This window comes from Polypterus senegalus, chromosome 13 (assembly GCF_016835505.1).
Source record: "Polypterus senegalus isolate Bchr_013 chromosome 13, ASM1683550v1, whole genome shotgun sequence".
NCBI classification, from domain to species: Eukaryota; Metazoa; Chordata; class Cladistia; order Polypteriformes; family Polypteridae; genus Polypterus; species Polypterus senegalus.
In genome coordinates, this window is record NC_053166.1 from 152,764,785 (window position 1) to 152,908,963 (window position 144,179).

At 37.4% G+C, this 144,179-nt stretch overlaps 6 protein-coding genes across 11 annotated transcripts in view; 2 read left to right on the forward strand and 4 right to left on the reverse strand.

The window, feature by feature from the left end:
- Positions 1-3,301, reverse strand: part of LOC120543352 — an 84,214-nt gene extending 80,913 nt beyond the window's left edge. Inside the window, exon 1 of the mRNA XM_039776386.1 lies at positions 2,862-3,301. Coding sequence (XP_039632320.1) covers positions 2,862-3,301 — 440 coding nt within the window. The remainder of the gene's footprint in view (positions 1-2,861) is intronic.
- An 11,857-nt stretch (positions 3,302-15,158) lies between these two features.
- LOC120543353 (histone H1.0-like) lies at positions 15,159-15,746 on the reverse strand. Its single transcript, XM_039776388.1, has one exon. It carries the CDS (start codon positions 15,744-15,746, stop codon positions 15,159-15,161), a length of 588 nt encoding a protein of 195 aa, XP_039632322.1.
- An 11,228-nt stretch (positions 15,747-26,974) lies between these two features.
- On the reverse strand, positions 26,975-27,526 carry LOC120543354 (histone H1.0-like). Its single transcript, XM_039776389.1, has one exon. The coding sequence runs from the start codon at positions 27,524-27,526 to the stop codon at positions 26,975-26,977; it is 552 nt and encodes a 183-aa protein (XP_039632323.1).
- A 5,777-nt stretch (positions 27,527-33,303) lies between these two features.
- Positions 33,304-110,188, forward strand: rhbdl1 (rhomboid, veinlet-like 1 (Drosophila)). Of its 3 annotated transcripts, XR_005636293.1 has the most exons (9): positions 33,304-33,484; positions 48,009-48,167; positions 58,089-58,313; positions 58,909-59,057; positions 60,132-60,244; positions 96,176-96,276; positions 103,056-103,116; positions 106,005-108,635; positions 108,965-110,188. XR_005636293.1 is itself a non-coding variant. In XM_039776013.1 (8 exons), the coding sequence occupies exons 1-8, from the start codon at positions 33,446-33,448 to the stop codon at positions 106,274-106,276; spliced, it is 1,119 nt and encodes a 372-aa protein (XP_039631947.1). In that variant the 5' UTR covers positions 33,304-33,445; the 3' UTR covers positions 106,277-110,188. The 3 variants fall into 3 exon arrangements, 2 of the variants coding, with proteins under 2 accessions (XP_039631947.1, XP_039631948.1); XM_039776013.1 differs by having other exon boundaries at positions 106,005-110,188; XM_039776014.1 differs by lacking the exon at positions 33,304-33,484 and adding an exon at positions 33,598-33,635 and having other exon boundaries at positions 106,005-110,188.
- A 13,161-nt stretch (positions 110,189-123,349) lies between these two features.
- zgc:112496 (uncharacterized protein LOC541336 homolog) lies at positions 123,350-134,853 on the reverse strand. Of its 4 annotated transcripts, XM_039775133.1 has the most exons (7): positions 134,766-134,853; positions 133,073-133,235; positions 132,488-132,642; positions 128,608-128,701; positions 128,093-128,252; positions 127,771-127,923; positions 123,350-123,943 (listed from the first exon to the last, which is right to left on the reverse strand). In XM_039775133.1, exons 3-7 carry the CDS (start codon positions 132,625-132,627, stop codon positions 123,783-123,785), a joined length of 708 nt encoding a protein of 235 aa, XP_039631067.1. In that variant the 5' UTR covers positions 132,628-132,642; positions 133,073-133,235; positions 134,766-134,853; the 3' UTR covers positions 123,350-123,782. The 4 variants fall into 4 exon arrangements, with proteins under 4 accessions (XP_039631067.1, XP_039631066.1, XP_039631064.1 ...); XM_039775132.1 differs by lacking the exon at positions 133,073-133,235 and having other exon boundaries at positions 127,771-127,920; positions 134,766-134,847; XM_039775130.1 differs by lacking the exon at positions 133,073-133,235 and having other exon boundaries at positions 134,766-134,847.
- A 45-nt stretch (positions 134,854-134,898) lies between these two features.
- Positions 134,899-144,179, forward strand: part of wdr24 (WD repeat domain 24) — a 52,767-nt gene continuing 43,486 nt past the window's right edge. The window contains exons 1-3 of the mRNA XM_039776390.1: positions 134,899-135,124; positions 137,310-137,793; positions 142,670-142,847. Coding sequence (XP_039632324.1) covers positions 137,313-137,793; positions 142,670-142,847 — 659 coding nt within the window. The 5' untranslated portion in view covers positions 134,899-135,124; positions 137,310-137,312. The remainder of the gene's footprint in view (positions 135,125-137,309; positions 137,794-142,669; positions 142,848-144,179) is intronic.

The following is a 144,179-nucleotide window of genomic DNA, read 5'->3' on the forward strand; positions in this document are numbered from 1 at the left end:
CTTACATGTGCTCACCAAAAATCGTGTTAACCATCTAATCTTTTTTAAATTCTGCATTGATATCCTTTCAGACTTTACGTTGATTCAGCAAAAAAGGGACCGGTGATTAATGCAAACTTTGATCTCCACTTGACACGGGACACCCAGTCTTCGAAGTTTTTTACACCTTCATAAATGTCAACCTCAATATGTAGTTTTCTGAGATAATACTGTTTACTATAAATCTGTTAATATCTCAGGAAGTATTGTTTTCATGTATCTGTCCTTTACTGAAGTCACATAATCCAATTCAGGTCATAGCCTACCCTAGTTGTTTTGGATATAAGAAAGAGAGCCAGTTCATTGCAAGGCACACCCAATCACAAGCCCACACATACTCACGTTTAGAGATCTTATGGTGTGGAAAGGATACCAGAGTACCCTCTCAAACTAAATTCCATACAAACTGATTAGAACAGAGGATGCTGGAACTAGAGGCAGCAGCACTAACCATCATGCCATCATGAAGTACCTTATTAAATCTACAACCCCAAATCCTTAATGCTCTCCATCCCTGCAAATAGGCCCTCCAACCTGCAGGGAAAACTTTGGGGTTGGTAGTAGGATTGGTACTCCAGCCTCCATAAAAAACCTCACGCTGCTCCTATTCATTTGAACTAGTTTGGTGCTGAGGTGTCACCCATTGTATGGCTGCACTCGGGTCCTAATCTGGGATCCTAAAGTGGTTTGTCATGTGGTGGGTGTGGCAGCGTGTTGTAATATGCTCAGAACACCATTAAAAAAGCTTGTCAGTTTTAACTGCTAGTTAATAGATAATCTGTTTCGCTACTAAAAATGTTGGTTTAACAATGACAGTTTACACAGTTTATAAAGAAATTAATTTGTACCAAAATTAAATTTAAGCTTTAAACATGATCTGAAACTCTTTGATTAAATTAAAATAAAAGAACAGTCTTACAAATCCCATTTAATCTAAAAATATTACATTTCTTTCATTTCACTTTTATTGCAAAAAAAAAAAAAGTGAATTTTCAAAGCTTTCAGTAGCGTATAAATTACAAAGAGTACTTCATGGTTTGCAATATTGGAAATCCTTTCATACTATGCTGCACAAAAGAGTTTAATCAAGAACAATAATTTTTACTAATACGGTTTGAGGTAGAATGCCTTTCCCATCATGTTTGATGTCTCCACTGAAAAAGTAAAAGGAAAGACTATTTACAATGTAAATAAAACCTCAAGGGACAAAACCCAAGACTTAAAAATATTCAATCATAATTCATTATATCCATTATAACAAAATTGGTAGATGAATGTAGCCCTGCTTTCTCGCTAGCAGCAGTATATAATTTTAACACTTCTCAGTGTAAAATGCTTTTATCTACTCCAATTTAAAATAAAATTGAAAGAGTACTCCTTTTACTACAGATTTTTATTGTACATTTTACATTTAAAATTTCTGCTAAATCTTTTTTTATTTCTTTTTTTTTCCATTTTATTTTCTTTTAACAGGGTTGAATTATGTATATTGTATAACATTACAAATCTCATATCTATAAAGATGAAGCTTCATGATGCTATACACAGATGGCTGTGTGATTTCAGTGTATAGTTCCCAAATTCAGGCACTTTGAGAGAATCAAAATCCCCAGTGGAATGTCTTCAAACAATGTCTACACCAAGATTTCCAGATGTTTCTATAAAATTGGATGAAGTATAACTAAATTTTGGGATTTTTAGAACAAAAACAATATGGGCAAGAAAAGGAAAAGCTGGGAAGAAATGCTAAATGGTGAATTGCACACTGTTTTATAGCTCACCGAGTATATCATTTGAAAAGGGGAATGATGTAGTCTTAAAGCAAACAAACCACAACCACAGTTGCCTTTAAGGCATCTACTTTCAATTTACATAAAGTCATTTAAATCTACTTGCAATCACAGAGAATGTAAGCCATATTTGAATTCTGTTAATGTCCTCCATTTATTATAAAAAGTCATGGGCCTGTAGGAATTCCTCAGCATGCAAAAGTTAGTTTTCATTTTTTATGTCATAAATGCTCTTGCTCCCTTTTTATCCGGTATCCCAATACTCAGATACACATTTGTTAATACGCCTTGACTTTCTTATGAAATATACTACAACTCTAAGTTTTTCCTTTTACAATGAGCTATTTTTGCATGTATACTGTGATTTTAGTTTTGTTTTTGTTGGCATATAACTTTGCATTCTTTAATTTCCAAATTAATCTTGTGTTATCATTGTCATTTCTCTGTTGTAGAGTCCTAATTTTGTCATTTAAAATATTTTAGCATCGTAGATTATGTTTCCAGCACGTAACAGGCATTTACTATTTGAATTTTATTATAGTATTCATTCTGTTTTCCACTTTGCCTTTAAAATTGGATTGCTTTATTGGAAAGCCTTAATCACCAAAACATTTCTGGCAGATATGGTCCAACTTCATTTTTATGTTCATATTATGAAGATCACTGGCTTATATTTACATGATATTATCATATTGTCACCTTGAAATACCGTAGGATTTCTTTGTGGCAAAGGAATTTCAACGATTGATTCCTCTGAATGTCACAATTTTAAGATACCATAAAAAACTGAAACAAACAAAATATCTTGCGGCTAGTGAAAATCTGTGCAGTAATAACTGCAGAGAGTATAGACGAAATTTAAAAAGTTCTTGTTCCAGTGGAATATGAATATTCTCTCCAAAAATCTATAAAGAAAATAGAACACTAAAGTCCACAAAGCAAACGCAACCATATTTAGTTCTATGACCGCAAATCTGTAAGCATTTGCCTTAACTATTCTTTTTTCCCCTCTTTCTGGACTTGGCTTTTCGCCTTCCCCTCCTTGCCCTCTTTTGCTTGCGGGCGCTGGACTTTGATGTTTTCCCTCTTCTACTTCTCCTTCTCCTCTTGGACCCAACGTCCACATCATCAGTCTGTGCAGCTGCCTTACGCCGTCTTCTCCTGCCTTTACCTCGAGATCTGGACTTCCTTCTACGTTTGGTCCTCTTCTTCCTTCCTTTCCTGCTTCCCTTCTTGCTTCCTTTTCTACGTTCGCTTTTTCTGCCAGACTTGCTGCCACTGTTTACTTTGTACAAGCCTGATAAAATACTGCCCCGTCTTACGGCTCCAGAGGACACTAACTTCTTCAGCGCAACTCTGATTTTAGAGTCTGAGTTTCCCTTCATCTTGTAGTTGTTCCTTATGTAACTTTGGATGGATTGTAGGGATGATCCCGTAGGGTTTCTGTCAGCACTGATGGCTGCTCTGATCATGCCGGCAAGTTTAGAACCCGAGTTATTTTTTCTTGCCATTGTTCCTGACATTGTCAGTTTTGTTTGGTTTAATCCTATATACACTTATTTAAAACAATAAATGTTGTTTTCCTGTTTTTTTTTCAACAATCTGTGTCAATCACGCTGGTCGTGTCTAGGCGAAAGTAGATTGTTATATTTAGTGGTTTTGCGCCTCTCTATGAGAGCCCCACGGCGCTATGGGGACAGATGCCTCACGCCCAGAATACACCTTTGTTTACAGAACCAGCTGCTGTCGGACCTATTTCAAGAATTTGCTCGGACGTCATTGAAAGCAGTGCTTGTCCGCAGCTGATCCTGCAACCTTTACTGTTATACTTGTGTTGTCTAATCGTAAGATTTTTCAAAAGTTTATAAGCATTTGACTCCCAGTAAACGTTTCCACAGCATCCTGTAATATGAGAGAATAGTACGTACGTGCTGCCGTTGAAATAAAACCGATTAGAATTAAACATTACGCCCAAATTTGATCTGCGACATTCTGTTGTGCTCGGTAGCACAACGAATAAGGTTTATGGTTTGTAACAGTTTTTTCACAGCTGTATATATGTAATAACACCAGTGTGGTCGAGGATTTCCTTTTATCCCTATAGGTCTGATGCAGAGTCTATCTTCTAAAAGCTGGAACCTATACATTAATGATGGGCACAAATCAACAAATGGCAGTGGACCAAATGTCACACTTGCTGGATGTCAGTGCCTCCAGTGCAAGCCCAGTACCTATAACAGCAAGGTGTAGGAGCATCAACCAGTTCCAGTTATCATGCATTTAAAAAGTCGGAATTCTGAGAACGCATATAATCACAAACACAACACATCTACAACTACAACATACTGTATCTATCTATCTATTCTGTCAAATCTTGTCCAATATACAGTTCAGATTTGTAGGGGGTCCACAGCCCAACTGGCAGAACTGGGTTAAAGATAAGAACTTTCATTGCTCACAGCTCCAGTCCAGGGCAGGGCTCACTTAGTCACAACATGACAGAGCACATGACCAGTTAAACATACTCATTCAGCCTGACTAGCAGGTTTTTGGAGCATATGGGATTTGACTAAATTGTAATTGAAAAAGAGAAAAAGAGAGGGAGAGAAATGTGAAAGAAACATTCTTAGTTGGTGTGAGATATATTGCTGATCATGTATTGCACTGAACCTTCTTCTACCTGTAACAATTCCAGTGTCAGCAACCAGTAGAGAGTACTTACATGTAATAATAGATCAGTACTTACCATAGATCAGTAATGACAAGAAAGGTGTTATCATGGCCATCCTGAATTGTTAATTAAAAATATTTTTCTTAGGGATTTTATGTGCTTGAAATAATTCTTCAATATGATAGAGGAGAAACATCTTGTAAAAATGTTGGCTACTATATTCTAGTTGTAACTTTTTCTGTAATTTTTACCGGGCAAGGCATTAAGGTTCAGTAATTGTAATGAATTACCCAAAATGATAAAATACACTTATTTAAATTATGTTTTTGCTTTGTTTAATGCTATTTTATATTTTAATTGATTTCATATTGCAATTATTATAACATAAAATTTTCTGTGAAATTTAGGGTCCAGGGGCCTCATGTATAAACGGTGCGTACGCACAAAAATGTTGCGTACGAACATTTCCACATTCAAATCGCGATGTATAAAACCTAAACTTGGCTTAAAGCTACGCACATTTCCACGGTAGCTCATACCCTGGCGTACACAAGTTCTACACTTGGTTTTGCAGACAGGCGGCACCCAGCGTCAAAGCAGTGCTACTGTTCCAGTGTGGTTTCCCTTTCTTTTTTAGATCCACATCCCTGACGCAGCTTTATAAATACACTAAAATTAACCGCATATTGTTTATTAACCTGTAACAATATAATGGTCCACAGAATGGTCACACTATTCTAAATACAATAGCTGCTTTAGCGTTGTTACTCTCACTGCACCTTCTTCTTTCAGCTGCTCCCGTGTTAGGGGTTGCCACAGCAGATCATCTTTTTCCATATTACTCTCACTGCATCACTCTGAGTATTTATATTACTGTATCTGAGTGGGGAATCACAGATCTACAGCAGCTGATCGGAAAGAGAATTATTGGTATACAGCCTCAGCCATCCTGTCTATTGAACTGCTCGCATACGGCAAACGCTTCAGAGCCTTTCCTGTACAGACCTCGTGGTTCAGAAACAGTTTCATCCCAAGAACTATAAATGCACTCAATCAGTCCATCAAGTGCTCCTTGTAGAACTGTTTGTACTTATAAGTACAATCACCCCACTGTAAACTTGCAATATAGTTATAATATTTCACAACCTGAGCCACTTTATAAAGCGTGTATTTACATATGATGACAATATAATTTTTAGGTGAAATGCAGCAAAATATGTTTATTATATTATACAGATAAAACTTTAACTTAATTTAAATAATCTATATTGTTAAAAAATAAACATGTGAGGACACGGTGTTGCAGCGCTAGCAAGGAGCTGGCACTCCATTCACGGATTGTTCCTGCCTTGCGCTGTATTCTTGCTGGAACTGGTGCGACACTGGAAGGACAGATAGATAGAATAATTAAACATGTATTACGAAGATATTTCAATGTTCCTTAAAAGTTTTGAAGAATCAGCGTTCTAAGCTTACAGATGGCTTAATGTCTATTACAGAGCTGATTGTGTGGTAATTGGGTATTTGGAGAAGAAAAGTAAGGACAGGAATTGGGGGTTAGTATTTTTGAAAAAGACAGTGGGTCACACACAGCACAGCAGGCATCTTGCGTGAGGCATGAACAATCACTGCGCCACCGTGTTCCCATGTTTAATAACATGCTTTAACTCCTATCATCAAGTATACATCTCAGTATTTTAATTATTCAGAGAGCTCTAATATCACGAATGTAATGGATTCTGTGTCCTGTCAGTGGAAGAGAAAGCCATTCTAAGAAGTACGTTGTGATTCACACACATAGAGCACTTAGAAGATCAAATACAAAACAAAGCATTTAACGTGCTACTTTAGTTACGATGGGATTTGAGAAACTAGTAAATTAGACGATTTTAAGATGAAGTTTATGATGTTTTACTTTAATGACAAAATAAACTACATGATTAAAGTGGAAATTTAGAGATTAAAGTTGATATTTCGTGCTTTTTTCCCACTGTGTGCCCATTTTTTTTTCTCTGTACCCTAATAAGCTTTCATATGACACTCAGACGGTGGGCTACGACTCACCTTTTCACAGCGACTTTGATATCTGACAACTTCTTTTTTATTTCAGGCACCGTGCAACTTTGTGAACTTGAGCTTTCAAATTTCTCCGACACTCTATGTCACTCAATCAATTTCCTATTGTTGTTTATATCACTGTTTAAACCAACAAATATTATGTTTTTCCTTGCCTCCACTTGGTATTCGCTGAAATTCTTCTATTTACCCCATGCTACTGCAATTGCCTTTTCACAGAACGCTGAGCTTAAGGGTTATTTATATTGATTTGCATATTCAAATAGGTGTAATTCTGGGAGAAGACGTAGCGGGACAGCTGGCGTGTGCATGTGCGTTACTTTTCACGGTGACCGGGATTTATGTAGCAGAAGAACGTGGAAGTTGGCGTTCGCACAGATTTATGCATCTGGATTTTTTTGTGTGTAAGCACATTTCTGCTTTTGTGCTTACGCCATGTTATAGTGTGAATTCTATGCACATCGTTATGCATGAGGCCCCAGGGAACCATAACAAACAAGTACAAAGAAGGAATCAACACTGGTGGATATTGTGGAAGTAACCACTATACTGCAATACCATCCTATAATAAATTAATTTTATTTCAGTTGCATAAACAAAGTTTGCAAAATGTAATTTTTAAAACAAATCAATCTAAATATTTTAATTTGTCTGAATCTACATAATTTATCTTTTGACATGCTCATTCAATTTGCATTAACATTAACATCAAAGTAAACATTGTCATTAACAACCTAAATTAAAATAATGTATAATTCATGTTAATTAACTTTAAGAGGAGAATAAAATTTCTATGACTTTTTTTAAAGAGCTGTGTTAAATCAAAATATTGTTTTATTGAATAACTAAGATTGAAATTCAGTATAGAGAAAGAGTAGTGCAATATGATAAATTGGCACAGTCCACCATCCAGTTTTTCACATACAATCACAGAAAGACAGTTTGGAGTTGCTAATCAACATAACAAAATTTTTTTCTAATTTACAGGAAGTTCACTTAATTCAAAATTCAAAATATACCACAGACAGGAGCTGATCCAGTGTTGAATGCTTCTGTATGAACCAATCTGTCTTTCAATATATTCATGTACACTATACCTTATATTATATTTTAATCTAATAGTTTATCTCATGATTTTCGGCATGGTTACATTTTAATTTATTGTACTCAGTCAAGCTTTCACAATTGAGAAGAAACTAGCATATGTTAAACTGTATATCTTCTTGAAGCAGGGATGAGCATCTAGGGTTGTTCCTCTCAATGAATTCACCAGTTTTCCAATCACTAACAGATTCTTGTCTTGTGGAAACTGATACAGTCGAGGCTGCAAGCATTTTTATTGAATATGGCTTGAAGTTTTTATTAAACATAATATGTGAACAAATTATGTTTCATTACATTTTATTGGATTAATAAACTGCTGTTATCTATCCACCCATCCATCCATTTTCTGAGCCTACCTTTTCCTACATGGGAACCTGACCTGGAAAAACTACATCTAATAATACTGTCTAGAGTTTGTTCCTACTTTGCGTCATATACTGGCTAGGACAGGCTCCAGCAACCCCTGCAACCCTTATCAGGATAGTTTAGGAAATGACTGACTCTATTCAAGGAAATTTACCACTTATATTGACTGATTTTATGTTGTAATTGTTAACACATATATACGTGGTGAGAATAGAGGGATGTTTATTCCATCTTGCAATTAAAATGAAAAGCTTGCTTACAAGATCTGTAGAAATTAACCTTTTTAACTCCAGTGACTACAAAATGTGTTTTGCAAATAAAAAATAACCATTTAATTTGCCAAGTAATTTTGTCCCAGTATATCATGTAGACACTTTTTAAATGTTGTCAGTGTCTCTGCTTCAAATTCATAGCTCAGTTATTAAATTCTAACCTTTGTCTTATAACAATGAAATAGTCAAATTTTGTTTTTAACAATGTTTAAAGTATGAACCAATATTTTATTTTTGTTATTCAAGGGAAATCTCTTGCATTGAAGTTAGTTGTTTAATAACTAGAGACAAAAGCTCAATTCCTGACTCATTCATTTGTATGAAGTTTCCAAATTTATTTGGCAAGCCCAATTCCTCTTAAAATTGCAATGATAAACCTCCTAGGTTGTTTGTTAAAATAGTCTCAGTGTAACAAGGTTCTTGTCAGCCATGCCCTAGAACAGTGAGACTCAGTTTTACATAATTGAGTTTAGAGATGGGCAGAGAATGCTTTATCTTTGTTAACATTCTTTGTCCAATATGGAGGTTGAGAAATTTGTGCCAACATAAGAATTATAATTGACGATCATCTTATGTTTATTCTAAATGTTACTTTTATGTGCATTTTGGGGTCTATGCTCATTACACTTACGGTTTGCTTGAATTTCAAGACTTCAAGTTTTCTGAATTTGCATTCTCTTCATTGCAAAATTTGTAACACAAATCACTATGAGACTTTCACTAGCTCATTACTGCATTTTATCCATCTCAGGTTCCTCACTGAATTGTTATTACAATACTTGTGTTTTTGGGACTAATACAGTTTAGAAGGCTTCTTATATGTCTATCACTGTTAAAAATTCAGAAAGTGAAGGCACAATCTTACCCTTGTTTAACATTCCTAATCTGTAGTAATTTGACTGGTCACCACTGAACTGCAAATTGTTTCTCCTACAAAACATTACCAAATTCAACCATCTAGCTTCTTTTACAACTTTTTTTTTCCACTTGCATTATGAGTTCCATTTTTGTACTTGTTTTTTAGTTATTGTTCAGTGGAAATTCTGGCTTTACCTGTAAAAAGTGTTTCAGATTTCTTCTACTTCTAATAATTTGCGTACGTCTTTGAAACCAAATATTACTCATTTGTGCTGGCAGTCTTTTGCCAAAGGGTCAAATAGCTACATTTAATCAGTAGCTCAACCAATGCTACACTGAGGTCCCAAATAGAGGATATTTCTTCAAGTTACCTTTGTAATGCTAGTTTGTTAATATGCCATAATTATTAAATAATGCAAACTTTTATGGAACTGCTTAATCTAATTCATGTTCAAAAGAATTAGTTGAATTTTAACAGAGCTGATAGATTCTATTTTTCTTATTTGTTGCTTTGAATCCTGTCTTTAATCATTTGCCTTGTAGTTTATATCATAACTTGATTAAACATGACTTATTTTCATACATAATCTTTTACAAACACTTGCATCTGTTTACAGAATTGTTGCTGTGTGCCTATTCATTGATCAAGTATTATTGAAGCTATATAGCTTGGGTGTTCCCCAGCTTTACTCTATAAACTTTTGTTTATTGTAAATTTAAGAAGGTTGTCTTTTCTAACCAACACTATTACAACACATCAACACTGTCGTGGGAAAGCAGAGCAAAACTGATTTTTTTTGTTTATGACACTGGATGACCTCAGGCTACTGGCGAGACACAACTAGGCCATGTAATAAGTGTATACATAAATGTCATTATGTTTAAAATTGTCAGACATTTCCAGAAGTATGCCCCTTACATTTTAGAGCAAATGAACACTGTCAACATACTAATTTTTGCTCAATGGTATTCAAACTCCTACTTCATATATAAAGCCCGGCACAGCTATGTTACCAATACATCCATCAGCCCTCTTTTAAGCAACCCTTTAACAGGAACAAAAGCCTTCAGAATTCCACACAGAATAAATGAAGTGCCTCATGGAAGTTATACATTTCATGCAGTCAAAAAGCCTATGAAAGTTACTGTATTTTCAAGCACTAGATTATTATATGCATTCAGGAAGTAAATTAAGGCACGATAAATATGCTATTTTATGAATTTCCATCATTCTCTGTACTTCTATGTTATAGAGTTGAAATAACATGGCATAGACATTTTTTTTAGAATTTTTTTAATTGCAAACATAAAATCTAAATGAAAATGGAATTAATTTGATTGTAAACAATATTGAAATTTTCATAGTTAAATTTTTTGATCTCTTTAAAGTGTATTGCTGTAGTTTTTTGTTTTTACATTACCTCTGGTTAACCACAGCTCATGTTTAACAAATTGTTCATTACATTCATTTTTCACCAAGGTTCTTTATCATAATTTCTGCATATAACACATTTTATAACAGATTTCCCATCCAAAGTAAGGCACACTTATGTTCAGAAGGTATTTGTGAAGTAAGTTTATCTAATATCAACAATAATTTCAGTTATTGTACATTTCTTTGCATTTAGACATTGACAGTTGAGCATATTTCATTCTGTTGACATTAATGAAGTGTTTGATGCAGATTATTCTTGAATTTTGTATCCAGTTGTCCATTTCAGTGTCAAAAGAAGTCTTCTGTCTCAACAGATGCATGCACAGTGCATGCTACAGCTAATTAAATTCACCAGTTGCCCTGATTTCATATAATCAGTTTTATTCTGGCACTGTGTGCAGGTTGCAGTGTTTCAATGTGTATATTACACAGATTGTGTATAATATATTCAATTTAGGACATTTAAAATTTCATCCATTCTGCTAATGTTCAGGTATCTATTGAAACATGTTTTCAAGATTTTAGGACTGCTTAGACTTTCTACTGCTCTGTTCTTCTGACTACTATTTTAACTAAACCATCAAACATTAACTTATATTGCTTGCTTTTCATCTACATTGGAGACATGAAATTGGTTAAATAGCTTATATTTAAAATGTATTTATCTTTTAAAATGTTTAAATTTATTATCAGTCAAATTGTTTCTGTATTGGGTAAAGACGTTTTTATCAATTTCCTTTTACCAAACTTATCCAGCTTCCAGTAAAGCATCTTGGATGTCTGCAGACAATCCCAGCAGTACAAAGGTGCAGGACAAGACACACATTTGGATAAGTCCATCGCAGGGTGGACACACTGATACTCCAATTGGAATAATCTGACTATTTTGATTAAAGAATAAACATAAATGAGCAGATCTCTTAATTTTTTTAAACTGATTGTTTAACTTTGAACCATTAAGTTCTATATTTTTCTGACAAAGTTTACTTATGCACAGTTAATGGCTGTTCAAGTTGTCATATTGTCAGTAATATCAGATGGGTCTTGCTATGAATTAGCATGACCTTCAGGACCGTTTCCTGCCATTTGCCTCTTGTGAAATATTTGGAAAGATTACAAGACTGAATAGTAATTCAAAGAAATGTTAATATGGCAAATAAATAAAAAGAAAATTCTTGCAGTGTGCTATGTGTGAAGCCTTAAGACAATGCATATTCTGTAACTGAGAATTCTAAAGTGAAGGTAGCCAAAAATAGTGACCCAATGTCTAAAGAGATCAATAAATGAGGTCCAACCTTATCAAAACATCAATCCTATTTTACCTAATTCAAATGCATATTTTTACAGCAACTAAATTACCATATCTGTTTCTTGCAAAACCTTTCAAAATGATTATTAAATAATGTACATTCATTTTACATGTTCATTCTAAGGCCCCAGGATTCCAGCAAACTATAGGGGAGAGCCACAGCCTTCAAAATGAAACCATTTGAAACATTAGTGAATGCTCCCAGGAGTGGACTACCTGTCAAAATTACTCCAAGGATAAACAGTACTATCAAAGACATGAGAATAACAAAAAAAAAAAATCATCCAAGAAACTAAATGTTTTCTTGTCTCAGCAAGATCAGTGATCATGATTCCATAAGCAGAAAGAAAATGGGCAAAATTGGCTTTTGGAGAGCAGCAAGGTGAAAATCACTGCTGACCAACATAGACGCTGCTGGTCTCATTTGCCTGAAGCACCAGCATGAACACAAAAGGCTCAGAGCAGCATCACATTTTAATTTTAATGTTACTCTATATGGCAGATATTACTCTAAGATCAATACCCTCATGATTTAATATGAAATCTAGATTTACTACAAAAATTATTGAAATTACATGCCAGTTTTTCTAACTCCACAACATGTCATGTGTTTGGTTATTTCCATAGAATACATTATTTATTTATGCCACTGGTTATCTTAAAACTGTGCAACAGAATTAATATCAGTATGTACAGTAAAATAGTTATCGGCCTACAGGTACTTTGATAAGATAAGACTAACCATTATGTGCCAGCTTTATCATCTCCCAAGTTACCAGTTACTGAGCACATTGAATAAGAATAAGTTACCAAGACAGTTGCATCTTTTCCTTTATCTCTATCTACTTCTCAAGTTAAGTTTTCCGAAATCCACATTAGAATTTCTTCAAAACAAATGTTTCTTTTGTGAATTCTGAAATGTATCTTCATGTGTGAAAAACATTCATCAAGTCAGAATAATCTTTAATCTAGAGACTATTTTATGTAATAAAAGGTTCAAGGTTGGAAACAATACAGGTTCCTAGAGCCATGATACTATGATACTGTGCTATTTTAATCTTAATATATACAGTTAGGTCCATAAATATTTGGACAGAGACAACTTTTTTCTAATTTTGGTTCTGTACATTACAATGAATTTTAAATGAAACAACTCGGAAGCAGTTGAAGTGCAGACTTTCAGCTTTAATTCAGTGGGGTGAACAAAACGATTGTATAAAAATATGAGGCAACTAAAGCATTTTTTAACACAATCCCTCTTTCAGGGGCTCAAAAGTAATTGGCCAATTGACTCAAAGGCTATTTCATGGGTAGGTTTGGGCAAGTCCGTCGTTATGTCATTCATTATCAATTAAGCAGATAAAAGGCCTGGAGTTGATTTGAGGTGTGGTGCTTGCATGTGGAAGATTTTGCTGTGAACAGACAACATGCAGTCAAAGGAGCTCTTCATGCAGGGAGTAGGCATATCGATATCCAAGTCTACCATAAAGAGAAGACTGCATGAAAGTAAATACAGAGGGTGCACTGCAAGGTGCAAGCCACTCATAGCCAAATTGAATTTTGCTAAAGAACATCTAAAAAAGTCAGCACAGTTCTGGAAAAACATTCTTTGGACAGATGAAACCAAGATCAACCTCTACCAGAATGATGGCAAGAAAAAAGTATGGAGAAGGCGTAGAACAGCTCATTATCCAAAGCATAGCACATCATCTGTAAAACATGGTGGAGTCGGGCAGTGTGATGGCTTGGACATGCATGGCAGCCAGTGGCACTGGGACACTCGTGTTTATTGATGATGTGACACAGGACAGAAGCAGCCGAATGAATTCTGAGGTGTTCAGAGACATACTGTCTGCTCAAATCCAGCTAAATGCAGTCAAGTTGATTGGGCAGTGTTTCATGATACAGATGGACAATGACCCAAAACATACAGCCAAAGCAACCCAGGAGTTTATTAAAGCAAAGAAGTGGAAAATTCTTGAATGGCCAAGTCAGTCACCTGATCTTAACCCAATTGAGCAGGCATTTCACTTGTTGAAGACTAAACTTCGGACAGAAAGGCCCACAAAAAAACAGCAACTGAAAGCTGCTGCAGTAATGGCCTGGCAGAGCCTTAAAAAGGAGGAAACCCAGCATCTGGTAATGTCCAGGAGTTCAAGACTTCAGGCTGGCATTGCCAGCAAAGGATTTTCAACCAAGTATTAGAAATGAACATTTTAGTTCCAGTTATTTAATTTGTCCCTAAAGGGACTGTGTTAAAAAAATACTTTAGTTCCCTTACATTTTTATGCAATCTTTTTGTACAACCCACTGAATTAAAGCTGAAAGTCTGCACTTCAACTGCATCTGAGTTGTTTCATTTAAAATTCATTGTGGTAATGTACAGAACCAAAATTAGAAAAAAGTTGTATTTGTGCAAATATTTATGGACCTAACTGTAAATGATCTGCTACTTCAGATGAAACAATTCTGGAATAGTCCTTTCATTTTTGTTAAATTGTTAAAAGGTGAGCAAGAATTGAAGCCTATCATGGCAGCAGTGGACATAAAGCTGGAATATGTCACCACACTGATACACATGCATTTATCTGATCAGCTAGCATGAATGTAATATAAAAAGATTTCTAGGAGAACATTCAGGCAAAGACAAGTGCATTATGTCAATTATAGAACAGAACAGCCTGAAATCTAAACAGGACCTAAGCTCTGTGGCGATACAGTGCCATCACCAGATTAACTGAAATTAAAAAAAGCTTAAAAGTACACAACACTCCCACCTATACCACATTTTGACCATACTTTACTGTGTGCATAAAAGTAATAAAACACATTTTACAACTACAAAACACTTTTTCACAAATACCTTTCCACAATTTCTGAGTATTAGTGTTTTTGGTACATAATTTCACATTATAGAAAATAGGCTTGTGTTCAAAATCAGTATTATAATATATCTTTTTTATATCTTATTTTCTTTTTCTGAAAAATGACAACAGTTTAGTGTTACAAGGACAGTAGTAATCACTCAAGCCAGTACAAGAATCTACTGAAATATTTCCAGCATCCATCTGTATCAGGACATACTGCAAGGAAAAAACATTTTTTGATACATGAACACTATTAAAAACTGAATGGCTAAGCAGAAATGTTTTGGTGATTTTTTACAAAATGATTTGTAACAACAGTTACTCTACGAACTTAAAATAATCATCCAATGGAAGCCAGTGGGGATTTTTTTTTACTTCTTTCTTGATCTTTTCTTTGACCTGGCCTTTCTTCTTCCTTTCATCCTACTCTTTTGCTTGCGAGCCCTTGGTTTTTTGGTCTTCATTTTGCTTCTCCCTTTTCTCCTTTTTGCCCTGGTGCCCCTCTTGCCTGCTCCTTTGCGTTTCTGGCCTTTGCCCCGGGATGTAGCAATTTTCCTACGTCTACCACCTTTTCTGCTGCCATTCCGGCCCCTGGCACTACTCCTGCCCTTGCTCCTGCTTCTTTTCTGTGACCCTTTTTTTCCTCCAATAGACGTCGTGGATCCGCGGCTACCAGTCAGTTTGAATGGACCAGACAGTCCCCCGCGACTTGCATGTTGCAGAGTTCCAGTGGACACTAATTTTCTTAGAGTCACTTTGATTTTTGAATCAGGATTCCCCTTCAGGTTATAGTGGCTCATAATGTACTTCCGAATTGACTGCAGCGAGGAACCGCTGGGGTTTTTATCAGCACTAATAGCAGATTTGATCATTCCTGCAAATTTAGAATGGTTGTTAGAGCTACTTCGTTTGGCTCTTTTTGTTTTTTGTACCTGCAGCGCTGTTATTGCACCTGACATTGTGCCTTTTATTTGTATTGACGATTTGGGAGTGCAACTGGAGATTTTTTCCCCGCGGGGATGTACCCCTAGTTCCTTTAACGGGCTAATAATCTGTAGTATTGCGCTAGATCCCTATTGCAATACTAGTCTTTTTTTCTCCTTTTCTGGCGTTTCCTATGGGCTGGGCTGGGGCCGACCCTACGATTAATTGCTGCCCCCCACCGGAATGGTTTTGTCTAAACGCGTGTACTCGATTTCGTTAGTGTAGGTTCCTCTGCATCCGCTGCATATTTATAAAGAATAAATGCGGACGCAAAGGAAACCACCAGCTGCCTACAGCTGATCCCGCAACTTTTTGATATTTTAGGTACAGTATGAATGTACACAGAATTGCAAATTCGTAACCATAAAAAGCTGCAAGATACATTACACCTTGAGGACTCACGTTTTTGCATTATTTTAAGAACGTGCTTGCGAATATTTTGATTTGCAAGTCTTGGTCTGCTTTTGTTAAGTGCCTTTTTCTTTCCATTATGAAAGCAATATACTACTTACTGTAACATTGTAATGCTTCAGTGAGGGCAGCAACACAGTTGTTCCAACACTGCTTTTATACATTGCGTTTGTATGTAAGTTAGGACCTCTGTCGGAATTGTTTGCATCAGCTTTCAAAAGTGATTAACTTCGATTGCTGCAGAAAGCTGTCAACTTCATTAATAGTTCTTTGAAAACATCCTTTCTGTCTATATGAATATTATTATTTTTCAGTTTTTGATAACTTAAATTTTTTAACCTCTGGCAGTTTACCGCATACTTTCGCAGCATACTGGGCATGATCTTTTTACATTTCAATAAAAACTGGAAAAACGGGGATGCATCGGAATCGGTCAAAAGCTAGGTATCGTGTGCCTGCAGTTAATCGTATGCATACAGTCTGCAACCGTGCATGTAAGCGATTTTTTTCTACAAACCGAAAATAATAAGTCAGATGATATCGAAAGTGAAGACAACGATGATCGTGTCTTTTGACATTAACGGACTTGTTAATAAAGAGTTTTCCGAAAAGACTGATAAGCCAATATTACTCTGAACTGCTGAGGCGCCCGCGGCAAAGCATCTGAAAGGAAAAAAAAACGTCCGGAGTAGAGATCCACACAAAGGTGCATTTTACGCCATGATATGGCACCTGCACACACTGCGTTGTCAGTCGAAGTGTTCTTGGCCAAAAACAATGTGGTTGTTGCTTCCCACTTACAGTATTCGCCAGATCTCGCTCTCGGTGACTTATCTTCGTCCCCCAAATTACAATAGAATAAAAGACAATTTTCTACCGCAGCGGGCTGTAAATGTTCAAAGGAATGGAAGAAGCGCTTGGAACAGTTTATTACGTCAAGAAGAGTATTTCAAAAGTGACTAAAAGGGAAATTTAGGTAAGATGTATGATAGTTTTTTTTTTTTTTGGTTTTGTTTTTTTAACAATTCAGGGAATTTTGGACCCCAGCCTTGTTTACAGCCTTGTCTTAAAGTTGAGGTAGAACATATAATTGATAGACTCAGGAGACTGCAGTCCCAGAAGGGACATTCTTACCAGTTTGGGGGCCCTACGCAGTTCAGAAATGTGCAGCCCCGGATGTGCAGGCCCCGGATGGGGTGGGGGGTACCAGCCATTATACTGGAGGTACACTGTTCTGGGACCAGGGACGTTCTTAGGCATATGTGAAGTACGCATCTGCGTAGGGCCCCGACCGTGAGGGGGGCCCCCGGCCCAACCCCGACTGTGTCACGATACCCTCCTCATCCTAAATTTTAGTGTTCTGAGTCGAATTCGGAAGGGAAAGGTAGGAGCAGGGGGCAGCAGGCAGGGAATCGAGGACGTGGCCGTGGGACTGGGAATGTATAAATAGCAATCGCTCAGTCTGGATAAACCATTGCACAATGTGGATTGGTGGCAGATGGTGCGTTTTGAGACTATCATATATTATTATTTGGATTATTAGTTAAATGTAAAGCTAATATATCACATAGGCCCTACATCCTAATCCTCGTTCCTCCAGGGCCCGATATTTTGCTAATCCCTGCCAAACTTGGTTTGGTCTTTGGTCATCGGTCCTGTAAGCTTACATACTTGGTACTGGTATTTTGATTTTCTGTTTACAGGAACAGTTTACCACTTACCATACGCGTCTATTCTTGTCGACGTAGTCCACGCGGATGAACTGAGATATAGTGTACATTTACTTACCACTCTGTATACACACAACCGTACATGTAGGCCTTCTGGTCATCTAAGGCCTTTTCCAGACGTTTTATTAGAACACCTCCAGTACTCCCAAATCTGGGGCCTGCACATTTCTGAACTGCTTAGGGCCCCCAAACTGCTAAGAACGGCCCTGGTGTACAGTTCTGAAGGGCAGCCCTATAAGGTCGCCGGCGTAGCCAGGGTGTGTCACTACATTTTTTATGGCAGTTCTGCCTGACTCGGAAGTGCTTCCTGGGTGTAATGTTCAGGAACTGATTGTCCAGCGTATAAGGAGTTCCTTGGATTTATGGTTTTTGTCCTGACATACTGTGTGAATGTTAGGACCTTATACAGTATACACAGATACACATATGTCTTTCTAAATGATCTCCAGTCTCTTCAGTTTGCCACAGGTGGACTCCAGTCAAGTTCTAGAATCTGAAAGATAATAAAGCAAATAGGATGCGCTTTACCACAACTTGGAGTGCCACAGCAAACGGTCTGAATACTTACAGTATATGAATCATAGTTTTCATGTTTTTATTTTTTATATAAATTTAAAAACCTTTCTGAAAATATACTTGTTATCATGGGTTATTGTGTGCAGATTGATGATCAGAAATTGATCATTTATCCATTTAAAATTAAATCTACAACACAAAAAAGTGTGCAGAGAGTGGTCTGAATACTTGCTGTATCCACTGTATGTTATTATTTACCATATCACTTTCGGTGGAAATCATACCCTACTTCAGTGAGTTAGTAGTGGGAAGATTATCAAAATTTTGCAGGGCAGATCAGTTCATTCTTCATATTTTTGATGAGAGAATTTCAGAACAATTTCCAGGTTGCTTAATGGTAATGTTGTCACCATGATAAAAGCAATGGAAAGATAAGATTACTTGTATCTGGTCTCGTTAAAACTATTGCTGCTCGAGAAGAGAGAATGTGCATTAAAAGTATTTGCTTCTTTGCTTTATTTTCCATTAAAAAACACAGTAAAGCATGCTTCAGTGAAAGATACAATCATAGTCAATACAATAATACAGGTATTGTGTTCACAAAACATTCCATCAGACTGAACACTCCACCCCTTTCCCTACACATTTCAGCGAGCTATATGACAAAAGAGTCTAATCAGAAGTGGTTTCACATGTATAAAAAAAAAATTAGGAAACATTAGACAGATACATTATTTTACAGTGGCATTATTACAGTTTTGTAAAAAAAAAAAAAAAAGCAGAAAAACAAATTCCAGTTTAAGACAATTTTCTCCTATTGATTTACTCAAGATGAGTTTGGATTTTTCCAGTTAAGCAAAATTACTTTTTGGCAAAGCAATATAGTTTTATCTGAAAATATAGAAAGGTGAAGTCTTCTCAGGTCCACAGAGCATTTTGACGGTGCTCTTAGAGAAAGTAAAATAAACAGTTTTGTAAATGTCTGCTGTGGCAGAATGAGAACACCAACAAGACGTGGAATTAAAGAAGGAGCTTAATTAACAACAAAACTGACTTCTAATTAAGAAACGGTTTGGAGTGGAATTGGTTAGAGTTTGAGGCTCTGACTTTGCTGGTCAACTGGAAGCTTACTTCACATTTATTTTTTGTTTGTGGGCCATTTAAAGAAAAAAAAGCAATTCATAAAACTGAGTCTTAAAATACAAGCAAATTAAAAAGAAGAGAAAAGACATCACTTAACAATAGAGATTGATCACTGATGAAGAAAGAGGCAGGAAGGAAAACCTGCAGCCACTTTGGCCCTCCTGGACTGTAGCTGGGTACCCCCGATTTAGACAGTTTTAAATGAGATGTGTGAGAGTGATGTACAATTATTAGCTGAATTACAGCATGCTTTACACAAACTAAAAAAAAAAATATTACGAATGGCTAAATTCCATTCCTCATCTAAACTTCTAATTGAAAGATCCCTCTACTTAAATCAACTATAGATGGCAGCAGCTGAGTAAAGTTAGGTTTGCTATTCTGAAAAAAATCTTATTTTATATTTAAAATATAGTGCATAGATGGAAGATTATATTCATGTTGTGATTCAAATGACACATATACATGACTACGAAAGTTTCTGTGTTGGAAGGTTGGAATATATTATTGTTATATTTGTATTGTCCTGCAGAGATACCATATTTTGCCCTATGTTCCATCATTCGTTTAGCTGGTATATTGATAGTAATTGGTTTTTAGTGGTGTACAGTGCAAATAATTCTAAATAGGATTTTGATCAAGATTTCCTTTCCTTGGTCAACCACTTGGATTAGGTGAAAATGTTCATTTTAGTGTGTGGATTTCTCAATTAACCAGGCCTCCTTCTACATCCCAAAGACATGTTAGGTAAATTGATGAAGTAAAATTGGCTCAGTTTGTATATGTGTGACTATGCTCTGCAATAGAATGACATCCCATTCAAGCCAGATTGCTGCAGTACAGCTGCCAAGATTGGATCGGTCTCTGGTGTGCAGATGGTTGAAGTGATAAGAAAGACAGCACTAAGCTGGCCCAGTTTTGGCCCAGCACTGGTTTATTTTGGCGTATACTGCACATCAGTTATAATCTGCATCTCAGCCTAAAGTTTCAGTTTTCACTCATCAGGCTCCAGCTGTCTCATGCTTGTCCAAGTTTAAGTTTCAAAGTTTATTAATAATGGTTTTGTATCAGAAACAGACAAGATTCATTTCTCTTCTATAATCTTTATTTGGTAACAATATTCAAAACATAGATCATCATCTATATTAATATATATTAATTTCCAAGGAAATATTAACACGATACAGACAATCCCAGAATGAATACATAATTAATACATCATTAAATTATGTGTTTAAAAGCTCCCATCATTTTCTTCACATATGCTTATTCTCTGGTGCATTTTCTTTCTACACAGTAAAACAACCCTTTCCAATAAGAGAAAACCTGTGACAAAAGCATACTGCATGTATCAGGACTCACTTGAATTTCATCATGTTGTAGTAGGGGAACCACCATCCCAGCCAGAGAAGAGCATGGGTTATTACCTGCATGGGAGGAACAATGAAGGGATTTGCCAACTTGATGAAAAAATTACTTTTGTGGCCCGCTGGTATAAAATGATGGACCGACCGACAGAAGCTGGAACTTGGGAATTGTTACATCCCCATGCGCTAGGTGGTAGTGGTCCTCATATGCCAGACCCAGGCATGCTTCGGGTGCCATTCTGTCTCCTCTAGGAAGCATGACTGGGCCATAGACAAAGTAAGATGGTCCTTCCCCAACAGTGCCCTATAGGGGTCTCCTGGGATATTTAATTCAAACATGGTATTCACTGTTAATGGTTTAATATTCCATATTACTATCAGCTTCTTTTTAAGGGCTAATCAATTAATAAGTAGGTAATCATGAAAAATTAAACTACATTGATTTATCAGTCATGTATACAAAAGAGAAAATAAGGATTGGAACTCTTCTATTCACGTCATGGAATTCTCATAAACTGTTATTAATTTCTAATCAAATGAGAGGCACTTTCTTTATGAGTGCCTTGGTAAATATAATCTATATATTAACATGACACTAAAACACAAGTTCACTCTGCTTTGTTTTCTATTTTTCTTTTAATTTGTGCACAGTCAGGGTATGGACTAATAATTGGTAACAGTTTGATTGAGTTGCAGTCAATAGTAGGAATTTGATCTTGCAACCTTTTCATACAGTGCCTTTTATAAACTGCATAATGACAGTTATTAATTTTGCTGTTTTTTTATGAAAACGTTGCAGTGTTCAATTTTCTCTATGTTTATGGCAAATGAACGCATGCAGATTGAATGGCATCTTTAGAGTAAGATTGTAATGGAGACTGATCAAGGGGCTGGAAAACTTTTTTATGTTTCCACAATATGAAGCGACTTAATTATGTTCACCTAGGGAGTGGGTCAAGAGCTCTGAACTGGCAGTCTTGTTTTATACAAGACATTAAAATAAAAAAAAAGTATTCTTTCCATATATCTTCACCATGAGCACTGGCAAGTGAATCTAATCAGGGTGTTACTGGGAGTTAGTGGTTATCAGTAACATGTTCAATAATCCAAATCCTCCATCCTATTTAATTTTCTTTTTGACAAAAATAACAAGTCACATATGCATTAGTACTTGGGGGAGGTGGTTATTACCAGAAAATGGTCCATTTAAAACATTTTTCTTAGCCAATTTTTCCCAGTCAATGTGATTGAGACCCAGTGACTAACAATGTAAACGGTAAAAATCAGTCCAATATGTATAAATGTAATTTCTTATTTTGTCGTTTGTGCAATTTTAAATGAAGAGAATAAATCCGTGCATGTGAACCCTACTGCATTACTTTGGGCGAGCAGAAGGAGCATGCAGACTCCACATTGAAATATATACATGTTACTTAATGTGTGTTTCATAAAAGCAGGCACATAATGTATAGGGCACATGTGGCATATTCAGCAAACTGCCTGAAAGCTGTCGACAAGTGAAATGTTCCCACAGCCCACTATCTGCAAAGGGAGTATTTCACAGAAATTCAAGATTATGAAGTGTGCATATTCTTTAGTTGCTTTATAGATTTGATTGTGTGCTTAATCAAACATCTCCTCTGTGATTAAGCAGGACAGAATCTGCACAGACCAGTTTTAACAAGTTATATGGTACCTTTAAAGTGGAGGCATCTCTAAAACAAATCAGGCCAAGATTTCCCCACCAATCCCATCACTGCCATTGAGTAACTGAAGTCCTTTAGAACAGGTTGGACAGCTCCAGTGTTGCTCCATCCACCCTAATGTCTGTTTGGCATCTTAGGAGACCCCCAGGATTTCTTTAATTGCTTAAAATGTATTTTAATATCATGATACTTTATGCCTTTTTTAATTTTATGAGAATTTTTTTTATAAACATGACTTTAAAACATGAGACAAGACTTAATTGTCCTCGCCTGTGATTAATGCCAACAGTACAGTTGGCTCAATGCTAACCCTAATGTGCACAGATCAGTATACTTGTACACACAATTTATAAAAACCCCAACCTTTCCCACTCACTTGCTCTTTCTCACACACATAAAATAGTTACTTGTTGAGATCAATTTTGTGTTCAGGTGAATCAAGGGTTCAACGGAAACTGTCAGTCTTATTCATGATTTTTCTCTCACACCCAACGTGCCAACCCCTAGGAAACCTAGATATCGTTTGGAGAACATATTGCTGGAGTAAACATATAAAAAATGGAGGAAAGCTCTCAGAATCATTTACGTTTTCCTATGTTCATTGTTTGCTTCACTTTTCAAAATAAGATTTGATTAACTATAACCAAGGTTCTCAATTAGAGAGGATATGTGTGAGAATGATGACATTGTGGAGGACCATGATTACAAAGAATTCTCTTGATGATTGTGATTCCCTAGAGGTTAACCGTCCTGAAATCTTCTAATTACAAGGAGAAAACAGACTTGGAGAAGCAGATGTCTGTTGAAAATTGAAAAAAATGGATATCCTCCTGCAACCAACATAAAGTTACTCATTCTGGGAGGGCTGGAATACTGATATTGGTAGGTCAATATTCCTAATCACAATGTCTCCTAGGACATTCCATGTCCCCTTTGTGTCATACCCTTTGATAACAGAAGGTAGATATGGATGCCAGTCATAAGTGATGATTAGCATAGGAGACTTAATTAATGACCCTGGTCAACAAGTTATGTCCATGTGTGACTGCTGACAAATGTTATACCTTTCAACAATACATGCTCAGCAAGTCTTCAACATATGCCATACAGATATGGGCACCCACCCTGTGTTGCAAAATCCAGCTATACTTGGAAAATACAAAATATAGAAAAACGTCAGGCACAAATTAAAAGAACCAGGGTATAAGGGTTGTCTTGAATGTGACTGAAAAGCTCTAAATGTTGGGAGCAATCAAATACAGAGCTTCCAATACAGCTTGTTAAAAAAAGGTGACATCATCCATGTTTGCTTTCACTTTTTCCAATTACTACATTTGTATTTCAAGAAAAGCAAAAATGTCCTGATGAGTACATTGCATAAATATGCAGTTGTGTGCAACAGTTGTGATAGAAAACCTAAGATGGTTCAAGACTGCGATGAAACCAAAGGTGGGGTAGACAACTTTGATAAAGTCATTGCTACATATACTGTCCATGCCAAAGAAAGGCTGCCTGCTAGTCCTTTGTTAATTTTTTAACGTATGTTAATTAGCACTTACTAAACTCATTTTGGTGTGGAATCAACAGTGACTAGTACACTGGTAAACTAAAAAGACTTTTCTTGGGCAGCCACATCATGACCTTGAAGGCTTATAAATAGGATGTTGCACCCTGACAGATCACTGCCAGCTGTATCCATGTGCAGATTGGCCTAAATCTGCCAATACTCCAGCAATAACTCGGAAAAGTGGCAGGTGTAAGGGCTGCACAAAAAAATGGCTTCCAAGATGTGCATAACATGTATGAGAAGTCACATTTAGATTTAATGGGCACACATACATACCGTCTTCATTTCCTGCATTAAGTAGGATTTTTTTTTATTTTTGCCTCCTCCTCTGCAGTCCTTCTGTCTTGCTGGACTAGAGGTTTTTTAGGGACATCAAGTGACTGAGTTTGAAGGAATAGGGATCTGTATCTGGCAATCCTGTTAACTTAAGTATGTGTTGTGAATTTGTATATAGCAGGCCTTTTCTTGTGGGGCAAAGGATTTTTGGTAATTTTTTCAAGTTCTACAGAAAAAATTATCCATGCCTAGCAGTCTTGTTGACCAATGGGTGGTAGGGAGTCATCATATTTTACATATTTTTACACAGTTACTCTGCTCAGACCAGTTGTCAATTTAGATTTGTTTTATTTTCCTTTTTGACAGCGTGTTTTCTCTTGGGTTGAATTGGACCCAAATATAAATAGCATTGCTACCATGGATAACATACATTTCTTTTACTGTGATTTTTTTGTTGTTGCAAACACAAATCTATATTTGTTACTCTATTGTCCATATAACAAGCTATCAAATATTTCAATATTTCGTAATTTTTGGGTTTTGTTACCTTTCTGTATGGTTACTTTTTGGCAATGGGAAGCTTCAGTCACTTTGTCTACTGTGCTTAATTCTAAGAAAAGAAATAAATATTTGAAAGGATAAAAGAAGGTTCATTTAAAAGTTATTTTTATGCATACCATCAGAAATCCAAACCATAAGGAAGTAAAAGCAATCAAAAAATATGAGAATTCCTAGGCTACCTTGTATTCAAAAAACAAGGGGTTTTCTATATTGTATAAAAACACTGATTGTAGATGCTTCGGTAAAAAAGAAAATTCAGCTACTGCCCCATACTCTATGGTTGACCAACATTTACCATTATAGTCCAAGTAAATCTCTCCTTGGAACCTTGTCACCTTTAAAACTTCAAAGTCGTTATCAATTCTAACTTAGAGAATTTCATCCTAAACTATTATATCGCAGATAATTTAATTGTATTAAACATCATAATTACCTTCCATCTATTCATTTTCTGAACAACTTTGCCCACTATCGTGTTGCAGGAAGCTGGAGCTAAAGCCAACTAGAAAAGAATGAAGGCAGGAACCAACTTGGACAGAGTGCTAGCAGGCTACAGTGCGCACTATCCACAACTTAGCATCCCATATATATCTTGACAAATTTTGTTTGGACTTGAAGAAAACGAGTTTGTGTAGGAATCCTATGTGAAGTTACTTTAGCCTGGGTTCAAGCATTAACAGGAACCAATAAAATGTGTTACACCGCTGTGACTGTTGCATGTTTTGGAAATATAAATATGTATAGCCTGACATGAGAGAATGTAACAATTTGGAGGATGTACCTAAAAAATATCCAAATGTTCATTCATGCTAAATCATTTTAAATGGATAAACTAGTATAACCATAACTGTCAGAATCAACTGCTACAATGTCATATTTTTCAATATGTGATAAGATCAAAGGGGAGGAAAAAGGTAAGAGTCCTTTGAGTTGCATGGAAATTCAGTTCCATCTGTTATGTTTGCTACTTAAATTGTATTTTCACTCCTGTGTTCCTGTCCAGATCTGAATACTTTTCCCAGCTTTCCACCATGGTGCCTTATACTTTGTCAAGGTCAACATTTTAGTTGGAAACAGTTTATCAGATCAAATATGCAGTGTGCAGCTAACTATCACCTTCTCCTGCTATTCCTGATCTAGTAACATGATTGGAGAATTCCTGGGGTACCCACAAGATGTCAAGTTTGGGCTAATTGGCAATACCATGTTGAAAAATGTACAAAACATTACCAGGCCATTCAGGTCACTCGCCTGCATTTCTGTTAATTTTTTTTTCCGTAGAGCAATGAAAGCACTATGCTGGACACTACTAATGTTTGTTGCTCTTGTTCACAAAGCAGGCAGTCTCCCAACTCGTTTACTTTCACGGCCTAGATCATACAAAAATATCCTCATTTGTATTATAGGCAATTCTGGAGCACAAAGCAGCAAAGTCAAATGCTTAACATATCAATGTGCACATTTGGTTTCAACTCATACTTAAAGACTTCAGTGATTAAAACGTCAAGACAGTATGGCATGTTTGTGCTTCGTTATGAGCAATGGTAATTTATCTTAACATTTCTTACAAAAGTCTGGAATGCTTGCAAATTTCTGTTAACATGTAGCTCCTGTTACCAAACAGAATGGCTCTGAGCGATCTGTGGTCTTGACAGCCCTCCACAGAAACAGCTCACAGGAAAAATATTGTCAGTTTTCCTATCAATACTATTTTGTTCTGTGTCCACTATTGTCGAGTTAGTCAATTATCCATCCAAATCTCCTTCTTCCTTGAAGTGGATAAATAAAAAAAGTAGATTGAAGACAGCAGATTTGAGCCATTAAAGCTTTAGGTGCCTCATATATTGCCAGTATGTTTTCTGATGCCTTATGGGCCTTCACTGAAACATTGTTAGTTGCAGTTACTTGAAAACCTTCCAGATTTCACTATTTCCTTTTGCCGATCTTTGCTGCCTTATGTTTGGGGGCCCTGGCTGGTTTAGCCCTTTTTCCTTTGCCTTTCATCCTCCTTTTGGATGAACCTCCCTTGTTCTTATCCACCTCCATGATCTCAACTGAGAGATTTTTCCTGACTTTACTTCTGGACCTGACAACATTCTTGCCTCTGCCCGCCTTTTTTTTCCTGGCACCCCGGGGGGATTTCTCTTCTGTGGACACATTTTTGGACATGTCTTTGGCTGTTTGAACATCTTTGAGTTTGTAGAGTCCTGCTGCACTTGTTCCTCCTCCCTGGAGAACAGTGCCTGCAGAGATCAGTTTCTTCAGGGCCAGTATAATCTTTGAATCAGCATTGTTGCCCACTTTGTAATTGTTCCTGATGTATTTTTGAATTGACTGCAAGGTGCAACCATTTTGATTCTTATCATTATTAATGGCTGATTTGATCATTTCCTCAAAGTTGGAAATGGATGAGGCTGTTTTGCCACCCCTGGCTTTTTTTGCCTTAGGCTGGTTGATTGTCGCCACTGCTGTCGACATTGTGCCTTTACAGGTTCTTTTTTTATGATTTGAAGATTTTAGAGGAATGCGTTTATGTCGGGAGTCCTGTCACTCATTCAGAACGGTGCCGTTGCTCTCACGTTGGACCGCACTACTTGACAGAATCAAAGTTCCCGAGGGTCTTGTCTTTGTCGTCGTCGCGACGTTGCGCCTCCTCTTTGTATCTCCGGCGCACTCCGGGAACGGATGCTCGCTCCACAGTGCTGCTTTCAACTTTTAAAATTTCCTTTAGCCTGCCCCAGGCTTATTTTAAGACTTTGCGCGGACGTAATAGGGAACACCATCTGCAGGCAGCGGATCCCGCACTCTTGGTGATTATGGTACCATGAACATTGTGTTTTCTATCAAGGCCTATAAGCTTACCAACTCGAAGTGATCACGTGGACTAATAGGTGACGCATACGTTAACACGATCAAACCTGCGTTCTGGGGCGAGGCAGCATGGATTTTAAAGGGTTTGTACATAGGCCTAAAACAGAGTACAATAAAATAGTTGGTTATCGCTTGATTTTACCATTATAAGTATACATTTGCAATAGACGTGATGCTTATTTTCGAAATGCGTTTTGGTTAAACGTTTAGTATTCCCAGTGGTTTACCTGAATAGATTCTATGCATCCGTCAATTTTATGGAACCGTCGCGGAGATGCGGTGCTAATTCAGTAGCACTTGTTCAGTGCAAAGAAACCCTGTGGAAACCTTTTTGCAGAATGGATTCCCAGTCTGGTCACAGTCTGAGGGAAGTTCCAGTCTCATCTTTGTCTCTGAGTGTGTTTTTGTCCAAATATTTGCCAATCCCCCCGAACCTGAAGATATGCATATACTGTAAAGTCAATTGGGAGTTCAGGATTGTCTTGATGTGAATGATTGTGGTTGTGTGCAAGTGTGTCATGTTATGGACTGAGACCTTATATAGGGCTGGTTCCTTGACTCCTCAATCTTATACATTAGTCTTTTACGGTACTGTATAATTAAAAAATTATTTGTGTGTATATGTATATGAGTTTTACAGGGATTTGCAACTTTCTGTTAGTGTTGTGCATTTGTAAATCTGCATAATCTCTGCATGACAGAATGAGTAAACTAATAATTCATAAGGTTCTTGAAGTAAAACTGTTTCTGATATTGATCAGAATAAATCAGTTAAGTTGTTTGAGCCTGCTATAACTACAGGTGTGAAGTACAACAAGCATAGCCTACTGAGAGTAAATGATAGGTGTAGACCTAGAACATTCAAATAGGGATTACATTTTTCAGTTGGCCTGGGAGCACCTTGGAATTACATCAGAGATCATGGCAATTATTGCTTGAAGTAGTGGTTTGGTCTGTCAACTTCAGCAGATAAAGAAACATTAAATATGATGCGTGATGAGAATTAGAAATAAGGTTTGAGTGTTCAACAGCCATTCACAAACCACAGTGATCTCTTTTCCTTACATCTACTAAATTTTTAATGGTGTGTGAGGTTTAATACATTTCTTAGCCTTTTGAACAGCCTTCTTTTTTCCTTTGTTTATTTTTCACATTTTTAACACTTAAAAAGTTTATTTTGTTGTCCTATCTATTAGGCAACAAACATTAACTATTAGCATCAGGTTGACTGGCAAGAGTTTCACTCAAAAAATTACTGAAACCATATTGATGACTGAAAGCACTGCAAAATGGAAAAGAACTGGTTGGTGGTTTTCTTTGTACATTTGAAAACTCGTCTCTATATACTGATACAGTTTTATATATAGTTCTGATTATTAAATTAGCTTAAAATGTTAATAATAGTTTTGTTACACAAAAATGAAAATAATCAAGACTGTGTACCTTTATGAGGTTTCCTTTACAACAGTATACAATATTACCAACAGAGGGCATTGTATACTTACTCCAAATAATCTGAATAGTTTTCTGCCTGGCTTATCAAGTACAGCTGAAAAATTCTAGAAGTAAATTTAATTTTACCAATTCAACCAAAGTCTGAAATTACACAAATCACCAGCCTTTTAAACAAAAATGCAGACATTAACCCAAAGTCACCCCAGTTGTGTTCCGTAGATTAGCTATTTACACATTTACCCATGTACCAAAAATCAAAATGACCAGAAACTGCAATAAATGTAATAGTCACAACCTTTCTAAATGGGGCATAGTTTGAGCAAATATTTCAAATGGCTGGTAACACTGACATGTTAATATTATTAAAATGATATCATTTTGTGTTAAAAAAAAATTAGATTTCAGAAATAATCTGCTTTGTCTGGGTCACCACTGCCTATGACAGTACCCCCTTTTTCATTTTGTTTAATTTGGCCAACTGAAAATGTATTTATTGGGAATGTGCCACATGTGATTGTTTAAAATTAGAACAATATATTAGTTTATTATTTCACTACAGGGAGTGCAGTTACCTCTCATGCTTTAATCCCCTGCTTTTCATTTGATTCAAAACTCTAAATTGGCAAGATGTGGGTGAGAACAGGTGTGTATATGACTGTCCTGTGATAGATTTGCATCATCATCATCTGCACTTCCTGGTAGGATAGACTGTGGTTTTCCTTAACACTGTTATTATGTCAACAGCATGCCATATGTTACACATGTAGATATGCTGTGTTTTTACAAATACAAATTCCAAAAAGCATCAGTCTTTAAACGATAATTTTTACTTCATACAAATTTTCTTCTCATTTCAAGATAAAACCAAAAAACTTTTTTACCCTTGTATCAGTGATGGTAAGCTCTGTACATCTGCTATAACTCTTACTCTAGTCCTTACAAATGACTAAAGATGCAACTCTTTAAAGATAAAACTCTGAGATGTGATAATTTTTATAATACAGTACCTTGATTGTTATTGTTAATCAAATTAAGTAGCTCTCAAGATTTTTATCACTTGATTTTGTTATTGGTTAGTGTTGTATGAGTAAATACAGTATGTTGTTGCTTCTTTTACAAATTATTTTTACTTAACTTCTTTTGTACCTCACTGACTTTAACAAACTTAATACTTCTTGCACAGCACCTAAAATGTAGTTCTTTCTTGGCATTGTCTTTTACTTCTGATTTATAAATTGTAAATTTGTAAATAATTTTAGTTTGTCAGCTTAACAGTATCTACTCGATTAAACAAGTTATAGTTTTTGTTTTGTAGCATTTGGTAATATTATTGTTTTTCATTTGTGTATACTTTGTAGAGCACCATGTGTTTGAATAGTATTTTTAGGCACTTTATAAAATAAACAGTTGTTGGTAGATTGCCTTTTTAATTACAGTGCTTCAGCTCTCCACATTATCATTCCCACTTAATTCAGTTCAGAATCACAAGGGAAATGGATGCCCGTCCCAGAAGTGTCAGGCAACTGGCATGAACTGGCTTAATTCTAATTTCTGATAATTGCCAATACTGTAACTTACTATAATCTTGCATTTTATGAAATTTCCTATGCTGTAGTGTTTTTCATAAGTACTAGAAAGCCATAAAATAAACTCAAAGTAGCACCAATGTATGAGAGCCAAACCCAACAGTATTAAATTAATTCATTTATTGGTGTTCTTCCCAAAGGTAGGTTAATATCATCCACCTTCACTATTTCTCTTCATATAACTCTTTGCCTTATGTTCACATCCAAGTCTGTTTTTCTTTCATAAGTTAAAAATTTTGTTCTTAGTCAACCTTCTAGGTGGCTTTTCCTTTTAACCAGTACCAGAGTACTTCTGTCGCCAGATATTCTTCTGCTCAAATGTATCCAAATCATTTCCTCTTACAGTTTGAAAAAGCATCCAAAAGCTTTCCATCCTTAGCCACTGTTGGCAAGATTCTGTCATAAGATGTTGCAACTTGATTCCCTAAATAACCACGTTTCATAAGCTGTGAAGTTGATTTTTTGCCCATTGTTCATACCTGGGAACTTCACTCCACTCTTCTGTCCTAATGATTAAACTATAACCCTTTGTTCACAGCTCTTTTTAATTGTTATTTATATTAAATAATTTAGAAAATAGTTCCTAGCAAAAAACAGGAGAAAGGATGGGCACATTTGATAGTTCTAGTATCCTAGTGGTTATTTGATAAGTTACAATGGACCCCAAAATGTAAATGGAAGAGAGACAGGCCAAACAACACCTGGAGGTGAACTGTGGAAACAGAACCTGAAGACCCTGAACTGCAGCTGGGGTAACATACAGAAGTCAAGACAGGCATAAGTGGAAGTAAGAAAGTAAACTATATAAGTACTTTATTTTTCTTTTATTATTCTTATTAGCAATTTCATATTTCAAGAAAACCTCATTGAAATCCATTCATCCATTTTCTGGATATGCTATTTCAATTACAGTCTCAAATGAGCTTGAAACTATTCTGGAAGCACTGACCAAAACAGAAGAAAGCCAAGTCTATTGCAGTTCTGGAGAAACATTGTGGAGGTTTTTTTTTTTTTTGCACACGCATACCATTTATTTAGAGTTAGTGGGATCCTTCACACCTTCTACAACTCTGTAATGGCCAGTGAAATTTTCTATGCTGTGGTGTACTGAGTTGTAACATCCATTGAAGAGAGGCCCACCAAATCAACAAACTAAAGGGACAGGCTCAGTTTTGGGACATACCCTGGACTGCTTGAGGTAGCAGCAAAGTAAGGCATTAAAACAAAACCGAGTGCCATTATGATCAATGCTGCACATCCTCTCTTTGACACACTAACACTAAGGACTTTGAGCCAACGAATTATTCAGCAGAAGTGTGTCAACAAATGTGACTGAGGCTCCTTTATACCAACACCAAAATGCCTACATAATGTCCTACTGTGACTGTAATTGCCAACTCAGAAGTTTTCTTTCTTTTTTAATTTTCTTCCTTTTTAGTTATTCTGCTGTGTGTTCAGACCATAGTGTGTGTGTATATTTATTTAAAGAACTTCTATAAAAAGTCAGATTTCCTCCTGGGGACAATTAATCTATCTATCTGTCTATCTATCTATCTGTCTTCCTCAGGGTGCTCAAGTACCATATGCTTGCTGGTCACTGACTCGATACCTGCAGCCTGCATCTCAATCAAAACTATTACTAGCAAATAATACCAACGCACCATTCCTATCTGAAATGTTAGAAAGCACCAAATGGAAAAAACATAGAGGGCATTATACTAAATAGACCACAGTAGAAAAACATTCAAGAGGATTTTCCCCTGCAGAAAAAAATGCTCTGCTGAGCCACCGAAGGTAAGAATTGAGCATCGAATAGGCAACAGAATTAACGACGACTGCAATAAAATACATGGTCCCTGCATTGGTTCTTTGGCCATTCAAAGAACCACCTATTGAAATCCTCGCATGATAAACAATTGATGTGGCCGTGTTTATCCATTGGTCAGTGCTATTGATTCTTGGTGTAAGGACTTCTAGTAAGTGCTCTGCGGGATTCTCCATCATTAAGGATTCCTATTATAACGAGTTACATTCGTCACGCGACTCCGGAAGGCCCTCTGGCTATTTAAGGCGTCAACGTTATTAGATGTAATTTTCCTTCAGGTTACTGCAGAATGAGGTGCGCAAGCTGCAGAAGGAGAAGAGCATACGCCGCAGGTGGAGCGCTAACATAAAATCAGTGAACCGTCTGCGGCGGAGTCCTGGAATAGTCCCCGCCTAGCCAAACGTCTATTGGCTTTGGCGCTCCACACCTCTCGCTGTTAATTGGGTGAGAGTAGAGAGTGAGGCGTGATTTAATATAGTCTGGTTAGCGCTCCCTCTTCACTGTCGCTCGTGCCCCGGGCTCGGTTTTCACACATCGGTCTCCTGCTATGCGCCTGGCTTTTGTGGAGCCAACCTTGACCTTGCATTTGGAGCTGCCGTCAGCAGAACCCCTGTGCCTTCTGCCCTCATTCTCAATTTCACTTATTTCTTGGGCCGGTATATGGATAGAAGTTCCCTGTTTAAGCTCATACAGGAGCAGGTAAGCGCAGGCGCGCCGTTTCTATGGTAACTGCGGGCATACTACGAATCTTGGGGCTCTCGGGAGGGGTACTCATGAATGTAAAAAAAAAAAAGTGACTGAAGGCATACTGACTAACTTCGAGATCGGAGATAGAGCTGGAGAGTGAAAAGTAAGTTTCTGAGATTTCTGTCATACTGAAGAACCGCTAACCGTGTTGGGATGGATGGATTCTCCCTCACGCGAGGGGCGTGGACTCCATGTTTAGTTGAACTGTTCAGCAGTGTGCTGTAGTGGCAAGGCTAGTATCTATTGTGACGTACTGCACGTCTCGCTCATTCCTTACTCACCCCTCACCCTCTTAGATATTAGAAAAGGAACGGACGTGGGCTACAAGCGAAGGTACGGGTAAATTCATTCATTCATTCATTCGTTCATTCATTCATCCATTCATTCATTTATTTAACAATTCCGAGGCCACCATTTGCACTGATGGACTTCTTAATCTGCTATGTTCTGTTGACAAATGTACTACTACTATTACGGAGGCATTTTATCATTCTTTTTTGAAATTTCAATGTGAATTTCAGTCATTGAACAAGTGTATGTGTAAATATGATGTACAGTTTTTTTAAAGAAAATCAAAATTCTGAAGTCAAAACTAAAGCTTTATTGTAGCTGAATATTTTAATGTAAGTTATTGGTACAGTCTTCAGACTTCATGGTGCTTGACCCTCCCAGCCCTCGATTTTAATAAATTCAGTGTGAGGTTGACAGGTGTACCCTGTGTTCTGGCGGATTTCTCTCATAATTCAAGGCCACATATACAGTGTATCACTGATCTATATAATGTACAGATTGTAATAAAACCATGGAAGCAATAAAATAATTATATAAAAATGAAAAACTGTGTGCATAACTTTCCCAGTGGTGGACTGGTTCCTGTGGCATGTTCTGGTTCCTTGCAATGCCTACTTAAGATAGAAAAAGAAAGGTACTGTAGACTTTTAACAATTATCAATAAGTGCAATGAATATATTGAATACAATTCTGAGCAAAAGAATATCTTTTTAATCTTCTTTTTCTTTCAGCTGCTCCCGTTAGGGGTTGCTACAGCCGATCATGTTCTTCCATATCTTTCTGACTTTTGCATCTTACTCTGTTACACCCATCACCTGCATGTCCTCTCTCACCACATCCATAAACCTTCGCTTAGACCTTCCTCTTTTCCTCTTCCCTAGCAGCTCTATCCTTAGCATCCTTCTCCCAATATACCAAGCATTTCTCCTCTGCACATGTCCAAACCAATGCAATCTCGCCTCTCTGACTTTGTGTCCCAACTGTCCAACTTGAGCTGACCCTCTAATGTACTCCTTTCTAATCCTATCCATCCCCGTTGCACCCAGTGCAAATCTTAGCATCTTTAACTCTGCTACCTCCAGCTCTGTCTCCTGCTTTCTGGTCAGTGCCACCGTCTCCAACCCATATAACATAGCTGGTCTCACTACCGTCCTGTAGACCTTCCCTTTCACTCTTGCTGATATCCGTCTGTCACAAATCACTCCTGACACTCTTCTCCACCCATTCCACCCTGCCTGCACTCTCTTTTTCACCTCTCTTCCACAATCCCCATTACTCTGTACTGTTGATCCCAAGTATTTAAACTCATCCACCTTCACCAACTCTATTCCCTGCATCCTCACCATTCCACTGACCTCCCTCTCATTTACACACATGTATTCTGTCTTGTTCCTACTGACCTTCATTCCTCTCCTCTCTAGAGTATATCTCCACCTCTCCAGGATCTCCTCAACCTGCTCCTGACTATCGCTACAGATCACAATGTCATCAGCAAACATCATAGTCCATGGGGACTCCTGTCTAATCTTGTCTGTCAACCTGTCCACCACCATTCCAAATAAGAAAGGGCTCAGAGCTGATCCCTGATGTAATCCCACCTCCAACTTGAATGCTTCCGTCACTCCTACCACAGGCCTCACCACTGTCACACTTCCCTCGTACATATCCTGTACAACTCTTACGTATTTCTCTGCCACTCCTGACTTCCTTATACAATACCACAGCTCCTCTCGAGGCACCCTGTTATATGCTTTCTCCAGGTCCACAAAGATGCAATGCAACTCCTTCTGGTCTTTAAACTTCCCCATCAACATCCTCAGAGCAAACATTGCATCTGTGGTGCTCTTTCTTGGCATGAAACCATACTGCTGCTCACTAATCATCACCTCACTTCTTAACCTAGCTTCCACTACTCTTTCCCATAACTTCATGCTGTGGCTCATCAATTTTATTCCCCTGTAGTTACTGCAGTCCTGCACATCCCCCTTATTCTTAAATATCGGCACCAGTACACTTCTTCTCCACTCCTCAGGCATCCTCTCACTTTCCAAGATTCCATTATACAATGTGGTTAAAACCTCCACTGCCATCTCTCCTAAACACCTCCATGCTTTAATAGGTATGTCATCTGGACCAACGGCCTTTCCATTTTTCATCCTCTTCATAGCTGTCCTTACTTCCTCCTTGCTAATCCGTTGCACTTCCTGATTCACTATCTTCACATCATCCAACCTCTTCTCTCTCTTGTTCTCTTTATTCATCAGCCTCTCAAAGTACTCTTTCCATCTGCTCAACACACTCTCCTCGCTTCTGAGTACGTTTCCATCTTTATTACCCTAACCTGCTGCATATATTTCCCAGCTCGGCCCCTCTCTGTAGCCCACTGGTCCTTTTCTCCCTCTTTAGTGTCCAACCTGTCATACAACTCATCATACACCTTTTCTTTAGCCTTTGCCACCTCTCTCTTCACCTTGCACCTTATCTCCTTGTACTCTTGTCTACTTTCTGCATCTCTCTGACTATCCCACTTCTTTGCCACCCTCTTCCTCTGTATACTCTCTTGTACTTCCCCATTCCTTCCTCTTTCCAAATGTCACGCCAAGCACCCTTCTTGCTGCTATCCTTACTACATCTGCTGTAGTTGCCTAGTTGTCTGGTAACTCTTCACTGCCACCCAGTGCCTGTCTCACCTCCTCCCTAAACTCAACTTTGCAGTCTTCCTTTTCCAACTTCCTCCATTTGATCCTTGGCTCTGCCCTCATTCTCTTCCTCTTCTTGATCTCCAACATCATCCTACAGATCACCATCCTATGCTGCTTAACTACACTTTCCTCTGCCACCATTTTGCAGTCTTCAGTCTCCTTCAGATCAATTCTTCTGCATAGGATGTAATCTACCTGTGTGCATCTTCCTCCACTCTTGTACATAACCCTATGTTCCTCCCTCTTCTTAAAATATGTATTCACCACAGCCATGTCCATCCTTTTGGCAAAATCCACTATCCTCTGACCTTCTTCATTCCTCTCCTTGACACCATACCTACCCATCACCTCCTCGTCTCCACTGTTCCCTTCACCAACATGCCCAATGAAATTCGCTCCAATCACCACTTTCTGTCCCTTGGGTACACTGTTCATCACTTCATCCAACTCACTCCAAAATCTTCTTTCTCATCCATCGCACACCCAACTTGCGGGGCATATGCACTAACAACATTCATCATCACACCTTCAATTTCCAGTTTCATAATCATTACTCTGCCTGATACTCTTTTCACCTCCAAAACATTCTTGACATACTGTTCCTTCAGAATAACCTCTACTCCATTTCTCCTCCCATCCACACCATGATAGAACAATTTGAATCCACCTCCAATCCACCTGGCCTTACTCCCTTTCCATTTAGTCTCTTGCACGCACAATATATTAACTTTTCTTCTCTCCATCATATCTGCTAACTCTTTCCCCTTACCAGTCATACTGCCAACAAGTTCCTACCCTCAGTTCCATTCTCTTTACTTTCCTCCTCTTCTCCTGCCTCCAGACACGTCTCCCTCCTCTTCTTCGGCCAACAGTAGCCCAATTTCCGCCAGCACCTTGTTAGCTAACAGTACTGGTGGCGGTTGTTGTTAACCCGGGGCTCGACCGATTCGGTATGGAAATTTGTATTGTTGTCCGCATATTGATTTGGCAAAATTTTACACCAGATGCCCTTCCTGACGTAACCCTCCCCGTTTATCCAGGCTTGGAACCGGCACGAAGAAACACACTGGTTTGTGCATCCCCTGTGGCTGGGTTAAAAGAATATCTTTTTAATATTTTGGCAGACATGCTTATGATTTTTTTTTGCATGACAAATAGACAAGTTGAAATTTTTTGTTTGAACTTTTTTTAGAGCAGTTAATAAGTAGTAGTGAATGTTTTGTTTCTTGTAAACATGACGTAAAAGATTGCCATTAAATCCAAATAAAATCTTAAAATAGGCTACGCCTTCATATATCTTGCTTAGTGTGATTTTTGTTGTAGTTTAACCATAATTGTTTACACACATTTGAATGGGTGTAAGACACCATTCTGTTTTCACTCTATTTTGGTTTATTTAAACAACTCCAAAAGCTTGTTAAAATGCCTTAACATTATCAACATAAGTGATAAAAGTATTCATTGGTACTTTTCAGTCATGAAAAAGGTCCCTTTGATTTATGGTGACTGGTGCTGCATTTTAGAAACTAAGCAGAAATAATTCATTAATGTGATCTCAAAACTAATGTTTGCCTTGATATTTTGTGGGAAGCGTATATTTACTGTGCCATATTCTTTAAATGTTGGAGCAGAACTGTTTCCATGAGATACTGATTTCTTTAGGTATTAATGGATTTATTTTATCATAATAAGTTATTTTGGTTCTCAAATAATACCAAATCATAGTCCAACATTAGTCAGAAACATAAACAAGTACATAGTATATTCTACAGGAATAAGAAGTCCAGCATAGGAAACAAAAGATGATGTATAGTGTACAAAAAAAGTAATATTTTCTTTAAGAAAGCAACTTTAGAACTTGGTGAACCATTGGTGTAACACTAGGCCTTTGGCTGCCATTGTGCCTGCTAGTAATCAGTACTACAGTTAGCCATAGCCTAGGAAATGAGCACTCATGAAATTATTTATGTCACACTTGAACTTTTTCATTTTTTTCTCATCATCCCATTGTATCATTTTCCATTCTGGCTTAGAGTATTCCATTTACTTCCCAGCAAATTGTAGAAAGACATACATATGTACACACACTCATCAGCCATAACAATAAAACCACTGCCAGGTAAGGGAATGACTATCTCATTCCAGTGGCACCTGTCAAGGAGTGGGAAATATTAAGCAGCAAGTGAATAGTCAGCCTCTGAAGGTGAGGTGTTGGATGCAGGAAAATTGGGAAAGCATAAGGATCTGAGTGACTTTGACAAGGGACAAATTCTAATGGCTAGATGTCTGGGACAGATCACTTCCAAAACAGCAGGTCTTGCAGAGTGTTCTCGCTATGCAGTGGTTGTTACCTACCAAAAAGTGGTCCAAAGATGGACACCCGGTAAACTGGCAATAGGGTCATGGGCATCTAAGGTTCACTGATGCTTATGAGGAGTAAAGGCTAGTCTATCTGATTCAATCCCACAGAAGAGCCACTTTATCAAAAACTGCTTAAATATTTAATGCTGACCATGGAAGAAAGGTGTTAACGCACAGTGCATCACAGCTTACTGCAGAGCCACAGACTGGTCAGTGTGCCAGTACTGACCCCTATCCACAGTTGAAAGCACCTACAATTGGTATGTGAATGTTAAAACGTGACAACAGAGCAATGGAAGAAAGTGGCCTGGTGTGGTGAATCACATTTTTTTAAGGTTATGTGGACAGCAGGGTGCGTAATGTGTCATTTACTTGGGGAAGAGATGGCAGCAGGATGCACTATGTAAGAAGACAAGCCATCAGAGGCAATGTGATGCTCAGGTCAGTGTTCTGCTGGGAAACCTTGGGTCGTGGCTTTCATGTGGATGTTACTTTGACATGTGTACCACTTACCTAAAAACTGTTGCAGACCAAGTAAACCCCTTTATGGCAGTGGCCCCACTAAAGTGCAAAAATCATTCCAGAATGGTTTGAGGAACACAACAAAGAGTTCATGGAGGAAATCGTGCTGGTGCTGGAACATCTGTATTAACTGAAATTACACCCTCACAAAACCAAGTTGATTTAATGTACTTAATCATGAAGCTCTGAACTACACAGTACAATGTGAAAAAAGGAACTTAAACTTGTTTTCATACTTTAACTGTGTTTATAATTATGAATCTTCATTTTGTGCTCATCTATGGACAAAGCAACATTAGATAACATGTACTTGTCTGAATGTGCAAATGATATGAGATCACATTAAATAACTATTACATCAAATCTCATGTTGTTTTCATATTCTGCCTTCAAAGACAGAAAAATGTTTTTATAGTTCAAAACAATTTTAAGCAGCTTATTAACAGACTTATCAGTGTGAGAGAGTGAGGTAGAAACTCAAGAGGAGCAAATTTAGAAATCAAAATGATTTTATTACTGCAAAACATGTGTTTAGTTATCAGTTATGTTTTTGAAATGTGATTTTTTAATTCTTTATCAATTTCTCTAGTTACCTGTAATTACTTGAAATTTCATCTATAGCACCATCTCTTCTAGTCCGAGTTTGCAAACTTGATCTAGACCTTGGAGTCAAAGGGAATGGGTGTTTGGGAGTTACTATTGATCATTCTCTGAAAGCGTGTTACATTTGTTTGGCTGTTTTTTGGGAAAAGAAAAAAAAGTCTCTTCTCTTACCTCAGAAGTCCATGAGCTTTAGATACCTACCTCGGAAGTTGGGATCTATGATGGCTGAAAGTGGAAAGTTTGTGATCTCTGGATGTCTGATGTGTCATTTCGTATGAACAAGAACCCCAATGTTAATTTCTAGTCATACTTTGTTAGTTAATTGGTGAGAAATTTTTTTTTTTGATCAGTCTCCAAATTATGGGGAATTGTTTATGGCTTGTCCAACTTCATCTGTAAAAAAAAACATTCAAATCAGTCATGGCCACATAACTCATGTACAATACATGCATATTTTTCTTAGATTTCTTGGGCATCACTTGTGAAGCTAAGAAAGATTACATTTTTTAAGTTTCACATGCCTCCAAGATGTCCCAATTAAAGCCATTTTTCTGGATAGTTAACATTGGAGCACATCATGTTCAACTCATATTTATATTTGGACCATTTTTTTTATCCAACTTTTTGTGCTTTGGGAAATTTTGACTTGTACAATTTTTTTTTTAACTGCTCTTCGATTAATGCTGAATGTTATCTTCTATTAGGATCCTTTCTAACCAACTGAGGAACTTCCCAAAGACCTGTTTTTAAAGTTAGGATTTCCTTTTAAGAAACAGACAGACATGATTTAGCAAAACATACAATGTCTTATGAAAGGGAGGGCAATGAGATTGAATGAATATTTTAGACACATGAACACTAACTTTGGTATAGAAAGAATTAGTGGATACCCAATTTTTTATTGGATCCTTGAGGTTTGTGAGTATTGGTGAGGAAATTAATAAAGTAAAAGAACCTGTAATAAGTGGTTGTTAAGAATTTCAAAAAGTTGAAAGAACAATACTTTATTTGAATGTTTTGGTTTTTCACCTAGAAATTTGTATACATTTTTATCTGCAGTAGAAATGTATGTGTTGTGTTATTTGTTAACTTTATTAGTTGCATTATTGTACTTGATCCGAAATGACTGCCATGAATTTATTTACCTTGCAGTAAATAAGTTTAGAAAACAAATACTCTGAATTATAGTATGTGCTTCTATTAGAAGGTGGCAGAAACTGTGTGGAGTGAATATTTTCTTTTATTTTTTTTGATAGCATAACATTGAGGTAGAGTTTTAGAAATTGCAAGGCTGTTCTTTTCCCTTGAAGACCTTTAGAACATGGCAGTGTACCATGTGATATATCTAGCTCGTGATGGCTTAAATTGATGCCATGTGTTTTGCAGCTAGTTAGCATGAATGCTGAACCATTTTTAGAGTCTATTAATTCAAGTTCCCCATTTTTTAAATACGGTATATGCACAGTATACACAGTGTTATGGATGGGATGCCCCATAACGGAAGGACCTGGGGAATGGACATATACAGGGCAGTACCCCTCAACCCACCAGGCGATAAATAGCAGCCCCCCTGAGTTGCTGAAGCATCATGGTCTCCCCCTGGTGGCCACAACAGTATATAACAATATTTGATCTATTTCTTCTCTTTGAAGTGTACTGTGACTCTTGTTGTGATTGGGCTTTCACAGTACAGTGTGTATGCTTAGTTAGTTTAAAATTTAGTTTGAAAATTCTGTGGCACTACTGTTACCTAGCTGTATGAGTCTATATCAGTGTTTTCATTTAGTGCAATATTATAATGTAGATATAATTAATATTCATGTTGCTTTAGTACAATATTATAATGTAGTTATAATTAATATTATCACCTGTAGGAAACACTTTTGATAATTGCATTTTTAATAAGCTTACCCAGTTATGACAACACAGGATTTATTTTTGCTAAATGTAGTATGTGCTTTCATTCCTTATCTAGTGTCATCTAGAGAAAAGCCAAGCAAAATGACACCTTTTATTGGCTAACTAAAAAGATTCCAATATGCAAGCTTTCGAGGCAACTCAGGCCCCTTCTTCAGGCAAGATGTAATCAATGTAATTGCCTCGAAAGCTTGCATATTGTAATCTTTTCAGTTAGCCAATAAAAGTTGTCATTTTGCTTGGCTTTTCTCTACATTCATAATGGCTAACACGGTACAACACCCTAGTACTAGTATCATCAATACATTTTTAAAGTTCACTAACATTATTTGAGACTTTATTTTTCATGTGGCGTAACTAGCCTAACATTCCTCTGCTGACTTGACCTCAAGTTGAGTCTTCTTCCCCTTCCTATATTTAATTTTCCTTCCCATATACTATTTTACTTATCTGCTGAATACAATATATATTACTGACTCCACTAAGACAAAATTTATCAGCTTTTTGAAAGACTACAATTGGATTTTTTGAATTGTAACAAAATTAAACTTTATTTTTTCAAATCAAGTTTGTTAAATATAGTTTGAGCAAATTAAGTTAATGTTATTGTTTGGAATTCTGTGCTCATGTATTTTAAGCAAGTCAATAGTACAGAAATTATTATTATATTTTGCCTTCAAGGCAACTTTACATTCATGTTACTTTTATATACACATTAATATAGTTTGCAGGTCTTTCTTTTACAGTTGGAGCACAGGCAGGTTAAGTGACTTCCTCAGGATCACACAGTGAGTCTCAGGCAGGAACTCAACTAACAGCCATGTGGTTTAAAGTGCCGTGCCCCCGCCAGTGCCCTACATTGCCTGCTTATGCAAAAAATGTACTGATTTATAGTTACAGGTGTCTTTTTAATTTCATGTATATGAGTTACATCTGTAACTTTCTACTTTCTGGGCAACTCCTCTATCCTAAGGGACTATTAGAATGTCATGTTTTGTTGTTGGCCTAAGATTGTGTTTGTGTGCCTCAAATTGTGGCTTTTGTCCTTCATAAATTACTGTGTTGTTCATAATATCAATGTCACAATCATTTAAATTATCAAAACCTCATACCTCAATGCCACTTTCTCTTGACTTTTTTGATATTAATTTTTGGAGTTTTTACTTTTGGCTATTTACTTTTTGGTGTTATTGAACTTCTGGCTGTTTAATGACCTAATTTTTTGGATATGGTTTTGGCTTCTGATTTTGTTTAATTGATTTTGAATTTGCATTGATAACTATAGTATCTTCTCAGACATTATTTGATTCAGGTCCTGACCTAAAGAATGAGAGTAATACCTGTTTGTTCATGGCCACATGCATAGGTTTCATGGTGATTTTTTAATGTGAATTGCTAAAGTCAATATTCGTAATTCATCCTCTTGGCGAGAAGAACTCTCTTCCTTTGAATGTGAGAAATATCAGGGATAGATTGGTGTGGCATCAAGGGCAGGTTTGTGCCTTCCCCCTGTTGCTATTGGAATAGCCTACAGCCCCACACAACCTTGACCATAAATTATGTTATATAAAAAATAGTTGAAATGATATGAAGGGAGAATTCAACAAGTTTTCTTTTTCAGATTTTCTCTTTAGATTAATATTTTTGTTACTGACTTTGAATTATTTACTGTACTCCCTTATATTTGACATCTACTGGTGTTTGCACAAATTAAATGAAGAGATCCAAATTTATGCAATTAATTTATATCAAGAAGAATACCATTCTGTAATAGTGCAGTGATTAGTGTGCATGCTCTATAACTTTAAGGACTCTGATTAAATTGTCATGTTCTTTTCATGCCACCATATACAGTACTCTGGGTTCTTAATAAAGCAGGCAGATATGTATGTTTGGTTTATTGTCAATTCTAAAATGCTCTGTGCAAACTTAAAGGAACCATTTAACTTAAAACAAAGGTCTTAGAAATGTATGAGGACACTAATGTGCTCTAACAACATAAAAGGACACAAAAAGAATGTGTATGTAGATATAGGAACTATATTTTAATGTTTTACAGTTTTTTGGGTTTTTTTTGCATTATGTTTTCTTACTTAAAATTGTTATTTGGATTACCTCAGACAATTTAATGTTATAATTCACCCGTGTTTTCTATTGCCTGGAAATGGCATGATGAAATATGGATTACGATTGGCTTATTCAAAAGAAATTGCTTGGAGTTAACGTGTTTTGTATATGTCTGTGCAGGTTTTCCTCCCGGTAATTCAGTTTACTCCCTACATTCCAAACATACAAGGGTTAGGTTAACTGGTGACTGAGTGTGTAATTGGTTACTCTAAACAGGGCTCGTGTGAGTGAGTATTGGTGCATCTGTATGTGTGAATGTGCCTTGTTCTAAACTGGTACCATGTCAAGGGTTGGTTCCGTGTCTCTTGTCCAGTGTAGTTCTCATAGTCATCAGTTTCTCACAGGGTAACTAGAAAATGGATGAGTAAATAGAAGTAAGCCTCCACCATTGATTAGTCTCTGAGCTGAATCTTTCAATCTACTATGTTTAGAATAATTTCTTATGTAACGGACTCCTGCCTTTATTTTTTGCACTTGTTTCTAGTCTAGTCTTTTAAAAACTTAAGCATATCAATTAGTTTTTTAAAGATGTCAGCTTGGCAGAAAACCTCAAGTCATTTACTTTATTGGTGTAAACACAAAAAGGACATAAAATTGAGGTTTCCTTCAGCCTGCTTCTTGAAAAAGAAAAAGCAACATATGTTGACAATAAAGAAATTACTAATTTCTCTGAACCGTTAAAAAAAAAGCAATACTCTAAGATTGGCTTCAGACTAGGCTTTGTGTATGGATGATTTATTATCACTCGAAGCCATGAAGTACGTAACTTCATTGATCCCCAATGGGACATTCACGTGCTCCACTATGCTTTGTGCTACTCACTAATATAGTAAAGCTTGATTATACTGTCAGTCCCCTAATGTGCCTGCTTGCTTATTTTTCCTGTAGTAAATCCTAAGCTTTAAGGACCACATGCGACTATTTACACTTTTTAATATTCAGTGGTAAACTACAGATATTAACATATATAATAAATGTGTACATTGCCAAGGACAGGTGCTTTTTAAATGGTACATTCTGTTAATTAGCATTTTTTAGTTGTGGAGGTAGTAATAGTATTAGTGTTTGTGCAGTAGAAGCATCTGTACTTCACTTACTAACACACACATTCATTTTTTTCTTGTTTGTACCTTGCAGTTATATTAGGAGACATAAAGAGTAGTTTTATATTTGGTAAATTCTAACAACCTTCATTATCCAAAAACTTTACATGTAGGGAACCTGTTGACTTTTTTTTCAGAAAGAAACATTACTTTGTGAAATAGTGTCATCTCTGAATTCATAAAGAAGAATCATTATTTAGCATGCATGTTTTGTGTCTTTAGGGATAATAAGTTGACTGGCCTAGATGGAGATGTGTGCAGCACACAGTCTAGGATGTGAGCCTGGCTCTCTCATCTTTGAGAAGAGTGAGGCTTTGACTATAGCAGTTTGTTTCTATGACAACAGATGCAGCTCAGCAATAACATGGTTTCATCACCGTTCTTTTCATGCTTTCAAAATTATACTGGTGCATTCTATATAGTGTAATTGTGGAACTGTCAGAATAGCTAATTTATATCACACTGAAAATAATTTGGTGCTGTACAGTATTAAGAAAATTAGGCAACCTTTTGATGCCCACTTGATTCTTATTTAACAAGAACAGATCACTGTGGCAAAGAAAAAGAGACCATAATATGTTGAAATGGAATTTTCCCACTTGGTTATTTAACTTATCAAATTTCTTACTGAAACCTAAAATTACAATGACTGAAAACAAACCTAAATCGCTTCGTATCCTAAGCACTCAAACAGCATTTAATAAAAGAGCTAAATACTGTAATGTAAAATTTATTTAGGGTGAGAACAATTGTGCCATTCTGTTTAAAGCTAAAACAGTATATACCGCTGACCTCGAGTAACAAAAAAAATTTAAAAAAACAATTAATTCTAAATCAATTAAAAGAGCTTGAAATAAGGAGTGGATGTTTTCCAGATGTTTATACTAAAAAGTAAGCATATTAAATGGTCTAAACTCAGGAAGCAGTTTTTCATATAAAGGGTCATGGGAGTCTGAAGCAAATTACTGTGTCATGTACTTGAAGCAGAGATCTTGAAGCATCTGTCTGGATGTGATATTGGGAATGGCACAACTACTAGTAAAAAGATAAACAGCTTGAATGAGTGGACTGTATTGTCACCTTTCACGTGTAATATTTTGTATGTTCTTATATAAACAGAGAGGCGGGGGTAAAACTAAATAAGATCACACTCTTAAAACTGACATGTCCTTTTTTAAATGAGCACTGATTTTTAAAAACCTCAATACTGCAGTACATTTCATTCATCTTTCCATTTTTACTTTCCTATATAAATACAGTAGGGATGCATATATGAAAAGTATTGTGACAAGGTTAAAAATTTAGAATTCACAGATTTGTTTAGGTAAAGCTATGTCTGGATATATCAGATGTTATCTGTTGCAGCATTACAGGGATCCATAATTTATGCTGGAAAAATCAGGTTAAAAACAAGATCAGTTCTTGCAAGAGATGCCAGTCCATCACTGGAAACTTTGGACACCGTTACACACACCTGCATTTACCCATATTGGGTAAATTTTAAGTTGTTCTTTAACCTAAAGTGTATGTCTTTGTAATATGTCAGAAAACTATACCCATAAAAACAACATGAACTTGGAGATAATGTGCAGATTCCAACAGAGACAATGAACAAGTTGGTCATCTAAATCAACTGTGAGACAGGGCTGCCAGCTTATTGGCATCATAATATATTTTACCACCTTTACCACAGCAGACTTTTGAGAAATCTAAATATAACAAGGACATGTTTTTGTTTCTCTTGTACTTGTTAAACTGATTACTTAAAATAAATGGTCATCCATTTCTCTCCACATTTTTGAACTAGAACTTACTTCTTCTACCTTGTTGCTTGTTATAGCCATTAGCCATAGAAGCACATTCTTAAATATCCTGTCTCTAAGGTTGAGAACATGGTGGCAGCTCAACAACCAGGTGACCATTCACAAACTGCCAAAACCATTCTAATTTTCAAAACGAGGAGCAGGCAATAAAAAAGAATTTCATACTGGTGGCATACTTTATCTTTATATGGAGATGATGTTAATAAAGGAATAGTCACAAAAGAGGTCATTGATAGTGATGCATAATGGGGCATCTGTATTTTAAAAATGGACAAATCCTGCAAGACAGTGAACAAATATTATAGCATAACAACAGCTATCTCTGGCACAAACAGAGATGCAGTTCAAGCATAGCATAGGAAATATAAAAATTGCAGCACAAATAGAAACACAAATGAGCTTTGAATTTTATGTGGCATATTTAAAATATAGTAAGGATCAAAAGGAGGTATATAAATCAAATACACATTATAAATAAAGTAACAGAACAGGATAAACTGATAAAGTGACATGTAAATCTTTCAAGGCTAGGAGATCACGTCAATGTACAGCGTGGTGGTTAAAATGGTATCAAAATGTTAAGTATAAAGTATTGAAATTTGTAAAAAAACAAATAAATAATAATCCTAATGTATTTTTTACACTTTGAAGCAGTATACACTACTATAAGCATAAAAGCATGCTGTTTCTCACCTTAACCATGGGAATAGATTTTGGAAAATGATGAGATATTACAAATGAATTAAAATATTTATATACAGAAAACCAAATTTTAAAGAGAACAAAGTCTTTCTTGCATGTTTTTTATTAATTCTCAGAAAGCATTATTGTTCTTCAAAGGTGTGACAATCCAAAAAGACCTCGCTCCTATTATATCAATTAAGTTTCGAATAATTGTATGTACTTCCTAAAAATGATCACTAATGTTTGTGAGATAAGAAAAATTTCATAGTGTTGTCCCATTGCCTGTCCATCAGAGTTCTAGGTGTGATGTTAACATAAATGATTGTAGCCTTTTATTTTACAGCTGGATCCAGAGAACACCGGTTTCATTGCAGTGGAGAATTTTACCAACTTGGTGGAGCACCATGAGTTGCAGCTCGATCCCTCCAAACTTGAGATGCTTTTTGCCTTGGTGCAGAGCAATGAGGAGGGGCAAGTATGCTACCAGGAGTTGATTGAACTAGTGAGTAAATGCAAGGCCTCAGTTGGTGTTAAAAAAAACCAAAAAAACTGTAAGGTGTAATCCTTTGTGTCCACTGAACCCAACATAAAAACTGGTGACTTGGATAGTCAAGAGGGGTCAGTCATGAAATGGCAGCAATTACACAAGTTTGAATTTATAACAGACAGTGGTCAGTGTACTGGCTGCCCTTCGTAGCAGCAGTCTTTGGGCCTAGTAGATTTCTGGTAGATTTCAACAGAAACTAGTTTAGGGCAAGTCTCTTCTGGACTGGCCTGTGAAGGCCCTTGCCTGTTTTATGGTTGTTTTTGGAAGCCTCAACCCCTTTTCACCATGTGTGAGACTCCATTTTACAACAGTGATGTCATGTATGGGACACTTTTGGTTGAACTTTCCTAGCAACACCATAGAAACAGTATATACAAAACTTCTCAAAATGGCAACATCCATACAAAAATAGGTGGCACTGCAGGAGAATGTAAATGATTTTTAACATAAAATAAAATAAGGGTTACCATTGGATTCCCTGGTCTCTAACAACCCTGAAACATTGTAATACATTATTTTTTGAGTCCCAAAATCTATACAGAAAAATTAAAAACAAAGGGCAGATCATGACAGTCGGGAGTAATGTTGTAAACAAAGGGAAATGTTATATCTATGGGAAGAAGAAATGTAAGTACTGGCATAACTATAGGCAGTGCAGTGGGGTCAGTTGCACTGGGGTACCCACAGTGACAGCATGGTTGTTGTTTTGCAAGGCTTTACTATTAACGTGTTTCCCCACTTGACACTGGATTAAAAAGGTTAATGGTGTTATCATTCCCACATCTCCAAAAATGTCACTTATACACTTGATATTTCTCATTGTATTCTCATTTAATTTCACATGGGCCAGTCTGCTTAATTTATTGTGCTAGAATTAATCAAATTTCAGTTGTGCAACTAAATGCAAGTAGTTACAGAGACAGTATTTGCAATGTATAGTCAACAGTAAAACAAAAAGGCTTTAGGTCATTGATACACTTGTCTAGAGTTATTTATTTCAATATGATATCACAACAGACTATATTTAAAACTAGCCACATATCTTCTTTGGTTTTATTTGATGTCTTTAAAAGTCAAAGAAAACAAATAGCACTTTTAAGTGAGATCTCTGATGTTTCTCTAACACATCAAAGCTATGCTATCATTGTGAAAGCTGATGCTGTATTGTCCCGGTGGTTGTGTATATAAGTCAAGATTTAGTTCCTGCATATTTCTATCACAAAAACATTGTTTCCTATTTATTCTGAATACTTCTAACAAATAACAGGTTGTATGAATGGATAGTCTGACTGTTCACTCTCTTCTCTTTGTCCAAAGTGTAAATATATGATGGTCAATCAACAAGTAAAAGCGATTTAAAAATTATGCAGTAACCATAACGGATCGAAACTGATGCAATACAACACTTTATGATGGCTTTTGGGTAGTTCAAACATTCACAGTGTAGTGCTCTGCCATTAATCTGGTTAAACTAAGGTCAAGCGAACAGGGATACTCTGCTGAGGGACTGCACCATTGTTTAGGTAGAGGGAGTGAAACCTGTAGAAATTCACTGAAGGATGTTGCCTTGTTCAGATCAGTAAGTTGTTATGGGTACCATAAAGTTTCTGCAAGTCAGGTACACAAAGTCATCATGCATTATGGCATGTGTAGAACCATAGCTGATATCCAGGCATTTGCCATGTCAATGTGGGCTTGTATGCGTGATGTTAATGGTTGACTAGATCGAACTTTGTCGGTTACACTTGTTGTTCCTGCTTTAAATGTTTGTACCTTTCATTGAGTCATGATCTTTTAACTTCCATACTTTGCCAACATCCTTTGGTAAATTTCAGCACGTTTCACTCCCACTTCTTATAGAAATCTCACAACAGCACGTTGTTTAGCAATGGTGCAATCCTGCAACAGAGCACCCATGTTATTTTAACCTTGACTTCAACTGGACTAACAGCAGAGCACTGCTCTTTGTTTATTTGAAGTACCCATAAGCCATCGTGAACATGTTGTATTGCATCCATCAGCTTCTATCCATTGTGGTTACTGCATAATTTTCACATTGCCTTTACTTTTTGACTTACCCTTGTATGTACTGCATTTCATTCTGTTAAACAATTATAAATTGACCTGGTTTTAAATATAATTCTTTTCCAAACTGAAATCTACTACTTCATATGAATCTATTGTGTGGGATAAAGATGTGACAAAAATAATTTCCAATATATAAGAGACATTAAGGAATATTTCCTGAATTTGCTTTTTTACCTTTTTACTTTCTTCCTCTGGTTCAGGCAATGATGATAACACTGTAAGCTACTTAAACAGAATACTTAATTTTTATCTTTGTTTAGGATACCTTCACTAGTTTTTAGATATAAAAGAGACTGACTTGTCAGTTTTAAGTAATTACAGAATTTCACTGTTTTTCCTTATTTGTAGAAACTGTTAGTAAAACTAAACTAGAACCCAACTAAGCTCAGAATCATTGAGCTGTGTTTAATGAAACAGAATCCCTGTCTCAAGTATGAATTATTAGATGGGTGGGTCCTTCATCCGACACACTCATGTTTATAGTTTCCTTTGATTAAGAAATTAAACAATATTGTTCAGTAGACATGAATATTAAAGGTCTCTTCATTTAGAACAGTGACAAATTAATGTCATTTTTTTCATATAGCAATCACTAATTGCTGGGTGAATCTAGATATGTATAAACAGAATTGTTCATATGCAATGTATATCTGTTTTGCTAATGTGTATTTGAATTATGGCAACAGAAAAAAATTCAGTGAGTTAAAATTATTGTTGTTATTGTTGTTTTTAGTATTAGTACTTTATTATCATCAATATATTTTATTTTTAGCATAAATTACATCACATTGGGTAGTATAGTTATACTGTAGTTATCCCTGCTGCATCATGGATCCAGTTCAATTCCAGTATGATTGTTGTCTTATGTGCAGTATTGATAATCTCCCATTTTCTGTATAAGTACTCAATTTTCATCCAAAATCCCAAACATGTGCATGTTAGGTTAACTAATATTTTTGAAGTGGCCCATTGTAAGAGGTCCCTGTGACAGGTTGTCACTAAGTCCATGGCTGTTTTTTGACTTACTTCCAAAATTACCATTGTAGGCTGTGTGTCCTTTTGACCCAGAATTGGATTAAGTGAATTTAAGCACATTATGTTATGTCTCAAACCAGAGTCTGCCATGATTAGGCTTAGAATGAGGTAACTGCATCAGCATAATTTCCAAGTGGAACCTGTAAATATGCAGATTGAAATGTGCATGAGGAGTCCAAAACATTTCAACATTAGAAAAACATTTTGATGAGAACAGGCCATTAAGAACAACACAATTCACCAATCCCATCCATCTATTTGCTCCAAAACAACATCAAGTCAATTCTTTAATATTCCTAGAGTGCTACTATCCACCAACACTACTTAGTATCTTATTCTACATGTCTATAATTCTGCATGTGAGAAAAAACTTAGTAACATTTGTGCAAAATTTCCCGTAATAAGTATCCAGCTGTGCCCGTGTTCTTGTTGAACTCATTTTAAGATAAAAGTCATGATCCACTGTACTGACTCCCTTCATAATTTTAAACGCTTCAGTCATGTCACCTCTTAAACTAACTTTGCTTAAACTGAAAAGGTCCAAGTCCTTCATATTTTAGTAAGATAAAATACCTTATACCTTATTAAATTATCACTTATATAATCTTGGTCTTGATGTGAAACCTACCTTCTACTTTATCATTTTACCCTGCATCATTGTAAAATATTTTATGTTATGCTTAAACTTTCAAAAAAGCTAGCACTGTGGTGCAATAACAACAACAACATTTATTTATATAGCACATTTTCATACAAAAAAAATGTAGCTCAAAGTGCTTTACAAAATGGAGAATAGAAAAATAGAAGACACAGTAAAAATAAAAATAAGTCAACATTAATTAACATAGAATAAGTAAGGTCCGATGGCCAGGGTGGACAGAAAAAACAAAAAAAAACCTCCAGACGGCTGGAGAAAAAAAGTAAAATCTGCAGGGATTCCAGACCATGAGACCGCCCAGTCCCCTCTGGGCAATCTATCTAACATAAGTGAAACAGTCCTCTTTGTATTTATGGTTCTCATGGAAGGACTTGATGATGATGGTCACGTAGACTTCTGGCTTTCAGTCCATCAATGTTGTAGCATCATGAAGCTTTGAGAAGGTGGTGGTGGCGCAACCGTTAGTGCTATTTCATTTTTCTCTGAGTAGTTAAGTTTTATACACCATCTCAAAGATGTGTCTTTTAAGTTAACTGTTATCTCAAATGCTACACTACCCAAATGGGTTCTGGATCCTGTGTCAGATTAAGCTGGTTTCATAATTAATTCTTTAATATAATTCTTCTTAATTCTAATTCCTTTTTAATGTAGTACATTATTTATACATCCACCTTTTTACTGAAACTTCTAATTCACTTTAGGGTCTTAAATGTATACACAAAGATTATTAACATTTAATGATTCATACATTTACTTAACCTGCTAAATCACCTCCTGTGTCTTAAATCGATGCCCATGTGTTATATTTTTATAAGAGATACTTTTATACTAATTTTGTGTTTTACACTTGCAGTAGAATAGTACATGTTTAACTTGGAAATAATGTATGCTAATTTGATTGGCATCTCTAAATTGGCCATGCATGTGTTAGTATGTTTGGTGATGGCTTGCCCATACAAGGTTAGTGCCTGCCTTGTGCCTTATGTAGCTGGAATAGGCTCTAGCTCCTAGCAACTCTGTATTGCAGCAAGTGGGCCTGGATCATAAATGGCTGATTTTGTTTGCATAATACTGCCATAAAATGTCTAATGAGCAGTGTGCTGCCAAATATGCCATGAGGCACAAAATGATTAAAAAAAAAGACTAGAGACAAAAACAAATGAAACTGCATCCATTTTTCTGAACCTGATTATCTTTGCTGGGGTTGAAGAAAATGATCATGTAGCCCTGCATCAGGGCATTAAACAACCAAAAGTAGATAGAATATCAGTCTATGTCACAAAAATATGCTTTTGCACACTAGATCAGTGTTTCTGACTATGTGTTTTTGGCCATGGCTAAGAAACATGAGTCCAAAGAGAAAGTCTAAGGAGTTTGTACAATCTACACAGCCATAACTACAGTCAGGCTGTGCCCCTGCCCTGTAATACTACTTCCTACACTACTGTTCCTCCTATCTGTAACTGACTAAATTTAAACATCAATGCATATAATTTTATAACAGACAACAAAAGAAAACTAAAAGTTGAAAAGCCCTTCAACTTGGATGTTTGTCTAAATAATAAATTGATTCATTTAATTAATGTAACATACAGAGCTGGATAGACATACATTTTATGCAGAATACACACTGGCATGTCCATTTTCTTTCATATTCTACATTCACCTCTGCTTTCTACACAAAAGTCTGGTTTTACAAAAAATAAATAAGATGTAAATGACATTTACTCTGTGATACAGTGAGGATTATGGGAAAGAGTGGAATGAAAATCTTAAAAATCACTGATGTTTACACCATACTGATGTGTACACAACACATTGAGTTATTTATTTCAAAGAAAATAATGCCAAAAGATCTTGAGCCAGAGCTCAGCTACATAATTATTCTGTAAAACGTATGTCGTGCAGCAGTTCTGAAAGAAGTACAGAATTTCATAAACATCTATTTTAGGCCCAGCAGTTTTGAACTGTGTAGGAAGAATTAATTACATGTTTTCTCAAAAGGCATTACAATCTGGTTATTTCAAGAAAGAAAGTGATGTCAAATACAGTTCTGCTGCAGAAATGTAACATCCAGCCGGATGTGGAAAATTGTGAACATTTTTTAAAATGAAAACCTGCAAATTAAGCAATGTTTTGAGAAATTATTGTAGAATTGTTTTGTTATCATTGTTTCTTCTCACACTGATAGTAAGAACACAGTGCTGCTATTGTCAGAATTTGATTTAGGCTCCACTTCTAGTCAATCCTTCCATTTGCAAATTGCTTTTGCCCTCCACCAATGTATGTTGCCATGCAGTATAAACCAGACAGAAGTAATATGATGGAAGGTAAAAGGAAATAAAAAGCAAGCTGGGAGAGAGCTGGTTCTAGCCTTGCTCTTCGTGTCATAGTGAACCCAAGCTCCTTTTAAAATTCTTTGTTCTTGTTCTTTTTTTTTTTTTTTGTCATTTTGCTTGTTTTTTGGATTATGCCTTGGTTTTACATTTTGTTACCTTGGCATGTTCCTTTTTTTCTTCTGTTCTGCTCATTTTGTGTATGACCATCTGCCTGTCTACGTTTGTTTACTCATTGGATTGCAGACTTCATTGATATATATTTTTAATCACTTTTTGCCTGTCATTCTATTGACTCATTCACATTTGCACATCAATGAAGATGTGCACTTGCCTTCGTGTTTTAGAGACCTTTTTCTATAGAGATACCAGCACCTAGGGGCTGCAGCTACCATGTTTTCACATTTTCACAGTCCAGTGTACACCATAACTCTATATCAAGTGTTTTCCAAATTCTTTAAATTTGATGTGGTAAGTTGAGTTATGATTTGGGGTTTTTATTAGAAAAGAGGAATTGTGAGATCCAAGGAAAACTTAAATACAAATGTATTTATTCATTATATAATAAGAAAAACTAGGAAATTCAAACAGAGAATTGGCCAAGTAATTAAACAAGTAATATAAATAGATAAAGACTATGAGAATATGTCAATGTTCCTTTAGTATTAATAAAAAATTAATAAAAAATCAGTCTAAACGATTACAAAAATATACAAAAGAAATGGTCCAAATAAAATCAAGGATATTAGGCCTGGCAAACAGAAAAATATACAAAAGAGAAAAACTAAATAAATGTAAGAAAATTACACACACTAGAATATACACAAAAACTAAAGCTATAACAGAGAGGCCTTATACAAGGAAACATTCCAAAACTAAAATGCCTAAAAAACTTCATCCATCCAAAAATCAAAAAAAGCAAAACCTACCAAAAAACATGAATAACAAAAACACAAAGATCAATCTTAGAAGAGAAGTGGAGCCTACAACACAGACCGCTTTCTCAAAACCCCTGTCGTTAGTCTTAGCCTATGCAATCTTTCAATAGGGACTCCATTGGCAACTCCATGAGCTGTTCAGCCACAGGGCAGAAAGGCAACACCCTCTTGGCTCAACATAAAGGGGACAGGGGAAACAAGCAAAATTACCATAATTAAAAAGCAAAGATCATTAGAAAATACTTGACAAAGAAAAAAAGGTAACTGAAAACCAAAGAACTGAGCCACAGCATAACCATTACTGGCTACTATATTTCAATGTGTTTTTTTACTTGTTTTACTCAAATACAGTATATTGTAGCAGCATCATTGAAACACATATTCTTTTCCGTTCGCCTGGGAGGACCATTACATACTGCGTTACACTGCGACCACCGCCAACCACCCACCTGCGGTGCGAAGACAGCCAGGCAGCAGGCCCACCACGCATTCCTTTTGTCTATCGAGGTGCCCCCACGCAGCCATTTTTGCTAGAGATGCCGAACATGCGCCAACAGCAGCTATGGCACGTAGCAACAGATGTTTTATGTTGATTTATGTGTGAAACAATTGCTTTGTGTGCTTCTCAGAAAACTGAGTTTTTTACAAAAAATATTCAGCCCTCAAAGAGTTAAGAAAGGATGGCTTGGGTTTCTATCTCCTCTAGATGCCTCTAGAGGCCAAATGTCCCCCTGGACTGAGATTTAATTGGATGCTGTGAGTAGATATTGAGGCAACGTTGGCTGAAGATGGAGAAGACAATTGTACTGTCACTCTACCACTCATGATTCCATTAAGATTATTAACACTTTCATCAAAAAAGGCAGAAAGCAGGTGTCAAAAGCAAATGACATCAAATGAGTAGAAGGTTAACACTAGGAAAAAATTTGCTATGAATGCATAATTTTAAAGATAACAAGTTATTGTATTTAATAATAATAATTTTTATAGCACCATTCCCATGTTCCACGGTGTATATATACAGCATATAATAAATCAATTTTTCTTATCACAGGAAGTCTACCTTGCTTTTTTGAAGACGAACATTTTATTTTCTGTAACTTGAATGGGAACTAGGGCCATTATTTGACAAAAGAAAGTAAAGATGAACTAATATGTTTTAAATGTGATCTTGAGAAATACACCATGTGGCGTACTCACAGTTTGAAGTATTGAACACTTAATGGACTTCCAATTTCAATCAAAAAAAGCAAACAATGAAACATCACCCAGAACAATACAATGAAAACAGCATTAACGCAAACAAAACCCATACAAAAAATAAATAATTTTTTCTTTAGTACTAAGAAAACAGATCAATAATCGAAGGTAAAATGATCACTATTCCAAGTCACACTTGAATTCTGATTGTATTTAAGGGTAAGTGGATACTTTTGAACATTTCAAAAGCAAGAGCTATCCCAAAATAACTAAAAAAATGCAACATTATGAAGCAGGAAGCACATATTCAAACAGAAGAAAATATATGCTTTTATCCTAACACAGCAAAAAAGGGTTCACGAAGAGAAACTTTCAACAATCCCAAAGTGTCATTCTTCAGGCCTTGCTGTGTTCTAAGCTGGCTTTGCATCGCATTCCCAAATTGCTCCCTTTAACTTGGGTGCCGTTTCCTCCAAACAGGGGACTGTTGCTCATGTCGAACAACCCTGTTGTTGTCCTTCATGTGGCCAAGTATGAATTTATAGTTCCAGTAACACTGCCTCAGAGTGGCTTGTGGGAAATTATTAGTAGTGAGATCTAGGGCTCACATGCAACTACTGAGTGACTTCTAGTGTAGGGATGGCTCTATAAAATCCTGAGAATTTTCAAGCAGGGTATTTTCTGATAAGTTTAGAAACCACTGCTACTCTGAGGCTGCCATTTTATGTTAGTGTTTAGATGTCCAATCTTGCCTCTGTGCTATGCCCTATGCTATGAAAACTGGGACCAACTAAGTGACCATTTGTACCTCTTTCAACTCTGAAACCTGCTTGGTCTTCCAATATAACTGTTTTAGCTGTTGTAACATTCTTGTCTAGACTTTCCCTAGAACACTCAGCAGGATGATACCTCTGTGGTTACTGTAGTCCTTTTTGTCACCTTTCTATATATTGGCACAATGATGACTTTAACCCAATATTTTGGACACTTTTTTTCTCTTCATATATTTTGCTGCACAGTGTGTGTAATAAGTACAGTATCTTCAAAAATGGATAGAAAATAAGCTACCACATTTGTCGCTTCCACCACATTAGTATGCTGAGTAACTTTGTGTGACTTGTTGCCTCCAGTATAGATTTTTACAAAGATATATAATTAGGGTTCCAGTAACTCAAGTGTCTGTGGGCTTGCAGAAATCTTTTCATTCTTTTTTCTTTACTCAGTCTTGTTCCTTCTCATGGATGCAATGAGCCAGAACAGTTTTGCAGTTTGTACTAGTGTGTACAACCTTGTAGAAAAATCCTCAGCCTGTATATACTCCCAAGATCAGTTGAAAGCATATCACTAAGTCAGCAGGAGGAAATCCAGGCAAACACAAGAGGAACATGCCACTTCCACACAGAAGACACCCTAGCTGTAAATGAAGTTGGTTTTCAACGACCATGGTACAGATGCTTCCATCGAATTTCAGGTCGACACAGGACCTATAATAGTTAACCAAGTGTTATTTAATCAGTGTGAGACTGGCTTCTGATAAAGAAAAAGATGATTTTAGCTACATGCAGCTAGTGATATATTTTAATTATGAATTATCTGCATTCTTACTTCCTCTCCTCTTTAGCTCAGTAGTAAGCGCTCCAGCAGTTTTCGCAAAGCAATTGCCAATGGTCGACGTACTTTGCAGAGAGAAATCCTCCTGGATGAGACAGGGCTTGGCATTTACAAGCGATTTGTGCGCTATGTTGCATATGAAATTCTACCCTGTGAAAACGATAGACGCTGGTACTTCCATCAGAATCGTTTCTGCCCACCGCCTGTCTTCATGGCAGTCATCACAGTTGTACAAGTAGGTCTGATGCTTTTTCATATCCAACATTTGAATGTCCAATTAGGATGTAATAGCTTTCCAACTACAAAAGAATAATATTTAAGTGTTTTGTGGCTGTTATTGTGATAGCAGCAGCATTGTAAAAAAAGTAAAATTTTGATATATATAGATTTTGAATTGTTAAACTATAAAATATTTTTAGCCACCTCCTGAAAGGCAATGTATATAACAAATAATTCATTGTTGTCATTTGCTCTTATGGACATCTCAACAAACACACACATGTGTATAACATTGACTATGTATTGACTTTACAATTAAATTTTAGCATTTGAGTATTATGTAAACAAAGACAATTAAGTTAAAGTTTACAATATTTAATCTTTTAAAGACTGCCTGCAGCTGTGAGTAGGAAAATGTGACTACGGAACCTCGAGCTAACTAAAAGGAATTTTAGGATTTTTATGTGAACCCACAATTTTTTACTAAGGAGGCTTGAAACTAAGAATTTTATAATGCTATATGTACATGACAAAAAACTTCAACTTGAATGGTTATTTGGGTCTGATGTTTAACAGTTTGACTCTTTTTTACTCTTCCCTTGTTTTCCTAGATCATTGTGTTTATTTGCTATGGTGCCAAACTCAACAAATGGGTTCTCCAAACATACCACCCAGACTTCATGAAGAGTCCACTTGTTTATCATCCTGGACATCGGGCCCAGGTGTGGAGATTCTTCACTTACATCTTCATGCATGTTGGGTAAGTGTGTAGGAACCAAGAGGTTGAGAAAAAAAATGTGATTTTGTTTTGTGTTTCACCATCTCTGTTTTAATTTTGAAATATTTTTTATTTATTGGCAGAAACAGTACTGCAGTAGTTAGTGCTGTAACCTCACAGTTCCAGGGTTCTATGTTAAAATCTTAAACCAGTATCTGTGTTTATATATTCAACCATGTCCTCATGAAATTACTGTGGCTTTGTTTACATGTCACAAACACATGTAAGTTACGATGATTAGTCATTGGCCTGGCATGATTGAGTGTGGTAATATGTGTGTGAATGTGCCCTGCAGTAGGCACTGTCTCCTGCTTTATCTGTATTGATGTGGGAATGAATGGCCCCACTGCAAATCTAAATCAAAATAAATGGTTTTTGAAAACGAATGCATATGTTATTATTATATATTAATTTGAAGCTATTATTGCTGCCAATTAAGAAAAAAAACACATAGTTTTATATTGATTAATGGATAATTGCAGCATTTTACAACCTGTGGGCCATAGCAGCAAGTGGGCTGACACCCCAGCCTCTCATCCTCCCCACCACTCCAAAGAATATGCTCGATTCACAATGGCAGCATTAATTTCTGCCAAAGGATCTTCTATAAAGCACTTGGGTAAGGGGCTGAATATTTAACATGAATAAGAAATTTCAGTTTTTGATTTTTAGAAAAGTTGGCAATTATGGGTTGTTGAGTGTTGATTGATGTGCAAAATAGCAAATTTATCTATCCACTTTAATAAAAGGACAAATATCTGTGTGTTTGTGTGTCTGTCTGGTTGCTAAATCCTCCTGATAAATCTACAATACAAAAAATTGTGCAGAAAGTGAAAAGGTTTGAATACAGTCTGAATCCACTGTACATAGAGAAGGTTATTGGCAGTGTGATTCATGCTTTAATTTCAAACTATAATTTTTGAATAATCAAACGTTTTAGATAAAAAAAAAAAATTTCCATATTACAATGGATTAAATGCATATTTAACAAAATGAATTGCAGGACTTCAAGAACATACTGTATGTTAGTCTAGTCAGTCCAATTTTATTTTTCAGGTTAGAGCAACTTGGGTTCAATGCCCTTTTGCAGCTTGTCATCGGAGTACCACTCGAGATGGTTCATGGCCTTGTGCGCATAAGCCTTCTGTATATTGCTGGTGTATTAGCAGGTCAGTGAAAAATATTGTGCCAACAAACTAACAGATTTTTAAGAGTATTAAATCATCCAAGTGACAGTGGGGAGTGAATACTGCAAAAGCAACGATATCTGTATCTAATTTTATTCTCATAATCCTATAATGTGTTGTTTTGTTAAACTTTATTAGCATATTTGTAATCAAGTTACACACTGCCTGTTTATTACAAACATGTAAGAGGCAGAAATTAAATTATTATTGGGTTAAAGGAAATTAATGGTGATTTTCACAAAGTATTGTTTTATTTCATTAAGTAAATAGCAAGGATAACTTCTCATTATATACTGCTCAAAAGAATTAAAGGAACACTTTTTAATCAGAGTATAGCATAAAGTCAATGAAACTTATGGGATATTAATCTGGTCAGTTAAGTAGCAGAGGGGGTTGTTAATCAGTTTCAGCTGCTGTGGTGTTAATGAAATTAACAACAGATGCACTAGAGGGGTAACAATGAGATGACCCCCAAAACAGGAATGGTTTAACAGGTGGAGGCCACTGACATTTTTCCCTCCTCATCTTTTCTGACTGTTTCTTCACTAGTTTTGCATTTGGCTACAGTCAGTGTCACTACTGGTAGCATGAGGCGATACCTGGACCCTACAGAGGTTGCACAGGTAGTCCAACTTCTCCAGGATGGCACATCAATACATGTCATTGCCAGAAGGTTTGCTGTGTCTCCCTGCACAGTCTCAAGGGCATGGAGGAGATTCTAGGAGACAAGCAGTTACTCTAGGAGAGCTGGAGAGGGCCATAGAAGGTCCATAACCCATCAGCAGGACCAGTATCTGCTCCTTTGGGCAAGGGGAACAGGATGAGCACTGCCAGAGCCCTACAAAATGACCTCCAGCAGGCCACTGGTGTGAATGTCTCTGACCAAACAGCCAGAAAGACTTCATGAGGGTGATCCAAGGGCCCCATGTCCTCTAATGGACCCTGAGCTCACTGCCCAGCAGCATGCAGCTCGATTGGCATTCGCTATAGAATACCAGAATTGGCAGATGCACCACTGGTGCCCTGTGCTTTTTACAGATGAGAGCAGGTTCACCCTGAGCACGTGACAGAAGTGAAAGGGTCTGGAGAAGCCATGGAGAACATTATGCTGCCTGTAACATCATTCAGCATGAGCAGTTTGGTGGTGGGTTAATGATTGTCTGGAGAGGCATATCCATGGAGGGTCACACAGACCGCTACAGGCTTGACAAAGGCACCTTGGCTGCCATTAGGTATCAGGATGAAATCCTTGGACCCATTGTCAGACCCTATGCTGGTACAGTGGCTCCTGGTGCATGACAATTCCTGGCCTCATGTGGTGAGAGTATGCAGGCAGTTCCTGGAGGATGAAGGAATTGATACCATTGACTGGCCACCACACTTTCCTGACCTAAATCCAATAGAACACCTCTGGGACCATCCAATGCCACCAGGTTGCACCTCAGACTGTCCAGGAGCTCAGTGATGCCCTGGTCCAGATCTGGGAGGAGATCCCCCACAACACCATCTGTCATCTCATTAGAAGCATGCACCAATGTTGTCAGGCATGTATACAAGAACACAGGGGCCATACAAAGTGCTGCGTACAATTTTGAGTTGCTGCAATTAAATTTTGGCAAAATGGACTAGCCTGCCACATAATTTTTTCACTCTGATTTTTGGGGCGTCTTTGAATTCAAGGCTCTGTAGGTTGATCATTTTCATTTCCATCAAACGATGTGGCATCCTTTCGTTCCTAACACATTACCCAGTCTATATCAGTATAGATATCCAGGAGGATTTCTTTTTCCCATTGAGATCTGATGTGTTTTCAAAGTGTTCCTTTAATTTTTTTGAGCAGTATATTACTGCAGTTCTTTTTTCAATTGACTTCCATATCAATGTATGACTAAATAGTGCAGGTTCTTAATGCCGCTTCTAGATTCGTAACCTAATGAATACATCATATCTGCCCTGGATAATTTGCTTTGGATTCCTATATAACTCCAAATCAATGTCAACAATTTAGTACAAATCTAAACTATAAATTAAAAAAGTTTCAGCACACACCCATCACTGTTACTTGACACCTTCAGTCAATTGATATCAGCATGCTGTCTATTTTAAACACTTATTATGACAGTCTTGGAAAATGCATACACATCTCTGTGGCTTTTATTAACATGGAACTTCTCTGTCTATGTAAGTAAGGCTCCATAAATGCTGGATTTCCAATTACACACGTAAAATCCCTTTTCCTTTCTTTACTTTTATACTGGCTCTACCTAGATATATTTTATTTGCTTACTGCTTCTTTTGTTCCTTTTATGGTGCTGCTGAAACTACTCTGCTTTACATCTCTTGATATTATTCATCATTCCGGAGTACATCAGTCCATTTTTTTATTTAACTCTTCCTGGTATTTAAAAAAACCTGCTGCTATGTCATGTGAAATACAATATCTTAAATAAAATTTCTTAGAAGTTTACAGAAATATATTCGTATCATGAAGTTGAACAGTGCCTAATTTTGGACATCCTCTCTGTGCTAAGAGATGGACTGACCAGTTTTGATCTAAAACTATTATTCAATTTTCAGCTCTCAGATTCCATGAGGGTGTTATTGAGGCACTCATTGAGATCCAAATTTTAGAAGGCTTACCATTTTAAGTGGAGATCATTGAATACAATTAGTTATTTCCTTTTGCACTGTCCCTTTAAAATGTTTGGGGTATTAAAGGTTATTAAACTGTATATAAAACACAAACATTTTTTATTGTGGAAAGAGACTTTTCTTATTATTATTTATTATTCACAATTTGTTTGAAGTTGTATTTTTATATCCACTATTCAAGCAAATTAAGGAAGACAAAAAAATTGGTATTTTAATGATGTCATAATGGACTTCCAAGATTATTCTTTTTTTTATTAATGTGGATGGGCAGCTTTTAGTAATAACTGATCATCTTCTCCGTATTTCTGAAAGTGGTGTTGTATGCACTCTTAAATGAAGCTATAAATGTTTTTGGTCAGAAATCAAATAGACCGTTTTTCTTAAAGAAAATAAGATTAAAGTAAGCCAGAAAAAGGCAGCTATTTGGATTTTATATTTAAATGCTTAGATGATCATGATTCATTAATAAATTACATACGGTTGTTTGCTTATCTGCTTTTCATGTTCAATTTTTTCACATTGCCAGTTCTCAGAAATGTTTGTAATTGTATGGAAACTCTGTATCCTTAATAGTGACTCATTCTTAGCTTATAGTAGATTGATGATATGTGGCCTTTGTCCCATAGGAACATATCTGATCTGTGTACTGACCGTGTCCTGTTCCAGACCATATTTCAGCATGTACAAAATGGAAGACTACTTTATAAAATACTTTCTTGTTTTACAGTAGTGGACTTACATTTCTTACTAGATAATACATAAGCAAAACTGTTCACATTGTGTTCAAAGGTCCATTAATGGTAACTGGCATTATTCATGCAACCTTCAACTTAATGTTTTTACTATGGCCTTTGGGCAAGTTGGGGTGATACAGTTGTTATTTAACCACTTCTCTCACACTTAGGATTACTTAACAGATTCTGTAAATATTTATACATTTGTGATATATATCATATTTCAGTGGTGATAATACTATATGTATATGGTACAACTCAGTTTACGAGTCATATGAATACTTTTAAAACAAAGGCAGTTGCTAATAATATAGAACGTTCAGGTTGAAAGTTGGACAAATGTGATAAGAATCTGACACTATTACATGAACATAATTAATTCTTTACCAATTTAACTTTAGTGTAAATTTAGTATTTATTTGTATTATCATTATTACAAATATTAATTAAAAGAACCTTTTAGGACACTCAGGACAAATTAACACACATTACACAACACACCAAGTATTAAATACTATAAAATAACACAAAACAGTTTAAAATTCCATATAATTAATGGAACACAGTCTAAGACATAGACAAATTAGTTTAAAAAGATGCATTTTACTTTGAAGTTTGATTATTATGGTGACAGACCTCAATACTTCCTTTACTATTTATAACAAATCAATATCATTAACATAATTAGTTTGAAAACAAGAGTTCACTGCAATTATTAAAAGGCTCCACAGTGGCATGACATGGGGTAGATGAGATCCAACTGGTAATGCTGAAAGCACAGGATATTGTTGATTTTTAGCTAATGTGCCTTTTCAGTGCTGCATGAAAGCTGAGAACTGTATCTTGTGCTGTCTGTCAAAAGAGTGTGTTCCAATAACCAAGGTATTACACTCCTCAGACTGTCTCCAAGTACCTTTGAGTTCTGTTTATGAGTAAGGGAACATGTGATTGTGAAATTGATCAGCAAATTGGTGCAGCTGCAGAAGTTTTCTGGATATACACTCACCTAAAGGATTATTAGGAACACCTGTTCAATTTCTCATTAATGCAGTTATCTAATCAACCAATCACATGGCAGTTGCTTCAATGCATTTAGGGGTGTGGTCCTGGTCAAGACAATCTCCTGAACTCCAAACTGAATTTCAGAATGGGAAAGAAAGGTGATTTAAGCAATTTTGAGCGTGGCATGGTTGTTGGTGCCAGACGGGCCGGTCTGAGTATTTCACAATCTGCTCAGTTACTGGGATTTTCACGCACAACCATTTCTAGGGTTTACAAAGAATGGTGGGAAAAGGGAAAAACATCCAGTATGCGGCAGTCCTGTGGGTGAAAATGCCTTGTTGATGCTAGAGGTCAGAGGAGAATGGGTCGACTGATTCAAGATGATAGAAGAGCAACTTTGACTGAAATAACCACTCGTTAAAACCGAGGTATGCAGCAAAGCATTTGTGAAGCCACAACACGCACAACCTTGAGGCGGATGGGCTACAACAGCAGAAGACCCCACCGGGTACCACTCATCTCCACTACAAATAGGAAAAAGAGGCTACAATTTGCATGAGCTCACCAAAATTGGACAGTTGAAGACTGGAAAAATGTTGCCTGGTCTGATGAGTCTCGATTTCTGTTGAGACATTCATATGGTAGAGTCAGAATTTGGCATAAACAGAATGAGAACATGGATCCATCATGCCTTGTTACCACTGTGCAGGCTGGTGGTGGTGGTGTAATGGTGTGGGGGATGTTTTCTTGGCACACTTTAGGCCCCTTAGTGCCAATTGGGCATCGTTTAAATGCCAAGGGCTACCTGAGCATTGTTGCTGACCATGTCCATCCCTTTATGACCACCATGTACCCATCCTCTGATGGCTACTTCCAGCAGGATAATGCACCATGTCACAAAGCTCGAATCATTTCAAATTGGTTTCTTGAACATGACAATGAGTTCACTGTACTAAAATGGCCCCCACAGTCACCTGATCTCAACCCAATAGAGCATTTTTGGGATGTGGTGGAACGGGAGCTTCGTGCCCTGGATGTGCATCCCACAAATCTCCATCAACTGCAAGATGCTATCCTATCAATATGGGCCAACATTTCTAAAGAATGCTTTCAGCACCTTGTTGAATCAATGCCACGTAGAATTAAGGCAGTTCTGAAGGCGAAAGGGGGTCAAACACCGTATTAGTATGGGGTTCCTAATAATCCTTTAGGTGAGTGTATTATACAAAGTGTTCTCACCTATGGTTCAGAACCTTGGGTAGTGACCAAAAGAATTAAATTGCTAGTACATGCAGCAGCAGCAGCAGCAACAACAATTTTCCTGCACAATGATGTTCGGCTAACTTATAGAATGAGTGGTTCAATACTGGAGGTCTTTAAAGTAGAACTACTGTTCCTTTGAGACAAGAAGAGCCAGATGAGGTGGTTTGGGCATTTAGTTGAAGAGTCCTTTGTTTGCTTTCCCCAGGAAATATACAAGGCATGGTCCACTGGGAGAAGACTAAGTGGCAGAGCCACTGGAAGGATTATATCTCTTGACTCTCCTATGGTTGTTTGGTTGAATGGCCCAGCTCAGTATAATGCTCCTGCAGTTCTCATCAGTTTGTATTTCCCCATGGCATTAAGAGAAGAGCCAAGCAAAATTACACCTTTTATTGGCTAACTAAAAAGATCACAATATGCAAGCCTTTGAGGCAACTCAGGCCCCTTCTTGCCTGAAGAAGGGGCCCGAGTTGCCTCGAAAGCTTGCATATTGTAATCTTTTTAGTTAGCCAATAAAAGGTGTCATTTTGCTTGGCTCTTCTCTGTATTCATAATGGCTAACACGGTACAACACCCTAGTCCCACGGCATTAATAAATTTTATTTATATATATATCTATATCTATATCTATATCTATATCTATATATATATATATATATATATATATATATATATATATATATATATATATATATATATATATATATCTGTGTCCCACTATTTTGTGGACACCACCATATTGTTATTGATGATGACGTCCGTTGCTGGGTCACCTGAATTAGTGACATTATCAAGTCAACATTATAAAAGATGGCAGAATTCATTATCTTGTGTCAAACCTTGAATCAAAGAACCACAAACTAACAAAGACTATTGTTAGTGAGAAAAAGAATACAAGATTAGATTTAGGATTTTGACTTTTTTTAAATTGAGTTCTAGTCTCCATTCTTGTTTTGTTGACTGGTTTATTTAAAATTAAACATGCTTTGACCCCTGTCTGACAACTAACAATACTTTTGGTTTATCTCTGTGAAAGTCTGTTTTTTCCCAGTTAATCAGTTTGTATATTCATCCTTCCTAACCTTTTGTTTCAATGAGAATTCACAACAGATGAGGATAATAATGAAAAACAAGATACATAAACACTGTCTGTTATACAAAACAATTTCCATAACCAGAAGAAGACATTCTTTAATGACATGTTAACCAGTTTTATAAATAATTGACTGAATTTGTCATTTGCTCAAAATTATTGTTTTGCAGCCTGAGAGGTCAAGATTGTTTATATGTTGACTATATGGTTGTGGCAGTGGGAGGATTACAAAAAGGTTTCTTATGCTGCATTCACACTCTGTAGGAGTTTTTGGATTCACCACTTAATAACATCTTGCTTTCCAACATCACTGTGTTTATGTGATTTTCTGGGTAGTTTTGGGAGAAATGCCAGGTCACTATTGATTTGCTGCTCGATCTGCACAAAAATAATTAAAATTCATATCCTCTTTTTTTTTGTAAATAAATTAACAAAGTTATCTGTGAATTGTCGCACTGGGAGCTATGATTTGGAACACAGTAAACATAGCATTGTACCTGCTGGGAGAGATCTGGGTGACTCAAGGAAGAACACATAAGGATTACTGGCGTTGCCCCACGTGTTATTACAGTGGCTATATTATTTTTCTTCTTTCTATCGATATGTGACAGGCTTTGCAAATTGTTGGGTAATCCCATGTACAATGGACTGGTGACTTACATGGATGGGCCATATGGATGTGACAGTGGAGCAGTGATGGCAGTCATGATTTTAGGAAAGCTCTTGTACCTGCTGAGAAGTACCAGGAAGATCCACAGGAACAACACTGTAGGAGGACTACAAGATTATTATCTTGCTGTCATCAGTGATATGACAAGGAAACAACACATCTGCCTGGTTAAAATTTACAGGTGGACAATACCCAACTACATGCCTGCCATCTCTCAGGAATGCTTGCACAACATTAGCACCCTTTCCTGCTCAGATGTGGCCCAGCACACTTTTTTTGATTAAGCATGTAAGAGATGTTCATGGATCCCAACTACAGTATCCACTATATGTCCAGTTGATTGTTGCTTTCCTGGAAGAAAAGTTTCACAATGCTCAGTATGATACACCATAGAACACTATTTGGCACCTTTTATACCCTAATGTCATGATGTATAGCTACTTGGATCACCAATCATAGCTGATTAGTCCAATATTAAAAAAAAGTGTAGGTCCTCTGTAATCCGAGTTTGAAATCATTATGTAGTCTTTCAGGTTCTTCAAGCTCCTAATACTGATTATGTGAAGTAACCTAGGATAAGCTAATTTAAGGTAAAGCTATAGCAAAGCTGTTTTATTTTGGTAGAGTAATATATATGCTCTTGGGTTGAAAGACTTTAGCAGAAAAATACTTGCCAAACTGGTTTAAGACACATCCTCTCCCAACTCTGTCGTACAATGCAAAGAGACTTAGTCATAAGGGGGGTCTGGGGTAAACACTAAATTACATTGCTTTGCCTAAATTATAAATAAAGACATACAAAATATTTATCAAGTGAAATGCAAAATCTCACATCACAACAAAAGCAAAATAAATATCCTGGTTGAATTAATAGAAATCAATATATCTGTGGTTATTATATGCAGAGATCTATTGTAATCATTTATAGGTAAGATAACTGGGTAGCATTGGTAGCACAAAAAAATAAGGAAACCGGGATAAAGAAATTCATTATTTTGCCTTATATTGGAAAGCTGATTAGACGGTCGGTACAGTATTGCAGTTCATGCTGACTGTAAAATAGTGTATATATATATATATATATATATATATATATATATATATATATATATATATATATATATATATATATATATATATATATATTTATAATATATATATAATACAGCACTTCTGGGTGCTTTAGAGAATTAACAAAACAATATTACTGGTTTTCCATAGACATCCAAGGCAGGAATTTATGAGCAATTGTGAAAGTACTTCTGACATTCCCAACAGAGCTCTCCTCAGTTCTCAAATGTACTTGTGAGATCTTTTTTTTTTCTGTGACAGATTCAGCCCATTGAGAAAATTATTTGTCACATACTATAATAATCCTGACACTAATATCTCCTTTTGTTTCTGCTGCATTTTCTTATTTTCTTCTACCTTTGTTTGTTTTTTTTTAAATGGGTTGTATTTCTTCATGCATGTTCCTTAGTAACCTATCTGTTGAAAGTAAAATTACAACAAAAGAAGGTTGCAGAAAACCATTTTGCTCCTTTAAATCAATTATTTTATATCAATGCTAATTCATTTAATCTTATTCACTTGACAGTGATGTTAATGGATTTTTCCTGCCTATTGAGTAAATGTAACTTTAGTTATATATTTCTTTGTTTGATCCCAAGTGTTTAAATTCAGAATTGATTAAGGTATTGTTTAATGTTCCCATCTTCATGATTTTGAAAACAAGGTTTGAAAAAATATGCACATCTTTTAAATTTTAAAAATGAACATCTTTAAAACTTTAAAAAAGAGAGGCTATTTTTCTTGCTAAATCTGTACTAGTTCTCCTTTTTTGTAGAATGATGCACAAAGTATTTACTGCTTGAAAGCTGAAAATAATACAAGTGGAAGAAATCCTTAAACTAGTGTATTGTCAAATTTTTCATTTCATTTTGCAGTATCACTGAAAAACTAATGTCAAGTATCAGGATTTTAATTACCTTTCAGATAGCCTTGGACTCACAATTCCTCCTAACCCATTAACAGCTGTGTTTGGTGTTCTTCCAGATGGGTTTAAAGCGGAGAAAGACAAACAAATTGTGATTGCATTCACTACACTTTTGGCACGCAGACTTATTCTCATAAACTGGAAAAACCCAAACTCTCCTCTTTTAAGTCAGTGGGAAACCGATGTGTTATATTATTTGAAATTGGAAAAAATCAAATACTCAGTTAGAGGATCCATACAGACTTTTTTCAAAACATGGCAGGATCTAATCAGTAATATTTTAAAATAAGTTCATAAAGTATCAGGATTTAATTTCTTATTTATTTTGGTTTTTTTTGTGTCATATACAGTATAGAAGCAAAAATCTATGCCGTAGTGTTAACATGCAAAGCAACACAAGTTGGAATGTGTAAAAATACATTTTCTTTGAACCTGCATAATAAAATTGGATTTTACACATTCTAACAAATTTCATTCCACAAATATCTACACAAATGCAGAGATTTCTACACCAAACCCTGTATCCATATTTACATCACACAATTGGTTTTTTTTGCCCAGTTTAATGATGTCAGAGCGTTTTAACAAAGGAGAACTCCATAAGATTATTTGCCTGGTTAAGAAGCCAAGTTTCTGCTTTAACCAAGTTATTCACCTTAATCCAGGTATCTGTGTGTATGTAAATCCACTGACTGTTAGAGTACTTAACAGCATTTACTATACAGGGTTCTGTTCTGCTTTGTGTGTGATGCTGCCAGGATAAGCTCCTATTGCTTTGTGACCTGTAATTGGAATGAGGAATCAGAAACTATACATAAAAATAGAAGTATTATATTATGAACATGTTGTACTCTCTAGGTTGGCCTGTACTAATTTTTCTATAAGTGGCCTAATGAAGAGCTCTATATGCCGAATCCTTTCACAATAAAGAATAAATAAGTACTGCTGTTTGTATAGCACATCACAAAGAACTTCCTACGTAACAGAAAAAGCACCTAATTCTGGTATTAGAGTCAACCAGCTTATAGCAGACTCCCACAAGAGCTAAATTCCTGTGTGCTATGAAGAGAATAAATGCACTAATTTAGTACATGATGGATGGCACAAACCAAATTTAAGCCCAGTGGCTATGCACTCTTTTGCTGAGACCTATTTTTATACCATGGTTGCCAGCAAATTGCCATTACCAGGTGGTGTAAACCCACATCACATCCACAAATAAATAATACACATTCTCCTCACTGGGAAGTACAATTAAATGACTGGCAATCTTGAAAATATACTCTAGGGCACAAGATTTTGTAGATAAAACTAGTTTGATTTTATATGTGAAGATGAGCATAAAGTGAATCTTTGTGTACGTTTTATGGTGTTTTCTTATTCTCTTCATAGTGTAGAAATTCACCCCATTTACTATTAACACTAAACAGAACAGATAAAATAAACTCCTCCGACCATACTGTAGAATATATGCACTCACATCATAGAATAAATATAAAAAAATATGAGCTGATAAATAAAATATTAGGGATAATTGTGTGTAGTCTGTGTTATTTATTGTTTTCACATTGACTCTATTATGCTAGTACTAGGGGGTTCGCCCCCTGCTCGCTTTGCTCGCCAGCCACTTCGCATCTCTGCCACTCGCGTTGTCCTACTCTTTGTCTGGGCATGGTTAAATCTCTTGTCACAAAGTCTCGTCTCGTGTGACGTGAGTTCTTCAATCAATCAATCAATCAACATTTATTTATATAGCACATATTCATACAAAAAAAATGTAGCTCAAAGTGCTTTATGTAACACTTGTAGTATTCTTGATATTTTTTAGTTTATAATTTAAAAACAGAATAACAATCTGAAAATCTAACAACATCGCATTAAAGTTTAAAAGATTCTGAAAAGAATGATACCAAACATTTATATGTAGGCTTTAAAATAAGCTCGATTTAAAGCGTGAAAAAAAATGTGACATTAAAACGTCACATAAAATCGTTGCACTTTTTAGGTTTAGGATTTTATATAGAGAGAGTAGATTAGAGCACCCCCATAAGACCTACACAAGTGTGTTGTGATTTGTAAGGTGTGGAGGGTTCAGGTACTTACCTTTAAAATATTGTATTCTCATTGTCAGCTCCCTCTTCTACATTAGCTAAAGGGGAAACTCTGGCTTGAGCTACATAAAGTTTTTATTAGTGAGTTGTAGGGGGGAAGTTTCCCCATTTTCAGATTTTACAATGAAGATGAAAGTGTGTTTGTTATAGTATCACCACTAGACTGAATCATTACATAAAAACTGTGGTCTAGCAACATGGATGATGTACAGTTGCTTAGAGAATATAGCTATTGACTGTATGAGAACCTAAGGCAATGGCACGAATGCAGAGAACAAAAATTGCTGTTGCCATCCAATTACAAGAAAACTCAGTGGATTAGGCTCTAATTATAGACCACCATAGTTAAATGTCACAAGGCATGTTGCTTGTAACTGTCAACTCCAGACTGTATGTGTGTGTGGAATAGTACAATGGAATGGACTGTAGTCACTCATACTACCATGATGTGCACCAGTTTCCTAACACCTTGGAAGCTTGTTCAAAAAATGATTTGATAGACTTATGGTGTGTTCCATATATTACAGTTTTTCTTACCATATGCTAGACCAAATGCTACTACAGCTATTAAATATTAGTGTTGCTCCTTACTCAGCAAGTCCATTAGAAATGTGGGTTGATTTTGGCATGAAAGTGCACTTGCTGTATAATGACTTTTTTGCTGAAGTGAAATGTAAAAGAAATGAATTACAAAAATTTGCAAATAGGGTAGAAGCCAATATAAAGAAATAAAATTCCAGTACAGGGTTGCATGGGCTAACTTTCGATAATAGTGTGAGGAGATCAATAATATGGGAAAACTTCAGAATATAGCCAGTGTTTCACAGATCAGGATACCCATTGGGTGTGTTCCACAAGATGTACACTACTACCTACCTATTGACAGAAGTCCTAGGGAACGTATGGGACAACAAGGAGAGATTATACTGTTTCTCTCAGCATGCTTACATATACTAGGGAATGCACCAGAAGTACCTGGAGACTGCTTCTTGGGTGTGTTCCTTTGTTAAACAGTGACTCCCACAAGTGGATAGACATGCCAGTGATCTAAATTGTACATCATTCGGAAACTAGAATACAATATGGTACAGTACTTTTTAAATAAAGTAAAGGCAATTTTAAAATGATGCGGTAACTGCAATGGTTAGAAGCTGATGTAATACAACACGTATGGTTTATGGTGTAGTTCGGACAGGCAAAGTGCAGCATTCTGCCATTAGTCTAGTTGAAGCCAAGGTCAAATGAACATAAACACTCCGCTGCAGGATTGCAACACTGTTGAAAATCATGCCATAATGAGATTTCTTCATTACTGTCATTTTACTGCAAATGCAGTGCAAAAAGAGTTCTTGATGAGTCATTTAATGATCCAGATTTGCTATTTATTCAGAATATTTTCTGTTTTTTTTAACTAAATGTATTTCAATGTAGATAATTAAAAAGATGGTTTGATGTGCCATATAATTAAATTGTAATTATAAGCAAAATTATAAGCTAAATAGTAAAGCAATTGTATTCCTTAACAATTACAAAAAGGCTTGATAACTATAGCATAATTAATTATTGATAAACAATAATTGCATTGTCTGCTTACTTGGACATGAGTTATTCTTTGAATAAATGGTAAAAAAGCATTATTTGTTTACTCAGCTGCCCTTTATCAAATTTTACATTTTAGTTGAAGACCCAAAACCATTCCTTGTCAAAAATGGGCAATGACAGGGGAAATTGAGAAAGGGGCATATCTTTTTCATGGCACTGTTATTTATTTTTGTCACTATAGACTTAAAAAGCACTCTATTAATATTGTTCAACTGTCTGCATGTCAAACAAAGCCCATGGCCAGCTTTTTTAGGCGTAATCATTCAATGAATGACATGATTCCAGCATATTAAAAATAAGTTTAAGAAAAATGGGCCTGGAACACTGTGGGCATTGCAATTTGACATTACAGCAACTACTGCATTATGTCATTCAACAACATCAGCAACAGCATTTATTTCTAAAGCACATTTTCATACAAACACTGTATCTCGAAGTGCATTATAAAATGTTAAAGAAGTAGTCACATGCAATAAAAAATGAAAATAAAATTAATAATAATGCATACCTGCGGTGGGCTGGCGCCCTGCCTGGGGTTTGTTTCCTGCCTTGCGTCCTGTGTTGGCTGGGATTGGCTCCAGCAGACCCCCGTGGCCCTGTAATAGGATATAGTGGGTTGGATAATGGATGGATGGATAATAATGCATACATAGTATACAAAAATAAATAATAAACTCTTACATAAGATAGTTTGATAATTATGAGAAACAGAGTCCTTAAATATAGAATTAATCTTTTAATATTCTTTTAAGTCTCTAAATGATGGGCCAATGATAAGGTCAGTTGGCCATGGTGGACAGGAAAAATAAAAAAAATACAGTTAAGCTGATTTAGAAACAAACTCTGTAGGGAGTTAGAGACCAGAAGACTGCCCAGCCACACAGCTGTTTTTTTTTTATCTTAGATAAGTCAACACAGTGAGTCTTGATGCATTCACATCTTTATGTAATGTTAAGGGACTGACTAATTAATCTTCATACCAGTTATGTTTTCACATAATTTTTGTATATTTACCACATTAGGTATAAGATCTTCTTTAGTCTCACATTGGGATTAGCCGTCTGTGAGTCCCATATCCGTCAGTGGGCATTATCACTACTCGAAATATACTGTAGTTGAGACATAACTTTTTAGTTTTCTTTAAATCATGCATCAGAGATACTGACTTTGATATTAAATATCCAGAAGACAGAAGTGAATAACAAAAAGCTTTTGTTAAAGGAGAGCAGTTTTCTTCATTAATTAAAAGATGCTATTCGATGCTAAATAGATAAATAGATAGATAGATAGATACTTTATTAATCCCAAGGGGGAATTCACAAACTCCAGCAGCAGCATACTGATAAAAAAACAATATTAAATTAAATAGTGATAAAAATGCAGGTAAAACAGACAATAACTTTGTATAATGTTAACGTTTACCCCCCCGGGTGGAATTGAAGAGTTGCATAGTGTGGGGTCTCCTCAGTCTGTCAGTGGAGCAGGACGGTGACAGCAGTCTGTCGCTGAAGCTGCTCCTCTGTCTGGAGATGATCCTGTTTAGTGGATGCAGTGGATTATCCATGATTGACAGGAGCCTGCTCAGCGCCCGTCGCTCTGCCACGGATGTCAAACTGTCCAGCTCCATGCCTACAATACAGCCTGCCTTCCTCACCAGTTTGTCCAGGCGTGAGGCGTCCTTCTTCTTTATGCTGCTTCCCGAGCACACCACCGCGTAGAAGAGGGCACTCGCCACAACCATCTGATAGAACATGTGCAGCATCTTATTGCAGATGTTGAAGGACGCCAGTCTTCTAAGGAAGTATAGTCGGCTCTGTCCTTTTTGCACAGAGCATCAGTATTGGCAGTCCAGTCCAATTTATCATCCAGCTGCACTCCCAGGTATTTATAGGTCTGCACCCTCTGCACAAAGTCACTTCTGATAATCACGGGTTCCAGGAGGGGCCTGGGTCTCCTAAAATCCACCACAACTGCTGGTGTTCAGTTGTAGGTGGTTTGAGTCGCACCATTTAACAAAGTCCTTGATTAGGTTCCTATACTCCTCCTCCTGCCCACTCCTGATGCAGCCCACGATAGCAGTGTCATCAGCGAACTTCTGCATGTGGCAGGACTCCGAGTTGTATTGGAAGTCCAATGTATATAGGCTGAACAGGACCGGAGAAAGTACAGTCCCCTGCGGCGCTCCTGTGTTGCTGACCACAATGGCAGACCTGCAGTTCCCGAGATGCACATACTGAGGTCTGTCTGTAAGATAGTCCATGATCCATGCCACCAGGTGTGAATCTACTCCCATCTCTGTCAGCTTGTCCCTAAGGAGCAGAGGTTGGATGGTGTTGAAGGCGCTAGAAAAGTCCAGAAACATAATTCTTATAGCACCACTGCCTCTGTCCAAGTGGGAGAGGGATCAATGTAGCATATAGATGATGGCCTCCTCCGCTCCCACCTTCTCCTGATATGTGAACTACAGAGGGTCGAGGGCGTGGCGGACCTGTGGCATCAGGTGGTGAAGTAGCAGCCGCTCCATGGTCTTCATCACATGTGACGTCAGAGCGACAGGCCGGAAGTCATTCAGCTCACTTGGACGTGATACCTTTAGGACTGAGGTGATGCAAGATGTTTTCCAAAGCCTCAGGACTCTCCCCTGTTCCAGGCTCAGGTTGAAGATGTACTGTAGAGGACTCTCCAGCTCCAGCGCACAGGCCTTCAGTAGTCGTGTTGATACTCCATCTGGACCCGCTGCTTTGCTGGCACGAAGTCTCCTCAGCTCTCTGCTCACCTGGGGCCTCATGTATAAACAGTGCGTACGCACAGAAATGTTGCGTAAGAACTTTTCCACGTTCAAATCTCAATGTATAAAACCTAAACTTGGCGTAAAGCCACGCACTTTTCCACGGTACCTCATGCCTTGTCGTACGCAAGTTCTCCGCTCGGTTTTGCAGACTGGCGGCACCCAGCGTCAAAGCAATGGTACTGTTCTTGTGTGATTACTCATTATTTTCATGACGCGGCTTTATAAATACACAGAAACTAACCGCATATTGTTTATTAGTGTAATGCATCTGATTGTAATTAACTCGTAATAATATAATGGTTCAGGGAACAGCCATAGTATTCCAAATACCATAACTGCTTTAGCGTTGTTACTCTCACTTCTCCTTCTTCTTCTTCTTCTTCTTCTTTCAGCTCCTCCCGTTAGGAGTTGCCACAGCGGATCATCTTTTTCCATATTACTCTCACTGCACGACTCGGAGTATTTATATCACTGTATCTGAGTGTGAATCACAGCAGCAGCTGATCGGAAGAGAATTATCTGTATACAGCTTTAAGGACACGCTGTCTCAGCCACTGCAAAACGTTTTAAAGCCTTTCCTGTACAGACCTCGCGGTTCAGAAACAGTTTCATCCCAAGAACTTTAAATGCACTCAATCAATTGCTCCTTGTAGAACGGTTTGTACTTATAAGTACAATCACCCCACTGTAAACTTGCACTACAGTTATAATATCTCACAACCTGAGCCACTTTATAAAGCGCTATATTTACATATGATGACGATATCATTTTTAAGGTGAAATGCAGCAAAATATGTTTGTTAAATTATACACATAAAACTTTAACTTCATTTAAATAATCTATATTCTTCACTGGGAGTGTCGTGAAGGATAGAATAATTAAATATGTACTACGAAGATATTTCAATGTTCTTTAAGCGTTTTGAAGAATCGGCTAAGCTTACAGATGGCTTAACGTCTATTACAGAGCTGATTGTGTGGCGATCGGTTACTGGGAAAGAAAAGCACTGACTGCAGTGGCGGCTACGCCAATATATATTGAATATAAAACAGAAAGAGAAAATAACAACACAGCTAAAAACTCAGCGACAAATTTCGACAATAAATTATTTCATCGAAGTGAAACACATGTTTAATAACGTGCTTTAACTCCTATCATCATGAAAATGACATCACGTATACATCTCAGTATTTTAGTTATTTATCACGAATGTAATGGATTCTGTGTCCAGTTGGAGGAAGAGAGCCAGTTTAAGAAGCAAGTAGTGATTCACACACATAGAGCACATACGAGTAGAAGATCAAATACAAAACAAAGCATTTAACGTGCTACTTTAATTACGATGTGATTTGAGAAACTGGTTAATTAAACGATTTTAAGATGAAGTTTATAATGTTCTACTAAATGACAAAGTAAACTAGGTGATTAAAGTGGAAATGTCGAGATTGAAGTTGACATTTCGTGCTTTTTCCCCACCGTGTGCCTTTTTTCTCTGTACCCTAATAAACTTTCATGTGACACTCAGACAGTGGGCTTACAACTCTTCTTTTCACGGCAACTTTGATATGTGACTTCTTTTTTATTTCCGGCACTGTGCGATTTTGTGAACGTGAGCTTTCAAGTTTCTCCAACACGCTATGTCACTCGATCAACTTCATTTGGTTGATTATACCACGGTTTATTTGAACAAATAGTATGTTTTTCCTTTACCTCCACTTGGTATTCGCTGAAATTCTTATTTCCCCCCGTGCTTTTCCCATTGTCTTTTCACAGAAGGCTGCACTTAAGGGCGATTTATATTGATTTGCATATTCAAATAGGCGTAATTCTGGAAGGATTTGGGGCGTTACATAATCGGCGTGCCGGCGTTAGTTTTCACGCTGATCGGGATTTATTTAACGGAAGAACGTGGAAGTTGGAGTACGCACAGATTCCTGCATCTGGATTTTTCTGTGCGTAAGCACATTTCGGCTTTTGTGCTTACGCCATGTTATAGTGCGAGTTCTACGCACGGCGTTATACATGAGGCCCCTGGGCTGCTGTAATTGTGGGTGAGGATGTCTCTCCTATGCTGGTATCAACAGAAGGATGGATGGAGGGTGCAGTACTCCAAGGTGAGAGTGGGTTAGGGTGGTCAAACCAAGGGCTGTGCGATATGACCAAAATCTTATATCCCGATATTTCATTTCATATCCCGATATCACGATATAGTACATTTTCTTTGTATTCAGTGAATAGTTTATATAATCACCACTCCTTTTTTCATTTAAATTAAAAATCAAAAATGAGAAGTACTCAACTTGTAATTATTTCTGTTCTTTTATTTAGAACATTTGAGCAAATGTTTGACTTAGAATGTAAACATAAAATGTTAATGTATCAAATATAAAACACTTTTCAAAAACAAATTACTAAAGGCCCAATATAAAATACTGCTATATAAAATGCCTGACAAACAAAATGTGAACTGTAGCAGCAATAACTCTCACAACATATATTAAATATAAAAGGATCAAAGCACTAACAACTAAACTATATAAGGCCAATAAACCCTTTAAACAAAATAAATACAAGTCTAACATTAACTGTCAAAACCAAATGTAAACATTGTACTTCAAACTGTAGCAGCAATAAGGCTTATGACAAAAATATATTAAATATATAATATTAAATATAATATTTTTTAGGCTACATTCTAGTAAAATGTTAATTTGCACATCGTAGTGTGGCAAATCTCCGTTAATGAGTTACAGCTGATCGCCCCGTGCGTGGGACTGGACGGCGCTAACATGTTGATGCCGTCCAGCCCCAAGCACGGGTGATCCGCGGTAACTCGTTAACGGAGATTTGCCGTGTTAATGCAGTTGTGGCGTAAACGTAATGTAGAGTTCTGTTCTGCAGTCTGTGTTCTGTGAATTACATCCCTCTTAGTTATTTATTCTGTTGTCCCTGTTATTTCTGATGGACTGTAATAGAGTGGAAGGTAAAGGAGGTTCCAGGGGGAGGAGCGCTGTGAAAAAGGAGGAGTGGACGACGATCTTGTCGCCCCTAGCTAAGAGAGTTTGTTTTTGGATTGCTGTCTGTTTGGCGTGGTTGTGGCCAACAGCAACCATTTTTTTTTGTTTGTGTTTAATAAAGAGGGAACTAACCAAGTGACCGTCTCGGATCGTCATTACGTCTGGAAGACGCTACAGTAATTTTAACAAGATTAACGCTGACAGCAAACGCTGCAGGGAAAATTATGCCTTAAGCAAATTGTTTTGGTAGCAATTAATCTTCCAAGCTTTTAACATGCTCGTTTAAATAGTACCTTTACAACTGTAATATCCTACGTGGCCTGCCTCTCAGTTGTAAACTCTCTGCATGCTCGCTCACGTGCTTTTTGCGGAGGTGGTAGAAGAGGTTTGTCGTGTTGGAGTCTGTGGTAGCGATCGGTTTGCAGCATAATTTGCACAGTACCGTTTTCTGGTCCGTATCAGACTATTCAAATCCAAACCATCTCCATACTACAGAGGTAGCCCCTCGTTTAGGAACAAGGTCCTTCTGTGTGGAGCTATCTGGTGTTGCCTCGTCTTCATCAGCCATGCTAGTGTGTCTGCATCCACGTGGTGGCCATCAAAACAATGAAAAAAATATTGCCGTAAACAGTTTATTTTGCGACACCACGAAACAAACGATAGCGTAATGTTCAGCGATAGACGTTTTCATATTGTCATCCGATATATATCGTTATATCGAACAGCCCTAGTCAAACCTGTTAAAGAAGTTGTTCATCTGGTTTGCTCTCTCCACATCTCTCTCGATGGTGGCACCCCACTTCGAGCTGCAGCCAGTGATGATCTTCATACCATCCCACACTTCCTTCATGCTGTTATTCTGCCGCTTGTGCTTCAGCTTTCTCCTGTACTGCTCCTTCGTCAACCTGAGCTGGACTCGGAGTTCCTTCTGCTCACGCTTGAGCTCATGCTGATCATCGCCTATAAATGTAATTTTCTTCAGGCTCAAAAGGCCCTTGATGTCACTTGTAATCCATGGCTTGTTGTTAGTATAGCAGCATACTGTTCATACTGGAACTACAATGTCCATACAGAAGTTGATGTAGTCAGTAGTGCAGTCAACAACCTCCTCAATGTTCTCACTATATGATCCCTGCAGGATATCCCAGTCCGTACTTCCAAAGCAGTCTCTCAGAGCCTGCTGTGCCTCAGGGGACCACTTCCTACATGAGCGTGTGGTCGTAGGTAGCACCCTCACTCTTGGTTTGTAGTGAAGCTGAAGCAGAACCAGGTTATGATCTGCTTTCCCAAGCACAGGCAGCGGGTTGGCGCTGTATGCGTCTTTAACGTTTGCATACAGTAGGTCAATAGTTCTATTTCCCGGGGTGTTACAATCCACATAGTGGGAGAAGGCAGGTAATGTTTTGTCCAGCGTCACATGGTTAAAGTCTCCAGTGATTAGCACAAGCGCCCCAGGGTGCTGTGTTTGTAATTTAGCAACAGCGCAATGGATGATGTCACCTGCTATCTCCATGTCCACCCGAGGGGGGATGTAAACAATAACAATAATCACGTGTCCAAACTCTCTGGACAAGTAATAGGGACGCAGATTTACAGCCAACAGTTCGATGTCCCTGCAGCAATTGGAGATTTTAACGTTTACATGTCCTGAGTTGCACCACCAGGGCCGGCCCTAGGGCGAAGTTGGCGAAGTGAATGAAGTGACCGCTTCGGGCCCACAGCTGGAGGGGGCCCACTGCGCCCAAGGTTTTTTTTCCTGTGATGCGACCCTGCTATATTTTTTATATATATAATTCACGGGCAACATATTCCATCACCTAATTACTTCACGTGGACATCTCCACTCGGCACTCCAATCTTCATTACGCTTCACTCAGGCCCGCGCCTGTTGCCGCCTCCACAGCTCATCTGTGCCTCTGTCCTCAGTAGGCGGCTACTTACACTTCAGTCAGGGCCGCTCCGCCGCACTGCATTCTCGATAGAGCATAAAAGGTGCCCTTCTCTTCGTAAAGCCTTCATATCAATATATTTCCATTTTGTTAGAAAAAACATCTTGTAGATAGTAGTTAGGCCTTGCCGAATTTCCACAGTTTGAAATTATTGTATTCCAAATGTCTTCAGTTCCAACACCAAACAAATATAAATCAGGTGCTCAAAAACGTAAAGAAAAAGCAGCGAAAGATGAATTCTTCGCTACCCAAAAAGGCGCTTTGCAACGCTTCCTAACGAAACCGGTTAGCTCTAGCAGCAGCAGCAGCAGCACTAGCACCAGGATGGAATTTCCATTAGTCGAAGATACCGCAACGCTGTCCAAGCCCCACAAACCTGTGTCCCACTCCTTGGAGTCAGAAGCCGATGATGTTAAGAATGACATGGACATGGGTTTTTCGTCAGGTTCAGCAACATTGCCAGCCATTTCGGTTTCTAACCAGAAAGATGAAGATCATGACGAGGCTGATAATGATTGCAATTCCTTTAGTTGGGGAGATCCAGGTTTGTGGGGTGCAGCAATCACTGACAAGGAACGTGTCTTCCTAGTCCAAAAGGGGCCCTTTCGTGAAACCGGGATTTAATATCCAACGAATGATGATGGGCGCCATTTTTCTGATTCCTTTTATTCCCGAAAATTTTCACATGGGGAATTTGTTGACAGGCACTGGCTTTTTAACTCAAAGAACAAAAATGCAGTTTTTTGTTTCTGCTGCAAGTTATTCTCGAATATCCAGATCAAATAGACTACTGATGGTTGTGGTGATTGGAGAAATGTCCTGAGACGTGTGCAGTCACGAAATATCTGCCAACCATATACGTGCCTTAAAGAATTGGTTGGAACGTCAAAATCGCTTGAAGGCAGGATGTACCATTGATAAGTGTGCACAAGAACTTCTGCTAAGAGAAATTGAGCATTGGTGCAATGTATTAACAAGAATTATTGCTATTATTCAGTTTCTGGGTGAAAGAAACCTGGCGTTTCAAGGTTCTAGTGATCGTATATTTGCCCCACATAATGGCGATTTTCTTGGGTTAGTGGAATTGCTAGCCAAATTTGATCTGTGCATGCAACAGCATGTTCAATGGATTATAGACAATGAAATCCACGATCATTATCTGGGCAAAAATGAAATAATTCAGTTGATGGGTAATGCTACATTAAAGAAAATAATTTCCCATATTCATAAGGCCAAGTATTTCTCAATCATTCTTGACTGCACTCCTGATATAAGCCATGAAGAGCAGATGACGATGATAATAAGGATCGTTCATATTGATGGCTCCTCAGTGGAAGTTCGAGAATATTTTGTAGGGTACATAGCCATTGATGATAGCACTGGCTCCAATCTCACAGACCAATGCTTACGGATGCTCTCAGAGTTGAAATTGAACTTAGGTAACTGTAGGGGACAGGGATATGATAACGGTTCCAATATGAAAGGCAAACACAGTGGCATTCAAAAACGAATACTGGATAAAAATCCACGAGCATTCTACATCCCATGCGGTTGTCATAGCCTTAATTTGCTTGTGGCTAAATCGTCACCAACTGCCATGTCGCTTTTTGGAACGTTACATCAGATCTATTTGCTGTTTAGTGCTTCTACAGTACGCTGGCAGATTCTGTCACAGATCAATGTAGCCAGCAAAATGAAAATATGCACTATGATGTTGCTCTCAAATGCATCAACAGTGTCTCTGACTATTTGGTTTCATACAGAGAAAATGGACTAGAATTAGCAGAAGCTACAGCTAGAGAGCTCGCTAATAAATTGGAAATGCCTTCTGAGGATGTCGCATTTCCTGCAGTAACCAGTTTACGCAGGAGACAAAAAAAGCGCCATTTCAATTATGAAGTCCGGGATGAGTTAATAACTGATCCAAAGGAAAAGTTTCGCACAGAATTCTTTCTTGCCCTTCTGGATCAAGCAATCATGTCCATGAATGAGAGGTTTGATCAAATGAAACAGCATTTCGACAATTTTGGATTTCTGCAAAATTATCAGTTAATATCACCCATGGATGATAATACCTTGATGAAATACTCTACGGACTTGAAAATTGCTTTAACTGACTCGAAGAATAATGAATCAGACATTGATTCACACGCACTATGCAGTGAAATTTGCATGTTTGCCAATTTAGTTCCTAGCAACTCAACGGCCATGCAAGCACTGGAATATCTGTTTGAGAAGGAGTGAGCAACTGCCATGCCTAATGTTGCTGTGGCTCTCAGAATAGCATTGACTGTGCCTATAACGGTATCTTTGGCGGAGAGGAGTTTTTCAAAACTCAAGCTTATCAAAAATTACTTGCGAAGCTCCATGAACCACGAATGTCTGAATAGTCTGGCATTGATTTCAATTGAGCAAGAAATAGCCGAATCTCTTGATTATTCTGAACTTATTCATGAGTTTGCCAGTGCCAAGGTTCGAAAAGTGTCTTTTGTGTGAAATAGATTTCAATATCTGCTGGTAAGTTATTTTATACGGAAATCTGAATATCTCGAAAGTATGAAAACAAGCTTTAAAACCGAATAAAAATGTAAAAACAAAATAATGTGGATCTCCTCTTCATAAAACAAAAAAAATATATAAAAAATATAAAAAGCAAAAAACAAAGTTCTTGGCCTAGCTATTTACCTCCACGTGCTGCCTGGAGGAAACAGCAAAAGCTGGCTAAAATGTAGCTTTATCTGTTAATGTATCATCACTAAAGACATTTATGTGGACCCAATCCAACCTCCATCACTTGTACGATAGTCTACGCTGACACCCTGCAAATTTGGCTCAAATCAGTGTGTTATGGTTACGGTTGTCAGTGTCAAACAGAAATCGTCAAAAAGTGATGGTTGTAGATGCCGGGAAAATGCATTTCTGCAGCTCAGAATGCAGGAAATTGCTTGGCAGCCGGAGCTCTGCCCCGGACCCCCTAGCTGCAGGGGTCGTATCAGTTTGCTTCGGGCCTGAAATTGTCTAGGGTCGGCTCTGGCACCACTTTGTATTGACATAGAGAGCGACACCGCCTCCTTTTTTTTCCCGCTGGTATTTGCGTCTCTGTCCGCTCTAACTGTGCTAAACCCGGGTAGCTCCACGTTACCATCTGGGATGGTAGTTGCAACGTTTCACTAAAACACAGCAAGCTGCATTCTCTGTAGGTTCTGACATTTTTCACCAGCACAGCCAGTTCGTCGATCTTATTTGGTAGTGAGTTCACATTTCCAAGGATCACAGAAGGCACCAACGGTTTATAATGCCATTTTCTCGCAAGCTGCTTGGCTTTTATCTTATCTTTTATCTTTGCACTGGCTCACCTGTCCCGATATCGTCTTCTTACCTCGTCAGGTAAATAGGGAATATAATGTAATACAGTTGTTAGTGTTTTAGAGGAATTTAGATGCAGTAAGACTAAAACTGTTAATTTTAACTTTGGTAAGGCAAATTTTGAGCAGTTGAGGCAAAGTCAAAGGAAGTTAGACTGGAATAAGCTTTTATTTGCAAAGACAGTTGAGGAGCAGTGGAACAGGTTTAAAAATGGTTTACATAAAATGCAGGACAGCTACATACCTAAATTTGGAATTAGTAGGAAATTAAAAAAAAAACTGTGCAGTGGGTTAATAAAGAGTTGAAGAAGAAGCTGCAAAGGAAAAAGCAGCTGTATAAGGCATGTAAGACTAATAACTCCAATGTGAATCAAAGGTCATATGAGAACATGTGGGCAAACATTAAGAAGTATATTAGGGAGGCAAAAAGGCAGTCAGAGAGTAATATAGCAGATAAGGCGAAAGATGACCTAAAGAGATGCTTTAAGTATTTTAGAAGTAAAAGAACAGTCAAAGAGGAGGTGAAGTGCATTCGGAATAGTAAAGTATAATTTAAAAATAAAGACAGTGAAATAGCAGATGCTCTAAATTTGCATTTTTCTGAGGTCTTCATATGTGAGGAAGTGTATAACCTTTCAGTGGTAACAGGGACTACTAAATAGGTACTGAGTGATTTGGAAATTACAGAGGAGGAAGTGCTGCTTAGATTAAATAGGCTGAAATCAAGCAAATCACCAGAACCAGATAATATACATATATACACCCTTGATGGATATTTTTAGGAGTCACTGTGCACTGAGGAAATTCTGAAGGACTGGAAAATGGCTAATATTATCTCATTATATAAAAAGGGTGACAGGGCAGATTCAAGCAACTATAAGACAGTAAGCTTAGTGTGCATCATGGGTAAATTAATGGAAGGAATTATTAAGGATAAGACTGAGCAACACATGGCTTGAACAGGAGTTTTACTGAACAGTCAGCATTGATTCAGAAGAGGGGGGTCATGTTTTACCAATGTGCTAGAATTCTATAAGGAAGCAACAAAAGAATTTGATCAAAGTGGAGCATATGATATTATTTATCTAAACTTTCGTAAAGCATTTGATAAGGTGCTACATGAGAGGCTAGACATCAAATTAAAAGAAGTGAAATTTCAGGGTTTTGCTTGTAGATTGATGCAAAATTGCACCAGAGACGTGATTGTCTCAGAGAGACTTTCTCTTCGTACCAAGCAATGTAGCTACACCCTCGGCCGGAAGCCCTTCTAGACAAGAGCTTATGCAAAGGAATTTGGAAAAGTTCAGCATGGTTATATCAGACACATTTCTTATAGAGAGAAAGAAACGATATTCACTCACAGGAAGTTATACGTTGCTTTGTCACGATGTAATTCCAAACACGGAATCAAATTTCAATGCAATATTGATGAAAAGGTAAAAGCAAAAAGAGACTAGAATATATGGACATAGGTGATATGACAGAAGTGCCCCATGCGAGATGCAGATCATGCGGCACGGCAGCAGCAGCAAGCCAGCAGCTGATTGAGCAAAGAAGAGGTAAAAAAAAACTGTATGTGTTTCCCACTGTATCACCGTTTAAGAAGGGGTGTCGGAGGAGCGATCGCTTCTCCTTGGTGTGTGTTCAGCCCCCCTCTTCACAACGTGAGCAGCAGACACACAAAGTGGTTGGCATGTAGTGCAAGGATGGGGGGTGTGGGCAAGGGAAGTGTGCAGGCGGCAAAGTCCCCTAGTAAATGTAAAGTATTACATTTAGCAAGTAAAATTATTAGGTTTGAATACACAATGGGAGGTCTGAAAATCAAAAGTACACCTTATGAGAAGGATTTAGGAGTCATAGAAAAACTGCCAGACAGTGTTCAGAAGCCATTAAGAAGACTAACAGAATGTCAGGTTATATAGCGCTCATATGTGTAGATTACAAGACCAAGGAGAGTATGCTCAAGGTTTATATCACACTGGTGAGGCCTCATCTGGATTACTGTGTGCAGTTTTGTCTCCAAATTACAAAAAGGATACAGCAATGCTAGAAAAAGTCCAGAGAAGGACGACTATGCTGATTCCAGGTCTACAGGGGATGAATTATGCAGAAAGATTAAAAGACCTGAGACTTTTCAGTTCAAACAACTGAAGATGAAGAGGAGACATGAGACATGAATGAAGTGTTTAAAATTATGAAGGGAATTAGTACAGTGAATCGGGAATGTCATTTTAAGATGAGTTAATCAAGAACACGAGGAAACAGTTGGAAACTTGTTAAGGGTAACTTTCGCACAAACATTAGGAAGTTTTCCTTTACACAGTTAACCATAGACAAGTGGAATAAGCTACCAAATGGTATGACAGTATGACTTTATGGACTTTCAAAACTAGACTTGGTATTATTTTAGAAGAATTCTGTGGATAGGAACAGCAAGCTTTGTTGGGCTGAATGGCTTGTTCTCATCTAGATTGTTCTAATGTTCTAATATTTTTTCACTTCATGATTTAAGGATCCTTAGAGTGTTGCAGAAAAGATATCACAGGCCAACTTGGAAGGTTAATATTTCCTTCTCCAGCACAGAAATTATGAAATAACTAAAAATGATGGTAGTTTAGTGTAAAGAAATCTAAAGAAATCAACATTGTTGTTATGTAATATTTGAATTTCCTTCTGTTTGTATAAAATGTTTAGAAAAATACAGTTTTTGGGTTTATTGAAAAAGGTGCACGTACAGTGCCACTATGTACTTTGTATGAGATATAATGAAATATTGGAGGGGGGTGGGAGCTGGGCAAAACAAAAAAATGTTTTCAAAATGTTTTTGTATCTAAAAGAATAATGGCTTAACAGAGCAATATGCTTTTATCAAGATGTCTTAGAGGCCTAACACCTAATGATGCTGCAGTATCATTAAGTAAACACCCATAGGATGTGAGTGTCTGGTGGTAAAGGATGGAACAGCCAGTATAATAGTAATCACTTTTCTGGCCTGGGTAGGTGGGTTTCCTTTAATTGCAGGAAGTCAATGAGTCTCATTGTGGGGAACATACCTTTACATTGTAGCTCTGGCCATAAAAGTGATATTGCTAGTAGCTGAACTGAAACAGACACTGCCACAATAGGGTACACTTTCTAATTGTAGCACGTACTAGCAAAAGTACCCTGCTGGCACGTAGGAGAAGATAACAATGTGGTGCATGAAGAAGCAGGCAGCTGCCCCTAAAGCTCAGTTAAAGTCACCCCCAGCTGGAGAGAGATCTTTACTGATTTGTTGCATTTCTCTTCAGAATATGTCCAATGAAGCCCTTTTTATTTTTTGGGAGGGTCAGCTCTCATTTTGTTTCAGTCTTAGGCAGTGCCAAAACATTCTGAGGCAATGACAATATGCAGTATGTCAAATATATAATGAATTAAAGGTAATAAACATTTATAAAGAGTTTTTCTGTTAAGAATTCAGAATGCTGTTATTTAGAAAATCAGATATGTTTTCTCCATAATTAACCTTTAAAAAGGAAAGACAGGAACATCTTTTTCTGTTCTCTTGCACCCAGTTGTTATAGTTACCAATTGATCCATACAGACAGATCCTGCTAAACTGATTTTTCCCGTATTGTTGGAAAATCAAAAATAAGTGTGTTCCATAATTAACCTTTAAAAGCAAGGAGATGCACATCTCTTCTTGTTCTGTTGCACCCTGTTGGTACGGTTACCAAATAATCCACATAGACAGCTCCAGTTGAACTGACTCATCCCTCCTTTTGTTGGCGCATGTGTGTCACAGGGTCTCTCCTCCAAGGAGACATAATTACTGCCCTAATGGAATTAATTAGGTGTTTCATTCGTGTTCACTATGTGATTGCATGATTTATGGCAGTTGACTCTGGGGAAAATCAGCATGGCTTTATAAATAACATGAAAATTAAAGGTCACCTAAAATGAAACGCTGTCAAATTCTGATTTTACGTGCCAGTATAAAAAATGTAAAGAAGCACATGTTCTCAGCTGAGAGAATTAATCCATGCAGTGATATTTTGTTATGTTATGTCACTGTTAGCAAGACTATGTGTGGTCCTCTTGGGTATGGTGCGATTAATTCCACCCCTCCACATTTAACAGAAGTAGAAGCCTTTTGACAAGGGCTGCTTTTCGATTGAAAAATATAATTGCAATTAATGACACAATTAAAAAGTTTAATTGAAATTAGCTGCATATTAATCATTATTTCCTTCAGGCATATTAATATGGCAGGTAATGTGGTGCAATGATTAAGGCTTTGGACTTCAAACCCCGAGGTTATGGGTTCAACTCTGGCTACTGACTCTGTGTGACCCTGCACAAGTCACTTTACTCTCCTCTGTTCCAACTGGAAAAAAAAAAGAAGTGTAACCAAGTGTAACCCAAATGTTGTAAGTCAGTTTGGATCAAGGTGCCAGCCAAATAAATAAATGTAATATTTTTCTATAAAGCAGAAATAACTCAGTGATTACTTTCTAATATAAAAGTTACAGCAATCACTTGCCTGTGCATATTAAATCATTCCAGTTAGTTTATTGAACTGTTTTGTGTAACAAGAGCAATGGCCAATGACCAAAGATCACTACCAGAGGTTGTTTTAATATTTGGGAAAACCAGTACGTTTGGTTTGAACTATTATGTTGAAAGACAACATACCAAAAGCACTAGCAATTACACAAACATTAGATATTTAAAAACAGAAACAGGGTTCAGCTTTTGTACACAATCAGCAATGTTTATAGCTCAGGTTGTTCTTAACTGTGTGATCCACATTCATCAACTCTGCAGCTGTTACTGGGAGAGGAGAAGTCATTATTTAGACTGAAAATGTGTATAGGTCAAACTTTTAAATAGAAAAGAATAGTCTGAAAAAACTTCTATATATGTATCTGATAGGATTATTTATTTAGATGTTTACATTTAATGTATTATTTGAAGCTGCTCCTCTGTCTGGAGATGATAATGTTTAGTGGATGCAGTGGATTCTCCATGATTGACAGGAGCCTGCTCAGTGCCCATTGCTCTGCCACGGATGTCAAACTGTCCAGCTCCGTGCCTACAATAGAGCTTGCCTTCCTCACCAGTTTGTCCAGACGTTAGGCATCACTCTTCTTTATGCTGCCTCCTCAGTACATCACCGTGTAAAACAGGGCACTCGCCACAACCGTCTGATAGAACATCTGCAGCATCTTATTGCAGATGTTGAAAGACACTAGCCTTCTAAGGAAGTATAGTCGGCTCTGTCCTTTCTTACACAGAGCATCATTATTGGCAATCCAGTCCAATTTATCATCCAGCTGCACTCCCAGGTATTTATAGGTCTGCACCCTCTGCACGCAGTCACCTCTGATAATCATGGGGTCCATGAGGGGCCTAATCCTCCTAAAATCCACCACCAGCTCCTTGGTTCTGCTGGTGTTCAGTTGTAGGTGGTTTGAGTCGCACCATTTAACAAAGTCCTTGATTAGGTTCCTATACTCCTGCTCCTGCCCACTCCTGATGCAGCCCACGATAGCAGTGTCATCAGCGAACTTCTCAACGTGGCAGGACTCCGAGTTGTATTGGAAGTCCGATGTATATAGGCTGAACAGGACTGGAGAAAGTACAGTCCCCTGCAGCGCTCCTGTGCTGCTGACCACAATGTCAGACCTGCAGTTCCCGAGACGCACATATTGAGGTCTGTCTGTAAGAGAGTCCACAGTCCATGCCACCAGGTATGAATCTACTCCCATCTCTGTCAGCTTGTCCCTAAGAAGCAGAGGTTGTTGGTGCTGAAGGTGCTAGAGAAGGGATGTAAACAATAACAACAATGATGTGTCCAAACTCTCTGAGCAAGTAATAGGGGCGCAGACTTACGGCCAACAGTTCGATGCCCTTGCAGCAAGTGGAGATTTTAATGTTTACATGTCCAGAGTTGCACCACCTTGTATTCACATAGAGAGCAAGTCCTCCTCCTTTCCGCTTCCCGCAGGTACTTGCGTCTCAGTCTGCTCTAACTGTGCTAAACCCGGGTAGCTCCACGATAGCATCTGGGATATTAGTTGTTAGCCACGTTTCACAAAAACACAACAAACTGCATTCTCTGTAGGTCCTGACATTTTTCACCAGCGCAGCCAGTTCGTCAATCCTATTTGGTAGTGAGTTCACATTTTCCAGGATCACAGAAAGCACAGAAGGCTTGTAGCACCACTTTCTCGCTAGCCGCTTGGCTTTTATCTTAGTGCCGGCACTGCTGCCACGATACGACCTTCTTACCTCGTTGGGTAAATAGGGAACCACACCAGCACTAGCCTTTGTCCTCAGCACTTTAAGTTGTCTACCTGAATAGACAAGTTTCGGCATGTAAAAATACATGTACAAGTAGTAAAAGGTAGTAAAAAGTGTCCAGGGAACAAGTCGACATAAAGGAAAGTGGTAGGAGTGAGCGGTGAAACAGAGAAAAAGGTAGAAAGATACAGTCATACATGGAGCTGCTGGAATGGCTGCTACTAGTGGCGGTGCTTGAGTCCTATATTTATTAACTATAACCATATTGCTACCTTCTGCCCAGATGGATGGAAATATTAGTGTGATCAATTTGCAGTAGTGTACAGTAAGCAACCTACAATTAAAGAACAGCAACGTACCATGTCTGCTTTGGGGTAAGTATGAGTGAGGTATAAGGAAACTCATTCACTCCACTTATATAATGGATTTGATTTTATTTGTTCTTATGTTACTTTCTGCACTTTGAAGAGCTAGTATATGAAATGATTGTATTAAGATACAGGTCAAATTGTGTCCCTTACTGATTCAATACCATGCACAGTATTTTATGTTCTAATACAGGAATCTTCTATATTAATAAAAGGCAAAGCCCTCACTGACTCACTCACTCACTCACTCACTCACTCACTCATCACTAATTCTCCAACTTTCCGTGTAGGTGGAAGGCTGAAATTTGGCAGGCTCATTCCTTACTGCTTACTTACAAAAGTTGGGCAGGTTTCATTTTGAAATTCTACGCGTAATGGTCATAACTGGAAGCTATTTTTCTCCATATACTGTAATGGAGTTGAGCTCGATGGCCGTGGGGGGCGGAGTTTCGTGTGACATCATCACGCCTCCCACGTAATCACGTGAACTGACTGTCAACGCAGTACGTAGAAAAACAAGGAAGAGCTCCAAAAAGCGCTGAAGAAAACATGCATTATACAATTTAGAAGGCAGCGAAACAATAAGCAGCAAGCGACTGACACATACAACCATATTCATGAGTGCAGCTACTTCGGAAACAAAGCACGGTGTAAACCTAAAGTTTAAATTAAGTTCATAGACAGGCTGCCGCTGGCGTTTATTATGCCCACGGCTAATGTGGGATACAAGTTTAATGAGAGGACGCAGGATATAAACGAGAGTTTTGATCACTTTGTAACTAAGTTAAAATTGCTGGTGAAGGGCTGTGCTTATGCAAATTCCGAGAGACTGTGTTTATGGGGGATTGACAGTTAAGGCGGGTGGGGAGTCACGTCATCATCTCCCCTCCCATTCACCTCATTTCGCTCTGAGTTGAGCGCCGCAGCTAACCCAGTCTTGTGGAAGCAACTTTGTGACACTGCCACCAAATACTGACAGAAAAATCCACAAGTTAATACACACGCTGTCTCTAGAGTTTCTCCACACTCTGAATCCTCCAGGCACTACTTACAAAAGGTTACATTGACAATCGTGTTACGTTATTTTTAAAATGTTTCCTTTTCTTAGCACAAGCACAGCTGAGAAGCTTCGATGCATGTGCTCCATAACGCGTTAAAAAATAATGCATTTAATCACACTTTGCATTCCAAGCAAAGGGAACTTCTGTCAATGCATGATTTCCTGGTACACTGATTACATTGATGCACACATCAGAGCTACAAAAATGTAACAGTCAGAAGAAAGCACGTTGCTACGACTGATTGGGGGAAAATTTCATTTCAAAACACTACCCGACGGAAGCCTTGATAAAAGCGTGGTTTTGTGCACATATATATATATATATATATATATATATATATATATATATATATATATATATATATATATATATATATATATATATATATATATATGTATATATATGTGGATGTATATGTATATATACTGTATATATGTGTGTATATGTATATATATGTTTATGTGTGTGTGTGCATATATATATATAGATATATGACAGCAACACTCATGACAATGACAATGTCAATCATGTTACTTTATTATTAAAATGTTTCCTTTTCTTTTTCATTACTTCTTTAACACACTACTTCTCCGCTGCGAAGCGCGGGTATTTTGCTAGTATCCCATATTATAAAGAACAGGTGGCAACACAGGAAACAATCAAGTGCTGGTGACCCACTACTACTACTAATAGACTTGGATTTATTTGCCTCTGCTTCATTAAGTGTGAGGTGCGGTCAAATTGGCCGTATTGAACTAGGGGTATTTAGGGGTTTTGTTAAAAAATTTAACATGTTAATTGCACGTTAATGGTGATTAATTATTAGCTCTACCCTGACCTGAAATATTCCTTTAGTAAAAAAAGCTTGACATGCTGGACAGATTATAGGTGAGCTTTTGTATCTCTGCAGAGCAGAACAGTTCAAGGTATATTTTGACAAAAATCTATTACACAGGCAATAGAGGCTTTGAATTTGAGTGTCTGTGAAAATTACCTTTGCAGTGAATTTTTTGGCTTTTGTTTCAGCTGTTGTTGTGCATAAATGTAGTTTTTGACAGTGAAATCTCCCTTTTTAAATGTCCAGTTTATGCATATTACCAAAGAGATCATTGTACCAGCTGATGATAGCAACAGAATATTAATTCATTCATTTCTGTCTCTAAGCACTAGAATGACTGAATGCTTCTTTCCATGATCTCTCTTAACAAAGATTTATTCCCACAGAGAATGAGGGGCCTGTGGTGAACATAATGAGTAGCAGCATATGATGAGACAATGAAATCTGGCGTGCTGGTACTATTGCCATGAAATCAGATGTTTTGTACTGTGGTGGGTTTCTGCAGAGTGATAACACATCAAATATTGCTGATTGTATTTTACGTAAGACAAAATAATATACAGGGCCAATAAAAATTAGCATATTGGTACTGTTACCATGAAATAAAGCTTTACAGAAGAAGTCTTTTTCTATAGATCAGTGCTGATTTTAAATAAAGACTAAAGAGGAGCTTGGCTCTGTTTTGGTGCATTTATTCATTGTAGTTTGTTTTCTTTTCAGATAAGCCTTTATGTTGTCTCCCAAGCACACGTGTGACAGGCTGCATAACAACCTTTAGAAGATAAGATTGACTTACAATCACAGCTACTCAAAACTTTTAATGTTAATAGTAGGCTATCAGCTATTAACTTACTGAAGTTACTTTAGCACTCATGTTGAGCTCAACTAAATCGACTTGTATGATTCACTTAAAACAGTTGTTCAAACAGAACAAATTGTTCATGAATCAGCCATCACTACCTTTGGGCTATGTTTTGTTGGAGGGAAAATTGAATGATGTCTCCGCAAACAGCCATATAAGTTTTATTAACGAAAGGAAACAAACAGGAGTGCAAAACATGCCAGACTCTGATGTTGGCACTGATGTTGGTGAGTGGAAACCCCACTACCACCTGCATGTGTTCACTTTAGCAATGGATGTGCTATTTACGCTATTAATGAGTGTTTTGGAAAATCTACAACTGAGCTCTAAGGCAGCTAACCACTTCACTACTGTACAATCCACATTACAGCAAATCAGTTAATATCATGGTATATGTGAAGACCATTACTGTCTAGTATAAAGAAATTAGAGCCTGGTCACAGTTGTAGAGAGTGAACTTCATAACCAGCACAATACTAAAATATCAAAAAGGTTTAAAAAAAATTATTCTTTGGAATCATTAGTGATGCGAGCCTGGCATAAAATGCCTAACACATTTAACAAAATATCTTCAGGAACAAGTAGTAAGGCTACCATGCACCATGTGTGCTGAAGTAAAGATGTATCAAATTAGCACTGCAAAATACAATATGACTTTCATATGCATCTGATCACAGACTCCTAAAACATGCCAAGTGGCCCTTTTTAGCCACAATTGCAGCAGGTTTCCATAGAATCCCATTATTTAATAATTACTGCCTTATACTGATAAAATTCCTTGTCTTATTAATTAAGGTGCAGTGCACAATTAGTGTATGAGTACTGAAATAGGATATCTTACCAGTCTTTATTTCTCGCATCACTGTTTTTACATTAGATTTTATCTTACCTGGAACAACATCTACAAAATAATGGAATTGCTTAAGATGTGTCTTATGTCACAAACAGGAGCAGCCACTGCAAAGTGTTGCATTTGTTGTTTTGAATTTTTATTGTGATACTGTGTTAAAAGGATTCAATAGGTTCTTCAACCTGCATTTTTAATAGTACCATAATTGTATTTTTAGATTTTCTAGAATAAAAAATATTTTAAAAAAATGGTAATACTTACTTGTAGTACTTTGAAAAACTCAGAAAGGACCCAGATAGTGCATTCAAAAGGCTGAGGCATTGGAGTTTAAACTCCAGTTACCCATTCATCCTTCGATTTTACGACCCTGAACAAATCACATAGTTTGTTCAATTATAGAAGATGAATTTCAGAGTTTGTGCCAAATCTTTTTATTTATTACAAAACCTTGGGATTGGGTTAAAAGTTTCAAGATTTAGCCAGCAAACAGAACTGAAAAGGAGCATACGGAGGAGACTTTGTCCAGAGCAGGCAAAAAGGTCAGAAAACTGTGAGGAGGTGAAAATAAGAATCATCACAACCAAATACAGAAAAATGTGAGTCAAAGTCAAAATAACAAGCAAGAGGTCTTAGCACTGAAGTCTTCTTAGGAAAAGTCTTAGCTTCCCCTAACAAATTGCTTTGGATGAAGGCATCTGCTAAGCAAATAAAAATAAATAGGTGAGACAAAATGATTAAATATGTTGCATGAATTATGTGCCCCGAGACCAAAATGTTGGCAATCATACAATAAAAAAGGAACATAAAATAGTATCACCAGAATATGTCATGTCATTTTCTAACCAACTTAATCCTGAGCAGGGTAATGGTGGGGAATTTGGGGGGAACAAAGGGAGAACATGCAAACTCCATGGACCCAGGACGTGAACTTGTGTCTCCTGCACTGCTACTGTGCCGTCCCTAATAATTCAAAAGGTGCAATACAAATTATATGTGTGCAAAAGGTACAAAAATGATTTCCAGAAAACTCAAAATACAGATTAATACAGGTAGTGTTTCATTTCATAAAAACACTATACACAAGAAAATGTTGTTTTCATGTGTTATTCGTAATTGTTTGAGATTGCGATCCATGAATCATTAGCCAATGTGTATTTTATTATGGCATCCAATGCGAGTATTAATGCTATATCAAATTAAAAACTGAACAGTACAATAGTAATAAACAGATAACAAAAAGGTGCCACTGGGAGTCACCAGGCTGGACCCTGAAAATATACCTCATAGATTTTACACAGAAAAAGTCAAAAAGATTTATGCCAATCTATTACAAGTATGGTATAATGTTAAAAATATATTAATATTCTGGAGGTAATATTTGCTTTTCTTATGTCTGTGTACAGGCTCCCTGACAGTCTCCATCACTGATATGAGGGCTCCATTGGTGGGGGGATCCGGCGGAGTCTACGCTCTCTGCTCAGCACATCTTGCTAACGTTGTCATGGTAACAAGCTTTGTTATTATTCTGCACTGACCTGAAACTGGCCACTGGAAATGTCAGCTATTTACAGTTGTGTAAATATATTTTGTGATGACTCCATCCCTGATCGCAGATTATCGAATTCCAAATGCCCCAAACTCTTTAAAACTAGCAAAGACCCACTGGACTCAAAAGTATCTGACAGTAGTTATTTTATTCACAATCAGAAATGAGATTGTAAGAGCGGCCTTACCCCTTGGTAGTGTTGCATTATACAGATTCACACTTTGTGTGTAAAGGAGGGAATCGCCTCTAAACAAGATATGTTCCATTATACAGATATGCGACTTTATGTGAAATAGACTAATATTTTACAAAATGTTCATTTTCCATTTATTCACTGTCATTATGTAAACCTTCACCTTCTCTTTCAGGGCTCACATAGAGAACAAGTCCAGGATCTTGGCAGGAACCATTTCAGGATATTGCGCAAGTCTATCACAGGATGCATTACCATACATTCACTTTGTTTTTGTACATAACATATTACTTGACAAAGGCACAGAGCATTTTCACATATTAAAACAATAAAACATCTCAGTACATTACTAAAAAATGGCACATTTATTTAAACACACAGGTTAAGTTATATATGTAGTATAAAAAATTAATCTCAATGATTAATATTTAAAATCATGAAGATAATCATGTTGTAACATAATAATTGAGATATTGCACAAATAAAAACTCCAGATAATAGCATTCTTCAGGCCTTATCAGATTAGATGACTTTTCCATCGATTTATAGTTAGTCTTAATTTTCATAATCCTAACTGGTGAAAGGCAGTCGGCGACACACTCCTATGAAACCAAACTTCTTATGTGACATACCCAACAACTGAGACCAAATAGTTTTTAAATGGCAATGACAAAATCAAACAGGTTATATTTTTCTGTTTATTCAGAGGAGTAGGCTGTATCGCGTGATAGTTGAGAAACAATGAGCATTCACCTGGTGGTATAGCGACAAGGAGGTTGAAGGCACAATAGCTACTACCCATTCACAAAGCACCAGTAGAGCGCTGGCTCTGTGGACCTCACAAACAAAAGAGAAGCTTGTCTGCTTGTGTTTTACATACCATGACAAAATGTAAAAAAGAACAAAAAGGGCAGAGACCTTGGCAGTACGCACCACAGCTATTAACCCTTTGTACAGCACCAGCCTTGTCAGGCAGCACAGGGGCTGTGGACCTCACAAATAGAAGAAAAGCTTGTCTGTCTGATGTCTCATATTTTTACATACTGCAGAGAAAATAAACCTCAGACATTTAAAGGCCATCACAGTTCTGATGACCTAGACCATGTGGCTGCTCTTATTTTTTATTGGCATTCTATAATATCATAAGCACAGAGCATTGAATCTAAGGGTTCCTAAAATCTCTGGCATTCCTTCCTATGATCAGGAGTAGTAGCTTGGTGATACAGCAGTGCTCACTCTCACAGTGAAATAATGTGGCTTGAGGAACCCCTATTCTTCCCATCAAAAGATTACTTTTGGTCAGTGCATGAAATCATGCTGTATACAGAGTAGGGGTGACATCCTAAGGCTAAAAGTGCCACAGCGTGATACAGAAAAAAGAAACAGAATAGGGGATAGCAAGCAATAGATAAGAATGATTGCCAAGACTATAATTTCAGCAAATGACTGACAGTTGTGATATAAACATTCTAATTAGCATCTCATATCAGTGTATGTTAGAATAATCTTGAGTGTTCAGCACTGGTACACATCAACATTAATTCACACAATCTAACATAACACTAAAATATTTTTAAAAATTGACTATGCCATTGGAACACCCCCTGTGGAAAGAGATAAAGAAAACTAGCTAAATGTGCAAGAAAGCTACCATTTGTATTAATTAACACAGAAGATATTCTGTAATGAAGGGTTCAAAAACTAGCTGGTACTCCTTACTTCCTAGCACTCACACATTAGAACACTATAGACGAGAACAGGCCATTCAGCCCAACAAAGCTCGCCAGTCCTATCCACTTATTTCTTCCAAAAAAACATCAAGTCGAGTTTTGAAAGTCCCTAAAGTCTTACTGTCTACCACACTACTTGGTCACTTATTCTAAGTGTCTATTGTTCTTTGCATAAAGAAAAAGTTCCTAATGTTTGTGTGAAATTTACTCTTAACAAGTTTCCAACTGTGTCCACGTGTTCTTGATGAACTCATTTTAAAATAACAGTCTCGATCCACTGGACTAATTCCCTTCATAATTTAAACACTTCCATCATGTCACCTCTTAATCTTCTTTTGCTTAAACTTTAAAGGCTTAGCTCTTTTAATATTTCCTCATAATTCAACCCCTGTAGCCCTGGAATCAGAAGAGTCTCTCTTCTCTAGACGTTTTCTAGTGCTGCTATGTCCTTTTTGTAGCCTGGAGACCAAAACTGCACACAGTACTCAAGATGAGGCCTCACCAGTGCATTATAAAGGTTGAGCAGAACCTCCTGTGACTTGTACTCCACATGTTAAGGTGCTATATAACCTGACATTCTGTTTGCCTTCTTAATGGCTTCTGAACACTGTCGGGAAGTCAATAGCTTAGATTCCACTATAACTCCTAAATCCTTCTCATAAGGTGTACTCTCAATTTTCTGACCACCCATTGTGTATTCAAACCTCACATTTTTACTTCCTATGTGTAATTCTTTACATTTACTGACATTAAATTTCATCTGCCACAAATCTGCCCAAGTCTGTCTGCTATCCAAGTCCTTCTGTAATCATATAACAGATTCCAAATTATCTGCTAATCCACCTATTTTGGTATCATCTGCAAGCTTAACCAGCTTGTTACTTATATTCTTGTATAAATCATTTATATACTGTATATTAAAAATAGCAGCAGCCCTAGCACTGACTCCTGTGGAACGCCACTTTTAACATCGGCCAATTCTGATAAGGTTCCTCACACCATCACCCTCTGCTTCCTGTGTCTGAGCTAATTCTGCACCCATCTAAAAACATCACATGCCCAACCTCTCATGTGGCACCTTATCAAATGCTTTCTGAAAATCAAGATAAATAATATCATATGGTCCACTTTGATTGTATCCTTTTGTTGCCTCCTCATAGAATTCCAGCATGTTAGTAAAATACAACCTCCCTCTTCTGAACCCATGCTGACTGTTCAGAATAACTCCTGTCCTTGCCAGGTGTTGCTCAATCTTATCCTTAATAATTCCTTCCATTAATTTTCCTGTGATGCATGTTAAGCTTACTGGCCTATAGTTGCTTGGATCTGCCCTGTCACCCTTTTTATATAATGGGATGATATTTGCCATTTTCCAGTCCTTTGGAATCTCTCCAGTGTGCAGTGACTTCCTAAAAATATGTGTCAAGGGTTTATATATGTACTCACTAGCCTCCTTAAAAACTCAAGGGTAAGTATTATCTGGTTCTGGTGATTTGTTTGATTTCATCTTATTTAATCTGAGCAGCACTTCTTCCTCTACAATTACCAAATCCCTCAGTACCTCCTTAGTAGTCCCTGTTACCTCTGGGAGGTTATCCACTTGCTCACTTGTAAACACCTCAGAAAAATGTAAGTTTAGGGCATCCGCTATTTCATTGTCTGTATCTTTTAATTCCCCTTTACTATTTCTGATGCACTTGACCTCCTCCTTGACTGTTCTTTTACTACTAAAATACTGAAAGAATCTCTTAGGGTCTTCTTTCGCCTTATCTGCTATATTCCTCTCCAACTGTCTTTTAGCCTCCCTGATATCCTTCTTAATGGTTGCCCTCATGTTCTCATACACTGTATGTATGATTCACTTTGCAGTTATTATTCTTATATGCCTTATAAAGCATTTTTTCTTTTGCGACTTTTTAAAATCTTTATTAATCCACTGTGGAGTTTTTTAAAATTTCCTGTTAATTCCAAATTTAGGTATGCATTACATGTAAGACATTTTTAAACCTGTTCCACTGCTCCTCGACTGTATCCACACTTAAAAGCTTATCCCAGTGTATCCTACTTAGACTTTGTCGCATCTGGTTAAAATTTGCCCTACCAAAGTTCAACAATTTTAGTCTTTACATCTGCACTCTTACAAAGTACTGAGAATTTTATTATATTATGGTCACTTGACCCTAGTGGTTCCATCACTTCCACACCCTCAATTCTATCTTATTACAAAATACTAAATCCAGACAGGCTTCACCCTGTGTTGGTGCTTTAACATGTTGTGTTAAAAAACAGTCACTGAGTACTTCTAAAAACTCCTGCTCTTCTGCTCCTCCATCTGCAAGGTCATTCCAGTTAATATTTGGATAATTAAAGTCCCCCATGACTATAATATCTCCCTGTAAACTTGTCTTTTTGATATTACAAAAAGATGTTTGATGAAATTACACAGTGAGGAGTTCTGAGAAGCTTCTGAGAGGGTTGGGGTGTTAGCTGTGTTCCCACTCCTCAACACTGACACAGTTTGAGGTTTTTACATTTCTAGAGTGGATGATACATTGTTGCAATAATAGTACTGCCTTGCAACAAGGAGACCAGGATTCAAGTCCTGGATGCCCCCTGCACGTCCTCCCATGTCCATATGGATTTCCTCCAGATGTGCTGGTTTTCTGCCACAGTCTAAAGTCACAAATATTAGGTGTATTGATAGATAGATAGATACTTTATTAATCCCAAGGGGAAATTCACATAATCCAGCAGCAGTACACTGATACAAAAAAAAATATTAAATTAAAGAGTAATAAAAATGCATGTAAAAGCAGACAATAACTTTGAATAATGTTAGCATTTACTCCCCTGGGTGGAATTGAAGAGTTGCATAGTGTGGGGGAGGAACGATCTCGTCAGTCTGTCAGTTGAGCAAGACAGTGACAAAAGTCTGTCACTGAAGCTACTCCTCTGCCAGGAGATGACACTGTTCAGTGGATGCAGTGGATTCTTCATGATTGACAGTAGTTTGCTTAATGCCCGTCGCACTGCCACGGATGATAAACTGTCCAACTTTACTCCTACAATAGAACCTGCCTTCTTAACAAGTTTGTCCAGGCGTGAGGCGTCCTTCATCTTTATGCTGCCTCCCCAGCACACCACCTCGTAGAAGTGGGCACTCGCCACAACCGTCTGGTAGAACATCTGCAGCATCTTATTGCAGATGTTGATGGATACTAACCTTCTATTGGCAGTACTAAATTGGTCCTGATATGTGTGTGTGTGTGTGCTGTTATGGTCTTGTTCCTGCCTTGTGCCTGGTGCTTGCTGGGATAGGCTCCATCTTCCCTGTGACCCTGCACTAGATAAGTGGGTTTAGAAAATGAATGGATGGACGGAGTCTTCTTAGAGCAGCATGATATGTTTGTGGACATATGTTTTGTCAACATGGAGAGAGAATTTTTTTAAACTTTCAGCAAAAATCATAACTCATATGTAATGTAGCAAAAAGGAACATTGTTTTTGTTTCTCCATAACAACAAAAAAATCTCAGATGTTTCATTTTAACAAAATAGTGCAAACAGTATACAAAATAAAGTGTACTGCCCTTTTAGGGTCTTCTGCAAATGTTGTTACATTGGCTGTTTTCTTGGTGGCTACTCCACTTCCCTATTTTGTTTCACTCCTTTTCTCCGTTTTAACACCCGGATTGCCGCCTTCTTTGGAATGACCCTTTTCTCACGTCACCTCCTGACACTATGCTTAAATTTACAATAAAATGGAATATTCTGTAAACACCCATCCCCAGATTATTTTTGGGGCAAGACATGGAATCATTTACAGGGTCATTTAGGGTGACCTCATAAAGTTACACAATGACCAGGTTAAAGCACCTCTGGCAGGCCCTTAGGGCCTTGCACACCTGAGCCTTGAAGAGCCTTGACATGGTTACTCATCATTGGTTGCAGCTTCTAGACGCAGGCTCAATTAAATGGCCAGCAGAGCTCAGCTGTCTTCTGCCAATATCAAAGAATGTAATTGGCCTACTGCAAGCCCACCATAGCCTTACCCTCGGTCTCTCATGGGGTTAGGCATTCTCAATATCTGATAGGTTGCCTACCCTTTACTGTCACAAGGAAACTACAAACTACTTTCTGGGGTTATCATCCGCCCTCTAGTGTCCTGGAAGAATCCTGCATGCATCCATACAAGGCTTCTCACTCTCTATTTTTAGTCTCTGGCAACTGCTAGTAGTTATTTCTGGAGAATACATAACATAAGGGGATTACACCATCTGGTGACCCACACTTGTCTTCCCAAGCAAGGTCAGCATCACAACTACCAAGAGATGACTTACCTCACAACATCAAGCCTCTGCGCAACTACTTTCAAACTGTCAGCCCTGCTTCTGTACCATTTAAGGCTGTCTGTAGTAACTGACTTCCAGCATCCAGTTATCATTCAGTCTTGTTCATTTTGCCAGTTTGTAACTTTTTCTTCTATATTTGCGATAATCTATTTTGCAATCCTTCAACTTTACCATCCCCCGTTTTATATTTTAGGTTCACACTGGGTTTGTACCTTTTCTCTGTACATGAATTCAACTTCAAACTATTATACAGCATTACCCTTTGGCACCACATTTATAAACAACCACTCCTTCAATTGATGAATAGCACTGGAGGAGAGTTAGGAAAGTAAAGGTTAGCATGAAGCATAACAAATAACAAATAGATCTGAAACTCAAAGGACTCAATAATAACTGCTTTTTTGTAAATACATAAATGTTGAATTTAGGCAAAGGCACTTGATATATTTTTTTTGTATTGCAGAACTGGGCTGGAATGCGCTGTCCATACAAACTACTTCGGATGATCTTGGCTCTTGTTTGCAGTAAGTGACATATTATTTAGAAAGCATACTCATTAGTTTTGTTAATAAATAACCAAAAGAATAATAAAAAAATGCAAAATGCTTCATATGCAAATGCTCATAAGTAACTCTAAAACCTTCATCAGTAGTTCCATTTTATCTGACATTACAGATTAAATAATCTAAACCCTTTTATAATGGCCACTCATTAAACTTTGGTGGTGCCACACAATAGTGAAGAACTGACTTTTAACACCAGAACCGCCTGAATTTTCAAAGTGTAGACTGTGTGAGATGTTTCAAGTGTATCACAGTGCTGCTGCACCTTGCAGATGGACATGACATTCCACACTTTCTGCAGATTGGACCATGACATAGTCCTCTTACAAACAGTTCATTCTGCTTAATTTCACAGGTCACATCATGTTAGTGGAATTATTCCTAGACAATTATTGCCTTCTGTTTTGTCTTGTAGGGTTCTATGGTGACCATATTTCCCTTTTATACTCATTATTGTTTAGAACTCAATAAAATGTCTTAAATCTGACACACCACTCTGTGATCAAGTGCTTTAGCACTTTCTCCTCATTCCCTTCTTTGTCTATAGCCTCAGGAAATTAGGTACAATGAAAGGGCAGGGAGGAGAAAGAGTTACACTTTTAACTACAGTATGTAGTATAGGTCATATGTTTTATTATAACTAATGCCATACATGCAAAGAGAATGTGGTTTTGCAAACAAAAACATTCAACCTGATAATACTAGATATGTGGTTTTAGGTGGCACAATAGCTTATATTTGCATTTTATTCTCCCTGGTTATCTCATCATCTACACAGGCTCAGGCAGCCTGCTTTCTTCGGATTATCATCTGGTTTGCTTTAATCAGGATGCAAAACTGCAGGGACAGCAGGTCTTTGCAAGCCTCCCTCTTTACTGTCCCTCTGCAGCTCCTGACAAATGCACACCTTCCTTGGCCATTTGTTCAGATATAACCCCGACCTCAAGAAATTTTGTTTCTTGTCAGCCTCCTTCAAACAAACAACAAGAAAAGTGTATGCAAGTCATTAAGCAATAAAACTACCCCTGTGTCACAGGTGGCCAGCAATTCAGTCATAAAAACCAGAATTCCTAAAGCTATGGAGTTAGAAAAAAAGCGCTTTATCCATCTTCCTTGCCCTTTAAACATTACAACATGTAAAATGCTAATTCTACAAATAAAGTTATACAATGTATTTAAAAACCTACATGCAACATAACACTCATTTTACACTCCACCACATCTAATATAGTGAATAATATAGCTGCAAGTAACCGTTAATGGACAAATAAACAGAAATCATGAAAGGGCACACCTGAACTATTAAAATGTTTGTTAATATTCTGATATTATTAACTTCAACTGAATAATGGAGTCAAGAGTATGCTATAAAAACACTTCTGAGCTATCATCATAGAATCTGAATCTAGGTTTGGTTGACCAAGCACTATTTAACCAGTTTGCAGTAGTTTGTCCAGTGCTGCACATAAAGTTGGACACTTGCAGTCAAACTAGTGTAACAAGAATGAGTCGGAAATATCATAAAGATTTGGGGCAGCCACCCGTATAATTGAATCGGCTGCAAAAAGTAGGTTTAAATAGCACGATGTGCTTAGTTTAGAGTCCAGAACAGAACTGCCTGTACTGAGGCAAGATGGCAGTTTTTAAGGGCTGGAAGGGAAATTACATCATCTATGCCGGAACTGGGAGTGGTGTCCTTGTGCCCAGAAGTGACGTCATGCTTGGGGCCGGCAACAGGCAGGATTTCCCGGAAAAGGTCTGCAAGGGACTGAGAGAGATAGTCAGTACACTCCGCCACCCCTGGCCTGGCGTAGAATTACTAGTGTTTAGGCCCTTCAGCTGATTCCCATGTGCATGTGTGTGACACTAGGTATCTCATCTGATACAGGATACAATTGATTTTATGGTTTAGCATCATTACTTCAGTAGTTATGGTCTGTCAGAGTGACCTACAGAAGTCTGCTTCTGTAGGTGTCTCATATCAACCGTTTCTAAACACAGAACATTCAACAAAGAGATGCTGTGCAGCCATCTCCTGATACACCCTAGACCCGGTTATTGTTGCAAAACCCTTCCAGGTAACTACAGACATGTCCAAGATCCTTCATCCTGTGCATTGGACACTGTCATTATTCAATCTCCGCTGTACTGGTGAAGATGTTTGCCCAGTCTGCAATTAAAGTACACAAACAAAGTTTGGCCAGATACGTTTTAAACAAGTACATTTTTAATGCTTGATTTTTACAAAGTGATTTCACCAAAGTGAAGTGGATCTTCCTAGTCCATTTTCCACAATATTGTTCTTGTTTTTTCATTTAAAGGCACTACCCATGTGATGGCAATTTTATTTTTTTTTTTTTCTTTGTACATGATAAAAACACTGCGGTGGGTTGGCGCCCTGCCTGGGATTGGTTCCTGCCTTGCGCCCTGTGTTGGCTGGGATTGGCTCCAGCAGACCCCCATGACCCTGTGTTTGGATTTAATGGGTTGGAAAATGGATGGATGAATGATAAAAACACAATCAAATGTACATATTTGCAGAGTGTATGAAAGCCTCCATTACAAAATTGTTAAGAAATATAATTGCAATTAAGTAATGAATTAGTACAGTAAAGATGCTTCATTTAGCAGTTATTTTCAACCCTGCATCTTAAACTCATTGAAGTGTTTTATTACCTCTATATACATTTTTACTGTATTGCTTTTTCTTTTTTTCAGCCCTGAATGAATGTTACATTATTTCATCCCCTATTCAGTGCATACACAGTGTAGTCAAAGTTTGTTCTTGTGCATCGTTTTGAATCCTCCTGTTTTCTTTTTTCTTCTGTTTATCCTTTGTCAAATATTAGTGAGCTCAGAGGTGGGTCGTGCAGTATGGCTTCGTTTTTCCCCTCCATTGCCCTCATCAAGCCCTCAACCCAGTTTCATGGCACATTTATCTGGAGCTGTGGTAGGGATCAGTATGGGGCTTCTCATCTTACGCAGCTATGAAGAAAGCCTTCAGCGGCAGTGTTCCTGGTGGGTCATTATTTTCTCCTTTGCCACATTCCTCATCTTTGCTATCTTCTGGAATATCTTTGCCTATGAACTGCTGGGGGTGCAAATCCCACTCCCTCCTTAACGGACACATTCTAAATTCAACTGAGATCCATTCTCCAGGACTGATGCAAATCATCAAAGTCCAGCCTGGCAGGGGCAGAGGGAGGTGGTGGGAGGGAAGGAGTGGTGATGCAGTCACTATTATTCAGTATTATTAACAGGTTATGAACATGGACCGAGTCAGCACGTGCAATGCCCCTCAGCTATGTACTGGACACAGGCTTATTCTCAGCATTTCTTTTCAACAGCTGAGATCCTCTGTGACAATCTCAGGGGAAGAAATCAGGTCCACAATTAATGGGAAATAGGGGAAGCATTTTAAGTGGAAAAATATAGGTATTGAAAAAAAAAGTATTTTACAGACATAATGTATTTTTGTTACAGGAATCTGACTCATCTGGCTGGCATAGAGTTAATTTGGCCTTATAGATGGAGAGGCTACTTTTAGCTATACAGTAGAATAAAAATCACTTGGTGTTTGTCTAACAAGGTAAATTCCAAATTCAGAATTTCAATCAGATAAGGCAATTAACTCTCACCAGCATTCTTCTGCTGATAATTATCAACAGTGTCATGTGGTGGTTTAAAAAGTTGCCCAAAAATGGACAAGTCTGTAATTTTTCAAAAGATTTCAAACCCTTTTAACTGTTCCATCATTTAACTTCTGTCTTATTTATGTACGGGGGTTGGTGGGGGGTTGGAAAATAATGCAAAACAACATGCTGGGCTTTATGACTATTTAATAATTATTTAGCAGTACTACTATTATCCAGGGCAGCATAGTGGTAGAGCTGCCGCCTTACAGTAAGGAGACCAGGATTTGCATCCCGGGTCCTCCTTGCATGGAATTTCCTCCCACTGTCCAAAGGTTAGGTTAGATGAATTGCCAATGCCAAATTGACCCTAGTGTGTGTTTGGTGGTGGGGAGGGGGCGGTGTGTTCACCCTGTTCCTACCTTATATCTTATATTATCTGGGATAGGCTCCAGCACTGACCACCCCCAAGCAACTCCAGTCTGGATTAAACAAGTGTGAAAATGAAATGATATAACACTATTATCCATGTAAAATAACAAAGCAAAAAAAACAAAAAAAAAAGGTTTTCCCATTTATTTCCTATAAATATATATTACAAACATATCTTCTATACTGGTTACAGAAACAAGGATACCAGCATTAGAGAAAGTGTTTCAAGAGATTCCTCTTTTAATTTATCTTTCTGAAAGTTGGCACTGAATGATGGCCAATTAAACAGCTTTCCCCTTGGAACAGTTTTTTTTTGCTATAAGAGTTGTTCTATTTAAAAAATATATACATTATATATATATTCTAGAAATATTTATAAAAAAAAAAAACAGGTTTAGTCAATTTCTAACATCCTAGCAGACACCTCAGACTGCTTCTGAGCCATTTTTGAGACTGAGGTAGTGGCCTTCCACACTGTGTAATACCTCTGAGTGGCAGCCTGATCAGGCCAGCTAATCCTCCATGGCCCAATGCCTCATTTTTCATAGCTCTAGGCTCTCTATCTCACTCTTTCACGTAACTGGAAAGGAGTTCCAGATACACAACCTCAAGAGTGGTAACCTTGAAAGGTTAAGATTTTTCAAAAAGCAAAGTAAATAAATTCACACTATTAAGGTATTAAATTATAGCAGCAATAAATGTAGATTAATACAGTTTTGCTGGTAAATTACTGAGTAAATTTACCTCAGTTTATAGTTTGTCAGGAATGAAATTGATTTCTTATGTACAGTACAAGTCTGTTCAGCCCTGAGCTGTATAAAAGAATGAACATATCTGCCATGATGAGTCAGTATTCAATTAATGGAAATAATGTTTGGGTGTTTGCAGTCATTCTTAGCAAAAATCCAAGAGCCCTGCAGAAAACATACGTAGTGTCCAAAGATAAAAATGGTAAGCTGCCCTCCACAAAACGAAGGCTAGCTTTGATCACTTGGATGTTGTGGGCTGACTTTTGCATTCTTAACTTTGGCTTGCTGCATTACAGGCTGGTACTAGGTTGCAATTATTGAAAAATGGTTTTGGAAAACTTAAAAGTACTGTAAAAGAAAATTGTAGGCTACCCAAGAAAATTATTTTTAATGCTAGTTATCTTGGTAATAAGCATTTATTTGCCTGCATTTTCCAAAAGGATTTGGGTACTTTGTGTGATTCTCACAACTGCCTAGGCTTGCTTCCCAGACTCCTCCTCGAGACACCCAAGCTATTCCATGAATTTCTTAACCTTCACCAACAGCAAACAACAAAAGAGCAAAGAGCAACAAAAGTCAAAAGAAAAGTTATAGTAAATACTGCAAGAAGGTTGGAAGATTTAACCACAAGAAACCTTGAAAAAATGATCAGTTTTGTACTTTTAAGGTAGGTCACATAAAATACTGATATGATTTAAAACACAAGATATTCTGGTTCCTTTTTATTATATCAATGTTTATGTGTATTTATTCTTATGTTAAAATTGTTTTACCTGCCCAGAAAACTAGATTTAAAATATTTTTCCTTGGTTGGATTAAGGGCCAAATCAAGACATTACACTAACTGAACACCTAGACAATTTCTGGTCTATTCTTCTATTACTTCTTCTCATTTAAGCCTAGATTGAAGGGTTTCAGTGTCCAAGATCTATGTGCATGCCATGAATCTTGAGGAAATTTGTTTTGTATGTTTATTGCTTCTTTTGCTTTTGGCAGATGAATCCTTGAAAAAATATTCTTTGCAGGTACAGCTCAAAGACTCATCCATAAGTGTCGCTCTCTCAACTCAGATAACCTGCTTCATCCTCCCAAAGGTTAATGTATGCAAGTGTCCTGTCAGGTAAATGAGAATATAGATCAGTACTCCTAAAAATGTTGGGAGTATCACCACCCTAAAAGAAATCTTTGTCTGCATGTGAGTAATTTGAGTGTGTTCTGATTTATTAAATCACAATTTGGGGGTTTATTTCCATACAACAGAATATTTTCATATTCTGTACACTGGATGTCAAATTTCACTTTGCTTTTTGACTTCTGATTTTGGCCTTGACCTGTTTTTTGACTTTGATTTCTCTCATCTCCTGACTGCATAGTTTTGTGTCTGCTGTTTAACTCTGGTGGAACAGACTTGGGGTCACATGTACCTACTGGTTACTGTAAACATATCAGCTGTCTGTGTATCTCACATTTTCTAAAATTTCTAATTATTACTCTGTCAGTGACTTCACTCTAGTGTCACCCTTTACTTGTCTAACGCCCTGAATGGGTGTTTCTGTGTATACATCTATATGTTACCTGCAGCTTATAGTTACCAAGTATTAGCACCACTCAGTGGTTCAATTATGTAGATCACAATAAGGAAAAATGAGGGCACTCCCCTGCATCCCAGTGTTTCTACATTGCTTTCTGATAAGGAACCAGAGTGGTAGTGTAGCACACATGACTCCTGTTGGCCACCTCACCATGATTGAGACCAGTATATCTAAACAAAGCAGAATACCAAGGATAAGAAAGTGACAAATTATACATTACATTTTTCATGAGCCTTAAATTTTATTTATGCAGTGTGTTAAGAAGAAAGTGTCAGGGTTCAATTGCAGAAATTTCTTAAAATAATGAGTAAGAAAGGCTCTGACAAGTGGTGGTGATCGATGAGACACCTGAAGTAAAAATGTCTGATCATAAAAGGATGCCAGCAGCTTTACAGCTGTATTATCTCAAATACCATGGGACACAATTTTATTTTTATATCCTCCTTTTATTTTCATTTAGTCCCTAGTCTGAAGTATTAATTCTGAAAAGAGGTTTTACTCATAAGTGTATTTCTTTTTCTTTTGTACTTTTCTTGATGCTCTGGAGCACCCTGATCACAAACCCTGTCTCTGCCTTCTTTGGATGTCTGCATGCATCTCAAAGCTGTTTTGATCTGGTTGTTTCTTATGCGGGCAGCACGGTGGCACAGTGATAGTGCTGCTGCCTCAAAGTATGGAGACCTGGGTTTGCTTCCTGGGTCCTCCCTGCGTGGAGTTTGCATGCACTCCCCGTGTCTGTGTGGGTTTCTTCCGGGTGCTCCGGTTTCCTCCCGCAGTCCAAAGACATGTAGGTTAGGTGCATTGGCAATCCTAAATTGTCCCTAGTGTGTGCGTGTGCCCTGCGGTGGGGTGGCGCCATGTCCAGGATTTGTTCCTGTCTTGTGCCCTGTGCTGGCTGGGATTGGCTCCAGCAGACCCCCATGACCCTGTGTTAGGATATAATGGGTTGGGAAATGGATGGATATTTTTTATGCTTATGTGCAGAGCTGATTAAATTTTGTGCACCTCCTACAATTTCTATTCAGTTGCCATCATTTACACTTGCTAGAAATTGAAGCAAAATTTTACAATTCTTTTCCATTTCTTTCAAATTAAATACATTAAAAAACACAGAGATTATATACATTCTGGTGCATAAAGATATAAAAGTTTCACCATTACACAAAACATAACTGTTTATTTCTGTCTGTCTCCATTAAAGAATAATGGGCATGTATATATCAAAGTCAAACTGAAGTAACTGCTAAAATGCTATATACATCTTATCTGCCCCACTCGTTTTAATTTTTTTTTTTTTAAAACAAGGTGGGAGTGACATGATCTGCCACTGATTCCTTGTCTTGCTCAGAAAACACTACATCTTTTTAATTGTGATACCTTCTCCTACATAAAAACAACATTATTAGAAAGCCAAGTTCTTCCATTCATGTCTTACTACAGTGCTGCCTGCTGTGGTCAAAAAAGAATGTGGGGGACAAGTAGTGATGAATAGCACATTTCAAATTGGCTATCTACACTGCCCTTTCAGTTTTAACAGTCAGATGAACATATTTACCCTCTTCATCTGTCCAAGTTTTCTAATGTTATTCTGCCTATCTTTACAGCATTCCTCCATTTTCAGACCCATTTATCCAAAGCCAGATTCACGAGAAAGCAGGAGCCTGTCCCAGCAAGCATAGTGTCCGAGGCCGGAACCCCTGGATAGGGTGCCAGTCCATTCCAGAATGGACACACAGACAAGCACAAGCACACATTAGGGCCAATTCACCAGGTCTTGTAAGCAATAGCAAATGTGCTTAAGGGTGGCTGGTTGCACTGGTGTCTGACAGCTAGCTGGTAATTTGTCTCCATAAAAAGAGCTTTGAAACAAAGACATTAACCGTATTGAACTAACTAGAACTGCAGACGTCATCATGACACTTACACCATTTGCTGATTCTAATGATAAGCAGCGTTGGTTGCATTTTGTACATTAGCACAAGTCCTTGCACTAGGTGGTCACATCTAAGTCAAGGGTCTTAAGCAAACGAGAAGGACTGAATATGTTGTTTCAGTTATTTTGTAGGTCGGAATGAATGGTTTTTTAATGGGATTCCTCACATCATAAATGTCTTTCTTTGATTCTCACTTGGCAATCCAGCAGCCCTGAAATGCGCAGACTAGAAACTGCACATACTTATTTTTCAGTGCCGCATGTAACTATAGTTCGGTTTTGGCTGTCACGGAAACAAATATCTATTTATTTTTTGATGGCAAAAGATATTCAAAAGGGAGATTTACTCTTATACTGTTGCATTGTTTATCCAGTGTAGCACGGTTGTCAGGTCAGTGGCTGAATGTTTTATATTTATATTATATATAATAAAATAAATAAATGTAAAAGTACAGCTTCATCATGGTGGAGAGTACCATAAGCAAAGACCAGTACCATCTTCCCTCTATCTGGTTTTTGCTGTATCAACCTCATTTTTTTAAACCACAATTTTTTATCCACACTTTTTTTTTTACTGTATGGTACATTTGATGCATACAATTTTGAAAAACATAGCAGGCTATGACCGCTTAGCCTGGTATGACAACAGTGTCCACCTTCTCTAAGCCACTTGCTGCTAGTTTTGTGCTATAAAACATCTGTACAGTGGCCATGTTCATCAATTAAAATCTATGTAATTTTTAAGTTAAAGCAATTGAAACAGTAGTGCTTTTTTAACATTAAATTTACACTTTGCTGTGAGACAAGTCCACCATGCTGATCTGTATGGGAGCTGAGCCCATACATTTCCATTAATGACCAAAGTAATAGTTTTTAAAAGGGCAAATAATGAATGAAAACTTTGCATCATGCAGAAATCAAGGGCTGATGATTATATATGTGTAGTGCTTCAGTGATAATTAGGGAAATCTGATGGGGTTCCTGATGGACATTATTCATTTTGCCCACTTGAAATAATGGAAAAGTTTTTAGGTTTTTTTTTTTTCCTTCATTTTCTGGCCTGTTTTCAGGAACAGATTAGAATCAAGGGATGAAAATCATTAACAGGGAATAAGGAAAACAGACCACAAATTGCGAGACTTGTGACACAGTAAAGCACAACCCCTCAGTTGTTTGGTTTTAATCATATAGGTTGGGAATTGGTGAATGGCCAAAAGACTGAAATTCAATATAAATAAAGAAGCTGTCAGGATCTTGGAATACTTAATAATGGTTTTTGGACGGGTGATGCTTATTGGTAACATCAAGGAGTCAACTTTGTATATCATCTCGCACTCTCTCCAACTTCTCAATCATCTTTCCCTCGAAAAAAGTCTGCCACTCACAACACTAAACTGCATTGGCTAATCATTGCCTTGAAGGAGCAGGCACACACCACCACCCAAGATCTGTGTTTGCATCACTAATTAACAAATGTAAACAAGACAGAGTTATTGCAGATAGTACAACATAAAAATTGATTTCATTTGTAAATCTTGTAACTATGGGGAAAACATAATGCATTTCATATAACAGCCAAGAACTGCTATACTGACAAATAAATAAACAACTTTAAAAAGACAGCAAATTAGGAGGTAATCAAGTTTGAAAAAGCAAATTTAGGAGTGTATTTGAATTCTGACAAAAGATGTGGAAATGCTTCTAAAATTGGGTCCCATTTGAAGTACACTAAATGAGGTTCTGTTCAAATCTCTGTACTAAGTCTCTGAGGAAACATTGTTTGGTCAGAAAGCTCTGCTGGAAGTTTTACAGAAACAAGAAACTGGGGTCAAATGGCATAACTCTTACAGCTAGTTCAAGGGACTGAGGGTGCTCGGCTTGCAGCAGGAAAATCCACAATATACATTTTCTGCATTACCATCTTTCATTTAAAGACAGATACCTTTCTGTTTTCTCCTTCTTTTTCAACCCTGGTTTGCAGCAAACGTAACCCAGCAGGAACAAAGACAGAAGGAAATAACTATTCCAATGCAGGGAACACCTTACCACATTCACTCCCATCAGTCCAGTTTTAATATGACAGATAAAACAATCTCTTTTCCTAATACTTGATTCTTTTTAACCCTCTATTCTATTAACAATAAGTGTTCCATTTGACCCTTAACCTGAAATTGACAAGTTTGCAGTAAAGAAAATGGCTTATGCAAAGGATTTTACAATGAGCAAATTACAACATTAAACATGATTGCAAAGCCTACATATTTGTAATGCAATCCTTAATAACTTTTTTTTTAAACAGTATTAATGTCAGACTTGGAGGGTTATTTCTCTTAGGTAAATAACACAATATCCCATCAAGCATTACATAAAAAAATGTTATAGCTTAAGACATGCATGAATACTTCTTAATGTTGAGACTGCTGCATCCTGAGCTCTTCTGAATCACAAAAAGGTTTTTGGACTACAAATTCAACACTTATTCTTTACTGAATTCAAAGAAGCAACTTAAAAAAAAAACATTAACAACTCAGGTCTTGCATGTTAATACCTGCCAAACAGCACAAACTAACCAGCAGCATTGAAGTAACTTACATGAAGCAGTACCTAGATGTTCAGCATGCAACTTATTTAGTTGGTGAATAGGGAAAATAGCTCACCTTCTATTGCATGTAACTTTCAAATGAAGTAAGCGAAATTGGGCATTAAAACAGTAATCTTTCATTTTGTTCAGTATTTGTCAAGGTACTAAGATTAATAGTTTATGCAGAGATTTTGGGCATAATGTAAAATTGATAGTGTAGCATTCTATAAATCAGAGTAATTATTTTTTATAGGAGATAAGCTTGAAACAATCTTTTATTTCACAAAGCATTTCAGAAGCTGGCACTACAGTGTCCTGTGTGGACTGCATATCCAAACTCAAAATTACTCTTGCAAAGTAGAGTATATAGGCGGCACAGTGGCAGCGCTGCTGCCTCGCAGTTAGGAGACCCGGGTTCGCTTCCCATGTCCTCCCTGCGTGGAGTTTGCATGTTCTCCCCGTGTCTGCGTGGGTTTCCTCCCACAGTCCAAAGACATGCAGGTTAGGTGGATTGCCGATTCTAAATTGTCCCTAGTGTGTGTGGGTGTGGCTGTGTGTGTCCTGTGGTGGGTTGGTGCCCTGCCCGGGATTGGTTCCTGCCTTACGCCCTGTGTTGGCTGGGATTGGCTCCAGCAGACCCCCGTGACCCTGTGTTCGGATTCAACGGGTTGGAAAATGGATGGATGGAAGTAGAGTATATATAATAGACAGACACTTTTTGAACAAATAAACATGTTCGTAAACAATAACACATGCTAGCAAATTGCATCTTTATATATATTTGTACACTAAACAGTTTACTTATATTGTCTTCACAGAGCACATGTCCCAGAAGCTTGGCAAATAGTTTTTTTTACAACAGTCTAATTGCATTTTGCATTTTTAAGTTTGAGTGTTCAGGTTATATAGTCATAATGGCTTTAAAATCTCCTTCGCAAGGAAAGGATATAACAAAAAGGGGCCTATACACAGAGCTAACAATCTTAAAAAGAATTCACAAGAATTTCTATTAACAGTTTTCATTAATCAAGTCAGTGTATTAAATGTTTTATCTTTCATTTACTTTTCTTTACGTGAAATCAGCTCAGAAGTTTGATTTGAGTTTGGCTAAAAATAAGTTGTTAACCGGTATAGCATCTTTCATAAAAAAGCACATAATAAGATCACATTTAGAACACATGCTACATATGTTATGTGATTCAGGACGACTGAGCCCAAGAGCAACATATGCATTTGTACTTGCACAGTTTTAAGTTCAGCATCTTAAATGAACCATATATGATTGTCAGCCTATTTGCACATTTTATTCTTTTGGAGTGTTCAATTTACTCTGTACTAAAAAAAAAAAAACTGCTCACAAATTGTGTCTTTTGTGGAGAACAATGATGGCTAAAACTTATGTTTAAGCCCCACAGTTCTCCACTTCCCCAGCCTTATAACCTCTCCAAAATATGACAGTATTTACTTTATTTAAACTTCAGTGTTTGCTACAGCATGTAAAAACAGTCAGATATGTCAGTTTTGAATGCCAGAAAAGAAATGGGGGAAAAAGCACAATATCAAAGCTAACAAGCTAGTGATCATTACATAGAACTGTTACAGAATATGCACTGTGAAAATGGGGGGGGTGAAAGTGTTCATAAATAATCGGGGAGATCAAACCCTGTCATCTTTATATTAACTTGCTGTGCACTGATGTACTAATTGAGACCACAAGTGAATAGAGCACATCACCTTCAAGGTGGCCTGTAGCCAGTCACTTTTGTAAGTATAACCTCTGGGAAAAGTGATGAGTCACACACACTGGCCTGTTCTCTCAACACTTTAGTCTATCCCTCCAGCTTAGAAAACCTTAACAGTGTCCAGTATGCTACTTTCCTTTTGCAACTGGTACTTTGTCTTCTAATGAACCACTCTGTTCTGGTGCATTTTTTGTTGATTTTATGTAGTCATTTTAAACAGTTTCCTTCCCAAAACCTGTGTTTGACATATTAAACAATATGCTTTTGCCTTGGAAACATGGCATAACAGATTACCTCAGAAAACTGTGATAATACAAAAAATCCAATTCAGTTTTTATGAAGGATTTGTGAACTTTTGGGATGTTTGATTCAGAAATTGTATTTGTGGGTGAAAATCGCATTTCTTCTTTAAAGGTGTTCTTCACTGTCAAGAACAAAGTAATTTCAATCCAGTACAGTATATGTAAAAAGGCATACAATGTTTTAGGCTGTTTTATATTATATATTTGTACAGTTTACTTGTTTTATCTCATCATCAAAATAAAGTTTATCAGAATGGTTATCATGAGTGTCTGCTGACATACAACGGCTCATGGTTTAAGTAATTGTACAGTAGCTACACACTGCTTAGCTCAGGTTCATCATCCTATGGAAATGAACATTTGTGACAGGGATGTGGTGGAAGTGATGAAGCCTGTTGAGTAGACTGAACAAAGGAAACAGTGTATAAAGAAAACAAACTGAACGTACTGATTAGAAGTCAAGGCCATAATTACTCATAACACATTGCCAAGAAATGACTCCCTGTCACAAATGCTGCCATTGATTAACTTTAAATTTCTTACTCTATTAAAAATAAATACAGTGGTAGAAGAGCAATATTGTGTGTGTATTTGGGAGGGCTGTATACTGTATTGTTAAATTAAAACATTTGCTACAATAAAAAAACAACAGTTCAAGAACACATTACAGATGTGTTATTCTTTACTCTTCATACACTGAATAAAACTCCACATACATTTGCAGTACATGAATGAACTCCTTGAAAATACTCACTTCAAGGCAACTTTCTGGAACAAGAGACATATTTTGGATCTGGAAACCACATAAAATGTCCTCCAGACTTCAGATGATAGTTTGTAGGGTTACTAGGATGCAGCTCAATAAATGCTCCAACTTACTGAAAATTTTGGTCCATATAAACCTGCACTGTATTACTTTGGGGACTGAAATTTTACACTTATCAAAGCCCAAAGTTAAACAGCCATTCATACTTGCCTAAAGCAGGGGTTTTCAAATTCGGTCCTGGGGACCCACTGGGACTGCAGGTTTTTGTTCCAACCAGCTTTTGTTTTTATAATTGGACCCCTTGGCTAATTAAGTAAACTGTTATTTCCCAGATTCTGTGTTTGGGAACAACATAGAAATTAGAAAACCAAGTTTGGTATATAAACTGTTCAAAAAAATTAAAGGAACACTTTGAAAACACATCAGATCTCAATGGGAAAAAGAAATCCTCCTGGATATCTATACTGATATAGACTGGGTAATGTGTTAGGAACGAAAGGATGCCACATCGTTTGATGGAAATGAAAATGATCAACCTACAGAGCCCTGAATTCAAAGACGCCCCAAAAATCAGAGTGAAAAGATTATGTGGCAGGCTAGTCCATTTTGCCAAAATTTAATTGCAGCAACTCAAAATTGTACGCAGCACTTTGTATGGCCCCTGTGTTCTTGTATACATGCCTGACAACATCGGTGCATGCTTCTAATGAGATGACAGATGGTGTTGTGGGGGATCTCCTCCCAGATCTGGACCAGGGCATCACGGAGCTCCTGGACAGTCTGAGGTGCAACCTGGTGGCATTGGATGGACCAAAACATAATGTCCCAGAGGTGTTCTATTGGATTTAGGTCAGGAAAGTGTGGTGGCCAGTCAATGGTATCAATTCCTTCATCCTCCAGGAACTGCCTGCATACTCTCACCACATGAGGCCAGGAATTGTCGTGCACCAGGAGCCACTGTACCAGCATAGGGTCTGACAATGGGTCCAAGGATTTCATCCTGATACCTAATGGCAGCCAAGGTGCCTTTGTCAAGCCTGTAGCGGTCTGTGTGACCCTCCATGGATATGCCTCTCCAGACAATCATTAACCCACCACCAAACTGCTCATGCTGAATGATGTTACAGGCAGCATAATGTTCTCCATGGCTTCTCCAGACCCTTTCACTTCTGTCACGTGGTCAGGGTGAACCTTCTCTCATCTGTAAAAAGCACAGGGCACCAGTGGTGCATCTGCCAATTCTGGTATTCTATGGTGAATGCCAATCGAGCTGCATGCTGCTGGGCAGTGAGCTCAGAGCCCATTAGAGGACATGGGGCCCTTGGGTCACCCTCATGAAGTCTTTCTGGTTGTTTGGTCAGAGACATTAACACCAGTGGCCTGCTGGAGGTCATTTTGTAGGGCTCTGGCAGTGCTCATCCTGTTCCTCCTTGCCCAAAGGAGCAGATACTGGTCCTGCTGATGGGTTATGGACCTTCTATGGCCCTCTCCAGCTCTCCTAGAGTAACTGCTTGTCTCCTAGAATCTCCTCCATGCCCTTGAGACTGTGCAGGGAGACACAGCAAACCTTCTGGCAATGACACGTATTGATGTGCCATCCTGGAGAAGTTGGACTACCTGTGCAACCTCTGTAGGGTCCAGGTATCGCCTCATGCTACCAGTAGTGACACTGACTGTAGCCAAATGCAAAACTAGTGAAGAAACAGTCAGAAAAGATGAAGAGGGAAAAATGTCAGTGGCCTCCACCTGTTAAACCATTCCTGTTTTGGGGTCATCTCATTGTTGCCCCTCTAGTGCATCTGTTGTTAATTTCATTAACACCACAGCAGCGGAAACTGATTAACAACCCCCACTGCTACTTAACTGACCAGATTAATATCCCATAAGTTTCATTGACTTTATGCTATACTCTGATTAAAAGTGTTCCTTTAATTCTTTTGAGCAGTATATATATATATATATATATATATATATATATATATATACACACACTCACCTAAAGGATTATTAGGACCACCATACTAATACTGTGTTTGACCCCCTTTCGCCTTCAGAACTGCCTTAATTCTACGTGGCATTGATTCAACAAGGTGCTGAAAGCATTCTTTCGAAGTGTTGGCCCATATTGATAGGATAGCCTCTTGCAGTTGATAGAGATTTGTGGGATGCACATCCAGGGCACGAAGCTCCCGTTCCACCACATCCCAAAGATGCTCTATTGGGTTGAGATCTGGTGGCTGTGGGGCCATTTTAGTACAGTGAACTCATTGTCATGTTCAAGAAACCAATTTGAAATGATTCGAGCTTTGTGACATGGTGCATTATCCTGCTGGAAGTAGCCATCAGAGGATGGGTACATGGTGGTCATGAAGGGATGAACATGGTCAGAAACAATGCTCAGGTAGCTCGTGGCATTTAAACGATGCCCGATTGGCACTAAGGGGCCTAAAGTGTGCCAAGAAAACATCCCCCACACCATTACACCACCACCACCAGCCTGCACAGTGGTAACAAGGCATGATGGATCCATGTTCTCATTCTGTTTACGCCAAATTCTGACCATTTGAATGTCTCAACAGAAATCGAGACTCATCAGACCAGGCAACATTTTTCCAGTCTTCAACTGTCCAATTTTGGTGAGCTTGTGCAAATTGTAGCCTCTTTTTCCTATTTGTAGTGGAGATGAGTGGTACCCGGTGGGGTCTTCTGCTGTTGTAGCCCATCCGCCTCAAGGTTGTGCGTGCTTTGCTGTATACCTCGGTTATAACGAGTGGTTATTTCAGTCAAAGTTGCTCTTCTATCATCTTGAATCAGTCGGCCCATTCTCCTCTGACCTCTAGCATCAACAAGGCATTTTCGCCCACAGGACTGCCGCATACTGGATGTTTTTCCCTTTTCACACCATTCTTTGTAAACCCTAGAAATGGTTGTGCGTGAAAATCCCAGTAACTGAGCAGATTGTGAAATCCTCAGACCGGCCCGTCTGGCACCAACAACCATGCCACGCTCCAAATTGCTTAAATCACCTTTCTTTCCCATTCTGACATTCAGTTTGGAGTTCAGGAGATTGTCTTGACCAGGACCACACCCCTAAATGCATTGAAGCAACTGCCATGTGATTGGTTGATTAGATAATTGCATTAATGAGAAATTGAACAGGTGTTCCTAATAATCCTTTAGGTGAGTGTGTATATATACTGCTCAAAAGAATTAAAGGAACACTTTTTAATCAGAGTATAGCATCAAGTCAATGAAACTTATGGGATATTAATCTGGTCAGTTAAGTAGCAGAGAGGGGTTGTTAATCAGTTTCAGCTGCTGTGGTGTTAATGAAATTAACAACAGATGCACTAGAGGGGCAACAATGAGATGACCCCAAAACAGGAATGGTTTAACAGGTGGAGGCCACTGACATTTTTCCCTCCTCATCTTTTCTGACTGTTTCTTCACTAGTTTTGCATTTGGCTACAGTCAGTGTCACTACTGGTAGCATGAGGCGATACCTGGACCCTACAGAGGTTGCACAGGTAGTCCAACTTCTCCAGGATGGCACATCAATACGTGTCATTGCCAGAAGGTTTGCTGTGTCTCCCTGCACAGTCTCAAGGGCATGGAGGAGATTCTAGGAGACAAGCAGTTACTCTAGGAGAGCTGGAGAGGGCCATAGAAGGTCCATAACCCATCAGCAGGACCAGTATCTGCTCCTTTGGGCAAGGAGGAACAGGATGAGCACTGCCAGAGCCCTACAAAATGACCTCCAGCAGGCCACTGGTGTGAATGTCTCTGACCAAACAATCAGAAACAGACTTCATGAGGGTTGCCTGAGGGCCCAAATGTCTACTGCCCTGTGCTCACTGCACAGCACCGGGAGCTCAATTGGCATTTGCCATAGAATACCAGAATTGGCAGGTCCACCACTGGCGTCCTGTGCTTTTCACAGATGAGAGCAGGTTCACCCTGAGTATATGTGAAAGACGTGAAAGGGTCAGGAGAAGCCATGGAGAATATTATGCTGCCTGTAACATCGTTTAGCATGACTGGTTTGGTGGTGGGTCAGTGATGATCTTGGAGGCATATCCATGGAGCGACTCACAGACCTCTACAGGCTAGTCAATGGCATCTTGACTGCCATTAGGTATCAGGATGAAATCCATGGACCCATTGTCAGACCCTACGCTGGTGCAGTAGGTCCTGGTTTCCTCCTAATGCACGACAATGCCCGCCTCATGTGGCAAGAGTATGCAGGCAGTACCTGGAGGATGAAGGAATTGAAACAATTGAATGCCCTTCACGATCCCCTGACCTAAACCCAATAGAACATCTGTGGGACATTATGTTTCGGTCCATGGTTGCTCCTCAGACTGTACAACAGCTCAGGGATGCCCTCATACAGATCTGGGAGGAAATGCCACAAGACACCATCCGTCGTCTCATTAGGAGCATGCCCCGACGTTGTCAAGCATGCATACAAGCTCGTGGGGGCCACACAAGATACTGAAAAGCATTTTGAGTAGCAGAAATTAAGTTTTTGAAAAAATGGACTAGCCTGCCACATCTTCATTTCACTCTGATTTTAGGGTGTCTACACAATTGAGCCCAGTGTAGGCAGAAAACTTTTATTTCCATTAAAAGACTTGGCATCCTTTTGTTCCTAAGACATTGCCCTGTCGTTATTTGTATAGATATCCAACTTCATATTGAGATCTGATGTATCTAATGTGTTTCTTTAAAGTGTTCCTTTAATTTTTGTTTTTGAGCAGTGAGCAGTGTATATATATATATATATATATATATATATATATATATATATATATATATATATATATATATATATATAAAAACAGTTATATGGGAATAATTAAAAAAAATATATATATATTTTCTTCTGGATTTTCATTCTACTTTTTCAGGTGAGTCAATTGTTTATCTAATCCATTATTTACTAATTAGCGGATCTGACGCTGAAGTAGTTGCAGCCTTTTACGATTTAATGTTGCTTGCCCGAGTGTCTGCTCTGCTACCTTTTAATTGTCATAACTAAGATAAATTGAAACTAGCAAACTGCACAGAGAAGGGACAAAATATAATGAAATCAAAGAGTTAAAAATCATTTAAATCTATAGCAAAAACAGAAATATTTCTAAATGTCTTATAAAATGTAAAAATCAAGCATGTAGAATAAGAGAGGAAAAAAATACCAGCTAGTTAAATGACATCAGTGTTACAAGTTGTTGTCATAGAATATGAATCTGTCTGGAACAAAAACCTGTAGCCTTAGTGTGTCCATAGGACTGAATTTGAAAACCGTAGGCTTAAAGGAATACTAAACTCAAAAATATATATTTTTTAATGTTACCAGTCCTTAACCCATGTTATTTATAGTGGTGGCCAAGAAAAACATATAATCTCACGTTTTCATGAAGAAATAAGCTTCTGCTAGAAGTCAATGGAGACCAACATTGGACAACAGCAAACACCACCAAAAAGTTCATGAATAAATTTCATATTACTTGCGCTGTATAATCATTTCAGTTAAATAATTCTGAAAAATTAGAGCAATGCAAAACAGAAAGCCTATTTAAATAGGATCATGCTTTGTAATTGACTCTCCCCCTCATTCAGTAGTCAAAAGTTCTTTCTTTAACTCAAAAGCTTAATCCTGTTTGAATGTGTTTCCTGTTCATCCACCACTCCATATTTATTTAAAAATACTGTAACAAAAAATGCATGCATTACTCCCATTACGTGTTGTCACAAGAATGAGCCGGAGACATCATAAACAGTTGGGGCAGCCACCCGTAAATTATTTTCTTGGCTGCAAAAGTAATTTTTTATAGTAGCACAATGTGCCGACAACAGAGTCCAAAACAGAACTTCCTGTACTGAGGCAAGATGAAAGATTTAAAGGCCCAGAGGGGAAATAACGTCATCGGTTAGGAACTGGGAGTGGCATCCTCATGCCTGGAAGTGACATCATCATCGGAGCCAGAAACAGGCAGAGAGATAGTCAGTACACTCTGCCGCCCCCTGGCCTGGCGTAGAATTAATATTGTTTAGGCCCTTCAGCTGTTTCGCGTGTGCATGTGTGTGACTGTGTATATGACTAGATGACTTGACATGTGCATTATGCAACACGTGTAACCAGAGTTTTATTCATGGACGTTTGTGGTATTTTTTGCTGTTGAACATCTTATTAAAAAAAAAAATTCGGGGGTAGAGTATTCCTTTAAAACCAGGAAAAAGAATAAGACGGAGTGGTGGCTCTGAGGCTAAGGAGCTGTGCTGGTTTGAATCCCTGTCACTGCCAAAAGAGATCCTACTCTGCTGGGTCCTTGAGCAAGGCCCTTAATCTGCAATTGCTCTAGGGGCGCTGTACAATGCGCTCTGACCCCAAGGGGTATGCAAAAACTAACAAATTCCTAATACAAGAAATTGCATAAGATGAAATAAAGAACAAAAAAAAAGCATGCTTAAGTCTCAGTTTAATACTCGTTAGATATAACAAGTCCTTACCTAAAGTGACTCTTCGGCTATATTGTAGCAAGAGGTTAGTGGACAAAGACAAAACTGACCAAATGTAAAGACTTCTTGGAAGAATGGATGGCAAAATGAAATTAACCCAACTTTTACAAATGGCTATTTTGTCAAGGTTTGGTCCAAAAAATTAAGACAAATTGTTCCCAAATGATACACCCCAAAAAGCAACAATGGACCAAGTATAAAACTTTACCAAGCTTTTTTTCCAAGTGAGGACAAATGGATAACGATACTTTAATCAAGATAAAAAAATAATTAGGACAGGAAAAGTAGTACATTATTTATATATATGTTGGATCATCACATAGAATACAAGCCATAGTATCAATTGTACTTCTAGTATACAAGTCTTTAGACAGATTTATTCTGTTTTTTGCCTTTTGGGTTTCTGCGTCTTGCATTTTTCATCAATCCCTCCTGCAGTGAATCCTTCTAATAAAGGTAAATTAAGTTTCTCTGCCACTGTCCAAGCCCATAGGCACAGTTCTACCATGTGTGGAGTCCATTCCTTTTTGCTGTCAGCTGAAAGAATACATAAGAATTGTAACACAATTTTAATCATTATTTAACTTTACAAAATCATTTGCTGTAATATGGGGTGACATAATGGTGAAACAGGAACTATACCTTGATGAGAAGATCATTAATCAAAATTCAGACTCAATCAGGCATCCTCACATACTTTCAGAAGGTCAATTATGAGTTGCCAACCTAACCTGCATGTCTTAGGCATGTGGGAGGAAATCACAGTAGCCAGAGAAAAATCGGCTTCAACTTGTTCACGTACCTATTAATCTATCCCTTATTTCTCAACACTTACTTTGCGAGCATCCTTATCATCCCCAAAATATAAAGTTACTCTTCCTATCTCTATCCTCAAGGTGCTTTAGAGGATGACTTATTTAATACAGTGGGAGCCCAGTCAGTTAACTGTTTTGCTCAGGTTTATGCAGAAATAGGTGGTCAAGATCTCAGTCCAATTACTAAACAGCAAGGCCACAAAGACCACTACAGGACCTGTATTACACAACAAACTGAAAAGAAAATAGAATGATCTCATCACAAGAGAAAACCTGTGAGAAATTAGGGGAATTATAAAAAAGAATATTCAATTTACTGTACAGATATATTAGCCAGAATTAACTTTGTAGAAGTAAATAGTCTGCATAATATTTAGATCCATCCTTGTAAAATTACATATTATTTTGTAAGTACTAAATGCCATTGCAACGACAATTGCACTAAAAAATTACTGATTATGACCCAGTGATATAATATGTAATACATGACAGCTTGACAAAGTTTCCTTTCTAACAAAAGATGACCTAGAAAACAAATTACCTTGTAAACATCTTATATAATACGCTACTGTGGCTGTTCATTTGTCTGTCCAGGATTTTAAATCACCTGTAGCTCACAAACCGTTTCACCTACTGACTTGAAATTTGGTACACATATACTACGTGCAGTCTTCTATCCACTTTTGGGGTGGTGATTTTTATTACTCTTTTTATCTTTATTTTATTGTAGAATCAACTCTTGGCAGCCAGCAGGGCGGCCATGCGCGCGCATGCATATGGGCGCTGTTCTCATTCCCTACCACCTTCGCTAATCATTCTTTAGGCAGATTGAAGATTTAAGTGCCAGCTTAAATGAAAAATTAAAGAAAACGTACTAAGTAATTGCAACACAAAAACTAATTTAATCAGTTTTAATGCGGAAAGATGCCGAAGAAAGAAGAGAAGTAGCGGGCCGCTAAGGTGGAGAAAAGAAGAGCTGCTCAGGAAGCAGCAAGAGCATCAACCTCTGAGCAAATGAATACTAAACATACAGAGAAAGAGTATGAAAACCATGAATGCTCAGGTCAAGGGTATTCACTGCACGTTATCCTGCAGAATGCCATTACTGGTTTTTTATAATTTACTTTTGAATTAAGAAGGAAAACCATAAACACCCAGCTAAAAAGAAAAATAGATTTTAAAATTCATTTTAAGTGGCACTTCTCTTGATTAGTAGACTGTAGTCGATTTATTTTTCCTTTGAATGGTATTCTCCACTGATATGTTTACATAATATATTGCTAAGTCTCCCATGTACTCTAACCAAATGTAACTACACAAATAAAAAATGAAGTGAAATTTGTGCAACAGAACACTCTCATTAGAATGCACCAAAAATCTGGGTAATAGAGCAGGTTTCAAATTTGGCTAAACTTATTTATACCATAAATACATTACTCTTGATGCCACTGGAATTGGGTCTAAACTTGGATTAAGGAGGCTTAGAAAATGGATGGATGGGATTTATTGCCAGTTAAATAAAAGAATGCACTATCATGGTTGAAAGGGAAACAGTGCATTTCCAAAGTCATACTTAAATATACTTTTACACCTTTCCTACAATGCATGCACATGATGTAACGAGAACTGCACTACAAAGTTTATAATTGGGTTTGCCATCTATTAATATATGTACAACTTAAACACTGCTAAAAAAAACAAGCACAATTCAGTAATATTCATAGCATAACTGTGCAAAGCAAGCATACACTGTTAATGTAGGCAGTGAAAACCCCCTTGTTAAAAATTTGTTAGACAATCTTTAATTTAAACCTTACTAATTGCAGATACATGCAACAACTGTTTACATATATTTTTTCCCAGATAGGTTAAGTGATTTGTTCAGAAATATACAGTGTTCCAGGAGCAGGAACTCAACTTTTAACTTTGTGATTCAGAGTGCAGCTCCTTAGCTACCTGCCATCATTACAAAAGTGCTCTTTGACTGATAGTAAAGTATGCGTTTACTTTTGGCTTAGATGCATTTGAAAATCTGTATAAAAACATCTGCACAAATAACTTGCATTTACTACTTATTTCATTAATTTAACAAATAAAAAACAGAACTTGGCACAAAATGATTCATTAATGCTCTTCTATTTATTTAGTGAAGCCTCAAAACTTCAGATTCTTGCATTTAATCTTTAAAGATAAAAGTTTTTTTCCAGTTAACTTTTTACAAATATTTTCTGAAAAAATGACAACGTGCATTAGGCCCATTATGAAATTAAACTTACAAAGCAAACAAAAATTAAATTTTAGGTTTAAAACAACTAAACCAGGGACATTCAGTCTATGATTACCCATATACAGTACAGTATACTGTATATGCAACTATAAAAATGGAATATGTAATATACAGCAAAAAGATGAAAATTGATAAGGAGGGTATAGATGTATCCAGGAGGAAGTCTGTGCATTTCAATTCTAAAATATTTGAGAAATTTTCTATATTATCAGTATGGAACACATTTATTACAATTAAAAATAACTCGTCTTATATTGTCTATTAATGACAAGAATGTCATATGTGTTCTATAACTTTTCAGGTAAGGAAGATGGACGTTTGCGGTAAGGTAGTTAAACTCACTACTCATGGCGCCGGAATGTGGCAACTTGTTGTATGATGATTAGCACATGCAAGTAAGACCTTCACTGTGACTATAATGACCATATAAACCTTTTTGTATATGTTAATGACTAATGCCAAGTTATATGAAAAGAAGTAATGCAATTGAGGGGAAAAAATGTTCATTTGTGTTTCAAATAAACAAGGTGGATACTGTATGAGTTAGAGCGTTCAGCATGCTGTACATGTTACCAAAATACAGACCCATTAATGTTTTCGTAGTAATGGCAAATATATTCCAAATCAAAATTATCAAACTGTTTTTTGTGTAAATCTAATGTAAGCAAGCACCACTAACTTTAGTCTTTTCAGTTAAAAGGAAGTATCCCATATACACCAGGCTGGTTAATAATAACAACAAAAAAGTTTCTTCACCCAAGTAAAGATGTACTGTATATCTGGGCTTGATTAGATGCAGAACAAAGTCAAAGGCAAGAAGCAGAAGTCCAAATAATAAATAAATAAAACTGCTGTGATTTCTTTCATCATTTGCCAAAGTATACCAGAAAAAGTAAACACTGACAAAATCCGCACATAAAAAGTGTTATTTTGCTTTCAGAGTTATGCCTGGCTTATCACAAAAGTAACAGGAACGTATCACACATAATCATTAAAAAAAAACAGGTAATAGACATTTTTTAGGATTTTTACAGCTTATTACTAATTTTTATTAAATGACAATTTTGGAAGCGTGTTTCAGCCACCTTGAAAAGGTTAAGCAAAAAAAATAGGAAATAAAAAGGAAAAAAAAATAATCCTACTATGAAAGATTTCCTGTGTAGTCCTTTAACTAGACATACTAAAAACTAAATTAATTAATATGCATAAAATTGCAGGTAATTATCCCCCCAAATATATGAAACCCTTTTCTATAATGTTACCTTTATTGAGTCTGTGGGTGAGCTCTGTGACTTTCTGGAGATACAATGCATAATGTTTCCCTGTATACTGGATTGGTGTCAGTCCAGGAATGCACTCCATGGCTTCATCAGCCATGAATGCAACTTGATCAGGGGACCCTGCTGCCAAAACTGCTGGAGATAGAAAATTAGAAAATAGCCTTATATTATACCACACACTTTAACTGAACATCTAAAAAACAAAAATGAGGATGTCTTTTGACTACAACCACTATGCACAACTGGTCAAAAAAAGTGTCAGATCATGTAAAAAGTCTGCAAAAAACAGATTTATCATTATCACCTGAAGCTGTTGCAGGACCCAGTGCTTTCAGAGAGCATAGCACAGTAATAGCTGCCTGTACATCAGGCAGAAGGTCAAATGCTTTTGTGGTGCACTGTATCACAAGTTCTGGACAGTTAGTTGTAACCAACTGCTGCAATCTTGGGCGGAATTTTCCTCTCTGGGTAAAAAAAAAAAAAAAAGTTTTATATAGACTATAGTGCAATTAAACTAAGAGTTATTAGTTAATCTGCAAAATTTCAAAAATTGACCTCTGACTGACAGACTATTGTAGTTTCAGCAAAGATTGGATTCTTATAGGACAATGAACACCTTTGTTTGAAGATCCATGGTTTAACTACAGTAAATTAGGTCAAATTAATCATTTAAAAATAAAACCATATATAAACACACGAGAAAAGGAAGGAATCATTTGATTTTGCCCGCTGGAGTTTGTTTATCACCTGCCTCTGCCTGTCCTTTTCTTCCTTTTACCAAAAAAAGAAAAAAGTCAGTAAATAAGGAAAAGTTCTCACAGTTAGTTTCCATTCCATTAGTTTCACAAGCTCATCATGGCAAAGGAACTTTACACTTCTCTCTGCAATTGCACTTGGAAGCTCCTCTTGGTACCTGAAGAAAAGAAAGGAAAGAACCTGTCAAAAATTTAGTAAGAGTTACATTTGGAGTTGGCGGCACGGTGGCGCAGTGGTCCTGCTGCTGCCTTGCAGTAAGGAGGCCTGGGTTCACTTCCCAGGTCGTCCCTCTGTGGAGTTTGCATGTTCTCCCCGTGTCTGCGTAGTTTCCTCCGGGTACTCCAGTTTCCTTCCACTGTCCATAGACATGCAGTTTAGGTGTATTCGCAATTCTAAATTGTCCCAAGCGTGTGCTTGGTGTGTGTTTGCATCCTGCGGTGGGCTGGCGCCCTGCCTGGGGTTTGTTTCTTGCCTCTGTTGGCTGGGATTGGCTCCAGCAGACCCCCATGACCCTATCGTTAGGATATAGCGGGTTGGATAATGGATTGATGGATATTTGGAGTTTCATCATTATTAGTCTAGTATTATGGTTTTAGGTCAGCTGTTATTAGTGTGCTCATTTGCATGTTCCCCTTATGTCTATGAGGATTTGTTCTGAGTACCCCAATTTCCTCCCACATTCCAAAGACATGTATTAGATTACTTAGCAACTGATTAAGTATAGTATCAGTCAATATGCCCTCAGTAGAATGACCTCCTATTCAAGTTTCACTTCAGGTTTTTACAAAATGCTGTGAAGACCTGGCTTTTTACAACCCAAAAATGGAAAAGCAAATTACAAAAAAAAAGAATAAATGGTCCAATGGTTGCTAGCACATTAAAAGTCTTATTTGGAATTCTGGTAAAAATATAGCAAATCTAGTTCTGTATCAGTTTGACAAAAAAACTGCTTGCCGAGCATAAGCTTCAAACTGTTTATTTCTCCTAGTAATACTTAAGAATCAATGTAAAAAATAACTAGAACATGTCTTTAACATAAATATAGAAGACTGATGTGGAGGAAGTAACTTTAATATAAACCAAACATAATTCCTTTATACAGCAGCAACTTACCGTAGTACCTACACATTTTCACATATGCCACAAATATCTGATGACCAACATCAAAGGGAAATAGAGATAACATTAAAGCTTTATGATACAGGTATGTACAACAGATGTCCAACCCTAAAGTTTCACATGCAAAAATATTTTAACTTGGGGTTAAAATTGAAGTTAGAAATATCATCCATGTTATCCTTACCTTTGTTTAAGACAGACTGAAACTAATTTAACAGAGTGAATGGAGAACATATCATTTGAGCAGACACATAGACCCATATGCCAGTCACCCAAGCAATAATAATTATAAAGTCAATCATTTGAAAGCTGAGGGAAGCAAGGATAACACTAAATTTGCAATAAAAATATATAAAAAAAGAACAAATATCCAACTGGATAACCAAAAACTTACAGAGAAAATAATAATTTTGAACTGAAAACTATGATCAAAATAGGAGTATCATTTGCATTCACTTCTGTTTTTCTTCCAATTTAATATGTACTCAAAACAATGTAACACAGCCAAAACTGCCTAACCAACACATGAGAAGAACAAGGTGAGCCCTCCTCTTCTCTTCCTTGTAAAACACTTGAAGTCAAAGGCAACAATATATAGTCTTCCACTTACTAGTAATATAAAAGTAAATTTTCTTCATATTTTACATGTTTAACTTCATTATTTGTTGGTATCTTTATATTTATGTTGTGTTCAAAAAATGGACGTCTAACTATGTTTTGATATACAAAAGCAGAATAGTATCTGTAAATGTTTTTAAAGCTGTTCATTACTATAGGCATTTGGTGAATTTCTACTACTCACAAAAAAGTTTGCAGACGGCATTTACATTTCTCTGCATCTAAACTGTTGTCAGGGTGGCAGTTTCAGGACTGGCATACAGAAAAATAGCAGCTCTAAAAATCACTATGCACTCATCATATGTAGTGAATAATATGCATCTGTATTTGAAAAGTAGAAAAAAATTAGAAATAAACTGTTCAATTTTTAAGACATTCAAGGATTTTGCACAGTCTTGTCTTCAGGCAATGACTTAATTAAACTTGATAACATTATGAAGTTCTTTTTGATAAATACCATCTCACAGCTCTTCACAAAAACACTACTTTTTGGATACATTTTCACACATTCCCACTTAAGTAACAAATACAAATGAAATTCACACAGCAAGCTAGCTGTGTGATCTCAATCTGTGACTTCCTCCTTCCAAAGGTCAGAGCTTGTCTTCAGGGTAAACCACACTAGAAAAAATATTGCATATATTTTGTAAAGCAAGAATCATTCTCACCAGTGTTACAAAAATATCTTAGTCCAATACAAATCTAGTTTATAGAAAAGAAAAAGGATGGAAGAAAAAACTCAACTTGGAAGAGCTAACTGAACAATTATAGATATATATATGTGTGTGTGATTTGCACATAAATAATGTGTAACTAAATAAGGTGCCAGATCAGGATTACATAGAATACATCCAGGAAAAAGTACATCTGGAAAAGGAAATGGTCCTATATATGCCACTGTAGGTAACCAATCATTGCTAAAGGACTTGTGTTACCAATCATTTTTCATCTACCTGTTTTGGACACAAGTGGATTTCAGTATTCAACAATATCACAGGAAGGTGCACAGAAGAAAAATATCCTAAAAAAATCATTTTTACAAAATTCAATCCAAAAGTGTTCAGGGATCACGTTTTTAATTAAAAAGATCATAATGGAATCTACATCTACTGTACTGCTGATTCAAGGATCAGATTTTAAGATTTTCTGTGCAGAAAAGAAATAAAAAAAAGAAATCTGCATGTATATCTCAAAAAAGAAACTGGGTCAAAGGATGTTGACAGTGCGTAAGTACTCTAAATATACCTTCACAAAGAGATAACTATCTCTTCTGAACAGCCAGATGACCATAGATGTATTATGGGTTTTGATGGTTTAAGCAGCATAAACAGGTATTTAGTGTGTTAATTCTGACAGTAATGTTATGATAATATTGTGAAAGATAACCACGTATTAGACAGGGAGCCAACACAGTTAGTCTTAAATGTAAAGTATCACAAACTATAGCCTAATGGCAAAGGGAATTGAGTGGGATGCACAATGTTACAAGCTTAATTCCCATAACTCATATATCGTGTGAGACTAAAATACGACAACAGTGGTATCAAGCAGACTTGGAAGTTAATAAGGATAAATGCCTCCATTAAATAAACAGGACAGATAATAATAATAATTCTTTGCATTTATTTAGCGCTTTTCTCACTACTCAAAGCGCTCAGCAATTGCAGGTTAAGGGCCTTGCTCAAGGGCCCAACAGAGCAGAGTCCCTATTGGCATTTACGGGAGGTGATAAGTGCCAAAGATGTTAAATTGCATATGGACATAATTTGATCTTCGAGGTAAACTTCTTTTGTGTGTTTTCACAACCTTGTACACTTGGGTTTTAGGTTTATGTTTTTTGTGTCACTCATTTTTGCTTTTTTTTTATTTCTGGAGATATCACATTTGGTCCTGAATTAGCCCTGTAGAAGCTACTTCAGCTATCTAGTGTGAATAGGTGTAACTATGCGATTGAAAGAGTAATGCAATAGCACCTTGATTTTGGCATGGCCCCTGCCTTGTGATTAATGTTTCTGGTGTGAGCTGTGTGTCCCTGCAAACCTAAAACTGGATTCAAGGTTCAGTAAAGAGAGACTTGGATAAAGCAGAATGAAGCCTTCTAATTGAACCACAAGCTCAGCGGACATCAAAACCTGCTTAGGTTGCGTAAACTGGGTGAAATTCCTGCATTGTTACTCATCTTCACAGTTTATTCTATAAATCTCACCATTTGTCAAGAGATAACAGTTTTCCAGGCTGCTTTCCTTTTGTTTTAGACAGGTGCAAGACAACATCCCAGTACTTTTCATGGACAGTTCTCCAGACCACAGGGTCATCACAGGTGTACAGGCCTGCTTTGGAAGCCATATTAACTAGACTGACCTAAGGAAATTAATAAAGGTTAGAGGATTAAAATAATTCTTTACCTTAGAATAATTCAAAATTGCACCTCTTCACAAATACATCAAGCAAAATGTAGACACTTCACATTTTACACTGTAGGTATTAACAGATGTGCAGAGAAAAAACACCTGCAAAGTCATGTGAAACACTTATCATGCATGTAAACAGGTAGGTAGATGATCCTTTTTTTGTCCCAAGGGAAAAAGATGAGATACATGGTACTTCATACCAAACCAGCACCACTTAAGTGTCAAAGACAGGTAATAGGAGGAGGAGGAAGTTGGGAGCATGAACTGATTACAGCACATTGCCGCACCCACCACACGACAAACCACCCAGATTGAGACCCGAGTGCAGCCATGCAACAGGTAACAGAATAATTTTAAAAATATTTGATCTCGCTGTGTACCTTCTGTTTATCCTACACCTTTCCCAATTATTCTTGTGTGTCTAAACCTCTCATGATTGTGTTCCCATAAAGCCCACTTCTCAGACTCTGTCACTTTGAGGTGCCTTGCTCATCCCCGGTCTGCTTTGTGACTACCGCCAATGGTAGACTGGCCCATTACTTGCTGTGAAAAAAACATTTGTGTTTGTGCAAATACTTCCCATTACTTAAAGCAACTTTGGTTGCACCTCGTTGGTATTTAGCGGCCCAATACTATTTGGTAAGCTATTTGTTCTTTTTGGCATTGAAATGATCCATTTCAACTCCCTTTTTATAGAAATAAAAAAAATTCTCACAATCAGGACTTTCAACACCAAAAGTATCCTGCCATCATCTCTGTCACTTCTCCACAAATTGACTAGTCATATTGCTCAAAAGGACTGGAGACAGACACACAGACAGTAATATTTTATTATACTGTATAGTAGAATTTAACGACATTCATAGATAAAATAGCATATTTTTAATCTGAATGCCCAAATACATTTGTAAATATTAAATTACTGACTGTGCTACCTCTGTCTAAGCAATCATGATAAATTTCAGCATTAACATTTTCCATTCATCATGCAATGTATATGTCTGTTATGTGCACGGGATTCATAAAAGCAGTGTTAATGTTTGTGATGAACCATCTGTAGAAATGACAAATGCAATGCATGTTATTACTTAAAATGTCAGTGATGCTCCCTCCAGCTTTTGTAATGACAGAGACACCGCAACCGGTTGGATACACAGAAAGAAGCTGTCACTTATCCTTTTATTATTATGGATTTTTTTAACATGCTCTAGCCCTTCCAATAAACAGGAATTCAGAAAAAGAATACTGAAATTAGTTAAACAGAAGGCAAAAATAATACTTTAAAAGAACAATTCTGCAAATAAGGGGAAAAGCGTTCAGAAACAACAATGCAGCTACATTTCAATAAACTTTACAGAGTTTCATTTTTTATTTTTCTGTGACGTTTTCGCAATGTACTTATTTCCTGCATTATCCCAAGCACACTTAATGCTTCTCGGAGTCAGAGGTAACTGTAGTTTATCTCGAATGTATGGAAGCTATCAAACATGTAGCACTTAATGCATTATAAACACACACACACACACACACACACACCTACTGCAGGTAATACGGATATCAAATTAAATCGATCATATACATAGTTTACAGAATATTGTTTACGAGAAACGTAGCCAATTAACATTAAAACAAATTAGCATTTTATTTTATGAGAGCATAACACGAACACAGCTTCTAAATGCGTATTTGTATTAAACTAAAAACATTGAGACCTAAATAAACAGACCATTCAAATTAAATATGTACTCAGACATCCATGATATATCTTAAATACTATCCACAAGTGAGGAGTAACGAAGCAAAAGAACACTCTGTATTGGTGATAAGTGCACGCCAGTGATAATCTCACGATGGCGCTCATTAAACACGTCCTTGGCTCATCCCACATTTTGCGAGACCATTTAATTACAAACATTACAATATTTAACTATACCCTGCGCAGACCTGCTAACATTGAAAGAGCATAGGCAACTTCTCAAGGTCCCACTCACTTATCTCTTTTCAACCTGCCCCTAAAGTGTCTTCACGTTTCACGATTTTAATGAACTAGCAGTCAAACTACACTCCACTCACCATCGGACACTGAGCGTCACTGAATAGCGCGCGCCACGACTGTCAACTGAGTTGCTATTTCCACGCATGCGCTACTCGTTGCCGTAGCTCAATCCCGCCCAAAGCTGGTGACTCCTGCACATCCGCTTCCGCTGGTAAGAAATTGAAAAAGCAAAGAGAATGTGGTAGATTTTTCACATGACAGTTTATGTCGTTGGAGAACTGCTAATTAAGATATGCGCTTAAAGATCGGTTCATCGCTGTCAATCGGATTTTATTTTGTTCACTTCAGTCCTGTTGATGGCACACCTGTGAATGTGAAGGCTGTCATATGTATAATCTGAAGGAGAAGAAGAACTGGAGTTTGTAGTAGTGGCAAGGTTGGACACTTTTGTATTTATTTTCCACATGCATGTATCTTTTTTCATTGGAAAAAAACAAGCATCAGTGCAGCGCCTAGCATGTTTCTTCATTTACCAGTTTTTTTTGCGACGCTTTCAGTGGTTATTAGTCAGAATAAATAATTTCTGGATGTTATTCCGCTGCTGCCCATCTACTGATTGCTGCAGTGCTGATGAACCCCAGTTTATCTGTATTTGTGCTTCCCATTTACAGGTGGAGCAAATGAGCGGATATACATAGTAATAATAATAATTACATTGATATATCGTTTTTCTGACCTACTCCAAGTACTGTACATATACAGTGGGGACTCTGGGGAGCCACTCTACCACCAATGTGCAGCATCCACCTGGATGATAGGATGACAGGAATTCAAGCGCCAGTATGTTCACCACACATTAGCTATTAGGTGATGAAGGGATGAGAGAGATTGTTAGCCAGTAAGGGGCTGTATTAGAGTGCCAGAATGAACAGGCCATTGGGGTACACCCAGCTGTTTTCAAAACATGGCCAGGGCTCTTTTATGACCATATAGAGTCAGGTACTCCATTTTGCATCTCATTCAAAAGACATCCCCTAGTGCACTAGGATGTTCAGATTAACACACAGACCACAGGGTAAACATCCCCAGTTAGCCTCAACAACACCTCTTTCATGCGGCAACCCAAATGTTTCTTTAGATCCTAAAAGTTCTAAGTAAGAGACTAGACAGAGAACAACTGATCTACCATGATATTAGTCAACATCAGTCTCTTGAGAAAGCGACCAGAGGTCTTAGCCTAACCTAGCCTCATCAGGGAGCAAGCACACTCACACCTCCACATTTAAAGTGGGCCAATTTAGAATGCTAAAATTAGACAACTTGCATGCCTTTGGAGATGTGGGAAGGAAAACCAGACATGGGAAGTGCAAGCAAAATTCAAATAGTCAGTGCTGGGGTATAGGATTCAAACCCATTATCTGTAATGCAGAAGCACTAGAAACTACACCATCATAACACTCTACTGTACATTGCAGTTTCAGTTGTTTGCATATTTCAACTCATGCCTATTGCTTGTGAATTGGCAATTTAAAAAACAGCAGATCCAGAAAAGATTAAGGCTTGAAAGGGGTGAGTTTTTACACAACTTTTATGGTCTGAAATCTCTGCTGATATTTTATGATTTCTTTTGTTTTGTTTTTTTTGTTTGTTTGTTATATGTGTCACTAGTTCATGGCGCCAATGCAAGTGGCAGTCTGACCTGTTGCTCCTTATGCGTTTCTGCATTTTGCTTTCTTTTTCTTTCTTTTCTTTACTTATAGCATATGTCTCCTTTGTTTTAAATATTTTCTTGAATTTCTTTTAGGATCAATAAAGTTATCTGTCTGTCTGTCTGTCTGTCTGTATTTATTGCATCTTTTTTATCCATGATTTAACTTGATTTTAATGTGCTTTATTACCTTGGACACATTGTGCTGCAAAGCAGCCATCTGCTTCTCTTGTTTTTTGTTTTTGTACTTATATACTATATGTGTGCTTATTTGTCACTTTTAGGTCATGTCTGCTAAATAAATGTACAAAATAATGTCTAAGGTAGTACATGTACATCTCGTCACCAAACTCAAGTATCCATCAGTTCATTTTTGAGGCATGTTTTGTCTAGTTTTGGGGGCTTTTCAGGCAGCATCCACTGCAAGGCAAGATTAATCTTTTAATGGACAGGTCATTAATTTATCAATTTTACACATTTTAGGCATCCCTGAACCTAAATGATGCATCCCATTTTTTTCATCAATATGTTTTACATTAGCAATTCTTTGTAATGGTCCTCCACTACTGCGTGCAGGAAGAATTTGGAAACTCCTCACAGATAGTAACTGAGCCAGGAATTTGAATTCAGGACTCACTATGTGAGTAAACAGACCTAACCACTATGCATCCATGCCTCAGAAAATCAAAAGGTTTACTAGAATAAGGCTGAAATTGGCCTCTATTTAATAAATTAGTTAAAGTCAAAATCAGAAGTGGTGGTTGTTACCCAAGGACCAGGATTAAAAAATGTTGCTGAAAATGTAGCCATTCAAGTGATGCACTTAAGGTTTAACTTTACTCTGCTTTTATGTGTTCTTCTGTGCTTATTCCATGCATTGGTGTCTTTAATGATTTGTACTCCTTCCTCCTAGGACATGGAGAAGATGGCAAGGGTGACCACGGCTCTTGGCAGCAATGCTGTTTCTGGTCGTACAATGTTCTGTCACTTAGATGCTCCATCAAATGCCATCAGTGTTTGCCGTGATGCAGCTCAGGTGGTGGTGGCCGGTCGCAACATTTTTAAAATCTATGCAATCGAGGAAGACCAGTTTGTTGAGAAGCTGAACCTAAGGGTCGGCCGCAAGCCTTCACTCAACTTCAGCTGTGCAGATGTTATGTGGCACCAGATGGATGAGAACCTGTTGGCTACAGCAGCAACTAATGGGGCAGTGGTAACCTGGAATCTTGGTAAACCATGCCGCAACAAGCAGGACCAGCTTTTCACAGAACACAAGCGTACTGTCAACAAAGTGTGCTTCCATCCAACAGAAGTCTACATGCTGCTGAGTGGCTCCCAAGATGGATACATGAAGTGTTTTGATTTGCGTAAAAAAGAATCTGTCAGCACCTTTTCAGGTACATTATAGGGCAAGACCATCCTGACTGAAGTGAAGTGTGTGGCTTCCTGTTAATAACTTCTTACCTGATGTATGTCATCGCACAGAAAGAAGGTTCCTTCTTTTTTTCTTCTGGCATGCATATTACATGCAAAATGGTTTGCATGACCTAAATGAGATGTTTATGCATGACATTTTACCCCCTTTTAAATTAAAATCTTCATTAAAATGTGGTCACTCAGAGGTAGAGTCTTAAGCCTCATAAATTTTGCACTGCCCAGGTTCAAAGGGGTGCACATGAGGTACAATTCCAAGTTGGATTCAAACAGAACAATGTATTATATGGGCAGGTGACATCCCTTTATTTGAAAATCAAATCTAGTGGTGCACTCTTTTTGAAAACGATATCTCTGTTTTCATTGAAGCTGCAAAGCAGATAAGGAGGGAAAGTTAGGAAAGTTGTCCAGGTTGCTTTTAGCAGAGTTTCTGACTTACATGTGGCAAAAGACATTTATTGATGAAGGACTATAGCCGAGTTATTCACAGGATGCAAATATATATATTGTCAATATAAAATTCTCTTAAGTGTCCCAATAAAATTAAATACTGTACACTTTTGGGGTGGTTGAAATATTATTATCATCTTAAGAAAGGTGCAGTTGACAGCAATCACTTATTCTTCTAGTGCCTCCTACACTGGAACCACTGGGTTTCTGCTTAGTTGGCAGTAGTTTATGGTAATTGGTGCACAGTGCAGAATGTCCTGGATGGAATTAGTATTCATGTCTTTCTGCTTGTTGTTCAGCCTCTGCACTGATCTATAATGCCTCTCCAGTGATTAATATGTCATCCATAGCCAAAGGGTAGGATTCTGATCCTAAAGTGCTGTAGTTGTTACAGGTATTCATGTAGCTTTTGATTAAATCCTTTTTTATATTCTCTGTTTATACTGTGGATTCACATGAATGATTATTGTGAAATCCAATGACAGCCTTTATTTCTACTTTGGCTTTTAGTGCACCATTCTTTTTATAAATTGCTTTAAATGCTGACAGATTGAAACATCAGGCCTAGGCGTCACTGGCCATTAATAATGTGGTCTTCTGCTGGACACTGTTTATAGCTCACATTTTTTAATGATTGCAAATGAAAAAGGGAAACAAGGTGTTTGCTGCTGGATTATTTGAATTTCCCCTTGGGATTAATAAAGTATCCTATCTATCTATCTATCTATCTATCTATCTATCTATCTATCTATCTATCTATCTATCTATCTATCTATCATATAGTGCCTTTCCTGTCTGTCTGTCTGTCTGTCTGTCTGTCTGTCTATCTATCTATCTATCTATCTGAATTATGACAACCAATAAGCATTGTCTGCATTTTTGTAAAAATATATAAACAAATAGAAGAATGTCCTCTTAAATTCAAAACGTTACCGACAGAGCATATGAATGAGGAGTGAAATCAGGTTCAGTACAAACCTGTTAATACTGAGACAGTCCAGGAAAAGGGGTTATCGTCTGCCTCTGGCATAGGCTGGAGCCCATTTAACTTTCAAGCTGAAGTTGCACCATTCAAACTCACTGACTTGTCTCCAGTGAGATCATTTTTCCCTAATACATTCCCACAACTCCAAGCTCACCACAAAATATATTCATTTCAACTTGATTTATCCCTATAAAGTACATTTCTACCTTTAAGACCACTACATTATTCGTAAAAGACAAATATGATATACCTAAATACAAAGTAAAGCAGCAACATCAATCATAGCCTTGAAATGCCAACAGAGAAACATTGTGCACTTCGTAGAAACACATACATGCACTTTTTTAATACTAATAAAAGTTTCAAAAGATTATTTTGTCCCAGACCTTACCAAACCTTATCCCCAGGTTCCTTGCCAATTCTACTCACATCATGTCAAATGCTGATGTTTGCCACCCTTGACTGGCTGTCTGCAAGATTTTGCTTTGTAAGTGTGTCTGCAGCTCCATCATCTGCTGAATCACATGGCTTCTGTCTTTTATTCTGCGCTACATTAATGACCTGCGAGATCGAACAAGTTACATTGTTATATGTTGTAGTGTTGACGATTTGTGAATTAGAACCTCAGTTATGTTTCTCTGGACACAAGTGTCAAAAGCGACAATGAGCTTATTGCTCCTTGTTTATGTTTCTTTCTGATAAAGGCTTTTCTATAAAGCACAGTTTCTTTATGCACATTTTGTTTTCCATGTCACGGGCTTAAAATTCGGAACACAAGTATTGTTATGATTGGTTTCTTTCTTGCATGTTTTTAGTTTTCTTTAAGTGTTTGTGATCATCTTGGGGTCTATTCCCGGGGTTTATGAACCCAAGGAATCCAATTCTGGCATTAATTTCAAAGCAACCTTAAAGAGTTGACAATTTTTTACCATTGTCATAACACCATTTTGTTTCTCTTGGGGGATGCTACCATTTTTTATCGTTTGTTTTAGCATTGCTATAATATTGCTATGGCGTTTATTCATATCATTGGGTGTCAAGGGTATAAAGATCAGCTCTGTACACCTTCTGCTGTCCAAGATTGGATAAAAATTACAACATTTTTAGCAATCTCTAGTTAAAGAGTAACCTTATTGGTTTACTTGTTTTGGTTGTAAGGATAGGCTTTATTGATATCTTCTTTCCCGGTCCTCTCCTTAAGATCCTTCCTGCTTCTCTGAGGCATAACAAGTGCTTTTCCCCATATATAAGGTTTTTGACATGTAACTTTTAGCCTAACCCACCAAGAGAGCAGTGAAGGGGCTTTAGGCTAGGGTTAACGACAAGATATACTATGGTATGATCTACTGACAGATAAACAGCACCATGCAGGTTGTGACGGTCAGCACACTTGTCTTTCTATCAAGAAACCTGGGATCAATTCCCATCCATTCCATTTAATCCTTACTTCAATCAAGCATTTCCTGCACTATTTTTGTCATTGCTCTAAGACAGGGGTCTTCAACTTTTTTTTTCCCCCTGAGAGCTACTTTTACAAATAGAAAATGGCCTTGAGCTCCTCATGTTTTCTAATGTTTATTCTCATAGCTTATTTCAACCCAAACAAACTGAATAAGCTTGTTTTGCCTGAACATTTACAAAATGTTGGTGTCAACAGCTCACATTTTGCATTAAAACATCACAAAAAATATTTAGTTCACCTGCAAGTGCATTTTGTATGTCTGTATGCATTTTCTAGTGTATCTCACACTATTGAATTAAAACATGAATGCTGTCAAAACAAAACAATGCAATTCCAAATACACAGATATGATTTATTCATTTATCATTTTGTTCCATGTCACTGTGTCACTTTATTCACATGTCCAGTTGCATGTGTGATGTGTTTTTTAGTTAGTCAGATGACTGGCACTGCAGGAAGTCAACAACAGAGGTGTATGGTGGAGTGTAGCCAGTTTGGTACACTCTTATGGAGTCATTTAAATGTTCGTCTGTCAGTCTTGTTCTGAACTTTGATTTCATGACATTCATGTCAGACTCACAGCAGCATGGAGACCCAAACAAAGCAGACATTTTCAGAGCTTCTTGGTGAAGATTCTTATAGTTACCTGGCTCTACTAAGCTCCAGAAATGCTTGCGGTACCGATTTATTTGCGCAAATCCGAGATCCACGTAACGGGTCGGGGCAATGGGCCTTCCTCACTCACTCGCCAGCTTGGAGGCGTGTTCCTTAACACCACTTAGCTAGCAAACAAGAGAACAATTGAATTCAACTTTGTTTGATATTTAAAATAAAGTTTTACTTAGGTCTTGATGAGTTTGAGTCCAGATATTCTCTTAAGTGTATGCCACATTGAAAAGATAGATTGCAATTCAGATTGTGGATCGTGATTTTGGTATATAAGGATAGTGATATGATTTTTTGGAAACATCACCCACCTCTAATTTTACTAATCAAGTTTTCAAATTTATGTAGGATTCATTAACCCTTTGGCGAGCTACTTGGAAAGGGCTAGCTCGCAAACATGTTGGAGACCCCTGCTCTAAGCTGTCCCAAGGGGATCCAGAATTATTTATTGCAAATCAGGGTTCTTTGCACCTGATGGGAAAACCAAAGAAGCTTTCCAATACTAATAATAAAATATACTAAATACAAGAAGTTTAAGGATAATAAGGTTTGGTAATATATCACTTGTAATTACTCTTTGGGCTGCATGTGACCAAACCTCAATACAAGCGTGTCTGTGAGAGTCTTAGACACTTCATGTTGTGAAATGTTACGTTTTTTTTTTTGTTTTGGCATTACCTGATCGTCTTTCATGGGTCTTGCTATGTAAAATGTTATGCTGTTCTGAATATGATCTTCCCATTATTAATATAATCCAATATTTACTTAAATGACAGCTACTACTACTTGAAGAACATTAGCGAGCCTTTAGTTAATTTCTAAACAGTGTGGCGTAGTGGTTAATGCCTTGGATTTCTCACCTTGTGGTTGTGGGTTCAAATCCTGCTACTGACGCTGCGTCCATAAGCAAGGCACTTCATCTGCCTGTGCTTCAATTAGAAAAGCAAAAGAAATGATACCAATTAAGTCATCCAAATAATAAGAATTGTATCAACGCGTGTTTATTTACGTAACATTACTGTGTTGGTCCCAAATAAAACTGAAGAGACTGTTTGCTTTCTTTGTTCTTGATACTGTAAGTAACATTAAAGAGACCTCTGTGTATTTTAGATTTTCACTACAATTGTAGCATGCGTACTGTAACTGTATGGGGGTATTATGTGGTCTTTAGTTGTTTCAATTACGTAACTGTCCCAATACCATCTGATGTGGTATATAAGTATTTTAATTCATTTTCTCTTTTTGAATTTCTTTTTTATTTCTTTATATGTTTCAGGGCAGTCAGAAAGTGTGAGGGATGTACAGTTCAGTATTCGGGATTATTTTACCTTTGCTGCCTCATTTGAGAATGGGAATGTCCAACTGTGGGACATACGACGCCCTGACCGCTATGAGAGAATGTTCACCGCTCACAATGGTCCTGTTTTCTGCTGTGACTGGCACCCAGATGACAGGTAAGACAAGATCTTGGCACCATGTATTTATTTACAAGCATACCATTTACACAATAGACCTGCTTATTAGTAGTTTTTTTTTTTCTTTTTAGTTTGTCTACTTTCATGAAAGCTTCAAAGATTGGTCTGTTTTCTGAATATGTTCTTCTGCTTCATTTATTTTTGTAGTGCTCAGATTGCATCTGTAAATTTACAGTGTTTGTTAAGAGTCATAATTTAAGCAGGTTGGCAACATAGGGTAGCAGCTATTGTTGCCACCTGACACCACCTGGACACCTGCCCAGTTCCCACCTGGCTTGCCATTTACAACTGTGAGGAAAATGTTTTCTGGGTTCCTGTAGAAATGGCTTCTAAAATAATCTTTATTTAAGTTATAAGCATGCATAAAGACACAAGCAACATAGTATTCTCAGAACCACTTCACATGGACTGGAGCAAGAGACAGCCCTGGACAGGGAACCAGTCCATTCTAGGGCCCACTCACACACACACCCACACTCAGGCTGATTTAGTGTTACCATTTCAACTAACCTGCACATCTCCCTTGGGGGATGTGCAAGGAAAAACGAAGAAGACACATGGAGAACATACAGACTACATTAAGACAGCAACTGAGTGTTAGATTTGAATATAGGGCACTAGTAGTGCTATATAAATGTAAAGAATTATTATTATTATTAGATCTATTACATTACTATTAGATCCAAACATTGCACTCATTAAACAGCACACTGGGAAATGTACCTTATCATTTCTTACTGAAAATATTTTTAAACCAGTAATAGCACACTGCATGAATACACTTGACTTGAGCATTCCTAGTTTTCCTACTCTTTCTCTGTATGTTTAGCATTCGTTTGCTCAGAGGTTGATACACTTGCTGCTTACTGAGCAGCTCTTCTTTTCTCCACCATAGTGGCCCGTTTCTTCTCTTTTTTTCATTAGCATCTTTTCGCGTTAAAACTGATTAAGTCAGTGTTTGTGTTGCAATTACTTAGTACATTTTCTTTAATTTTTCACTTAAGCTGGCACTTAAATCTTCAATCTGCCTCCAGAATGATTTTAGATATGAAGAGGTAGGGGAAGTGATGGCAAAGGTGGTAGGGATGAGAACGGCGCCCATACACATTTGCCACACTGCCGAAAGTTGATTCAACAACAATAAAAATAAAAAGAGGAATAACTTTGGAGGTCAATCATCAACCCAAAAGCGGATAGTAGACATCATGTAGTATATGTGTACCAAATTTCAGGTCAATAGTTCAAACAGTTTGTGAGCTACAGGTGATTTAAAATCCTGGACAGACAAACGAACAGCCACGGTAGCGTACT

Excerpts from the sequence above, each read along its gene's own strand:
- LOC120543353 (XM_039776388.1), bottom strand. The coding sequence starts at position 15,746 with ATGTCAGGTGCAATAACAGCGCTGCAGGTACAAAAAACAAAAAGAGCC.
- LOC120543354 (XM_039776389.1), bottom strand. The coding sequence starts at position 27,526 with ATGTCGACAGCAGTGGCGACAATCAACCAGCCTAAGGCAAAAAAAGCC.
- rhbdl1 (XM_039776013.1), top strand. The coding sequence starts at position 33,446 with ATGGATAGAAGTTCCCTGTTTAAGCTCATACAGGAGCAG. Across the intron at positions 48,168-58,088 it reads ACCAGGAGTTGATTGAACTA|CTCAGTAGTAAGCGCTCCAG; the intron begins GTGAGTAAATGC and ends TCTCCTCTTTAG. Across the intron at positions 103,117-106,004 it reads GATCTTGGCTCTTGTTTGCA|TGAGCTCAGAGGTGGGTCGT; the intron begins GTAAGTGACATA and ends GTCAAATATTAG.
- zgc:112496 (XM_039775130.1), bottom strand. Across the intron at positions 128,702-132,487 it reads CTGTTATCTCTTGACAAATG|GTACCAAGAGGAGCTTCCAA; the intron begins GTGAGATTTATA and ends TCTTTTCTTCAG. Across the intron at positions 123,944-127,770 it reads CACCCACAGACTCAATAAAG|CTGACAGCAAAAAGGAATGG; the intron begins GTAACATTATAG and ends GTATTCTTTCAG.